The sequence below is a fragment of the Amblyomma americanum genome, chromosome 6 (assembly GCF_052857255.1).
Source record: "Amblyomma americanum isolate KBUSLIRL-KWMA chromosome 6, ASM5285725v1, whole genome shotgun sequence".
Lineage (NCBI taxonomy): Eukaryota > Metazoa > Arthropoda > Arachnida > Ixodida > Ixodidae > Amblyomma > Amblyomma americanum.
The window spans coordinates 108,547,832-108,692,010 of record NC_135502.1 but is presented as its reverse complement, the minus strand read 5'-3'; the positions used below and the strand labels follow the sequence as shown (position 1 = coordinate 108,692,010).

The window sequence follows — 144,179 nt, the reverse complement described above, 5'->3', positions numbered from 1 at the left end:
GGGAGAGATGCGTGTCGAGCCGCGGGTACCGGCGCTCGATCCACCGTGCCGCTGCGCTCCAACTGTGCAGAAACACTCGCGGCGCGCATTCTCAGTGGTATATTATAGTTTGCTCACTTACAATTAGGTTGCGGTGACAGTTTATGGGAGTGTTTTTACTAAGCCGGAGTGCACAGGCACCGAACGAAAGCACACCTCCCCCGTGAACCCGTGATGTGACTTCGTCTCCGCAAGCACGCCTTTGGCTATCTCCACTGCCGCTACACCGCTGCCGTAGAGGAAATATTCCTTTGGCCCTGACTATGAGGCACACTCACAAAATTTTAAGAGAGAGAACAGGTTAGGGGCGTGTTTCTAAGCTTGAGTGCGCAAAGCACGGAATCCGCTGCGCACGTCGCGGGTTCGCGTCGCCTGCCGCCTTCGCTTGCATGGAGGTTGCCCACAAGCGACAGAGCGAACGCCAGCCGTCGCCGCCGCCATCGCCTTCGCGTTCGCGTGAGTTTTCGCGTACATGGAGTCCAGGCTTTAGACATGCGAGTAAAACTACAGAGTCGCACCAAGAATTTGCTTATCAGATTAAAGCTAACCCGAAAGAACGGCTGAACAGCGCAGGTGCATATATGAACATCACGACAAAGTGCACTTGCCTGGAGCAATTCTATCGAGGAATTTCGGAGGAGACTATAGACTCTGGGTGCAGGACAGAATGACTCAACTAAATCTGGACAAAGCAGCCGGACTGGCTCAAGGAATTTACGCTCGAAAGCGGCAAAACAGGAAATGAGCGACAGACCGGACTTTGGTTCCCGCAAGCCCGAAGGAAGGAGGTTTCCTCCTTCTCATAAAAACTTGGAAATTGAAGCTCCGCATGTACGGGAGAGATTAATGGAGGGCCAAGATGAGCCTTCCAAATCAGCAGAATTGTGGCGACAACGCACGCGCATTTGAGGCGCGAAAGGCTGCCATTTCTTTTAACTGCGCCATTTAGCTAGAAACTGCAAAAAGAAAGTAGTTTTCGCGAGCATTCAGGACTATATGACGACAACCTGCGGCTTTTGCAGCCGTACATGCAGCAGCTGTTAGTAAACGGCAAGAAAAGCGGAGTTCTCAGAGATTTTGCTTTTCTCCGGAACACTCGACCGGGGAATGTGCGTGCATCCGGCAGGTGGCAGAAGAGCAGAATGTCTGCCTGCCACTTGCGAAGGCAGTCATCGAAAGCCCTTTGGGAAAATTGTGCACTGAGGCGGCAGTTTCCGCTACCCTGCCTTTATGACCATTTTCCATATCTGTTTTCTAACAAATCCGAGCAGATGCTGAAGGAAAGAGGGCAGTCGTTCTCCAATAACATAGCGTGCATGGCGTTAACTCGTTCGAGGGCGCGCGAACTGTCAGGAAAGCTGAACTGCGCACCGCCAGTGGCATCATCAGTAGACGCAACAGCAGAACCAAGGACTATTTCGACAGGCGTTCAGCCTCACGCTTCAGATGCCGAGGGTCAGGTTAGCACACAGAAGAAGCTGCCGTACAGCTGAAGAAAACCCGGACGTAGGCTCTGTGCTGACTCCTGCATCCGACAGTTGGAAGCAGCTCGCTCAAAAGTGACGCTTTACTGAACACTCTGCTACAGAGTGTCAAACAAGGCTGCTCCAGAAAGAACATTTCGTTCTGTGAAAAAGAAGGTGTAATGTACCGCCGGTATACAGTGACACTAAAGGACGAGTGTGCGACCAATTGTCGGTCCCACAGAAGTTTCGTAAGCAGTTTCTCGACGTAGCAATGTTTGGTCAGGCCACGAAAGCGAGGTTAGTACAGGAGTATATTACTGGCCCGTTTGCTGGAAGGAAATCGAGGAGTTCGTTCGCACGTGTCAAAGGATTGGAAAGTCCACTGACAAGTGGAAGGCGCCCATGAAATTGGTCTCCATAATTACTGAGACATTCCGTCGGCTCGTTATTGACACTGTAGGGCCGCTGCCTGGGTCGGAGTCGGGTTGCCGCTACGTTTTGACCGCGCTAAGCGTCTCCACAAAATTCCCGGAAGCAATCCCCTTGAAAGAGTCGAGTACAGCCAGGGCCGGTCTCGATGGGAGCGCGCGCGTCAAGACCGGCCCTGGTACAGCCTGCGTTGTTGATGCTCTACTGGCGATATTTTCGCGTGCCGGTATCCCGTCAAAAATTCAAAGCGACAACGGAAGCGTGTTCACTAGCTGTCTCGCGACGACATTCCTTGAACGATGCGGAATTAAGGTCGTGCACAGCTCTGTTCACCACCCGCAGTCGAAACCGGCTGGGCAAATGCACTCCGTCTTGAAGCGCATTTTAAGGGCTCTTTGTTTCGAGCAAAAGCAGACTCGGAAGGTTGCATTCCCGCGGCAATGTTTGCCCTGAGGTCGGCTCCTCACGACAGCACAGGTTTCAGTCCGGCCGAGCTTTAAGGGGTCTGTGCAACTTTACCTGGCGCCAGTCGGTATTGTGTTCGCGAGGAATGCCGCATTTGTGGAGTCACCCGATGGGGACTCGGCGGCGGCTGTATTGTGATCAGCGCGTCGCCAACAAAGGGACCCGTCCCGTCCTGGCCTCCCCTTTGTGCGGCGGACGTCCTTTTTTACTCCGCGCCGTCACGGGCATAACCCGTCTTGAAGAAGCCTAACCAGATACAGCTGTCGACATTCTGGGTAGGATGGAGTGACCATGAATCGCAATCTTCCTGCAAAGGGATCGTATACGACTCGCGGTGTCATTAGAACCGGTCGCCCGCTCGTCGTCTCCCTGAGGCGGCCTCCTCTTTGAAGGTCTCCCCCTCCCCTTCGGTGGCTGGCGGCGGCGGGGCGCCGCACCGAAAAGGAGCGCCCTTGGGGTCAAGAGCCCCTGACAGCGACGGTCAAGCGCTTTGACCCTCGCGTTGTTCGGTCCCCTCGTCAGAACGGCGCCAAACGCGATGCGACCTTTTATACCTTCAGAAAGGGCAGTGCAGTATAAACGGGCTGAAATATTCAGGACAGTGTCGAACCGCATCATAACACACGTTTAATGCAATAGTGTGCCCATGTATCGATGATAATTCAGTCGTACACATTTTGCCTCTCATTCTGGAGAGTGGAGATATAGAAGTTGAATCCAACAAAGTGGTTGCCAACCGGTGAAGAGGAGGGTTAAATAAGTTCCCGAAACCATGCACTGTGCACATGGTGCTAGTTTCGACGCTTGTTGTTGAAAATCTCGCAACGGGCGAAAATGCAAAGTCGTTCCTCGCGTCCGTGAACCAACTCCATTCCGAAGCAGAGCCTGCAAAAACAAATGCTGCCACCGTCTGAAAGAGGAAGTAACGAGCGTTAGCTGTTTGGTAGCGCAATCTATCGTCCATGCGGTGTATTACCACGCGATTAGGCTACTTTTCCATACCTCACGGCGATCGGGCGCCTACCGCCTTCAGGTCGGATATATTTGACCAATTTGGAGGGCCATATTTCCTTACCTCAAGGCGGTAGGTGCCCGGTCGCCGCGAGGTATGAAATTGTGAGCTGCCGAGTGCTCACGTCACGGCCGCCATGTTTAGCGTAACCATAACTAAATGTTAACCTAATTAGGCGATATTGGTGTCTAACATGTTCTACTCATCGAGCCCGTTACGGATGTCATTAATTAGATCATGACATCATCAATTAATTATAAGTTTAGATTAGATTAGATTACATTTAGGGGGCTTTAACGTCCCAAAGCGACTCGGGCTATGAGGGACACCGCATTGAAGGGCTCCGGAAACTTCGACCACCTGACGTTCTTTAACGTGCACTGACATCGCACAGTACACGGGCCTCTAGAATTTCGCCTCCATCGAAATTCGACCGCCGCGGCCGCGATCGAACCCGCGTCTTTCGGGCCGGCAGCCGAGCGCCATAACCACTCAGCCACCGCGGCGGCTTTGATTAATTATAAGCAATTAAATTTAAGCTTAACCATAACAATATTAACTTCAGTTAATATTGGTTTCCGACGTGTTGTACTTATCTAGAGGATTCCAAATATCTAATTTATTTTAATGATGACCTCATTATTCACCGAGTTGTAAGCGATTAAACAAAGTCCCGTGACTATTTAATTATGACGTCACAAGATCAGTGAAGTCCCGTGACTAGTTAATTATGACGTCACAAAATGAGTGACCGCACCAATCAATCACCAATTCGGTATACCATTGACGTCACTAATCAATCACCAATTGGGTTGCTATATCGATTTACTATAGTGGTCGCCACCTTGAATTCCTCGGACTCTGGAAATTTCACGCCGAGAGAGGTGCATGTTAGCGGAACCCAAGAAATCGAGAAACGTGATGAATAAAACCTGACGCTCTTAAAATGCACTCCGGTTTTCATTCGAACAACGTGAACGCGTGGCGATCGAAAGGAGCGACCATTTCCAAGAAGGCCAGAGCGGTTGAAAGCACAAAACGCCGCCTTGAAAACTGGAATAGGCTCAATTGACAGGTGGTGGTGACGACGCGGCGGGACAGACTCAGCCGTCCCGTCGTCCCAAAGCTGGCTAGGTGTAAGGTCCGCTGTTGTGATTGGGGATCCCACCACTGCCACCAATGTTGCGACTTTGAGGTGGTCCCGTAGCGCTCGCCACCCGTTTTGTGACAGAGCGTTGCCAGCTCTCAAGTCGGTAGCGAAGACTCCGAGTCAGGCGTCGGTGAGAATAACAAAAGGGATTTTATACATTATGTACAGAGCATTATACGGGACGAGATCGGCACGGGGGCCGAGAGCTAACAGCAAACGCGACTGTTCTCGCACAGCGACGTCCGGCGAGACTCCAACGCGTCACACATCTCGCACCACTCGTGAGCGGCATTCGGCTCTCGGTGGGTCGGTCTCTCTAGAACGGGCTCGGTAGAAGGCGGCAGCGTTGGGGCTTATATAGCCCCGAGGAACGGTTGTCACTCAAACGGACCAATAAAAAGCCCGCACTTGACAGCCGTCCGAGAGGACCTTGCCAGACAAACAGAGGAGGCGTGCTCGCACAAGCTCTTACCGATCCTGCTAACTGTTTCAGCTTGGACAGTTTTACGTGTACACATGCATGCCTTTGCTGGCGATTTAGAAACACAAGTGGAAGAGCCGCTTCCATTTATACGCGCCGCAGTGCACACTGGGAGGATTCCTGGCAAATATCGCGAAACACGTGCTCGTTGAAAGGAACTTAGAAAGCGCTGTTACATAAAAGAGTGCCTCGCTTGCAACATGCCCTCAGCAGTTGATTTAGGCCCTCTAGTGAAATAATTGAAAAAAGTAACATCTTCTTATTCTATTTAGTGTCCGCATTTGTGTAGGTGTGATAACGATGTTGGGAAAAACGACGACTCCGCGAAGTGCTGCCCCCCATGTCACTGTTTCCGATAGGCATTCCTGTTTTCGATCCGTAAACACAAATTAGAATGCTCAATAACGAGAGGATGTTTGCGCTCAGCACTGGTTTTATGCCCCGACAAACGCTATCCAAAACATGCATCGGAGCCCAGCAGCGCTGAGAGGGCTTGTACGATGTATGCTCATGCTTTCCGCCTTTTCCCTACAGGATCCCTTACAGAAAACAGAATTAACGTGCACCGCGCACATAGGCCAAACAAACGGCGGCGCGGTAGCTGCGCTGTCTTTTCACTCACTCGTTTGCTCCCAGTCGGCTAGAGCGCGGAGCACACGAGCCGGCACGCCTTTCGTCTTTTCCGAGGCCTCCGCCAGGCCCCTCGAATCCTCATCGATGCAAGCGCCTTCTGAAAGGGCCCGCCAACTAACACTCTGTCTCTGACGAATGGCCAAAGCTGGCCTCGGCGTCGCGATCGCATGCAGTTACTTGCCGGCCCCTAGTTTTCCCTCAGTAGTACTTTTCTTTGTGTGTGTCTTCAGTTAGTCAGCTACGTGCACTGGAGGGGGCAAGAAGGACAAAAGGGTAAGAGAGGCGTGGGTGGGGTGAGGGAGCAATTGCGCAACTGTTTGTTCTCTTTCCCCTCTCTACCCAAAACGCAGCGGATTTGCGCGGTCGTCTGACTCGTCTCCACAGGCGCCCACTAGGCTCGTGTGTGTGTGTGTGTGTGTGTGTGGGGGGGGGGGGGGGGGGGAGGAAGAAAGAGATGGAAAGAGGACACTTGTTGCCGGCAGGTGGCGGCAGCGCATTAAGCCGAGCGCTTCCATTCGTCTGTAGGATGGGGGCTCTGGCTGGCTGGGGGGAAATGGGACTCCGCGCTGTTCGGCTCAGACGTGCCTCGCCGTGTACTGCCTGTCTGTGGCACTGTGGTTAATCTCCCCTGTCGCTTTCGCGAGGTGATGGTGATGTGGTCACCGCTGTTAGCCGTGTTTGAGGTGCCTCAAAGACGCGCTAGTCGACGTTTGAGCCGTACGCCGTGTTGCCGGCTGCCAACGTCGGCGCAGAACTCAATCGACGTCCGCCATGCTCGACTGGTTGCTTCAAGTTGCGTCGCCGTCGCAGCAGCTCTTTGAAGAACCTTCGGCGGAGCCGAACGTAGAGCTGCATTGCATCCAGCACCATATTTTGGAGCTGTCGGAGCCATGTCGGGTGAGCGTGCTGTCATGTATTTCACTTGGTTTGTCACTGTCGAGCTCGCAGCGCAGGGAAGGCAGCACGGCCGCTGCTGCCTGCGCATTAAATGGCATATATGCATCGCTTCTGCTATAGTTTAGCGAAATGTCATGATGCACGACGCGTGTTACGTGTCCATTTTGATAGTACGCTATACTTTGACATCGTGATTTCAGTATATTTCTTCGGGGAAGATGGCCGACCGCGCCATGCACGGAGTGACATGTCACATGACAGCCTCTTGTTTTTCTCTTGCTCACGCATTCGTTGTGCTCTTTGCGTTTCAGTGAACGTTTGTGAAGATGTGTCGTTTGGTTTTAAAGCAGGGAGCTCGTGGTTGCAGTTTCAGGCGGTTCACGTTTCGCTCCTGCACGTCTTTCGACGTTTTATTTTCCGCGGACGGGGCGATTCGCGGTATCGTGGCGCCATCTGTGGGCCAAGCGGCCAACTCGCATATCCACTGACTGGCGACTCGGTTCCCTTGGCGACCTAGATTTTAATTTAAAATCGCTAGTTCGGTGATCCTTGCATTTTCATTTCTTTGCTTCAGCAAGGCTGATGCGTCTGGTACCGCGGCATAGTTAAATAGTACAGGATATGTGCGTTGGGCAGCACGGTGCATCCGTCCGCCGCGGATCTACGGATCAGCTGCGCTGAGCGAATGTAAAATGACTAGCAAGCATTCATTGAATAAAGAGCCACTCACACTACCCACAACAAGATTCTGGCTCTAGATTGTCGTTGTGTTATGCTCGGGATGGTAGGGCATAAATCCAAAGTGACGAGCTGCGCCCAAATGGATGGTATATGGCTCCTTGCCCACCGTGATTGATTCCATGCGTCCGCTTGAAGATCGTAGATGCGAGTTTGCCTATGAGTTTTCCCTTTGCCAGTCAGTTCACTAAATTTGTTCAGTAAACCGGATACGCGCTTGGGAGCGCTAGGAAGCTCACATTTACAGGCCTATTAGCGTTGGAACTCGGGTACGTGGACGGCGACGTGTTTACACATGGGCGCTGCCATACTGGATGCGGTTTCGCTTGTCGTTATTTTAATTGTTGATATGAGTTTGAGATGCTGTTTTTGTAGGTTGAGGCATATATTACAAGCTAAATTATTTTGTTAGAGGAGATAATACACCATTTTCGTGTTTCCCTAGTGCAATTTTTCTGGACGACTTCGCGACCGCTGAGGCAGCGTTGTGCTCGGGTCCTGAGGGTTCTTAATCGAATTTTGAATTTGTTAGGCTTTAATTAGCTGCTTTCAAGTAGCGCAAACGTGCCCGACCGACCGCAGTGCGCCGCCGGAGCGATCGCCTCGGAGGAGTGGCGGAAATCGTGGCGCTCGCCGCCGTGAGCTCACCTGGCTAATGGGGCGGGTCTGGTGATGGACCAGGATGACTTTGATCACTGATTAATGCTCTAGTTATCGCTTCTCGGCCTTTTGGCTAAGATCAAAGTGTAGTATCTGTTCTTATCAGCTTAATATCTGATACGGGTCCTATTTGGACCCAAGATATTAAACTTATTTTTGGAATGCGGCGGAGTGCTTGAAGCTTGCTTCACCTCCGCCACGGGTTGGCCCGGTATTGCACTGCCTCCGGGATCGGCCCACTCACCCCTACGGGGGTGAGACCTTTTCAAAATCCAAAATCAGACCTGAAACATTACAATTATCTACCTGCAGATGCGTCAATCATGCGCCTCCGCGAAACCTAAACCAGTGCTCGATGCGGCGCGAAACCGAAACCAGTGCTCTCGACAGGGTAGCTATGCAGCAGCTGACTGGGTTCACATCAATGGCGAGTTTTTTTTCTTTTAGAAACAGGTGAGGTTGCTTGTCTGCTGCACTTCGCGATTATTTTCGAACACAGCAAATCTAGGGATGTGCAGGCGAAAATTTGCTGAGTGTATTGGATGCACGGCCCGGTATTGCACTGCCTCCGGGGTCGGCCCACTCGCCCCCACGGGGGTGAGACCTTTTCAAAATCAGATTTATAAACCTTTTACATGATATTCACTGTATATTGGACGCCGCGTCACGAGCACAGCTGTGGGTGGGCATTCCATTTGCCTACTTGCCGCTGCGAGTCAGTCGGTCATTCTTTCTTGAAGCCCTCTTTCGCTGGCAATTTGTTTGTGCTCCTAGTTGCATTCTGATCTGCTGGGTTTCGTTACTCATCATGGAAAAGTAGCACAAACCATGTGAGGGAGATCCAAAGAGCAATGATGTTGCTATGTTGGGGCACTTACAAATGCCAGTTTTTTTTCCTCTCTGCAGGCGAAGCCAACACCTGGTTGGGGCTCATTGAATGGCTGCTCCCAGTCAGCTACTAGGTCTTCTGCAGCGACTACAGTTGAGGAGGAAATGCAGGGCCGGCTAGATGGATGGATGGTGAGCATATTACCTTTGTGTGGTGGTGGTGGTGGTGGTGGTGGACGTGCCACCAAGCTCAGTATCGTTTCCCCTTACAAAATTGTCCTGTGTATTTTGTGCTGTCTTGGAATTAATCTGACTCCTAGCATTCTGTTATGCCGTGCTTCTGCTTTTCAGTCTCCCGTCCATCTGCCTTGGCAGCCCCACCCTGCGAATGGCTACTTAAACAGGCGGGGAAAAAAAAAAAAATCCCTGGAGGCACAAATGAAGCAGCTCGGGGAATCACCACGGTGTCATGCAGGACCTAGACACGGCAACCAACAACTGGTGCGCAATACCACACTACACAGCACTATAACCACACCAGCAAGATCGTGAATCGGCTTGGCTCGACTTCACTTGCGATGTGAAAAGTGGAGTGCGGTGCTGTGCAGTGCGACGCAGTGGAGTGACGCGCAGTGGAGTGACACGCAGTGGAGTGCGACGCTGTGGTGTGCGACGCTCTGGAGTGTGACCCTGCGGTGTGCAACGCTGTGGAGTGAGACGCCGCGGAGTGCGACGACGCTGTGGTGTGCGACGCTCTGGAGTGTGACCCTGTGGTGTGCAACGCTGTGGAGTGACACGCAGTGGAGTGAGACGCCGCGGTGTTGTGCGACCCTGTGTTGTGCGACGCTGTGGTGTGCGACGCTGTGGTGTGCGACGCTGTGGAGTGTGACCCTGTGCAGTGCGACGCTGTGCAGTGCGACGCTGTGGAGTGCAACAAGCAATGCTGTGACGTGAAATGAAAAGTGCTTGGCAACTAAAATTAATAATTTTTTAAAACTATTTAGTTTCTATCCTGTGGCACCTTGAGTACCTTCCCTGAGTTATGGGAGGTCAGGAATTTTATCTTGCTTACTTGCTTCCTGAATTTGTTGTTGGTTGACTCTATTATAGTGTGCTTCCATTAGTGGCTCTCTTCAGCTTCTTGAAATTAACTCTTCGCTACTGTGGGAAAGTGTATGATTTGGAGTGTACTGAAAGCAAAATTTTTTTTTACAAGTAACAAACCCAGCGCACATTGCATTGCATGAAATTGTAGCTTATTAGTTACACTTCTGAATGAAACAAACAGCATAGTCATGTGTGGGGAAGTACTTGAACATTTATTTGTCAAATATGCCTAAACATGAACAAAGTGTACAGAAAAAACAAAAATGACCGGCTGCACTAAGTCAGAACTTCATTAGAGGAAAACTGGAATATACAAACTTGCACATGTTTATAGCTGTCATTTGTCTCATTTTCAGCTCTGAGGCAAAATTATTGCTCTTCCTATGGCCAGTCAGGTCGGGGATGATGGCTGTGGTGCCACTGTGAAAAGCAATCACGTAATGATGTGAAGCAGAGGTAGATTTGACAGGTGCTGCATAGTGTTTTATCTTTGTTCTTTTTTTGTTCTCTGATAGAGCTTGCAGATTTTTTCTTTTTTCTTCTTCTATTGGTGACGAATGGACTGTATGGGAAAATTGTGCGTGTGGACTTTTTCTACCTCATCATACTCAAAGATATGTTGAATGAGCTGCTCCCTGAAAGCCAGCTGATCGAATTTGTCATTTTGGGCAAGCTCTGGAACATCAGGATGGTCTCTTCGGTGTGCTTGGTAGAGAATAAAACCGATTACGCAAGCGATGTCAAGGCAGTAGAAAAAAAGCGCTTTCCACCAAAGCATGCAAAAGCGAAAAACAGACTTTGGGAAATGGTATACGAGGCCAGAGTATATGTGTTATGTATCGTAGTACTGCTGCTCGGCACGCTATACCGCTCTACTGCCACTACGAGCGCCGCTTCACGTATAATGCCTACTGTCTGGCCCGAGCATCATATTTCGTTTAGCACCTCATCCCCGCGCATCCCCGTGGCTCCGGGCTACATGAGGACACTGAATTCTCTCAACTCCCTCTCGTCTTTCTCACGTGACTGCATGTCTACCCTGCTTGTATGCTTCTCCTCTAATAGACAGTTTCGCCCCCGACTCCAGCTGGAGAACACTTCAATGTGATTCCTTTTTTCCAACAGAGATGTAGTCTCTGCAGGTTGACACTTCCCATGTATACTTTAGCTGATTAACCTCTTCCCATGAGCAGTCATGCCGAGATCTGTTTCCTTGCCCGTCCAAAATCTTCATCCATGCATACTTATTAGTGTTCTCGCACAGGGTCTTCATCATCTCTGCAGTGAAGAACATCAACAATGTGTTGAGAGGCCGAGCGAATCTCCAAGCGCCGCTCCACTGGGATGGGCCGATTGAGACACATCGCTGTCGTCTTGGTTGTAACCTTGAGCATTTGGCAAACTGCCTTGGCTATATCTTGCGAAGACCCTGAAGCACAAAATAAACTGCTGTTATCAATTACAAACCGCATGCACCACAGAAAATGCAGAGCAAACAAAAAACAAAACAAAACTTGCGTGCGAGTACGCGGCGACGTTCCAGGCCCCTGAGACGAAGTCTCGCTGTCGGAACTAAAGTGAGGAGTTCATACGTCGTTGGCTGATTTATCACCGCTGCTTTTGTCGCAAAAAACTCCCCTGGAACTGGCCAAAATCTCTGTCGGATTTCGCTTTCAAGGAGCGCCCGGCGATGCGGACGCCATATTCGCCGGCTGACGCTGCTGTGTTGAAAATTTCATTTTTCACGGTGCCCCCTCGTGTCGAAACGCTGAAACCAACACTGCAGTAAAAAAACTGGTTGTATAGCTAGAAAATATATGCCACAGCACGTCCACAAAACTCCTGATTGAGCTTCTTGCGTGGCAGTTTTAACATTGGACGGTTACGTCCAATGGCTAATGGTGCGGTAGCGAAAATTTAACACCACAGAGAGCCAATACTAGGAGAGGAGGAGGAGGATATGCTAAAGGTTCTGCGTTGTGGGTACTTTTCCTTTCCCTACCTTAATTGTTGCGTGTCCTGACCTTGAGCTCAGTGTGTCGGTCATTAGCTACCTGTTGAGGTTAGAAAATGAAAAGTTTCACTGCTGTATGTGCATGGTGTGTCCTATCACCTAAAAAAGAAAGACAGGTTGCAGAGCAGGTGTGGAGGTAGAGATTGCAGCCCTATACAAATTAAAAGATCAGTGTTGATGTTCCAGGTGTGCGTAATACATTTCCAAAACCATGTAGAGTGCATGGAAGCTGTTGTGTACTCTATTCCTTTGACATGAGTGAAAGAATGTGTAGGGCAGACTGAAAGAGCATCATTGTAAAGTTCAGCTCTAGAAGTCCGGGAAGTCGCAGCAGTTGTTGCCTCTCTAAGAATTGCACACCAGAATTTGTGCGCTGCAAAATGCTTTAGCAGTTCAGAAGCTGTGAGAAGTGAGCAAGTGGTGCGAAATTCGTGAGGGTGACGAAAAAGCTAGACTGCGTGACCAGTGCGTATGCACTCCTTCCATATTGCTAACAAAGACTATATCTTTTAAAAGTATCTTAATGTTCACGGTTTGCTAAAATTGTTTCGAAAGTACAATTTTCCGTAATGTGCAGTGCTCGTTATGTATGATTCTCCTGCCCCGGTCCTTGCTTCCTGCGCTAGCATGTTGACTTCAAAATGCAGAACCTACAAGTCTGTCACGCATCTCGCCGGAGAACACTCGGACCGAAAGAATGGACTAGGTGACAGGTGTACCGACACAGACGCACATTTAATACACCCTACGTGACACACACACACACACACTAGCACACGAAACTAACACAAAGACTATAAATACACGCGACCCGTGAACACTGCTACTAGCGGCTACTACTAGCGTTCTACTGTTAGCGGTCGGCGTTTGTGCTCACGGTTGGTTCGGTGCGGCTGGGCGTTGTACGGGTCCAGTAGCCGGCGTCACTCCCTTCCAGCCGAAGCGTCCCTGACCCGCCGGAGCCTCGGCTTCTCTGTTCTTTCACCCGTGCCTCGCTCTCCCTCGCGCTTTTATAGCCTTGGGTTTAGGCTTTAGTCCACGTAAGCCTTGTCGTCGTCTTCTCCTTCTTCTCTCCACCTCACGGAATGCTTCTTCTTCTTCTTCTTCAGTCTTCGGTTAATCCACGTCATCCTTATCGCCAACCTCTTCGTCTTCTTCACACCCCTTTCCTTCATCATTTTATTTTAACAAAGTCCAACCTGCTGTTCTGTCTTCAGCAGTTGTGTGCACCATAGTTGCATGCCTGTTGAGCAGTGCCTTATTGTCCTTGGAATTTTGTTTCCAATATGAAAGTTATATAACTTGCATTGGCAGACAGAATACTGCATCATTGGTCTCACTACAACATGGCGTACAGACAGATCCCACCCTGCACCTCCTAAACGAAACAAGTTACCGGTAAAAAAACGAACATAAATTCCTAGGCATAACTTTTGACAGGATACTCGCTTTGCAGCTTCACATAGACGCGCTGGAAAAGAAAGCCTCCCGATGCTTGAATATACTCAAAGTACTGTCGCGAAAACACTGGGGGCTTGCTGATAGGGCGTGTCTTTTAGAAATTTACTGCTCTATAGTACGCTCTACCTTGCATTATAGATATATTGTGTGTGCCGCCGTGGTGGCTCAGTGGTTAATGGCGCTCGGCTGCTGATCCGAAAGACTCTGGTTCGGCCCCGGCTGCGGCGGTCGAATTTCGATGGAGGTGAAATTCCAGAGGCCCGTGTACCGTGCGATGTCGGTGCTCGTTGCAAGAACCCCAGGTGGTCGAAATTTCTGGAGCCCTTCAATGCGGTGTCCCTCATAGCCTCAGTCGCTTTGCAACCCAGGATGTATTCCGTATGGGTCCGTGATACCATCATAACTTAAACGACTGGATCCAGTGCATAATTCAGGTTTGCGTCTTTCCACTAGCGCATACAGGAAATCGCCCATAAATGGCCTTTATGTAAAAACAATTGAACCATCACTTACAGACGGAACTGTGCTCGATCTGCTCATGCATTGTGAAAATCCGTTCACTACCGAAACTTGTCTATTACCCAATATTTTCCAAGTGCCCTCCTAGAAGACTGTTTAGAAACAAACCTCAAGCTACCAGGCCACGGCTGTTGCAGTTTGAAGAGATGTATACTTCTGGGAAAATAGCGCAAAAGACGAGGACGGCAAAGAAAGGGATCAACAGGACCAGTGCTAACTCACAACTAAAGGTTTGTTCACAGGAAGCAAGGAATACAAAGAGGGCAAACAATCAATTAACACGCGCCTAACTGAGCATGCTAATGCCTCGGAAGCTAATAAATCTACTAATCTAGTCGTCCCATGTTAGAGACTGCAAATCTTGCTTCCCTACTTTGCATCACGGTGATGTATCGTAAAGTCACCCAACACACTTAACCAGAGAGATTATGGAGCCATTTTATATGAAGAAAAAAAAACTACATTGTGCATTAGCAGCCTGTCTGTATGCCTGCATGACAATGAGGTTCGGTTCCACGTAGCTGCACGTGTGTTTGCTTTGCTTTCTTGATTGTCTGCAGTCTTTTCATTCCTTGCTTCCTGTGGATAAACCTTTAGTTGTGAGTTACCGCTGGTCCTGTTGTTTCCTTTCTTTGCTGTCCTTGTCTTTCGCACTATTTTCCCAGAAGTATGCATCACCAACTCGACCGTCTTGCCATTGTGCTGAAGAGATGTGCCAAAATCTTGCCGTACTGGACTCATTTACCTGGCACTGCGCAAAGACTAGATCCATTAATGGCCTCCACAGTTCCGCAAAAAAACAAACTCCAAAGCAATATATTATACCACAATTCCTTGCACTCGGCGAAAAGTGCGGTGGCTTTATTATACTGATGGTTCAAAAACACGTTTATGCCAGAAGCGCAGTGGCATGGGGAAATTGGGAGGAAACTAAGACTTCCACAGTGTGCATCCATCTGCACTGTCGAATGTTACGTTGTCTATGTAGCCATAGAAACAATAGTGCACGAGAAGCTCACAAGCGGTATTATTTAATCCACTCTAGGAATGCATTCGCTCCGCTACTCAGTGACATAATGCACAACATAAAATTAGCTCAAGGACAAAACCTAAAACTCTGCTGGGCACAGCCTAAAGGCAACCAGAGAGCAGACTTCTGTACTGATTAAGGTCGCGGCAAGCAAATAGAAAAAGTAAATATACCCTTTAAAGATTGTATGCACATAGTATATCCTAAAGTGAGCAAAAAAATGGAAAAAATGGCGGTCTGCTTGGAGCACTGAAACAGATAACATACACTTTGTAAAGCCTGTTTTAGGTGAATGGAAGTCTGCAAGGAAGTGCTTACCTCGCGCCTATCTCGCACTCGCACCTCATGCATACCTTCATACTGACAAAACAAGAAAAGCCCCAGCGTGAATTGTGCAGAGATGAGCTAACAGTAAACCATGCTTTATTTGCATACAGAAAGCTTCAAACACTAAGAAAAGAGCATTTTGCAGTTATTTTTTTACAATGAACAGATACCATTCGATCCAACATAGGCCTTAGGTGAAGATGAACTTGTAGACTTGTCATGTGTCTTTAAGTTTTTAAAGAGGAGCTGTTTTAAACAAACTGTACATTTGATAAACTGATGAACTTATTACAACAAACAGACTTCTTTAACCACACCTACGCCACTTTCTTGTTCCTGACAAGGAGGAGGCTGAGGTCATTTGATTTGTTGGGAGCCTCGAGACCCATGCCCAGTGAAGGACGGTCGCTTAGATTACCTGACCTTCTTTAAAACTTGTACTAAATTTCTTGTTCTCTGTCATCACTAGGTAGTACGAAATGACTTATTTAGGCACTTTTACACCATTGTTGTTTTGCCCCCTTTTTATAAATTCATGCACAACAGATTTCTACACCCCGAGTTTGGCACATGATAGCTTAGATGCTTGTGCACCACTAAACCCAACACAACGCGCATCACTGCAGTCTTGTCACCAGCTGCTACCCTTCTTCTGTGATGGCATGCAGAGGTCTAGCAAGAATGTGCTTGGGGCAGAAATGCATTGTCACTGGTAGGGACCATATTGAAAAGTAATGAGCTCCTGGGAGAGAAGATATTGCATACATTCGTATTACTCGTATTATTTTTCTCTGGAAACTGGGCTCAAACTTCGGGGTGCACCTGTTATGCGCGGAAGTAAAAAAAAAAAAAGTTTTTCGTGACCAAACTGGGGGTGTGCATGTTGCACGACCCGACCCGCTGGGGTTTGTCTAAGATGAACAAATGAAACGCTCCATGATAAAAACAGTTTGAATGGGAGAGCTCAATTACGGGCAAAAAGAAACTCTCTGAAGCTTGACTGTAAGGAGTGTGACGACAAAAACTACAAGCAGGTGTGCATTGCATGACTATAAATCCAGTACCTGGACCTGCTCCGTTCATTTTTTATTTTTATCTTTATTTATTTACGTACATACTGCAGACCATGGTTAGGTCCAAGCAGGAAGGGCAGGTGCACAAAAAGCAAAAGTATAGCAACAAAAATACAACAATACAGCAAAGATAATGTAGTAAAACAACAATACAGCAATGCAAGACAAAGCAGAAAAAAATACATAATACGCAATATCAAAGATGGCTGAGGAACGCGTCTGTTTTTCAGGGTTGATTTGGTACGGTTAATGAGTTCCAGTCAGATATAGTGCGTGGGAAAAAGGAAAACTTGAACGAGTTAGTCCGGGCAAAATATGGTTTTAAAAGAGCTTTGTGATAGTGTCGTGTATTCCGTGTTGGCATTGGGGAAAGATAAGCAGAAGGGTCAAGTCTGAGTTTATTATTAAGAAGTAAAGAAAGAAAATCTAAACGAAAATTTCGTCTTCTTACCTGTAGTTCTTCAATACCGTTAGCATGCATCAAGTCTGAGGGGGAGTCAGTGGGTAGATATTTTGAATATATGAATCTAATTGCTTTCCTTTGAACGTTCTCGAGCTTTCTTATGTTAGACTTAGTATACGGGTCCCAAATTATGCAAGCATATTCAAGCTTGGGTCTAATTAGAGTATTGTAACCTAAGAGCTTAATGTTTGAGGGAGGGCGTTTCGAAGTTTAGGCCTTATATAACAGAGCTTACGGAATGCGAGTGAACAGATGTTATCTATGTGAGAGTTCCAGGAAAGGTTATTAGTAAGTGTTACACCCAAGTACTTTACGGACGCTACTTGTTGCAATGGTGATGATTCTAATTTATATGCATATTGTAGAGCGTTTATCTTGTTAGTTATGTGAAGAGAAACACTTTTATCTGTGTTCAGTGTCATGTCCCAGCGCTTGCACCACTGTACAATATTAGTAAGCATATTTTGTAGGTCACTCTGATCGTTTTCATTGCTGACATCGCGAAATAAAACACAGTCATCAGCATATAGTCGAATATGTACGCCAGTACAAACTTCACCGATGATGTCGTTAATGTATATTAGAAAGAGTAGTGGCCCCAGTACGCTTCCCTGTGGCACACCTGATGTGACTGGGAGACAGCCAGACTGGTGACGACCGATTGAAACATGTTGACTCAGGTTAGTTAAATAATCATTTATCCAGGAAATAAATATAGGCGGAAGTCCAATAGTTTTTAGTTTTAGAATAAGGCTGTGGTGTGGAACTTTGTCAAACGCTTTACTGAAATCAAGAAAGATCGCGTCAATCTGGCTGTTATTGTCAAATGATGCCGCAAATGAATGGATAACTGAAAGTAGTTGAGTTACTGTGGAAAACCCTTTGCGAAAACCATGCTGGTAATCTGTCAGAATGTTGTTGCGATCTAAGAATTCATTAATGCTAGTTGCGACAATATGTTCCATTAATTTGCAGCAAGATGACGTTAAGGATATAGGTCGATAATTGGTCACCTGAAGGCGGTCGCCTTTTTTAAATACAGGTACGACTCGGGGTGTTCTCGGAGTGTGCACCGCATTTTTCTTGCATGTGCTGATATCGTTGATAGTTCTTCTGGCAGTGTCATTTATTGCTAAAGCCTCGCCTACATTGGCCAGAGCTGTGGGTTGCAGTATGTAGGACACAAATGCACGCTTTGCTCAAAAAGCACAATAATAAAAACTGCCCACTTGTCTGCATGTACGTTGACATAACTTGAAATAAGAAGATCCCATTTTGCTGTTTATTGAAGGGGCAGCAAAGCCCGTAACTTTAAGGTCCAAAAAAATTGATTTCTGAAAATTGTTATACCGCTTGTATGCTTCGTTTCGATATGCTTCCAGGGCTTCATTGCTGAAATTGACCGGGAAGTGCTCTAGAAAAATTTTCGCTACACTTGGCAGCTATGCACATCGTGGAGAAATGCTTGAACAATAAGCGCGCTTGTCCCCGTTATAGATACTTGCCTTGCGGTGCAGATTTGTTCACGACTGCTTGGTCTATCTTGACCCCATTTCTTTTGTAGCACTCCTGGGACCATATGCAGGTCAAGATATGTACGAAATTTCCTTCTCTAGTTATGTCAACGAATACTGCATTGCAAAAATTGAAAAGCAAAATTTGTGCTTCACAACTTAAGCAATTTTATGAATGTCTTGACCTGTAGCACGTCAGTATAGGAGCGCCATGAATGTTGAACCAGCCTTACGCTAAGTTTCCTTAGCCTTTTCACAAGATCTGGAGGAAAAGTATATACATTACATAAATTTTTTGTAGATGCAGCAGTGAGATTTTGTTAAACGGTTATAAAACCGTTTCCGGTATGCTACAGAAATTTCATGAAAATCCTTCCAGAAATAAAAAAATTTGCTGACAGCCACATGCCCTCTTAATGTTTGTTGGTATTGCCCTTTGTGTGCTAGCTTCATCAAGGCATGCATTTTTACTGTTTCTTATTTGGGGTAACGCCCCTCAAACTTCATAAAGTAGCAGCAACATCTCCCCTCCTCTGCTCCCTCCTCTCGTTTTCGCGGAGAAATGTCTTCATGCTTCCAAAATGGCCTGTAAGGCGGCTGCACCCAGCGGGAGGGAGACTAAGACTGAGGGGTGACTGGGAGCAGCATTCTTCAAAAGTTGGCATTACTTTACGAAGTTTCGGGAACTTAACCTCGGGAGCCGCACCCAGGAAGCCACACGCAGGGGACCCATTACCCGAGCAGTGCAGTGAAAGAGTGGCTAAACTTGATAATGCACACACGCAAGTTTGACCCAAACCCTCACAGTTTAGTTTGCTATGTATCACGTGAAGTGCTAGTGAAAACTAAGCATGGCCCTTACGTAACAGGCTAATGTCCATGTCGTCACACGGTGTTTATTTTCTGAATGTGAAGTCTAAATGTGGTCAAGCTGTCTTTTCCTTTCTTCTAGCACTGAATGCTTAGCTTGCCCTCCCCATACCTTCAGAATGTGTGCGTGTGGTCTGTAAAAAGCCTTGGAATGCGTGCATCCTTCATCCCCGTTCTGCCTGCCACTTCTCAGCTCTGTCTGAAAGTGTTAATTTGTCATTCTAGGGATCCCGAGCCGCAGCAGGAGCAGCAGTCCATAAAACATGGTGCCCCTCGAGTGCCGTCATAGAATCTGTGTTGTGCAGTGTAGTGTGCCAAATGGCTATAATGAATTTTCTGCATCAAAAAGTGCACAAACATCGAACTTTAATACGGTTGTTCGTTTCTTGCTCTTTCAGTTCAATAGCATCACTAGGCACTAAGTTTGTATTAGACTGCCAGGGAAGCCCGCCGTTCGGCACTATCTCGCCGCAAGAGAATGGCATGCTCCGTAACCATCGATTTCAGCCTGGTGATTAGACGAGTCTCTTTTTCGTTGCTTCGGAAGAATAAGAAGCCTTCCTGAACAGAAGTGCTTAAGGAGGAGGAGCAGATGGGAAGCATGGAGCTAATGTGTGGCATAAAACGAGACAAGGCCAAAAACGCGCAAATGAAGGGGAAAACAAAAGCGAGAATGTGTGGGCTGCATGAATCCTGAGCTGCCGAGCTGGCAGCGCCAAGAATTGCATTTTGGACGCCAGCCCAAATGCCAGGTTCCAAAATTCACGCTCTTGCGCCTCAAAGTCCTCTTATATTTGGCCCTTTCAGCCTTCATTCTTTTATCATCTTCTTAACCGCTGTCACTTCCTGCATGCGTTTCGCTTTTGATTCTTTTAACTTCCGCTTTGTTTTCTGCTCCGCTCTTTCCCTTCATTTTGTCATTTTCAACGCTGATTTCGCACTTTCAGGCTTCCCTGCAATACCCAGTGTTTGATGGAGCAATTAGCATAAGGACACCGCTGTCACAAAAGGCTCCCACAGAGGACGCCAACCACACCAGCCACTCATCGGGTCTTTGGCAATAGGACGGGCTGCGAGCAACGCATCAGACGCACGGGCTGTCGGCCGCTGCCTTCCTCCTCACTCTCATACAAACACGGAGCAGACGTCTCGCATTGCAAGTGTCTCCTCGCAAGCTGCTTTGCAGCTGACCCATCGCTGTATTTTTAGCAAGCACACCTATGTAATTGAGCCAGAATTAAAATCTGTTATCCCCTAGCAAAGAGAAGTCCCCAATTTATTAAGCCATCCTACAGTAAACAGGCACGAAACGACGGCTACCTTGCAATTCACAATAAAATTACAAAAATATGCAACTGTTTGGCAGAAAGTTGGCGCAAATTACTTACGAGAGCAATCCAGTGTTTCTGCCGTTCTGCTTCGTAAAGCTTGTTGGGAGCTCAAAAACTTAATCCTTAGAACGCAGCAGTTGCTCGATTGTGGCATGCTGCCAATACAAACGACAAACACAATGTCCGCCTGGGCAGCTTCGCAGCGTTTGGTTGGTGTGCGGGGTCTCCCACACTATCTTCTCTGTGGTGGGAAAGTTGGCATGAAAGATGCGGCGTGGTGGCGATGATTTGGGTACAAAAACCCAAGCACCGTTTGTGGGTTTAGGTGCTCACCAAAGGTACACAGAGCAAAAACTAACTAGGGTAAGTACTGAAAACTGGACACAAAGTGGCCAGCAAATGGGGCAAAGTTTAGTTAGAACAGAGCACTGTGCAAGAGCAGGAGGGGGAGAGCAAAGGGCAGGGGAAAAAAAAATTCCTCGAGGGCAGAGATGAGAGTGGTAGTAAAACGAGAGAAGGAGTAAGGAAGTGGCAAAAAAATAAATACATTAAACTATTCTAAGCAAGAAAGAAAATCGCATTGAAATACCATTCCAGGAAAGAAAGACAAATACGGAAACATATTCAAATACGGGAGGGAACCTGGCGAAAAGCTTGAAAGTAAAAAATCCCTCAACCTACCACGCTTGGGGGAAAAAAGTGGCATTTCTCTTTGTGTGAGAATGGCCGAAGGAACTTTGAAATATTCTTCGGAAGAAGTAATTTCAAAGGGTTTATCATGTTTATTTACCTATGACAGTGGTGCCGGCTAGTCCTTTTCACAAGGTCAAGAAAACACTTCACACAGAATACACAACATAGAGAACTCTGTGCTCATGCAAGAAATGTTAACATTAAATTTCTGATTTGTGCACATAAGCTTCAACTGTCCTTCTGGTGAGGCGGTTTTTGTATTTCGCGGTCCCTGCAGCGAGCACCAAGGTGCCAATTAATCAGTCTGCATTCTATCATGGGCACAGTGGCCCGTTTAATGAATGTAGTCCAGACCACAGGTTAATTCAGGGTTATGGAATAACAAACTGCATTGGCGGCGCGTCACCAGACATGATCTGTGGGTTTCTAGTGCACGAACTTTCCTTCTGCTGGGCAGGGTCAAATAGGCGCAGAAAATACAGGGGTGTTGTTGCATAGCAGCTCAGTTTTTTTCAGGTGGCGGAAAAAATTGCAAATGCAAGGGATTCTAAAGTGCCTTTCTTTTTTTCTCTTTTGGGAAGAATGCTATTCACCGAATCCTGGCATGACTGCCGGCTCACAGCCCGTTGGAATGAGAGTTGCCCGCCATTCTCATCGCTTTGCGTTGCAGAGCTCGTCTGGGGTCGTGAAAAACCTTGTCCCTTGCAAGTTCAAGTTATGTGCTATTGCAAATTGCTATGCAGCAATTCATGTGCGACCACAGAATGCCACCGATGCCAAGAATGAAGGAAGAATGTCTACACACGCCTGGGCAGTTTCACTGCATCTGTGCAGGGCAGGCGGGCGCATCTCCCGACAGGTCTGCCCTTTCTGCTGCTGTAGTTAGTCCTGCACGGAGCCTCTAGGAAGCGGTGCCGCAGCACGAGTGATTCAGTGCAGGCTTCCGCCAGAGCTTGCCAAGTCATGGATGGCCAGTGAACAAGGCATCGACACTGCTCCCATTGGAAACCAGATGTTTGGACAGATATTGATGATAGAGAAGGCATTGGCTGTGCTGTACACTAAAAATTTAAATACGTGTACAATGCTAATGTGTCAACACACAAGCGAGAAGGTTAGCTTGCAGCGTGACAGAAAAGATTAAAGCGGAGAAAAACTCTTCTGCTGGTCACCTTACAGCTCCTAAATACATAATGAAGGAGAAGCATAGGGACATATTCAAGTCAATGATGCGATGTTTATCATGAATGCCAAAAGGGCATGCAGGCCATGATCTGGAACAGTTTGGTTTGGTAAAGATAGAGCAGATGAAAAAAAAAAAATCAAAAGGATTCAACTAGACCCGGCTCCAATTTGAAGCACTGTGCATAGACTTCATATGCAATAGAGTTGATGCATGCAGATCAAGCTTGAGGAGACTCAGGATGTATGCCATTTGCAAGCATTTATGTTACCCGTTGGTAAGCAATTGCAAGAAGCAGAAGATTTCAAGGCAGAAGCTAAATGGTGCGCAAAACATCTTAAATGTGTCGTGCTCATAACTAGTTTGTATAGGTCAGACCACAACTTTCATTGAAAGAGGGAGATAGACAACAGAGGTGTACAAAAAAAATCTTTTATTGGAATGCTTCAACCAGTACGGGAAACTGCAGTTAAGGCCCATACCGTGCAGCAAGTAATGTCTACGCATTATGCAGCGTACACGTAATGTAAGTTATTACAATCTTGCCATAAAACTTTCTCCCCAGAGATACAGACCACAGCAATACTTATATAGATGCATACTAGCAATGTTTCTTGTGTCACACGTAATAAACACGCAAATAACTATAACAGAAATAAAATATTTAAAACGGAACTCGAGAAGTCTCTCATTCAACCAAACACCGTCGCATCAAACTAGAACTTGTGCTCCTCTTAGCTTGCCAAAAAGGGGGGAAAAAAAAACTAACACCAGTGGCAGAGTACACACTTCAGAAATATACTTGTTCAACAATCAAAACATAGCCGTAACATAAAACAAAATGCAAAAATAAAAGTTGCCAAGTTTTACACATGCAGTGAGCACACTTGCCCTGCCAAGCATTTCAACCTCAAAGCTGCACTGTGACAAAGTTTGCTGAAGTTCCACACTGTGTATATTAACATTGGACAGTTGAAGAAGTTTTCAACACACGTGTGAAAAGCTTGAAAGCACCAATGCAAAGCAGCAACACTGAGGAACTTCAAACAGTACGCATCTCCAATTTATTTTCACACTCGAGGGGGGGGAACAAAACAATAAGCAGACTCTGTTTTTGGTACCATCATTTCCTAAGCCACCTTTTCAGACCACTGATCTTCACAATGGCCGAGCAAAACTTAGTGGGATGAAAAATGCTGTTCTTGCTCGCGAGATCATGAAGCCTTGGCCTTGCAAAGAGTTTCTGGCACTGTAGTGCCCCACTTAAAAGCACGTGGGAGGCAAAATCGCCCCTTTGCTTGATACACCTATTCCTATCCATTATCACCAAGGGATACATAAAATATTTTCTAAGCTGAGCCATCACTTCCAGATAGAGCTGTGGCATGACAGGCTTGTTGTTTCTGGCTCTACTACTCAGTGGTGCAACCAGTGAGCATTCCCCATTTGACATCTACCATTTTATCTGCGTGTCGGTGCTCATGCTCCTTCATATCTCTGTTCCATGTTCACAGCTTACAACATGAGGAACCCATGGAAGAAGAAAAAAAAAGTGTCCTTTCGGAAAGAGTCAGTGAGCTAAGCACACTCAATCTAATTATCACAACTCAGCTTAAACATATTTGCTTGAGATTCCCACAGCAAGGTGTGTAACTAGCACCCACTTGACTTTCTCCATGCCATCGGAATGACAGGTAACGAAACAGCAACAACACCCCTGTACAAAGGCTTATACCGTAGAAGAACACAGAGTAAAATGTAGCCTCAACTACTGTCAGTCGGAAAACACAAAAAACTTAGTAAGCATAAAAAAAGTCTCGAACGGCAAAACTTTTCAATTGAAACCTGCAAATGACTGCCAAGTTGGCAAGCACACAAAAGGAGTTCACACTGCTTATTTTAAGGTTCAACATAAGTTAACAATTACAAAACTATCCATATCAAATCAACATATTCATATGAGTAGACAAATTTTGAAGAAACACATGTTAGAGCGGAACTAATACAGCTCTTCTATTGAAAAGGAGTCTCGCACCCTGAGCTCATTATTACACAAAAGATACACAGGAACAGCATCAACGTTCACAATGTATTATAATTGCAGGCAAAAATTCAAGTGACTAAGAGATGAAACCCGCAGGTGCTTGGTATGCAATTCACGAAAGATATCGTTAATAATCGATGATTTCACTCGTTGCTAGTAGGACATCATAGTGAAGCACAAGTGTTTTCTGATCATGTATAACTGGACATCAAAGAAAAAAAAGCTTAATACTACAAAATTTATTATCTGATTAAATCCAGAGGCATTCATTCTGTGAGAGGAAAAGCATGCGCATAAATGGCTTCACAAAATATCTAACGCAACACAGCTTTTAATGGGTACAGAAAAATCGGAAGCGGATTGGAGCGACGACTGCAAGCAATGTTTAGTAGTAGCATCACTCTACTACAGTAGCCAGTTGATTTTCCTGACTTGGCGGGCCACAAAAAATAGCCCAAATAACTGGATTCTAATAAATCCATAACTTGAAAAAAGTCACTTGCTTGCAAAATAGCAGTAATTTTGCCTTCTGCCATGTTTCGCCCACATGCACCTTTTTTGCCCACAGTATTGTCATCTCCAATGTTGCCCTTGCCGATGCTCTGTACGAACATGCTCCATGCGAGATCTCTGCACATGTGTGCCGTGCGTCAAGGATGGTCCGTTTCCAGGCAACGACGGCTGGGCAGACTATATGAGAGGACATGTGGGAAGCAGATGGCTATGATGGCACCCCCAGCTGCTACTTCCCGGTTCCCCATTCTAAGGGGCAGTGGTGTCTCGCATCTGAGCTGTGATCGCGTGCTCATCTTCATAGGCTGTGTTTCTTGCACTGCCATTGCTACTGGAGATCTCAGAAGGAACTGTGTGTGCTGCCTGGAGTGGCACAGAAAACTGCCATGCCTATCCAAGCCGATCTATCGGCAAATTAAATCTAGAATAGCACATCCCTCGGCGGCAAAGGGTTGGCTTGACTGTGGCAGTGATGCCCATTCGTGACTTAGTCTGAAAAATGGAAATTTACGGCACTGCAGAGTGAAATACTGATTGCGAATGTGTACATGTTCATATGAGGTGCGTGAAGGTTCCGCAATGAAGTCCGAAATGTCGCATGGGTCCAAATTATTGGAGTCCGATGGTTGCTGTAGTAGTGTCAATCGAAGAGCTTGCATTCGTGTTACGAGTAGTTCAAACGCCTTCATTTAAAACGAAGCTTGAAGTGGTTTAAATTATTGCACTTCATTTGCCGCAAGAACTAATCTAACCATCAACATCCTTACTATGTCCCCTGCACATCAATGGCCTCTTTGTAGAGGGATGAGCATCTGATTGCCATCCCCCCTAAAGGCTGTGCTTCAGTGTTCAAGATAATCCGGTCTAAACTTTGCAGTAAGAAGCACATTCTTACAAGGGCATAGAAACTGCAAGTTCTGCATTCATTCTGCAATTAACCTTCACACAAGAAAAAAAAAAAAAAGCCTAGTGGAGTTAGTGCACTGGGTTGGCAGGAAATAGCCTTTTGCATTCAAGAGGCAGAACTGTCCCATGTAACACATGAAATAGAACCAGATAGTATATTCTTCAGTAAGAAAACATACTTGGACTTTGCGAAGTGTTGGTATCGTTAGGGTTCCTCAATGTAGCTTCCCTTGGCAGGGTGGCGACATTTCTGCCATTTTGAATCGCGGCTTCATTTAGCCGCATCGAAGTATTTTTCTGGAAATCAATATTTTTGTGTCCGATGCATGATGGTGTTTAGCGCTGTGTCCAGATATCGAAGTTTTAATTTGAATTAAATTTTAGAACCTTTTCTCCATTCCAGGGGTCAGCGTGATGAATGTGGTTTAGAATGGCATCTTGCGATTGGCCAAAAAGGTGTCACTACCATTCCAAAGGAACGTTATATCGAGGCACACTACGTTGCATTCAAATTATGTGCCCCCTTGTGGCAATGTACTGCACTTCTTCGCAGCCACTTATCAGAAACATGCTGCAACCGGGAACCTATTTATCCTGATCTCCTCCTTGTTCTGGCAACAGTTCCGAATTTAAGATTTGTTCACGCCAGTCAAAAAGTGAGAAACAAGTCCCCGAGCTTCTCCCCTTTCTCCTCGCATTGTCGCTGGCACGTGCCAGACTGGGCGTGACACATGCAATGCTGAGCCAATCTTTATGTTGACATGCCATTCTCTCCCTCCCGTTTTTTTCTATCAATACCCATTGGTAATACCCTTCCTTCCCCTTTCACAAGGGAGGTCTGCCCTGACTCAACAGAAGCCGTGAGGAATAGTAAGGGATTAAGAGATGCTGAGAGAGGTTAACAGTAGTGTTTCAGGCACATCAAGAGTTGCTTTTTCATAGATTGCATTATCAATCGTCGAGAAGCAAAGCAACTGTCAAGCAAAACCAAAGTTCTGGTCCCCAGGTAAGCAGAAAGTGTATGCAGGAAAGTATTCTTTCGTATACCTTGTCACGAATGACGAATTAACAGTTTCTGTTGCATGTATAACAAAATTAGCAAGTTAAACCTTGGCAATAAATGTCGCAAAAGAAAACAGCAACCATGATTTGGCCACACAAAAATGTAACAAATTTTTTCTGCAGAAAAGGCCTTTCAGCACATATGCACTATAATATATGAGATAAAAGGCTGCCTTATGTGTCTATAACAAGACATCAGGCAGACAAAAATACTGACCCTGAAGAAGCACGTGCAAAAGGAGACCTTGCTACATTAACCCAGATAAAATTAAATGCTGTCTAATGTCCTATGCCTTAAACATTTGCCCAAGCCATCCAGCCTTCCAATCCAATCCTCTCATACTTTTGTTCTACTGCAACAACACAGTCAAGCTAACTAATGAGAATAATAAAAGCATTTGGCTACAGCCTCTTTACAACACGCTGTTTGCGAACAACCTATCCATCAAACTACAGCGCACAAATAATTTTCTTGCATGGACTCGAGCTAGGGCTTAGAAGTGATGTGAACTCCTCACAAATATGATGAAAACGAATATTTCTATATTTCTAAAGCCCACCAAAAAAAAAAAGACCACACTGCCTAGCACACATCCCTTCACCCTTTCACTCACACACACACGCATCCAGGTCTGCACAGGTGATTAGCCCATCTCCCAGACCACGATGCCGTGTCCTTTACTAGCTTTTGCTCACTTTTCGTATAAATGTAGGTCAGGTGAGTTGCCCCCCCCCCCCCCCCCCCCCCCCCCACCTCAAAAAAAAAAAAAAAAGACTGTGGGTTTTGTGAATGCAACCAGGTGCTAGTTTGATTAGCTTGATGAGAGCATAGGCTAACAGCCTCTCTTTGGTGGGCAGGGTAGCGGGAAAGCCTTGAAAGCAGTGTCCGTGGCAGCTGGCTGACTACTGGACGAATACGGTTCGATTGTAGCTGATGAGCAGTTCGACCACGGCACTCTCGGTGTGCCAGGCACTCATCTGGTCCAGGCCCATGCCCATGATGTCCGGCGTGCGCATAACGGTCGGTGAAAACACGGTGCTTAGGTTCTTCGGCGACATGAGGTTCTTCTTCTGGTGCTCAGAGACCCTGCACCAACAGCAGACATGGACATGAGGAAGAAATATAATAGTAATCAACCTCGTCACTGAGCGCTCATGAAAGCATAAATACTTTGCAGTTGGCAATTTAGCACTGCATGCAAGGAACTAGCCACACTACACCGGTGTCATTGTTCACTTCAGCTCCAGCTGTTGCACTTCTCTCAAACATACTCAGTTACATCTTACATGACCTATACTACAACACGGTACAGAACACTGGTTTGATACTGCTACTCAACATGCTTCCCAAGTCAGTGCAACCCTGATGGATTTTGTGATGAATGGACTAGTGTGTTTAGCTGCAAAGTTCAACTGCAGTGAGTCTTCATTGAGTTAGCTGCTTGAAACACGCACAGTAGTTCTAAGATTTCATGGTTTCACAGCGTACTGGAGTCTTCTGGTTTGGCTGGGCATCGGACAAGAAATGCCTGCCAGCCCAGGATGCAGAGAATTCAGAAAATGGAACACCATGAGCCGGTTTCTGCCATGTCTCATCAAAGGGGGTTGCACTTCCTGTGTGCCAATGGCAGCATAATGCTCATGTTTAGCGGCTGCCATTTTACAATTTTGACATTCTGACAGCATGTGCTTGGACTGAACACCACTCAGCAGTCCGTAAGTTGCCGGAATACTGACCGAATGCCGACAACCTAACAGCTGCAGCTATACACCGGAACTTTTATTTCACCACCCCGGTGATACAGGTTGTTCTTAAGTGAGCAGACTGAGGCTTTATGGCGGGGACTGCCATTAGAACCGTAATGCAGGAAATGCAGAACAAATAGTACCTATGACCTTGAAACATAGCACTAACTTTAATCACTAACTAGCGAGATGTAAAAAACTTGTCGTGAATTTAAACGGTTGATTGGGTGAGGGGCATCGAGTCCACACCAGAGCAATGACGTCGACCCCAAAAAGAACCAGCCCCAGCCGGTGAAGAACAAATTACCACGGTGAATAGTAACTGGCTCTATAGGAAAATTTTCCAGTAATATTCACAGCCTTTCAAGGTCCTTTTAGAAAATTTTCAAGGACCAAATGCAATGGTGCATTTATAGGAAATCTTGGCCTGGCCATTCCAGAGGTGATGGCACTGCACTCTCAGAATTCTGGCAAAATCCAGTTCTGCTGTGCAGACCACAAAAGAGTACTCCACCAAGGAGTGGGCTGCTCTGAAGGAGCTGGGAAAGCACGTTAACTCGATCCTCATCGGCCAGCAAAAGATGCATTCTCTGCAGCAAGGCCACCGTAACGCCCTTAGGGGGGGCAAGGGGGGCGGTTGCTCCCCCCCCAGTCTCCAATTGCTTGCACTTGGGTCAAATTTCTGACAATTGAAACACTTCAGTTCCAGGACTCTTTAATTCAAATCACAAATGGGGCTGAGCTACTTCGCTTCGTAGCCAGCTGTAAAGCATTTCGTATACGAGTAAATCTAAACTAGTTATGTCTCAACAGAAGTCAAACAAAACTATGCACAAAGTTTTTTAATGCAGTTGATCACTTCCTCATGCCTAAAGCTTCCCATTTCGCTTTGTTTTATATTGCCGTGAATATCTGCACCATTTGTTCGTTCGCAAGGTCAAAACCACTGGCACGCAGTTTTATCATTTTGTTTTGTAATGCGAGATGCGACCAGACTTATCTACTGTACGGGATCCGATGACGCCCATGGCTTTGTGGGAACCATCCACCCTTTTGTTGCTGGCTGGGCACCGCGGAGCGGCGATTTCCCCTCGCTAATCCCCGTTGGTGCGTTGGCAAGAAGTGGGCAAGGCGAGGCAGACAGACGGCGACCCTGGCAAAGGCGCCATAGCCTCCCCCCCCCCCCCCTAGCAAAGACCACCTAGGCTGGAAGGTCGGCAGTGCGAGACGGGTCCAAACGCTCGCGCTTGACCAGGAGTAATTAAGCACAGCGTACGGTCGGGCGCGGACGTAACTTGCCGGCGCCGCGGCGACTCCGATGCGCAAGGACGTTGTATGCTCTGGGGGAACGGGCTGGCTTAACAAAACGTAGCCAGAGAAAAAGAATGCCGCTGCGAAGGCAGCAATGACAGGCTTGGTGCCACTTTGCAGATTTTGGGGGACGCCTGTCAACAGTCGTCGCGAAGATGAGTAGTTTGTTACCCGCGGTGGCGGCGGCTCGGGTGAAATCGATAATTGCCCTAACGCTGGGAACCGCCAGGGTCACGGGTTCCCAGGGAGCTTGCGACACGTGAATGTGTTTCTGATGTATTTTCGTGGGCTTCTCTCTTTGCTTTTTAGGGGAGAGAGTTGAGTAATACTGTGGAAGTATGGGGCGTGGCACGTAAACCTAGTGGGCCAATCATTTTGGGGGTCCATTCCTGCAATGCCATTTTTTTAAAGCAACATTGACATTCTTTCTGTGTTGTGCATTTTAGAGAGAGGGTTTTCAATGTTGCGGGAAATGGAAGGCGTGCCATGCAGTTTGTTAACCAATCATGTGCTAGTATGTTTTGATTAGGTCGTGCAAAATGTGGGCTATGCTCTGAGGTCCTTAAAACCGGGCCCCGGAGCCTGGAAAATCGTTCTGGACTATGGCTATGCCGAGTAGAGGTCTCCCCTAGTGTTAGCCAGTTCCACCCTTTTTTGTTTAAACCTTTTTGCCGCTTTAAGTTGTCTCCTGTACACCAACTTGTATAATGTAAATTTTTCTACATAAAGCCTCAAGTCTTACTCCCTTAACACCTGCACCCTAATTCGTCGCAAGACTGTCTCTGACGGAGCACTCCTGGTGCGAAGAAGCGTTCAGTCAGCCAAATCAACGAACAGTCTCTGGCGGTGGGCACCCCTGGTGCAAAGAAGATAAAGAACCAAGTAGGTCAGCAAGAGACCAGTACATCTTTACTTCTCCACTGATTGTGGCCGCATGCAAATGCTGCCACGTTTTTATAGATTGTTGCAGTCGCTATTGGTTCTTTACCGAAGGTTCCTTGCTAGATTTAAATTGAGCGCGACCAAGAACTGCAGGCATTCAGTCGATGACCGCCGAGCATGCTTGTAGCTATCGCCACTGCAGAGTCGCTCAGTTCTTAGTGGGCGCGAGCCAGCCCCGTAAACAGTTTATTCTGGAAGCCTTTTCACTGTCTTCCCGACTGCTGGAGTGTCGTCACCACAATGCGGCAATTTGCATCAACCTTTAAACATTGAAAAAATAAAAAAAATAAATTTATTATGTAAATAAGCATTAAAAAAATAAATACCAAAATAAGCCCGAAGTCTTGCCCCCCGCCACTAAAAGTTCCGGAGTCCCTGCACTGGAGGCACTCAGTAGTGCCTGAACAGCAGTTCAAAGAGTTTTTCACAGTAGCCATCCCAACACCAATGGATTAGGGAGAGTGCATAAAAGCGTTGGCTTTGCACTGCAGTTGACTGCAATGACAGACTGCTCACTTCCTAACATATGGCTATGTGTGAGTGACGTGTGTCTCATATATACATTTGTCCCGAGAATAACTTAGTAACACGAGCGTCGCTGTCTAATTATTAGTTTTTTTTTTCTTCACCAGTGCGGTGTCTCGTGCCACCAGAGTAAGCTTTCTTCAAAGGCTGTGCACTGTGATAGCACGTAACAAGTGCAGTACTGTTGGCAGACACCTGAGGCATTAAAATTGATCTCTGAACAAAACTAAACTGGTCCAGATAAATGAACTCTCCAAACACGGGAGGCAGGAAAAGTTTAAAATGGAGACCTTGCTTGCAGAGCAATAAAAACCAACAATTCCATTTTTGTAATCATAGCTTCAGTGTGGAAGTATTTTCCACATTCTGCACATGCCTGATGTGAAAAAACGCCTGTGAAGAGAGTGCATGTTCTGAACACCCAATCTTGGTAATACTTCCTCACTGCCCATTACCAAGGCGAATGTGCGTTTTGCGTGGCTGCTGCCATCCACAAGCAGTAGCTGTTTAGTGCATCATCGTTGTGGCTTTGCGCACTTCATTCAGAGCGTGAAAAAAAAAAAGTTAGAATAAAAAATCCCTTTTAGCAATTTGCATCATTCTGGATTCTAGTGACTGTCCACAATGATCTGGTTGAAAGTTCCCGCTTGCCTTGAGTGATTAAAAGGTTATTTAGCTAATGATAGCAGATTCATTTGTACTCTTTGGAATGAATGTACGTATCTAATTGAGTGCAGGCTGCCGCAATTGTAGACGCTTCACTTTTATGTTCCGAATTGGCACGGGCGCTGTGAGACACCCAAGTGCAGGGCGCCGGATTAATTTCGACCATCTGGGGTTGTAAACATGCACCGGGACAATGCATAGCGCACAGGCCCTTTTGCATTTTGCCTCCATTGAAATGTGGCTGCCGCGGCCAAGATGCTCAGGTTACTCAATCCTGGTAACTCGCTTTACCGCCGGGCTCAGGTTATGTGGGACACAGCACTACCTGAGCCATGCCTCCAATACTGTGGGCAAGAAACTGGAGAGTGACACACCAACACAGGCCATTCTTTCAATGTCTCACGGCAACACTTGCAGCAACAAGAAGCAACAGCCAGTTCCCCTGTGCGCCTTAACCGTGACAAGTTTCACCACAGATCAACATAGAACACGATGGCCTGGGTTTCAAAACAAGTTTACAAAGCAACTTCTCACAGTGGCGGTGGTAGCTTTAAGAAGCAGCCAGGGTAGCATCAACTGTGGAAAGAAAAAACCTTGCCAGCAGAGGACACTTGCTGTTTTAGCAAGTAAAAAAACATGGATAAGTGTTCCGCACGTAAGGTAAATGACAGTACCAAAATTCCAGGCCATAATACCATTCGGACTCACTGAAACGTAGCGACTCCGCTAATTGAAGTCACTTGTATGAAGCCCTGTCAATAGATATGCAACTGATGACAGCGCACTGTTCATTCCACAGAACATCAAGAAAAGAAAAAAGATAAGCTAGGAATGCATAGTTCAGGTTCACAAGAATGGTCCACATGATTTCTATTTCTGCTACACAACTTTGCATCCAGAAATCTGAGGGAGCCACAGCATACATGCAAGATCTGTGGGAACCAATCGTGCATACCTTTGCAAATGACTCATGAGATACTTCAAAGACTGGTAGTGAGCAGGAGGCAGTGACTTCACCGCCTCTTTCATGGCCTCAAGTTTTTCTTCTACTTTGTTGCTCTCTGTAAAGGGACGCATGAGAGCATTAAGCAACAGAGTAACGCTGCATTTTCTCTGCACCTGCAATTTCCCAGCTCCAAAACAGTGCACAAACAAAGCTGTACACTTGGTATGCCAGTGTTGCCCTATATGAAACTACAAAAGGACATGCACTAGTAACTAACACTGCAACACTAGATTTGTCAAATAAGCACACTCAAGAGCCAAGGGACCACATATTTTTTTTTTTTTTTGAACATGCACAGGACACTAGTAACCAAGGAAAAACAAATGACAGGTGACAAAACCTGCCTACAAAACTGCATTAAAGGATGTGCTACCAAGCTCACTGTTTTGAGAAATATTAGTTACAACATTTGAAAAATGAAAATTGGTTTTTGGGGAAAGGAAATGGCACAGTATCTGTCTCACATATCTGCCTACTGTAAGTGAAGAGGCTGTGAAAGAAGAAAGGAAGAAAGAGGTGCTGTAGTGGAGGGCTCCGGAATAATTTCGACCACCTGGGGATCTTTAATGTGCACTGACATCACACAGCACACGGGCGCGTTTCGCCTCCATCCAAACACTGCCGCCGTGGTCCGAAACAAAGAAAGCGATGCTAGCAGAAGCATACACTCTGAAAAAAGTGCAAATCTGCAAAGCACTACTGCGTTCATTATGACTTGCAGCGCATGTGAAGTGAATCAACTGATGATCCCACTTTCTAGTAAATCGGCATGCCTTCATACAGAGCCCCCAACTTTAACAATGATTCATCATACCTTTTTCTCTGCATCAACTGCTAAGTGCACAAACTTACTACTTCACGAACTGAGCTCCTATCACGTCTTATGCATTACAGCTCAAGTTGAACGCGATAGTACACAACTGTATGCACAGCAGCAATTGAAGGTCGTTGACAAAGAGGTGCGCATGCCTGCATGATCTCTGAGAAAAGCCAACTGGACAATACCTGTGGCCTTCTTCTTGTACTATACTCCATCTCATCAGTTCCTTGCAGCACTACTAAAGCTGCGATGAGTGCAGAGGCCTTGTTGTGACGCTACAGTATGTAGTGCAAGTATATGTATATTGGATAGCGTACGCTAAAATAACAGTGTGTTTCGTAGTATACATGTGCTGAACATAATTTCAAACTGAGCATCACCTTAGGCCATTTTCAGACTGTGTCTGTCATTGTTACTGCCTTTTTTGGTACATTCACTGGCCATAAATGGAGTCACCTCGCCTAAAAAAAAGCATGAGCGATAAATTTGCTCTATTTTTTTTATTTAGAGTGACGATTCTGCCAGTTCTGAGCCTAAAGAAAAGCGTCAGTTTGTTGACAAAAATGGTCCCCGTTCTAATGACCAGACGGCGCTGCTGGGCTGAGCTCGTCATCATGCATCCGTTTGCATATGCTGAACTAAAACTAAATGTGTGAATGTGACAAATGGCGCAACGTCTCACAAAATGCTTGCGTAGACAGTGTTGATTTATGCTCTTTTCTAGCCATATCTGTGTACGCCATGAGCAGATGATGAGGTGCAGAGGAAGATGTTTAACAAGCTCTACTGATTGGCTGAGGAGGTCTCTACCTTCCATAGTGCTGCAAGGAACTTATGTATAGCCTTGAAATGAACACCTTTTATAGCAACTGCACACTGAATTCCCGCCCGGAGAAACTTGTCACTTGTGTGCAATTATGGAAACAAACATGAATTTTGGTCGTGTTAATCTGTGTGCTACCAAGAATGAGAAATTTGACAGCCTGGTGACGTTTTTGTTTTTCTAGCGTATCCTAGGTGGCAGCTCTTTTCAATGTATTTTTTTTTGCTCCGCAGCTGCAACTCATGGCACTAGTCAATTCGAATTTCTTGCACCAGGACTATTTCGTATTTCCAGCATCTGTTCAGCAGTATAGTAGAGAGGGACCTTACAACTGGCCATTTCAACATGAAACGCACGAACATCCTTCTCCTCACCAAGCATCACATAAAGTATTGGTAAGATCGGAGCAATTTTCACAGCCCACATCTGATGACAACATTGACTCATTTGTCCTTAGTATAACTCAGTTCTGTGGCTTTTTCCAATGTTTTTTTTTTTATAGAAACAGGATATTTATTGCTGAGAAAATAATATTTCAAAATAGAAAGTTTTTTCTTTGCCACATGATTCAAACTCATGATGTCAACATCAAAAATGAACCTGTGATTGCCATTTGGAACTGAATGCCAGTGTAACCTAGCCTCCGAGATCCACGTTAAAAAAACCTGCCTTGACATCACCACAATTGGTTTGTGAAGGCAGCGATATCTGTACTTCGTTTTTTGCCCTTTTCTAGATTATAAGAACTTTGCTGACCCACACATTATATGACACCTTCACATGCAAAGGGGTTTTTCAAAGCTTGCATTGAATAAACCAGAGAGATTTAACAGCTTTCGTGCAGACACTATTAATCCAGTCTTTCCAACTCAGACTGTCTCTTATATAGTAACTCCCAAGACATTTAACAGCCACCACTTCCCCAAGTACTACGCCATCTACAGAGTAAGGACACTGCAAAACTTATTTGTTCCTGCATACAGGGAGGACTGAGCACTTTTCAGTATTTAGGAACATATTCATTTCTTGCAACAACCAAAAATTTCAGCGAGGCTTTAGCCAAATATGGCCTGCTACAGGTTTATTGAGGTATAAAGAATGTAGTCACCTATGAAAAGCTTCATCCTAACATCAGTGTCATGGACATTTACAATATCATTATCATAAATAAGGAATAAAAATCTGTCCCAAAATTGAGCCCTGTGGCACCCCTGTGTAACCTGTAGGGTCTCTTAGCAGTACTTGTCAACCTGAACAAGCGATACTTAAGCCCCCTCTCTAATCTCGCACGGTTCCATGAAGCAGATTTTAGCATTTTTCGAAGAATGATGCGTTCGCAACCATGCTCTCTTTTTATGTTTTTATTATGGCCATCAGTAGGAATGGCAGAACGATGGAAAAATGACTAATTTACAGTAGCAAAAAAATATAATGCGAAGAAGGAGGAGTTCTACACCTCGAAAATTTTAAAAAGAATATATATATATATATATATATATATATATATATATATATATATATATATATATTGCAATCAATGCCAGATATCAAACTGTTCAGAATAGCCATAGATGTGCACCCCCCCCCCCCCCCCCCCCCCCAAAAAAAAAAAATCCGGAAACAGCATGCTAAAATACGGGTACAACGAATATGTTAATTTTATTTGAGAGGCACTGCTTCAACCTCCCTTGTAGCAGCAGCCACAGTCGCCAATGTGCTGCCGCTGTTTAGTGTTTCATGCTGCCCAGTCCTGCGCCCATTTGACATTTTTACTTCTCCCTATACTCCTCTGAACCCTTAACTGTGCCTCTGTCAATGGCTCGCACCTGCCTCTATCCACGTTATAGCAACCTTCTGTTTTGCCCTTGAGTACATCGCGCTTTGCCTCAAGGTGGCTGATAATCTGGCTTCTCCTACCGACTCGCAAGCTTAGTGGCGAAGGTCGCTTTACTATCTTGAAGAGCCAGGGGGAGGGGGCCATATATCATGCTACAATTGTACATTGCTTCCACATGACTTGAATAATTTGAGGAAAAAGCTACGTGCTATATTCGTGCAAATACAGTAATCGTCTTGCATTCTCTTGAAAGCAATGATCTGGTAATGAACAAAGTCCTGACATAACGAAGTCCCGACATGCTTGCTAGCCTATCCCCTCCAGCAAGTTTCCGCATCTAGCGCGGCCACTCTGGCAATGACATGCTAACATTCTCAAATAGGATACTGGCACCTTTCGAAAGCAATATTACTAGTGGTGGCTTAAGCTTTTTTAGTTTTCAGTAATGCCTGGCATTAGCATTGGGGGCTTCCTCTTGTTGCAATATTAAACTGTCCAGTAATAAAAGTGAGCGTCAGGCAGGCGTCCGACTTTTGTAGGGCTGCATCTCATTTGCGAGAGTGGCCATGACAGCAGCTGCAGGATTGTGCACCATGGCATCATCAGAGAGCATGTCAAGTACTACACAACGTTCAAATGCAACACCCACTGCCGAGCTTTTTAAGGTGCAGGCATGTTAAAAAAACAAAAACAAAAACAAACAAACAAGTAATTATTTGATGCCGTCCACGGGATATTGCAGATTCCTCGCTCCCCATTTGTCGAATTATAGCCACAGAAAGTTAGGAGCGTTAGCGATACCAATTGCATAAAGTTTCTGCAATAAGTCACTCTGGGGCACTTTATCAAAGGCTTTGGCACAGACCAAAAAAAAACATCGGTCTGTTCTTTATCATTACTTTTGATAGAAATGTCATGAGATGTGGTAAGAGGTTGCATAGCAGTCAATGAACCATGTCTAAACGTGTGGGCATCTGATAACTGTCCGTTTTATATATATATGGTCAAGTGCTGGCAGATTACGTGCCCTAATATTTTACAGCTTGTTGAGGTCAAGGAAGTCGGTCAGTAATTGGAAACACGAGTGATCAGTTGACTTCAACATGGGCATGATCTGAACACTCCCCTAGTATGACAGAACAGAAAAATGTGTTAGCAAACTGTTATAAATGACAAAGAAAAACAGTGCAAGATCCGTTCTATATAATGGTGCAAGAAAGCTGCGAAAATGGTATTAGGACCTCATGCAATTTTATGGCATCAAGTCTAAGCAAGTTGCGTTGCTGACGTCACAAGTTTGAACCAAATGGTAGAAAAAATACACCCATTTTTAAATGAAAAATTTCAAAACAATAAATGCACTATCATCATCATCAGCCTGACTACGACCACTGCAGGACAAAGGTCTCTCCTATATATCTTCAATTAACCCTGTACTGTGCCAGCTACAGACACCGTATCTCCGCAAACTTTTTAATCTCATCCGCCCACCTAACTTTCTGCCGCCCCCTGCTACGCTTGCCTTCTCTTGGGATTCATTCCAATATCTTTAAGGATCATCAGTTGTCTTACCTTTGCATTACATGCCCTGCCCAAGCCCATTTCTTTCCCTTGATTTCGACTAGGATGACATTAATCCGTGTTTGTTCCCTCACCTACCCTGCCCTGTCTCTTAACATTATGCCCATCATTTTTCTTTCCACAGCTTGCTGCGCTACCCTTAAGCTGAAACCTTTTCGCTAGCCTCCACGTTTTCGCCCCTTATGATAAAGGTAAAGACATCAGCATAGCTGCAAAGAGTCAAACAATCAGTTTTTACCAAGAACAAAAATTGGATAGAATTGTCCTCAGTGCTCCTTTAAATAGTTTCTCAATGTACAGTCGGTAACTGTATACAATGGATGCCATGCATAATGCAGAGGATTGTTAGATAAGGTGTACTCACTGACTGCATCGAAGAACTTCGTATAGCTGTCGAAGGTGATCAAAGGTATAGGCAGCAACCTTAGGAACAGTTTTAGCACGCCCGCTATTACATGAATGTCTTCATATGTGGACGCACTCAGTGGTGCACTTTCGCCATCTGAAGCAAGAAATAGAGAGCAGAACAAAGAGGAGATTATTGCTGTCAACTTTAACACCCAATGTCATGGTTATAAGTCAGTCATGGCATGACACTTTCGAGAGCAGCACAAGCAGTTCTTACCTTTCTCGAATGACATCCGCAATGCCTCCACTTCATCACTAAACCCGGACACACGATAAATGCCTTCAGTATCCAAGCCTGCATAAACCAAAGAGATTCCCACCATTTAGAACTCTTAATAATAAGATGTAGACTGCACATAATTAGTCACACAAATTTCTGCTTTACATGTAAGCATTTGAATGTAATAAAAATGTTTAGCTTGACTCGGTGCATTCAGCTAGAATAGAAGAAAATGTAAGGAAAATGACAAAAAAAAAGCAAAGCTTCAAGAGTTCTGAAAGAGCTCAATTTAAAAAAAAGTCTCTCCAAAGAGGTTAAAATATAGAGCCGCCCTACTTCACTTACACTCTGCTGATTTCATTCAGGTATGGCCCAAAGCACAGTCTAACAGGTGCAGCCATAAGCATCTTGAAAGCAATGTAATGGCCTGGCCTGAAACTATACCACATATGCACTGAGCAAGAAGTGAACTTTCCATTTCAAAACTTGTTTGCTGAAGTGCGCACGCAACCATTCCCACAAGCACCACGAAAAAGAGTATGGGACACGATCCCGATTCTTCGGCAGGCGCTCGAAGCGAGCGACGCGTTTTTTAGCTCTCCGCTCCTTCGGACGCTGGGCCTAAGGCTTGGCGGCGCTGCGGGGTCTCCCCATGGAGGTCACAGACACCGTGAACAAGCGACAGCCCGCGTTCGGAGGTGACAATGAGCAACGCAGGGCAGGCCGCTCACGATCACGGAGACGGGCGGCATCCAGAGCAAAGTCGTCCAGCACCATTCGGCGGATGCAGGCCGAGATCGCTGATCTGTGGGACACGGTGATGGCGGCGCTCATCACCACTTCGGAGAACCTCGAGTCCGTCATCGGGACCTTGGACGTGTCGCCGGCGGACCCACGCGTTCTAGCCTTGAGGGAGGCCATGGCGCTTGCTCACCAGACGCAGGACTACATGGCGGCTCCCTCCCCGCCATTCCTGACCACCCCTGCGCTTTCTACCGCCATTGATACACCTGGGGAACCGGCTGTGATGCCCTCTCCCCCTGATGCTGCTGCTGCGGGCTCACCACGGACACCTGCAACCAAGGAGAACATGTGCATCCCGATGGACGAGTCTGTTCTCTGGAAACGGCGACGCTCAACGAGGTCCGAGGAGGAGAGGGACACGGAAACCAACACGGACATCGCAGTGGCCAAGCGGGAAGCTTGAAGCCACCCCACCGTCACTGTTCCCTCTCCCTCCACACTCGAAGGAGCAGGGCCTGCCCAGCTTGAACCCCAGGGAGCCCACCTTCAGCCTGCTGCTGACGCTGCTGCTGTTGCTGCTCGGACGACGGCGTCCGGATGAAAACCGGGTGTGACCTCGCCAAATCCCGCCGCACGAGACCAGGCTGTGGCTGGGGCCTCGTCTGCTGGCAGCGAGCATGGCCAACTCCACGGTGCGCCGCAGCAATACGCTGCAGCAATACGCTGCAGCAATACGCCGCAGACAGCGGCGACGCTGATGCTGGGGCCAGCCTGGTTCTGTGGCGCACCATCGCTACCAAGGTGCACCGGCGTCGGAGAGCTGCCCTGGAGCGAGCCGCAGCTGCCGTGGAGGTAGCGGCAGCGGCGATCCGATTGCCCGGCGTCCCGTGCAGCGCGGCCGCTTCTCATGGCCAGCCCCCTGACGCACGGGACGCGGAGATCGTGCGCCTAAAGCTGGCGTTGCGCGCCCTCAGTGCACTTTTCCTGGAGGGAACCGATGGACACCGGGCTTGCTTAGAAGCAGCAGGTGCTCCCGCACAGATAAGCCAGGACGATGGCTAGCCGCCGGACTCCCTCCCGCATACCATCCATCCTGCAGTGGAATGTGCGCTCACTTGCAGCGCGGTACGCCGAAATGCGAGTTTGCATCGCACAGGATTCGCCGGAAGTTATCGCGATGCAGGAGACGTACGTACGCTTACATGACGGGGAGCACCAGATGCGGCTACCTGCCTACAATGGCTACCACTCAGCCACCACGTGCGAGGAACCCACCTGTGCCGCAGTGCCCTGTTGTGACACATCTCATCAGCCCGGGAAATCAAGGTGCGTGATATATGTGCAGCAGGACATCCAGCACACCCTCGTCAGCACGGCAGTGGCGACATCTGACGCCCAGGAGTGCGTGGTTGCACTTCGGTGGTCTTGCCACGTCGCTGGCCAGTATTTATGTGCGTCCAGCTGTCGCGTGAAACGGGCTGTGTCTTCGTGCTGTGCCCCGCGCCAAATCATCTGTGGTGATTTTAACGCCCGCCATAGTGCGTGGGGCAGTGCGCGCCAGTCCGCGCGTGAAGAAAACCTGCACGATGCAGCAGTGACTTACCCCCTTGAACACCGGCGAGCCCACCTTTCGACAACACGGAACAACCGGCTCCTGCATCGACATTGCCTTCGCATCCAGAGGCATCGAGGCGACATGGCGCCGATCACCATCTCTCTGGGGCTCGGATCATTACTCCATCCTAATCGAACCCACTGTATTGTAGGCGCGCTCCAAACGTGCCTACTCCATTACCAACTGGAGTGCGTTCAGGCGGGCGGTCGATGAGGCGGCGGCCACTGGCGCAGATTTCTTTTCAAGTCTAGTCCGAAGCGCTCTCGCAGCCACCCAACGAGCAGAGGTAAGGGCAGGGCAGCCCACACTTGATATGAAACTGCTCAATCTGCATAAGAAGAGAGATCGCGCAGAGCGAAGGGTGCAACGGACTGACAGAGCTGCCGACTGGACTGTCTACAATCGCCTGGATGCGGCAGCGCACTGCCACGCCAACAAGCTATACCGCCGGCAGTGGGCTTCACTATGCCAAAGGATGGAGGAAGATGTCAGCTCACGGAGGTTTTTTGACACCCTGCGGCGCATCACCGAACCACAGGCAGACCGCCAACCGCTGGCCGCCCTCGCAATCTCCAGCGGGCTCAGCTTTGAAAAGTTGGCAGAGCGGTTTGCCGACCGGTTCACGCCGCCCAGCCCCGCAAATGCAGCTAACATAGCTGTGCCTGAGAGCCCCAGAAGCGATGCAAGTCCCTCGCCTGTCGCCTCGAAAGGTCCATGTGATGCGCCGTTCACCGCGGCGGAACTGAACAATGCGCTGCAGCGCTGCCGCCGCCGCTCAGCGCCCGGACCGGACGGGGTGGCATACCAAATGCTGCGAAACCTGGATGCGCAGCAACGACAGATCCTCCTGCAGCAGATCAACATGGTGTGGGAACGCGGGGAGCTACCGGAGGATTGGCGAACCGCGGTTGTCTGTCCCATCCTAACGGCAGGGCAAGGCGCCCACCTACGGAGCTGAGCGGATACCGGCCAGTGGCGTTAACATCGGCGGCAGGTAAGCTCATAGAGCATATGGCGTTGCAGCGTCTGAACGAGCGGGCTGCGGAGGCTGATTTGCGGAGGCTGATTTGTTTGACGAGCGGCAGACAGGTTTCCGTGGGATGCGGTGCACGGCTGATTCTATATCAGACGTTGTTACAGCGCTGGAGCATTCCAGGGCGGCAGGCCAGGTTGCGCTGCTACTGCTACTGGACGTCTCGGGCACTTTTGACAATGTTCACCGCGCACCAATTCTCGCTGTGCTTGAGGGGGCCGGTGTGAGCGGGCGCCTTTTGCGATACGTTCACGGCTTCCTGAGCGGGCGCACCATGAGCATACGAGTAGGGGATAAGCTCTCCAAGCCTCGCCCGGTGGACATAGGCGTGCCGCAGGGCTCTGTCTTATCACCATTTTTGTTTAATGTGGCCATGTCGGTGGTGCCGGCCTCCCTCCCCACGAGCGGCCGACACCATGTGTACATGTCCATATATGCAGACGACATAGCTCTGTGGTGCCAGGGACCACCAGGGCGAGGCGCTCCGCGTGCGGATGCCTTCAGGGAGCTCTGACCGCAATCGATGCCAGCTTGCGCGGCCTTGGTCTGTCGCTGAGCGCTGACAATCGGTGGCCATGGCCTGCGTTTCGTGCTCGCACCTTGCGCCACTATCACTGGACGGGACTCCTTCCTTGGCATAAATCGGTGCGGTACCTTGGCCTGGACATCGACTGGTGCCTTTCCTTCCGCCCCGCGGCGACCAAGGCCTGTCTGCAGATGAAGAGGATCACAGCCGCCGTGCACAAACTCACCGCTCGAGGCCAGGGCATCTTCCAGCAAGCCGCGCTGCGGCTATACAATGCCGCAGCTTTGGGGGCGGTGCTCTATGCGCTGCCGCTCGTCACGGTGCGCAAGCCGTGCTGCAAGAAACTTGAGCTCCAGCACTGCAAGTCCCTGCACGTGTGCCTAGGCCTGCCCAAAAACTCGCAGTGCGCCGCAACGTTGGCCGAGGCAGGAGCGTGGCCACTTGAGCTCCAAGCAGCGCGCAGGGCACTGAATCACATCGAGCGCATACGTTCAATGTGATTCAGTACAGCGGAGGTACAGCAAGAGATCGTCGGCATCGCCGGAAAGTGGAGCACACCCCTCCTAGCTGTGCAGCAGCTGGCCAGAGCCGTCATACACGAGGAGTTCCAGGACTACCTGCTCGTGTACATGACGGCTCAGTGGCCCGCGACAGCTGCTCCCTTGCAGCGGCGGCTATCATCCCCGCCCTGCGACTGCACAGCCAGCAACAAGCAACCTTCCTGGGCTCCTCCACCACTGCGGAGTTGATGGGGATCCAGCTTGGGCTGGACCTGCTGTTCACCCTCGGCCCTCTGCCGCCCAGGAGTGCTCTGCTGTGCAACTCCTGCGCCGCCCTCAGCCGCCTGCAATCTAACGGCCGCGGTACCCCACTAGTGCGAGAAAGTCGCTCGCCGCCTCGCGCAGAGGATGCGCCGCGCGTACACTGTGGGCGCCCGGTCACTGCTGCATCGCCAGCAACGAAGAAGCTGTGGACCTCGCGACCGCTGCACATCAACTACCTGCCAGCGATCTGCCCCTTGCACTGGAGGATGTGCGTGCGGTCATCCACGACCATCTCCGAAAGCAGCACCCCGACCCACGCATCGCAGGAGGTGAGCGCATCGACAGTATCACCGGCTGTCGCGCACTTACACGATCGCAACATATAATGATCCTCCGCACGCGCATTGGCTGCGTGTGGTCCGGGGAACGACGGGAGCAACACGGAATCACAACGAGTGATGTGTGTGACGGATGCGGTGCAGTGGAAACACTAGAACACCTGCTCCTTCACTGTGCCGCGTTCGCAGATGCTCGTCGCAATATGCTTGCGGCCTATAGGGCGCTGGGCATACTACCAGACTCCCTCAAGATGCTATTGTGGCCGCAGGGCAGTGTGCGCACTCGTGAGCGAACCTTGGTGAGCCTCTGTGCATTCCTCGAACACATGGGCTTGACGTTCAGTCTGTTCTCCGTCAGGCAGTGACACGCAGTGACTGAACGCCCCGCGAGCTCTACCTTGAACGATTGATAACTGGACGTGCACAACCCTGGAACCATTTCTTATTGTGTAAATAGTTTGTATATATTCCTTCTCCCCCTATCCTCTATTCCTGTGCCCTCACCTCTTCCATTTCATTTTTCCATTCTGCCTGCTATTCTTTATTTCCGCTGCCCCAGCTCAGGTGCTTCAGTATCGATGGCAGATGCCGGGGCTAGCAAAAATCTTTTCTTTCCTTTTTACTATTATTTTAATAAAAAAAAAACCACTACCACCATCACACGATCCCTACCAAGTGACATGCTTTCAAGGGACACTTCTAGATCTCCTCAGGCACTTTTGGATCTCATCAGGCCTTTTTTGACTGTTTATAATTATCTTTTTTTGACGATTTATAATTATCTTGTTTTCTTCTCATGACTTATTTTTCTCCATTCTTTAGTATGTGCACCTTTCTACTGGTATGTTGTTGGTGGTCACCTAGCAGTAAACAACTATTACATTCTGGTAGACCAACATTCTGGTTAGCACAGATTACATTATTATGCTGAAGAAAACATCTTTTTTACATAAAAAGCTTACTATTAAATGCTACTACGAGCTTTCAGTGAGACAGCTTACATATGCATAGTGTTGTAAGTTACCCATTACACAAATAAGAAATAAAAACACAAATTGTTTTGCCACTTGGTACCACTATGAAGGTGGCACGATAATTAATGTATGCAGGAGCCATGCTTAGGGCACTGGAAGTGGGTGCTCGCTCGAGAAACTTATTTTTGCAGTTGAACTTTTTATTCTGAAAATACAGTTGAACCCCTCAATAACGAAAGCCCTCAAGAAAGAAATTCTCGCGGCAACGAAAAATTCTGGTGCCCCCGGCGAATTTCCATAGAGTTCAATGCATTTGCCCCCTCTCAACGCTCCCGCATTAACGAAAGTTCGGAGTAGTGATCTGTAACATTTTTTTGGCACATCAGCCAGTTGGGAAAAGAGAAGTGGCAAAACTGCAGCGGCACACTCATCCGAAAAGTCGGGGCCGTTCACTTCTGCCAACAAGCACCGGCGCGGCCACTGCTGTTTACTTTCTGTCGGTTCGGTAATGATGATGAGAGCAACGAGATTTTTTTTTTTGTGTTCACTGAAAGCGGCGTTTTGCTAACCCTCTGTTGGCAACTACGCACGCATGCGACGTTACACTTGACGGCACTGCCGGCCAACTGGGGAAGTATCTAGGCAGAACAACGAACCCTGCTTTTTCTTATCACTACCACGCCTTGTACGCGCCGACCACGCTATCTCACCGTCCGCCTCGTGCACGCCGAATTCGCCTGTGACTTTTGTGTCCAGTGTTTTCTTTGGCCTGTCGAAAATATGCCGCCTCCTGTTAAAAAACGCAAGTTTTTGATGCTGCAGGAAAAGTCTGCAATAATCGCCGAAGCTGCAAAAGGCAGAAAGAAGTCGGACAATGCGGAGGAATTCAGTATCCCATGCAGCTCACTTTCTACGATCCTGAAATCCAAGAACAGCATCATGGCGGCACTTCAGAACGGCGCGTGCGCGCAGAATAAGACGGTGGCAACGCCAGTCTACGAAGATGTCAACAAAGCCGTATTCCAGTGTTCCCTCGACAAGAGAGCAAACAAGATGCCTTTGTCTGGAAGCCTTCTGCAGCAGAAGGCGATTGACTTTGCGTGCATTCTGGGACACAACTTTGAGGTGAGCGCCGGATCACTAAGCCGATAGCACGGCACTGCATCATTGCCAAGGTGTTGTTGGGGGAGTCTCCAAGTGTCGAAGCTGAAGCAGCATCATCCTGGATGCAGGAAAGTTACGAAAGCATAATGTATGAACATGAGCCCTCCGAAATTCATAATGTGGATGAAACCGGCTTTTCCTATGAAATGTTGGCATCGGAAATGCTCGACCTGAAGGGACAAAAATGCCATGGCGGCAAGCTGAGCAAAAAGCGGGTGAGCATTCTTTTCTACTCAAACATGGATGGATCCGACAAATGTCCCCTCCTCGTGACTGGGCGGAGCAAGATGCCATGGTGGTTTAAAGGTAACCGAAGGCTTCCGGTCGAGTACACTGCTAACCAGAAAGCTTGGATGACGCGCGCAATATTCTCCAGCTGGCTGGAAGCCTTTGATGTGGATATGCGGAAGCAGGGCAGATCCATCTGCCTTTTTTTGGACAACTGCAGTGCCCACCACATCGAAGACGTCCTGATGAACGTCCGCTTGATTTTTATACCTCCGAACTGCACATCCGTTATTCAATCTCTTGACCAAGGGGTTATTAAGAGTGTCAAGTCTGCGTACCGGGAAAAATCATCCGGCGGATGTTGTGAAACATCGAAATGAAGCAACCGATGGGAACTGATCTTTTCATGGCGCTGGAGATGCTTGCGGAGGCGTGGATTGCTACTTCAGTGACCCCTGTCCAGAACTGCTTCAGGCACGCTGGTTTCGCGGCTGGATGGCATGCATTGGCAGAACCGGAAGAGAGTTCCTGCAAGCGGCGACGATCTGCAGCCGCTAACCAAAGCATGGGACGTGCTTTGCAGTGTCGATGCAATGGTGCCAGACGCTGTTGAACTGGATGACTTTTTGTGTGCGGACGCCGACTTGATCGTGCACAAGGAATTCAGCAACGACACTATTATATTGATAGTGTGCACAAAAGAAATGAGGAGAGTGTTGACGAGGATGCCGAAAACCAAGCACAAGGAAGGCAAGTAAGCTCGCGTGATGTGCTTGACACTTCTGATGTTATCCGGACTTTCCTCGACGACGACGACAAAGCTATGCATAGCTTATCAAGCTGCAAAGCCCGAGTCGTGAAGCTCCTGCACAGCAATGTGAAGCAGAGCAAAATAAGCTACTTTTTTCATTAAATTTTGGTTCTGGAAATTAATGGGAGTGCTTATTTGTCCATTTTCGCGACAGCGAAATTCTCGCGAGAACGAAGAAGTTTTCCTTCTCCAGTGGTATCATTATTCAGGGGTTCAACTGTAATACTGTCGGAGGGAGTTAGACAGTTTACTAGCACTGTGTCGACTGCACCAAGGCCTATCTAAGTAAGTTATCAATAATATACTAGCTATGTGTATGAGTGGCGCCATCTATTTTAAATTGTAAATGCCATAAATCACACTCTTCTTAACAATAAAAGAAAAATTGCATAAAAATGGGTGTTCTATGTACAGTATGTACAACCAAAACTTTTCAGTTGAAATAGGCACTTGCCTAAGTGCCCCCCCCCTTCCCCCCACCACCAAAACAGCCCACCAAGAATGATGACAGTAGATGAATCAATGGACTTCTGGCAGCAGTTGAGTGCTAATTTAAAAAATATATTTTTTTAGTGATGTTAAGATGTTTGTTCCTCGTAGCATGTAATTAATTATTCCTGATGATTAGCATTACTAGCGATTTGTGGTATCCTTCCTTCTGTATTTCAAGCAACGATAAACACGTCCACATGCCTCTGTGCAGACATGTTTTTTTTGTAATGCACAGGTGCTTTGGAGCAATCGCTTTTGGCCACTGATGTGCGCATGAAACAAATGTGCAACTCTAGCTCCCGTGCAAAGCCTACGCAGTAACTTGCTTCATTGAGATCACCTACAGCCACTTCCTGGTAAAAGCTGTTTATGGATTGTGGAGTTTAATGTCCTGAAACAATGCATGGGATACAAGGGTCACTGTAGTGGAGGGCTCTGGTTTAATTTCGACCACCTGGGGTTCTTTAATGTGCACCAACGTTGCATAGCATGCGGGCATTATTGCAATCCACCCCCACTGAAATACGGTCTCCGCGGCCAGGATCGAGCTTGTGGCCATGGTATCAGCAGCCGAACGCCAAAGCCACTGAGCCACCGTGGCAGGTTTATCTTGTAGCAGCCTGACAACAACACAGCCATGCATCGCAGTCGCTTCAAGTAACAGAGCTCACCCCTCAGTTCAATCTCCTTGATACACATGTCCAGCACAAAAGGCCGTGGCGTGTTGTGCGCTTTCACCAGAGTGGTCAGGTCCACCCCAAAGACTCGCTTGACGTACTTGGTGTCCGGAAGGCAATCGTTCGGCACTTTCTCAGAACACCGGTTGTGTGCGCTGAACCCGCAGTCTGCAAGAAACAATGCAGCATAGCAAAATTGCCTCCTTGTGGTAAAAGCAAGCAAAACAGATGTCTGCACAGCAGAATTAAAGAGCAACTTAAAAATGATGAAACGCTTCCTCTCGGACATTATCAGACTCCTTGGACACTCCACACACAGCCGCAGTCACTGTGATCGTACCTTACTAATGCCCACCTGAGACCACTATCACTTGCACCTGTTGCAAATTGGCTGAGTGGTTTATTTGAAAGGCCCCTCTGAAATCTCCACCTCCAACAAAATGCAAGCAGCAAGCCCAAGGCAATGCAGCTACAGTAACATTTCATGCTCTGTCCTTCATTCAAGCATATGACCATCTCCTTTGCTCTTCTAATAGAATCAAATTACATTTTGATGAAGCAAACATGATGCCTGGTTCAAGGAAGACAGCACGGTCAATGTCATCATGCACTCACAGCTCGCACACTCTTCCTTGCTGGCTCTGCCATTATGCCGTGCCCAAGTAGTCAAATTTCAAGTGTACTACCGACAGTCACGGAGCACTGAGAACTACTATCTACCTTTCCTTAGCAATGCCAAATCCAGTACACAAAACTAAGAATATAATTATAATATTGTTTATTATATTGCCGCGAATATTTCCAGTGTTTGTTCGTTTTTCAAATCTGCCGCGACACCACTTTATCGCTTTGTTTGCGACGCAAGACGCGACTAGATTTATCTCGATTGATCGCAGCCAGGCAAAGCTGATTCTACGTTGTTCCGGAATGTTCTAGTAACTTTGCGCCCTTTATCTCGAATGTTCGCTATCAGCTTTAAATTGAGCACGGCCGACAGCGGCGGGCATTCTGTTCGACGACCGCCGAGCACGCTTGTCGCTTCGCCGCCGCCGAGTGATTCAGTCCATTTTGGGTGCAAGTCAGCCCAATAAACAGTTCTTTTAGAAGACCCTTTTGTCCGACTTCATCGCTGCTTCGACTGCCGTCACCACTACGTGACATCTGGTGGAGGTGCGGGGTAACTTCCATGTTCCGGACGCCCCCTTCAAGTCGTGAACCCAGCCCTGAGCGCTTCACACCCGAGGACGAACCAGCAGCTCAGCGAGCCAGCCGACGTCTCCAGGGAGAGGAGCCTGAGTTCGGGAAACTGCCGGACCGCACCAGACAGCGAAAAGACGCTGCTACCAGCACTGCAACCTCGCCAAAGATGTCGACACCGATCATACTGCAGCAGCCGCGTGTGCCGCCAACTTTCAATGGATCCTTAGGCGAAGACCCTGAAGAATGGTTGGACCAATTTGAGCGCGTGGCGTCATTCAACAAGTGGGATGATGCGGCAAAGATTGGACACGTTTTTTTCTCATTGGATGGCTCCGCACGCACGTGGTACGAAAACTACGAGTCGTCCCTTACGACATGGGAGCTATTCAAGAGAGAACTATTGAAGGTATTCACCAGTGTCGTGAGGAAAGAAAGAGCCGAACGACTCCTCGAGTCCAGGATCCAGCTTCCGAATGAGCCCGTCCGCAGTTACGTCGAGGAGATGAAGCGCCTATTTCGCCGCGCCGATCTCGGGATGACCGAGGAAAAGAAAGTTCAGTTTTTAATGCGTGGCGTAAAAGAACAACTATTTGCAAGCCTCGTCCGCCAGCCGCCAAAAACAGTCGAGGAGTTTATGCAAGAAGCCTGCACGATTGAGAAGACCCTCGACGTCCGAGCTCGGCAGTACAATCGCCCTTCCACTGCCTGTGCAATCCGTTCGGACTCGCCGGCCACCACCAGCGACAGCTTGCGGGAAGTTATCCGCGAAATCGTCCGAGAGGAGCTACGTCGATTACTGCCATCCTCCGCACAGCCACAAGCAGCGACTCTGATGGACGTGGTACGGGAAGAAGTGCAACAGGCACTTGGCACCCCGACGGCCACAGAACCCCAGGCCATGACCTACGCCGCTGCAGTAAGTACTGCTCAGCCCCAGCGACAACCCCCACGTCCTCCCCGAGATGAGCCAATCGTTCCACAACGCCGCCTCCCAGCCCCCGCCCGCCCAGCCTATGACCGACGCTCAAGCCCCAGGAAATGCGACGCCTGGAGGACTTCCGACAACCGGCCGTTGTGCTTCCATTGCGGTGAGGCCGGCCATATTCTTCGTCACTGCCCGTACCGATGTATCGGTCTTCGAGGATTTGCCGTTAACGCCCCACGACCACGCTTCGGACAACGTCCGCACGAAATCGACGAGTACCTGCGTCGAGAAGAGTACACGCCGAACCGCTTTTCGCGCTCACCATCGCCGTCAACCTCGCGCTTTGCGTTGCCACGCCGCAGCTACGCAGCCGCGGTACGAGGAAGGTTGCCCAGCCCCCGTAGGGGAAACTAAAGGCAGCAACCTCTGGAGGTGAGGTTGCTCACGAGCTAAACGCCGAAGATCCTCCACCGAATACGCCCCATGAAGACGCTGCACCCGCGACGCCGCATGAAGAACCGACACTCGCTGCACCGACGCCGCACACAATGAGAACCTCGACCACGACGCAAGCTACCTTGAAATCGACGCCGCCACCCAGAGGAGCTTCGACCACACGCCCAACCCGTGACTCGCATACGCGATGAAGCCGTGACCCGACGCCGAGAGCGACATGCAATGCAAGAGCCAGGACCTCCGACCTAGAAGTGACTATCGACGGCCGGAAAGTTACCGCTCTAGTCGACACAGGAGCCGATTACTCGGTGATGAATGGAACATTCGCTGCGCAGCTCAGAAAAGTCACAATGGCTTGGGACGGCCCACAAATTCGCACCGCTGGGGGCCACCTCATTACGCCATCAGGACGATGCACAGCGCGAGTGACTGTCAAAGGACATACCTATACTGCGACCTTTGTTGTGCTACCGCAATGCTCCCGCGAAGTGATCTTGGGTATGGATTTCCTTAATGAGCATCAGGTGATCATCGACCTGTGATCCAAGCTGATCACGCTTTCGACAGACGAAGCCATCGCTTCGATGAAAACTCGGGAAAATCACGTTGCCCTAAGTGTCCTGGAGGTAGAAGTGAGCGTCCCACCCCGTTCAAGCGTTATCGTGACCGTAGGCGCCACGAAAGCCATAAACACTGAAGCCATCATCGAGGGGAACATGCAGTTGCTACTAGACCGAGGAATCAGCATCGCAAGAGGCATCGCACATTTCCGCAATGGCCAGGCCGAAGTACTGCTGACTAACTTCAGCGAAGAATACCGGCATATTAACAGAGGAACGACGATTGCTTTCTACGACGAAATATCTGACGTACGAGATTCCTTCGCCCTCTCCGACCCCTCCGCAGAAGATCCGCCTGACCAAGAGAACTCGCCCACTTTCGACATCAACCCAGCCCTGCGCCGGAACAGACAAGACCAGATCCGCAATCTGCTTCAAAACTACAGTGAGTGCTTTTCGACATCGCCGAAGGTGCGACAGACGCCAATTGCCAAGCATCGCATTATAACGGATCAACACGTCCGACCTCTCCGTCAAAGCCCCTACCGTGTGTCTCCGCGAGAACGACAAGCCATCCGGGACCAAGTCGAAGAAATGCTTCGCGACGAAGTCATCCAGCCTTCAAACAGCCCATGGGCGGCACCGGTTGTTCTAGTGAGAAAGAAAGTCGGCGCACTTCGATTCTGCGTGGATTACCGCCGCTTGAACAACATAACAAAGAAGGACGTCTACCCCCTCCCCCGCATCGACGACACACTGGACCGCCTCTGCAACGCCAAATATTTCTCATCGATGGACCTCAAGAGCGGCTACTGGCAAATTGAGGTCGACGAAAGAGATCGCGAGAAGACAGCATTCATAACTCCGGATGGGCTGTTTGAGTTCAAGGTGATGCCATTTGGTCTCTGTTCCGCACCAGCGACGTTTCAGCGAGTAATGGATACAGTGCTGGCAGGCCTGAAGTGGAAAATTTGTCTGGTATATTTAGACGACGTCGTTGTCTTCGCCTCGAACTTTGAAGAGCACCTCAAAAGACTTCGAACAGTACTAGACGCAATCAAGTCGTCTGGCCTAACCTTGAAAGCAGAGAAATGCCACTTTGCCTACGAAGAGCTGCTGTTTCTAGGCCACATCGTTAGCAAGGAAGGAGTACGCCCAGACCCACAGAAAACAGCTGCTATTGAACAGTTTCAACCGCCGGCCGATAAGAAAGCAGTGCGCAGATTTCTCGGACTATGCGCATATTACCGACGATTTGTGAAAAACTTTTCGCGCATCGCCGAACCCCTGACCCAACTGACGAAGGCAGACGTGCCGTTTAAATGGGAAGCGCCGCAAGCAGAAGCCTTCAAGGAACTTCAGCGTCGTTTACAGTCCCCACCGATCCTTGCGCATTTTGATGAAAACGCCGATACTGAAGTTCATACCGACGCAAGCAGCGTGGGACTAGGCGCCGTTCTCGTTCAAAAAAGTGACGGGCTGGAGAAGGTCATCGCATACGCTAGCCGTTCCCTTTCCAAGGCCGAGGCTAACTATTCGACCACTGAGAAGGAGTGCCTTGCCATCATCTGGGCTACGTCGAAATTCCGCCCCTACCTCTACGGACGGCCGTTCAAGGTGGTCAGCGACCACCACGCGCTCTGCTGGCTTGCCAATTTGAAGGATCCCTCTGGCCGACTCGCTCGATGGAGTCTGCGTCTCCAGGAATTTGACGTCACCGTCGTTTACAAGTCCGGACGCAAGCACACTGACGCCGATTGCCTCTCACGAGCCCCTGTAGATGCACCGCCGCTGGACGACGATGAGGACGCCTTCCTGGGACCCATCAGCGCAAGCTCTTTTGCTCAGCAGCAACGCTCGGACCCCAACCTAAAAGGCCTCATCGAGTACCTGGAAGGCAAGGTTTCTTCACCCCCCGCTTCATTCAAGCGAGGACTGTCTTCTTTCTGTGTGCAGAATGAGGTCCTTGTGAAGAAGAACTTTACAGCGAACAAAACAGCCTACCTCCTTGTTGTACCTACTTGTCTCCGCGAAGAAGCTCTACAGGCTTCACACGACGAGCCGACAGCTGGACATCTCGGGTTTACTCGCACCTTCCGCCGCATTCAAGACAAGTATTACTGGCCCCGACTGTCTGCCGATGTCGCACACTATGTGAAAACATGCCGAGATTGTCAGCGACGAAAGACTCCTCCCACACGACCAGCAGGATTTCTGAACCCCATTGAACCTCCCTCAAGACCCTTTCAGCAGATTGGCATGGACTTGCTTGGCCCTTTTCCAACGTCAACATCTGGAAATAAGTGGATCATCATAGCGACCGACTACCTGACCCGCTACGCCGAGGCGAAAGCCCTACCGAACGGAACAGCAGCAGAAGTGGCCAAATTTTTCGTGGAGTGCATTCTTCTTCGACACGGCGCCCCCGATGTGCTCATCACGGACAGAGGAACAGCATTTACGGCGGAACTCACGCAAGCCATCCTGCGCTACAGCCAAACCAGCCACCGGAAGACAACTGCATACCATCCACAGACCAACGGACTGACCGAGCGCCTGAACAAAACCATCGCCGATATGCTCGCTATGTATGTCGATGCCGAACATAAAACCTGGGATGTCATCCTGCCTTACGTCGTCTTCGCCTACAACACCGCAGTGCAGGAGACCACCCAGATGACGCCTTTTAGGCTCGTCCATGGCAGGGATGCCACGACCACGCTAGACGCCATGCTGCCCAACGTTACAGAAGAAGAGAACGTCGACGTTGCTGCCTACCTTCAACGCGCAGAAGAAGCTCAAAGGCTTGCCCGATTACGGATCAAAGATCAGCAGCGGTCCGACGCCAGACGCTACAACCTACGAAGACGCAACGCGGAATACAAGCCAGGAGACCAAGTCTGGGTGTGGACACCCATTCGCCGCCGTGGATTGAGTGAAAAGCTTTTGCGCCGCTATTTCGGTCCGTACAAGGTTCTTCGTCGGCTGGGTGAACTGGATTATGAAGTCATCCCTGACGCAATGACTGCATCCCAGCGACGCCGCATACTACCAGAAGTTGTCCATGTAGTCCGTCTGAAGCCGTATTATGCGCGCTAAAGGCCGCTGCATTTCCATGCTTTATTTTCGCAAGATCCGTTTTTTTCCCTTACTAGTCGCATTATTTGTTTTAATGCATTGGGTCGATGCTTCTTTGAGAGGGGAGTAATGCCGCGAATATTTCCAGTGTTTGTTCGTTTTTCAAATCTGCCGCGACACCACTTTATCGCTTTGTTTGCGACGCAAGACGCGACTAGATTTATCTCGATTGATCGCAGCCAGGCAAAGCTGATTCTACGTTGTTCCGGAATGTTCTAGTAACTTTGCGCCCTTTATCTCGAATGTTCGCTATCAGCTTTAAATTGAGCACGGCCGACAGCGGCGGGCATTCTGTTCGACGACCGCCGAGCACGCTTGTCGCTTCGCCGCCGCCGAGTGATTCAGTCCATTTTGGGTGCAAGTCAGCCCAATAAACAGTTCTTTTAGAAGACCCTTTCGTCCGTCTTCATCGCTGCTTCGACTGCCGTCACCACTACGTGACAATATCAATTATAAATTAATAAGATTACATGATAAATTTTCACAGTGGAGTTAGCATTGCTAAACAAAGCTATAAGATAGGCTGAAATGTTCACAGTCGATAATCATTAAGTTTGAAATTCTGGTGTTTCAGTTATCACGAGACCCTATTTATCTCAAAACCTTTCTCCATTTTTTCAAAAAATGTGTGCTTTGGAGAATACAAGACCAGTGCTGTTGAGGATGAAGACGAGAAAGACTGCAAGTACATCATATTTTGTGTATTGTTATTATACTGGGCTTTTTGTAGCATACAGTAAAACCTCGTTAATTTGACCCCCATCAATTCGGAATTCCGACTGCCAACGTGGTCCCTGCCAACTCTCATGTATGTGAATGTTTACGGCGTCAGATGCTTTTAATTCGATGGGCCCCCCAAGGAGAGCCGTGAAGAGATATGAGTGACTTGCCTAGTGATCTCTCATATATTCGTGCACAGGCCTGAACTAAATGGCAAGTCGTTTCCTGTGCACCGCTGGTAAGTGGACAATGGCAGGCACGACAACAAGGAAGGCCTCCGTTGCAAGGGCGTATTCTGGCCGTGTCATTTTGCCTTTGGAGCTTTGCCGTGAACCCACTGTGACTGGGGCTATCCGCCCACGCGTTAGCCAGTGAGCTAGTCAAGCCCAGTTGTACGTCGTTAAGAACGCTGATTGACTTATCACTGGTTCTTACAGTACAGCACTTAAGCACCCATTTGTGGGTTGAGTGGCATCCCTTGCCATCACCGTAACCGGGCATGTGGGCGCACAGGGTGCCGTTGCTCGCTCAGAGAAAGTGCAAGAGTCACACATGCTGTAGTGCGCCGGAAGTCAGCACGGCGCAAAAGGAATCATGCCTGCGCGCACTGCAGAAGGACCCATAGGCTTGTAGAAACAACCCCTGTTTTCCCATAGAGAGCATGTAGCCTTGTGTGTGTTGTGTGATGCCCTCTCCACTTCGACTGCGCATGGCGGTACTGGGTCAGACCGAAGAAACTTAAAACATCTGGAGGAAACCTCACTCCTCGCCTGACCACTGGCAAAATAAACCTCGTTGGGAGGGTGAGAGAGCATCTGTATTGTGGACGCTTTGTGTGTGTGTGCGCGCCTGCTTTGACATGAAGTGAGGAACAGGATGCGGCGCACCCTTTATATGAAGGATGTTTAGCGGCGTCGGTCAGCCTGTGCTGCAGTTTTAGCTTCGAAGAAGTATGCGCAGAATCAAAATATCTAAAGAGCTGCACTCAAATTTACATTAAGAAGTATCGTAATTGTCGGATAATTTTTTGCATATCCTTTTTTGATCGCGTTATGCCACTACGGTGGCAGTGTGCACTTCCCTCGCTTCCATCTGCACGGTTCTTCCATTCTTCTATCATGCCGAAACTGTGCGCTCACCCCACGGCATTCGCAGTTTGTGCACCGAAGCCTTACAAACGATAGCAGCACTTGTGAAGAGGCTGCACTGCAATCGCGGAGTCATGAAAGAAAATTTAGCTAATCACTGCGAAAGGTTAGCACACCACGTTCGAGCAAAAATGTTTAGGCATGCAGCAAATGTAAGGAGGAATAAGAAATCTGAGACGCCCTCTGCATCGCCTACAAGGACGATGTTTTCATAGGCCCAACATCACTATCACTCAACAGGGCTGAGTGCATTTGAACCGGCAAGTGCTGTAGAGCAGCTACTCTGCAATGATCAACGAGCTGAGATGGCCGAGCAGCTCAGTGACAATAACGGTGTGAATGCAACATCAAGCACTGCTTCAGGCACCAATTCAATAAGCAGAGTTCTGTGCTAAAGAATTGTACCAGTGCAAAACTTTTATCACATCTTTCATGGCCTGGCAACGTGCTTCAAGATGCACTGAATTTTCCTGAAGGCAACGGTGGCCAGAACTGGTGGAATTTTATTAGTGCACAATATGTTTAATCTACGGTGTCGCCAAACAAACCAAAAAAAGAACTTGCCACTTGTGTCAGTGACAGGGTGAGCATCCTCCAGATTCTTTCTTCCATTGCCCCTCCTTCTCTTATTCCATCGCTTCTCTTCCCAATTTGGTCTTTCCTTCTCACTCACTGTTTCCATGGTAATGCCCAGTTACTGACCAACCAGCTGACTGGCTCGGAGTGACATACCATTTGCAGGCTTCTAACATACTGACTGCATTATAGTGCAACTTCAATGGCATGCAAGCTTGTTGCAACATGCCTGCATGTGATGCAGCCACCTGACAGTGTAAATACGACTTCATATAACGCAAATGGGAAAACACATTCCATACCTTCACATCGCACACCCTGGGCTATCAGACCCCACATGAAGTTGCCACAAAAGTCGCACCACGGTAGTCCCTTGAAGTTGTTTACCTGTTTGAGAAAAATTACAAATGACAATCAAGATAGTACATGTAGAACATTTTCCCTCTCTCTATGCAGCACCTAAAATGCAGCAAAGCAGTTTGAATTCTATTGGCATTGAATGCCAAAGAGTTTCAATGCAAATGAGCAAGTATTTTCTTTTGGTCAAGTGCCTCCATCTCAATTTCGTCTCCAGCATGTACAGTTAAAGCCCACTGATACATTCCCCACCGCAAATCTTTCTTGCTGTTATGGTATGAAATCCTGGTCCTGGCAGAACATAAACACAATACACACATTTTACATTCACACTGTTTGTTCCAGTTACTTCTGGTGCAGTTGGTGGCTATTGTGCCAATAATTGGGCGCATAAATTGTGAAGATGCTGCTGTCATAATGAAGAGAGAAAAAAAGTGTCATAACTATCCAGAGAAGTGGCATGTACTATCACCAACGCATGTGCAGAGCTACTTTGCCCACAGTACCCTACATCATTTATTATCATGTCCGGTGCTGACTCCATTTGCAAGTAGCTACAGCTGCTTAAAGGGACACTGAGGAGAAATTGATGTTGGCTTGTATCCATAGAATACCAGCTCCTGATCACAAAAACGGCACTCTTCCTGAAAACAAAGCTCTTGTAATGTAGAAAATAGCAAGAACCAAAATACAGGTATCGCCGCCACAGGCCAATCTCGCAAGTACAAGCGTGATGACTTCCTAGGACAAGAGGCGCCACCATAGAGGAATTTTCCTAACTTCATGGACGTCAAGAATCTCTGAGGCTTGCAAAAAAGGTTGCGCACCGCACCGCTACCTGCCAGAAATCACGGAGTCTCCGTTTACGTCGCGTTTCACGTCACTACGTTCTGTGTCGTCATAAGAGTTCTCCGTGCCATCATAAGAGTTCTCGAGTTTGAATCGGAGCGGCGGGAAAAAATTTTTCAACTTCGAATCCAAATCTCTTTGAAATAAATGCATCTTTCGCTCCCGGACAAGCGTCAACAAAGCCATGAAATGCCGAACTATCAGATATTGCTAACAAAAAAATTTTGATAGGGTTCTCCTCAGTGTCCCTTTAACAGCTTTAAATGTTTACCACAATGATGGGATTATATTTTTGTATTCCTTAGAGTACTTTCTTTGCACAGTCCCACAAGTAACGTCACTTGTTGAGTTCCCAATCTTTCTCCAGTAACCTACACACTTTCATCCAGAGGTTAAATAAATGTGATTTGATCAGATTTGACCCTGCAGCACGAGTTGCACTGTGAGGCAAAAATTAAATAATTAGATTAATTCCCTCACACACATTACCCAAAATACACTGCACTAACAGCTGAAGTTCCAAACATTGATCTATAACGTTTCATGCCTCAGACCCTTTGTACAGCAGACATGGCCACACTTCGTATCAGCACATGACACTATGGAAGCTAGTACTATGTCAAGAAAACTATTACCATTCAATTTTTAACAGCAGCAGCCCTCAATGCCAGCAGTCTCATATAAAGTAATTGTACAGTACCCTACACGGTTCAAACAGCCCCTGGCCCATTTAGAACACTACCTGTGATTTTGACAGTACCTGAGAGGTCAAATGATATTACGTGCCAGTTCTGAGATTCAGTTTTTGCTCTCATGTGATACAACCATGCTTATTATTTGAGCAATGGGAAGGTGAAAACAACTTTTCAAGAAGCATTTCTCCCATACAATGCACAAAATCTTCTGAAAGACTCTTCGGGGTCCCACAATGCACTCAACAGAAAGATCGGCAACATATGAGGTGGCAGAAGACAAAAAAGAGAGAAAAAAAGCAAGCATGTCAAGGCAACACCAGAACCTTGCTACCAGGTTGCAGCTTTCAAGAGAGTTCAGATGATAAGTTAATCATACTCCCATAGTTCTGTCACTTGTATAGCGTCTGCAATAATAATAGCATCATAAAATGAGAAGGTGGCTGCCAACACGCAAGCCTGGGGAAAATGATCTTTCTGTGATCTTTCGCAGAATTGCGGGAAAGTAGGGGCTCTAGCCAAGAGCAGTCACATTGTCCCTAGTGCACTCAGCATCATCACCAAAGTCACGAGTTTGTGCCAGAGTGGCAGAACAAAATGTTCAAACCCCAAATTTCTAAGCAACAAATCTGTGTTCTGCTTCTGAACAAATGCCTACAGTGCCACCAAAAAGATGAACTAGTCGCCGCGGTGGCTCAGTGGTTATGATGCTGGGCTGCTGACCCGAAACACGTGGATTCGATCCTGGCAGTGGCAGTCGCATTACGCTGGAGGCGGAATGCTAGAGGCCCATGTACTGTGCGAATTCAGTGCAAGTTAAAGAATCCCAGGTGGCCAAAATTATCTGGAGCCCTCCAGTATGGCACCCCTCATAGCCTGGGTCACTTTGGGACTTTAGACCCCATAAAACCAAAAAGCTGAACTACTGGTACTGATTTTGATGAACTTGTCCTCAGCACCACTAAATAGAGAAGCAGGGCGGCCACAGCATGAAGCAATAATCATAAACTATAGACGGATACAACTTAAGTCTGCAGTGAGGCTCCGCCCACATTCAGGACCGCCTCACAGAATTCCTCCTAGGACAAAAAGTAGTCTGTTGTTAAAAATTGTCTTGTTATTTAAGCAAGAAGCTATTCGCAAGAAAAAAAAATACAAGCTCTATAATTCTGATACCTGGTTTGTTTAATATAGTCAAACATTATAAAGTTTATTTCATTTACTGTTGTGATTGGTCAGAGGAGTAATACAGTACACCATGGACCGTGGCCCAGTGTTAGCAACTGCTGGTTTTTTTTTCAAGCTGTCTCCCACTACAGCAAACAGGAACAAAAACCAGTGCAGAGGCTGCAAATATCTTTCCTTGCACATTCGCTGAAAAATAGGCCCACCACTGCTTGCTGTCCCGTAGTCTCAACTACAGCCAGAATTACATGTCCACTAGCGACATCAACGACAATAAGAATGCCATGATTTGCAGCGAAATTGGACTCGCTGCATAACTGGCGGAAAATGCACTGCACTTCGAAGGGTCTAGCCCCATTCAATAAATTTGTAGTCACAGCGTGCAAGAAAAAAGCTGAGGAGAGAAAAAATAAAGAAAGAAAAGTTAAGGCATACCTTAAAAGCATGAGGCTTTTCAAAGTCTTGGACATTGATGTCTTCGGGAATGCCATCCAGAAGGGGACAGTCAAGCTCCTGAAAGGATATAGAACACATGTAACAGTTTGAAAGGTTTAAGCCCAACTGGCAAAAAAAAAAAAGACACAGTCATGTCATTGTCAGCCATCACAGCTCCATCTAATCAGAAGACAAAATACGCACTAATTTGATGCTCTGAGCCTTGAAAAAGAATAAAAATAGATCTCTGTGTAACTTGGTTATAACCAAAAATGTACTAGACATGGGATAACTTAATATCCCTCCAGCTTGAGTGTTGTGTTCCATCGCACTACGAATACTCAATTTCTAGTTCAAAGTGAATATGCAGTTAATAATAATTTTGTTCGAATAATTTTAAACCGAAGTGAATAGTTTGCAACTGAAAACATATTAGGAAAAAAAAAAGATGCACATTAGGACTCTATAATGTATGCCAAGAGATGTGGCTAGCACAATTCACTGTCAATTGAACAAAAAAAAAATGAAACAAAGATTAATGAAAAATCCTTTTAAACTTGAGTTTGGCAATGCAAGCAGCTTATCAAAGTGCACTAAACATCAAGTCCCAAGGCCCTACCGAGTGATTCTTCACATAAAATTTTCCGACAGACATTTCAGACGCCGAAATTTCGGACATAGACTCATTTTCCGAAATGCGCGTGGTTCCAAGGCACGCATCCTAAAGAGTAACAGCGGCTCAAATTTCTGAAGCGCCGCAATTGAATGCTAAATTCCTCCAACATCGATCGTGGGGCACACAGTCACGTGACTGCGCGTTCGTACCCCTGCCGGACGCCTTCTGGTACGTGAAAGTCTGAAGACGACAGCGAAGGCACTGCACGCACGAAAGCAGCACGCTGGCATACACCAACCGGAGGACATGATTCCTGGGGCGGGTCCTTGCGTATACCGACCTCGCAACACTGCGCTGCTCCGGGATGAAGCCGCGTCGTCGGCACCGACAAGCACTGGAACGCGAGGAAACGCGAGCACGCTTACGTCCCCCACCACATGCGCCGCTGGGCAATGGCGCGGGGTGTCCCTATCCATGCAATGGAATTCTTCGGAACCGAGTACTTCAGTTCAAGCATGCAGCAGGTATACAAGCGAAGCACAGAACGGGAGTGCCCGTATGCCGTCAAGACTGTAAACGGGGGGGGAAAAAAAAAAGGCAATGCCCATCGAAGCGAACACTGCGCAATCGCGACAAAACGCTTTGCAGCCGTCTTGGCTTTCACATTCTGGCATCGATAATAACTGGCATTTCTACTCTCATTTATACGAGCCGTCTAAGAGAGTTAATCAACAGCGTATTGCCGGTTTCACGGTTAGTTTCCCGCAACACTGCAAATACGAAAGCGAACACCTGCAAAGCGCGCTTGCCTCTGGCATGCTGGTCGTTCTGCACTCTTATACCTCTTCTGTCACTTCAGTCTTTCCGTTCTGAGCCCTCGGTGCACAGAGCAGTTCTTGCCACGGCGCGTTCGCATTCGCTTTTGCACCACAAAAGATGTGCCCCATTTATGTGCACCCGTCAGCGACGTGCCATAGATGGCCGAGTTAGTGGACATGCGCCTACATTCAGGAGGAAAAGGAGGAGGAGGAGGAAAGGCAGGGAGATTAACCAGACGAATAGCTGGTTTGCTACCCTGCATGGGGGGAAAGGGGTGAGGGGAGAAAAATATGAAGCAGAGAAGACAGTTACAGGAAATTAAAGTCACACCGTTCACTTAAAGTCACAGCCTATCGTGCGGGCCAGAAGTCCTCAAAAAGCGGAGCAGTGCCATGGAGGCCTTCACCGACGACCACCGCGGCCAGTGGCCGTGAATCTTCGTTTCCGTCAGTGGGCGCAGGTCTAGATGCTCCAGTGCATGGCAGAGAGACTGTCTTTCGGCACTGTAGGCAGGGCATTCACAAAGAATGTGGGCTTTAGTCTCATCACATCCGCAGATGGCACATGCAGGGCTGTCAGCCATACCTATAAAGAAGGAGTAGTGCTTGGTGAAAGCTACACCAAGCCACAGGCGACACAATAAAGTTGCTTCACATCGTGGTAGGCCAGATGGAAGCCGAAGCTTCAGATCTGGGTCCAAGGTTTTTAAACGCGAATGCGAGAATCGGCCTGAATTCCACACGGCAAGCATGATGTCCCACGACAGTGGTCTAAGCCTACCGGCTGCGTCAGCTCTCGAAATGGGTATGAAGACACAATCACCCTCATGGTGAGCAGTTCGCACGGCCTCGTCCACGCGGTGGCTGCCTGCAATTCCGCTATGTCCTGGCAGCCATTGGTAAACAATATCGTGCCCTTTGATGATGGCTGTGTGGTGGAGCTCTTGAAATTCCGCAACAAGTTGTTCATGGGACCCATGACGAAGAGCAGATTGTAACGTTTGGAGGGCTACCTTTAAATCGGTGGCTGGTGTAAACTGGGTTGGTAGGAAGTCGCGATGGGCATCAATACTTTTTGCAAACGATGCACTCGGCCGGTTAGCACGAAGACTGGCAAGATGGTGAGCGGGAATCCGAGACAGGTGACGAATATGCGCTCTCAAGGTTTCGATTGTGACATAGGCAGTCACTGGATTCTCCTGAGCGATGAGTACTGTTGCGGCTGTAGACATGCATTTTGGCAGTCCTAGGCACGTCCGCAGAGCTTGAGCCTGAACACTTTGCAGACACCGTATGTTTGTTTTCCTCAAGTTTCCTAGTGCAGGGATACTGTACCAAAGGAATCCCATGAATAGTGCGGTGTACAGCTGGAGCATCGACTGCAATGATGCTCCCCACGACTTCCCTCCGAGAAAGGAGAGAATGAGAACGATCGATGTCAGTCGCCTTTTCATGTACGAGACACGTGGGCTCCATGTTAGATTACGATCGATGATTACTCCAAGGGAACGATGGCTTCTTTCGTAGGGTATTGTTGACCCTACATTCAGAGTGGTGGTATTGCGCAGAAGTGTCACAGCGTGCATAGGGCCAAGGATCACTTCTTCCAGCAGCTTGGAAATTTGAAATTGAAGGGAGTTTTTTTGGCTCAAGTTGATTTTGTGGATGTTCGAGCAATCCACGCATAGGTATGAATAATCGGTAGTCGATTGTTTTTGACGGTTGATTTATTTCACTGCCCTTATTAAGAGTGTGCTTTCCTGCATCCTCGAACTTCAAAATAATTTGAAAATATTCGATATTTCTGAATACTGCAATTCAGTTCGAAGTTTGAATCGAATATGGCATTATATTCGCTTTGATATTTCTAATGTTCCAATATTCGTGCAACCCTACATTACAAATGCTATCCATCTTGAACAGTGGCTGTTAATGCACCTTAGAGTAGCGAACCAGAGTTAACTTCGTGAATACATTTCAGCTCAAGCAAAAGATGCTGTGTTTGCCGCTGAGCGTTTCCTTCTTATTAACTGCAAATAGTAAGCAAATGCAGACTGTAGAAAACAGGCAGCAGCACTGCTTAACAAACCAACAAGGACCCAGGTCTGATGCACTACGCAGCTGATAAGAGTTGAAGTTAGATTTTGGAATTTATTTTGCAGCGGAATTTATTTATTTAACATTGCTGCAATCTGACGAAGAGTGCGCAACCAGGCCCCTCCTCCGATTCACTTAAAATTGAATCGCGTACGAATAATGAAGCTTTGTTACGAAATCAAATAATGACAGGCGTGCATCGAATACAGATAAGATTTTTGAACAAACACAGTCGATCGCGGATATATCCAACCCGAATATATCGAATTATTGCCAATATCGACCAGCTGTAAAATCCCCTTGGGAATCCCGTGCACCTATATTTGATATATCGAACTCCGTGCCACGCCGCGTCCCCGCAAGTGCGCTTCTCCCAACACGACCCACCCTGGAAGTGGGCTTCTCCCACTGCTCAACACCCCTGAAAATTTGCTTGCCCTAATGGAGTTCATGATCCCGAAACCTCTCGTGCGCGGCACTGGCCTTGGAGACCTTCGGTCGGAGCTGCACTAGAGTCACGTGATGAACGGAAATGGAAATGACCACAGGGGCATGTAAGGGGCTGGGAAGAAGGAAACCGTGCCGGCCGCAGGCGCCAGATTTCTGCATGCTGGTTGGCTCACTCCACTGGCGTAGACAAAAAAAGCGACATCAGCTAGCTGTCACCAATGTTTTGGCCAGTTGGCTGTCGCTGCTGTCGGTGCTGCTTGGGCATGTGACTGGTGTGGTATGGTGCGGTGGTCATTCTTCTCGCTTTGTTTGCGAGGCCAATGTGAGTTTGCTTGCGACTTGTGCAGTGCCGTGCATTTTCTTTTTGCTTTGGTCGCGTGTTCGGGAGCCATGAACGCGAAAAAATGCAAGAGTTTGGACTTGGCAACAAAGGCGGACATCATTCGATGGGTGGAGGCCGACGACAAATAGTTGTTGGTCACCAATGTGTTCGGAATTCCTCGCAACACGCTGAGTACAATCCTAAAGAACAAAGCCGACGTGAAGCTGAAGGCAGCGCAATCCAGTCGCTCTGGAGCTTGTCGTATGCGTGCTTCAACCTACGACAAGGCTTAGAAAGCTTTGTACGCCTGGTTTTTAGAGACACGTGCCATAAACATCCCTGTCGACGGCCCGATGCTCATGGAGGAAGCGAAATGGTTTGCTGCAGCCTTCGGAGAAGAGAGCTTCACTGGTAGCACTGGTTGGCAGCAGCGTTTATTTTAAGAGCCGCTACAGCATCGTCGGAAAGACGCTCTCGGGTAAAAGCGAGGCGACCAGCAGCATTGACACGGAGAAGTGGCTGTCTGAAGAATGGCCAGAGATTTTCGATAGCTTTTCGCCGTCGCAAATATTCAACGCAGATGAGACAGCACTGTTTCAGCAAATGCTGCCAAATAAGACTCTGCACCTGAAGCGCAGTGAATGCCATGGTGGAAAGAACAGCAAAGTCCACGTCTCGATTTTGCTCACTGCAAATATGGATGGGTCATGCAAACTGCGGCCACAGGTTATCGGCAAAACAAAGTTACCATGCTATTTCAAAAATACGAAAGGCCTCCCAGTTCGATACACATTTAATAAGAAGGCTTGGATGACACGTGATCTTTTGACCGAGTGGCTCCGAAAGTGGGATGCTGAACTAGAGAAGTCAGGCCGCAAGGTTTGTCTTCTTCTCGACAACTGTTGTGCCCATCAAGTTGTCTGCCAGTTGAAGCAGATCACCAAATTTCTGTTGTCATATACAACGGCGAAGCTTCAACCTCTCGATCAGGGCATAGTGAAAGCGTTTAAGTTGGTTACAGGCGGCGACTGGTGCAAAGGCTTCTAATCAACCTCCGGTTGAGAATCGAACTCGAGGTGGACCTCCTCGGAGCCATACAGATGCTGGCTGGGACCTGGAATGACATGAAGCAAAGCACAATTGTGAACTGCTTCCGCAAAGCAGGGTTTGTGGCGAGTTCAGGCAACAGGTGTCTAGACACAAGACGACAGCGCAGGATGCTTGGACAGTGAGTTCCGTGAGCTCTCAGTGCTCGCAGGCGCCGTCCCAGACAGCATAACAGCACAAGAATTTGTCAGTGCTGATGGCAACGTGCAAGGTGTTGTGGATCGTGCTGGTGCTGAGATTGTGGCTGACATCATAGCTGAAGAAGCAGACCCAAGCAGTGGCGAAAATTCAGGCAAAGAGACCCAGCCACCATGCACTGTGGCTGAACTTGCATCCGCATTCAGTGTCATTCGTTGCTGTTGTGGCGCAATGGAAGGCACTGGGCTTTCTTATTTAGATACCATCAACAAGCTTGAAGACAGCTTAATGAACTTTCTGGTATAGAAGAAGAGGCAAGCTAAGCTCATGGACTTTTCTCTTGCGAAATAAAGTGCGGAGGTTGTGGAGCTGTGCTTTCGTTTTTTGTGGACTTTGGAGGAGCAAATCGGTAAGTTCCCACTTGTCAGGGTCCCAAAATTGTCCGAGATGTACGCAATTTTGAAATAAGCATCTAATACACGTATTTTATATTTTGAATTATCGATATATTCAACTTGTTCACGGTCCCCTTCGAGTTCCGATATATCCAGGATCGAATGTATTCACCATTTGTAGGGTGCACACTGAATGGATACTAATGAGTATACTCTCTTACTGCACCTCCTGCAGTTTTATAGCTTCAGCTATCAAAATACACGACAGTCTTTTCCACTAGGGGGACACAACACGAATTTAGCACATATCATCTCAGTGATCATCATATCATACACATAAGAAAATTAACTTTTGCTACTGATAATGACGCTGAATAAACTACAGAGCCACACCACAGTACATAAGAAGGGTGCAAGCTATGAGCCACGGCCTCCAAGACTGCGCATCATGGCAGTGTGACGCTAAACCTGCCACGACGCCCAGTCTTGGAGCCCATGTATAAGCATTATCAATGCTGCCATGCGGCTAGACTGTCACGAAGCTAAACCCACCTTCCCCTGTAGACCGATTGCAGCAGCATGCGGTGCGGCACTGAAGCTGGCCCCATTTTATGAATAGTTGCCAAAGAACATGGCATCTGTTCTGGCCAATTATTTGAAAAACTCCAACCACGTAGCAAGAGACGTGTCTTCAGTTACTGCCATTGAATTTGCAACAGAACAATAACCAATTCAAAACTGGCATAGATAATTGCAATTTTAATTACCCCACTGCAGTAACAAAAATAAATCAGAACTGCTTTGGCACTTAATTCCATCCCTTAGTTCGGGAATACCAAAGCTCATACCACCAATATTGCTGTGACCAAAGATCACAGAAATCTTCCAGGAGTTTTTCTAAAGCTGCCAGTTTTTTCAAGAATAATAATATTGTACTCCAACTGGTGCAATGCCATTTGTTGGTGACTATGATCTATATTCATGACTCAAGGCATAAATTTCATCACTGATAAAACACTTTCAACTTTGTTTTGTGTTGTGCTCTTCATGTCAATATTAATCTGCTAATTCAAATAGAACAAATCCCATCCAAATCAGTCTATCTACTGCCATGTAAAGCCATTTCTTCATTACTGTGTACATACATAAGAGTAAAATGTATACTTCATCGCAGTCTCTCAGCCGTACGTGTAGTCAAACACAAAACAATAAAATGCTGCATGCTGCTATATACAGCATAAAATCTGTCCATCCTGTGGTAGCTTTGTGGTTCTCTTTTATGGCTGTGATCAGCTCAGGCTGCCAATTATTGGAGCAGCAGAAATTAGGCTGCACTGACATGCTAAACACTGAATGACACCACTACCCTGAGTACAATGCTTGCTTTTTAGAAGCTGCCAGCACACTCAGTAATAGCTAGTGCAGCTTTTGCTATCATCTGCCTCATCAATCCTGGGTTTTTGCTCAAAGCTTGACGATTCCATGTGCAATACGACCCTCAAGTGCTTAGCCCAGGACATTTTTTGAATATGGCCCCGAAAACACTTGCATTTTCAATACATCAAGCCGCCGCGGTGGCTCAGTGGTTATGGTGCTCGGCTGCTAGCCCAAAGGACGCGAGTTCGATCCCGACCGCGGTGGTCGCATTTAGATGGAGGCGAAATGCTAGAGGCTCGCTTACTGCATGATGTCAGTGCACGTTAGAGAACCCCAGGTGGCCGAAATTACTCTAGAGCCCTCCATGTCAGCATCCCACATAGCCTGGGTCGCTTGGGATGCTAAACCCCATAAAACCATCACCACTTCAGGACACCAAAATCTGTGTAAATAAACTGACATGACAGCTAGTATTGAAAAGTGCTAGGCGGCCCATTACTAAGCATGAGAAAGAGGAACGATTAAGTGCCTTCAAGCTCTTTATAAGGCCATCCGGCGCTAGATACAGTTGCCGACTGATTTTTCAAACTTGACACAAGAGAAAAAAATCACTTTAGAACTTCAGCTCCTAAACGATAAGAGGTTGGAAGAAACAGATGAACTGTCATATAAAAAAAAAAAAACAATGCATGCCTCCATGCAACCACACCACTGTGAGCCTCGGCATACACCATGTACGCTGGTATTGGCATCCCGACAACTGATTTCATCAGCACGACTTTCAACGGCTGCGTTGTCAATGGCACACTGCACTAAGTGCATACATTATGGGAGTAAGTTCAGATGAGACAATGGATGAGCTACTGCGAAAAATGCGGCAAGAACTCCATTTGCGGTGGATCTTGCAGGCTTCAGTGTGTTCAGGGCTGAGGGTCAGTTAAAAATTTTCGACCTGAATAAAACGAGAGGCGAAACGCCAGTTGCTCTTGCTGTCATGAAAAGTTCTTACTGCAGGCATCTTGCTGCGAGAGCATGGCCTTCGTTTCAAGAACAGCTAGCATGCCATAGGTGCATTCATTGTTGCTCCTGAGTGGGTCAGTTCAACAACTGGTTGTGCGACAACAATACAAGTGTGTGTTCATGTGCGCGCGATGCCCCTGGTCACCAAGTGTGGTCATGCTGCAGTTATCATCATCAGTCAGATTACATCCATTGCAGGACGAAGGCCACTCCTAATGCCCGCCTATTATCCCTGTCTTGCACTAGCTGTGGTCTTCCTATACAAGCAACCTCACCTCTCCGCCTGACTTCTAGTTGTCCCTGAGTAGTTTCCCCTCCCCTGGAATCCACTCCGTTACCCTAGGAGGCCACAGATGACCTGTTTGCCTCATTCCATCCTGCCCTCGCCCATTTTTCCCGCTTGATTTCTCCTTATACAACACTAAGTCAAGTTTGTTCCCTAATCCAAATTGCTCTTTTAACCTCTCAATGTTACTCCTATCTCTCTCCTTTCCAAAGCTTGCTCTGTTGCCTTCAATGTAATTTCAAGCCTCTTTGTTAGCCTCAATGTTTCTACCCCATAACTGACTCCAGGAAGGATACAACAGTTAAATACCATATAAATGCATGAAAGGGCCGCACTCGTGTACGGGCTCTGCACCCTGTTTTCCCGAAGGAAATAATAAAAAATAAATTGGTGGTGGTTTAGCTCTGGTTAAACCTGGAGTGACGCGATAGCTACAGCTGGCCGAGTGGAACTTGGTCACGTGACCAACCACGGCGCCACACCACCGGCAGCTGCTCCGCACCACGTGACCAACCATGTGACAGTGCGGTGGTGCAGCCACAGGGTGGTGGTGCCGCCACGTCGAAGGCTCGGAATTCTACTGTAATGTAGCTATTGCTACAAAAAAAGATCCTTGTAAGGATCACACCGAAACTTTCCAGGACCCACGTGGGAATAGCCTTCAAAATGCAAGCACACAGGAGCTTCCAGGTGCCGCCCAGGAATGGTGCCCGAGGCCACGGATCGTAGTCGTCATCATCATCATCATAATTTTCCTCCGCTGCGAGCACCGCTATCCTCATCAGCATCAGTATCAGTATCACCAGCTGCAGCTTTTTGTGGCTGTCAAAAGCACGTGAGTTGTGGTAGCGTGGTACTTCACTGTAATTATAGCTTTTGTGTGCTGTCTGCTTTTTTTTTTTTTTCATAAACTGCCACTGAATGTTGCAATTTCAGCATGATGAGCAAGCACCTTAATAGAACACCTGCGCTGTATCCGCACAGACATGGCCGTTATTCCAGGCGGCCTCACCGGCATGCTGCAAATCCTGGACATCAGCATCAATTGGCCCTTTAAGGTTGAATTCTGAACGCAGTACACGGAACGGATGGCAAATGGCAATCACAAGGAGATGCCGACTGGGTGGCTCAATAGGGCACCAATCACGGATATGCTTGGCTGGATCTTGTCCATATGAAACTTCCTGTCTACCAACATTGTATCCCGCAGTTTCAAGGTGAATGGGATTTAAACAGTTCAGACAGGACTGAAGACTATTCTTTGTGGGATGAGCATACACCTGAGCACAGCACCAGATCAGAGCCAGAAGACTTCTTTGACTTGTTTTCATGTACTGTTCCATGTACGTCGCCCCCCTCCCCCCTTATGTAATACCCTCTAAAGGGTCCTAGAGTTCAATGAATCATGATGAAGACGGTGACGACTGAGTGCAGAATAAATGCCGCTCATTCCGATTGTTGTGTTTTTACTTGAAAAAAAGTTGTCTTTTTCGCACATCGCATACATGGGCCGCACCCCAAAAACTGGCCTTTGAATCTGAAAAAGAAGTGTGGCCCTTACACGCGTTTATATGGTACTTTTCTGAGGGGTATCGGTAAGCCGCTGTTCATAACTTGATAGTGCCACCCTAATCTTGTTTTCCAGGTGATCTCTTTCTCATGATCCAGATCTGCTGACAATACCTAAGTGTTCCCTCCCCACTTTCAGAACCTCGGTGCCTATCTTGAAATGTTGTTGCCTCCCTCAACTGCTGGACATTAATTTGGTTTCCTTCATGTTCATTTTTAATCCTGCCACTCCACTATGTCTGTGGAAACCTTCAGGCATACATTGTAATTCATCTCCTGAGTGGGGAATATGGAATATTGTCAGTGGAGATTATGTCAGTCCATCACAGAATTACTCCCCTCAATTTGAACTCGCTATATTCAGACAAAGTTTGATCCCCGTGGAGACTGAATTACCTACACTCCACTGCTACGAGAATGGTGGCCTGACCAGACCAATGGCAGAGGTCGGCAGTGAGGTTGGCTGCAGTCCAAAGGATCAGGCAATAAGTGGTAGCATGTCCGAAATATCAGTTGCAATAATACACTTGACCCCATGGAGCATACAGCAATGGCACTACACTAAAAAAGTCCAAAAAACCTGTACCTAAAATATTTCAGTGTCTAAAACACTCGTCACCAAATGTGGGCAAAAGGACCATGGAGATCTAAGAAGATTGAAAAAGAGCCAAGGTAAGAGCTCCAAAAGCGAAGAAACAGTCAAGACAAGACAAGTATGACAGAAAGTAAGATGAGGTAGAAGGGATAACCAGGGTAAGATAAATAGACAAATAAAAGGTGCCTGGAGGTCAAGGGGGTAGACAATTTGGGACCAGGAGAGGGCACAGAAAGTACTACAAAGAAAAAAAAAAGAGATCATTGTGACAAGAAAAGGGAAGGTGTGTCTGGGTTCATATCGGCAATGTAGTGACTGAGAACACCTTATTACAAAAAGTAAGCTCATTAACACCCATCGAATCAACAAGGGCATCCAGTGCTTTTACCTACTGTTGCTGGGTCAAAAGATGCGCAATTTTTTCTAGGAGAAAATGATGCACAAGAATGCAGATTGGGAGCATTGTGTTAACTAATCAGCCAGCACCAACCAAACAATATGCCTATGCTTCCATGCTAACTCAGTGAGTCGCCCAGAGCTGCGCAGATGCCTACTACAGAAGGCAAGTATTTAGCAACAAGCCACGGCAAATGGGCAAACAAATTTTTATCCACATGCTTTGACGTAAGCCACCACTTCCAATTAGAAGTGCCACATGGTGACAAGGAAACAAACTGAAGTCTGAAGAAGCCCCTTTGCGAAACCAACAACGAATGCGGTTGACATCAAAACAGAGGGGGAATTAGCTGAGCCAGGAGAGTGGCGGTCACCTCATCGGGCTTGTCATACTCGTGGCTCTCCTCCTGCTGCTGGACGGGTGGTGGCTGCTGCTGCTGGCGGTGGTGGCGCATGCGCAGTGACTGTTGCTGCTTCTGGCGCAGCTGGCGCTGGTACGAGTGGAGCGTCATGTACGGACTGTCCTCATAGCGCGACTGGGCGCACATGGAGTTGATGTACTCGCCCGCATAAGTCTCCAGGTACATTGTGATCAGGCCGTCGGCCACCAGGTCCTGGAGGGTGGCGAACCGCTTCTCCCCTACATAGTGCATCCCGTCGTGGTACAGCCGAAAGTTCTTGCACGCGTTGCCGAACCTGCATGAGAAACAGTGCAGCAATCGCTCCAGATATTGCAGGAACTCCTTTTGGATTTACAGGCTTAGTTTAGGATTAGGGAAACCATTACGGTTTCAGAGGACAGGGGCAGCCACTTTAGACTGCTCAAGCAGAAGTCTTGCAGCTGCATTTCGATGGAGGCAAAATGCAAAATTGCCCACGTGCTGTGGCATGTCGGAACACGTTAAAGAACCGCAAGTTGCCAAATTAATCCAGAGCTTGCAAAGGGCAAGCTGGCTGTCCTAGAGACACACCCGTTATAAAGAGAAGCAGGGACACCTTTTTTAAGAACGTTTCAAAGTGTCGTGAGCACGAAAATGTATCGTCTCAAGAACCGCTTTCCAAGCAGTACCCCATGAGTGAAATTCAGTGACAAAAGACGTCTTTATCCCATTCAAGCCTCTGCTAACATCTTTTCTAGCAAGATGGAAGTCGCAGCTTCACGCCATCACAGGTTAGTCCTCTCAGTGACTCATCATGATGCTGCAGTTAATTTTTCTTTTTTTCTTACGAGGTGCACGCTTCAATGCACTCTGAATGCTTTCTTCACAGGTCTTTGAAAATTAGCCCAGCGCGACCCTCTGACTAAAAAGGAATGCTACATAGCTTTCACAGCAATTTCGAAGTGCAAGAAAAATTCGGTTTGGCTGCTGCCTGTCAGGGGCGCAGAGTCTACTAACTAAGCTAACTAGGACGACTAGCCGATGACAAAGCGAGGCTAAATTGATCAACAACTCAGAGTGAGAACGATGCTATTTCAATGTGTTCTGAGAAATGCCCCAAGCTGGACTAAGCTGGGGTAACTACCGATTAGCATCCATCCAAGCGCAGCCACACGGTGATGGACTAACACTGTTCCTGCTCCCATTCGATCAATTTGAGCTTGCCCTACCATCTGTTAGCTATCAGTAGGTTAGCTTATGAGCACTCCCAAAAGTGCCCTCACGAGAGCGGGCGCCTTCCAGTGGGAGAACAAGAGGAGCACTTTGATCCAATGGTAGAACAGGCGTGGTTTCACGGCATCGAGAGCAGTCGAGTGCAGTCCGGGCTGCTCCTTCTTCAAATGCAAGGGTGGAGGAAGTCACATGACATATAAGCGTCACATCCATGCTGTTTTGCTTGTTTTTTTTTTCCGTTCTCAGCGACGTCCAGCTCAAGCGATGACGACTTTGAAGGCGTACGAGCGCTGTCACGTGGCTTACTGCTCTTGAAGCGCAGTAATCGTTCCAGTTGCGGGACAAGTACTCCCTCACTCGGTGTGCTACTGTACTGCTCCTCACTGCTCGACGCCTCTACTTTTGTCCGCCCACTGGAATGCGCCAGTAGTTTGCAGAGCACATGCTCTGAACAGGCTGTTGTCCTGGGTTTCATTGCTGGACCAGGGTAAATTGCTTCAATCAAGAAGTTTCTGTGAAAGCTGCATAGCATTCCTTCATGGCCGTATGGCTACACTTGGGTGGATGACAATGAGTAATCACTCTCTCATTTTTAATCTACTCCACCTTGGGGGACTCTCTTGATTCCCTAAAATCACTTGGCTCACTAAAGATGTGCTTTGATGTGGACACAAGAACTAATAAATGTGTTTGAAAGGCTACAATTAGCACAGTGCCGTCAGAACTGCTGCGATAATCCTTACACCGCAGAGATGAGTTGCATGGAAAAGGAGCTCAGTTATTAGCATGGCGTCGCATGAACGGGAGCACAGTATTGCCTTCTGAACTGCTTTACTACATTGCTTGTGCTCTATGTTTGAGCATCTTCTGTTTGCCCAGAACAGACTGCCATTTTATAACTACCTTAGGTATTTTACTCATCAGACGATACCATGGTTCATGCACTCCATTTACGTTTTACCTGCCAATCTTCCAAAACTGGATCATATGAAACTCAAATTTTTTATCTCCCTTCAATATATATCCGTTCTCAAATTTTTCTTGAAGTCTCTGAATTATTATTGCCAAATGGACATATTTTGGGCCTTGTCACAGTCAAGCACACGTGGAGCCCTTTTGCAGAAAAAAATGTTGAAATAAACAAAACTGAACAAAATGACAAATAACTGGTGATTTGGTGAAAGAAAAATAAATAGATAAGGCCTGTTTGTCTTTCACTGGCAGTAAGCTTTATGCAAATGTTTCTTTTTGGAACGCTGGCATTTAACAGTAGCAAAATTTAAAGACAGGCGATACTCCCCTCTTAGAGTCTTCCACATTACGCGGGCTGGTGTCAGTGCTGTCCCATTCTGTCTGCCACATGCAAAGACACAGATCTGAGGCTTTGTATCGGATGCCTTCTGCTACATTTGCCTTCGCTTGGAGTTCACTCTGTGAAACTAAAGAACCATCAATTAACTGCTCTCCGTATTATGTGCCATGCCTATGTCCTTCTTGATTTCAGCTAGGATATTATCAACTCATGTTTCTTCCCCAAACCACTCATTTGCTTCCAGTCTCTTTATGTTACCCCTATCATTTTCTTTTCCATAGCTTGCTGTGCTGCCTGCAATTTAATTGCAAGCATTTTCACTATTCTGTACATCCCTGGCCATGGGTGAGTACTACCAAAATGCAGCTGCAGTGTAATGACTTCACAGTGCCTGCCAAATGCACTCCACCCAATTTTTTTTTAACAGTATCACGTTAAGGCTCTGATTCAGCAGAAAATCTGGGACCGTTGTCGTCAGCATTGTGAGCAAAAGGAGAAGTAACCTAAGTGAGCCACCCAGGTCACGTGACCTTATGGCGACATCACAACCTGCCCATCGGATTGTGAGCTGACTGCGCACCGTGGCAGGTGGCAGTTAAATTAATGATTGGTCGCTAGAGGTTGCTCGGGAAGAGTAAGCACAGGCTCCACTGGTGGCAGTGCCACATCACTTGACCACTGCATCACTATGCCAGGAGTGGTTCCCAGGGATCTATGGATGTAAAGTCGAGGCTGACTGATTCCGCATATATGGGCATTAATTCATCACACCCTTAAGGCAGAGCTTAAGTGTCCCGTCCTCTTTTTTTGCTATCTATTTCTCTGTCAAGGTCTTAGCCCGTACACCAATGTGGGTTTGTCTGGAGAAACAGTTCCCACTCCAATAATAACCCGCCGCGGTGGCTCAGTGGTTAGGGCGCTCGACTACTGATCCGGAGTTCCCGGGTTCGAACCCGACCGCGGCGGCTGCGTTTTTATGGAGGAAAAACGCTAAGGCGTCCGTGTGCTGTGCGATGTCAGTGCACGTTAAAGATCCCCAGGTGGTCGAAATTATTCCGGAGCCCTCCACTACGGCACCTCTTCTTGCTTTCTTCTTTCACTCCCTCCTTTATCCCTTCCCTTACGGGCGTTCGATATATGAGACAGATACTGCGCCATTTCCTTTCCTCAAAAACCAATTATTATTATTACTTCAGTAAACTCCTCGATCATTCATGATGTTCTGACCCCTCGCAGTTCACTGGAACAGTTTCTGAAGCAACAAATGGGGCTTTTGGAATAGATATCTGTACAAGTGTACGCCAAACAAATGAAGCAAATGAAACCAATTTTGCATATCATCGTTAATGAAGTGAGACGTAAAATTCAAAGTGAGATTACATTCAACCAAAAAAACAATGGCACAGTGTGCTTTTACAACCACCTCCATCATCACGCCTACATGAAGCATGCAAGTGCAATAATGAAAAGCAGGTGAATAATAAAATCGATTTAATAATATGACCCCCACCTCCCCCCCAAAAAAGTCACAGTAGCAGGCTCTACAATAAAAGCGATATATAGATCTCCTTAGTCAAAATGAGGAGGAGTTAGTCATCACGTTGAAGTGTTGCAGATTACAAACACCTAATATCAGTTGTGACAAAATCAAAAGCAGCCTGGCTAGCAGGCACCAATATTGTTTATTTTTTTAAAGCGATAGTGTGAAGGAGCTCATGTCACAGAAAAGCCAGCATCATTGACCATGACTGAAAAAATCTACACAGAAGCAACCCAGGGGGTAGGTGGGCCACCTAGGTCGCGTGACCTTGTGGCGTCATAACAACCTATCCTCCGGATTATGAGCAAACTGCCAATCGTGTCAGGAGGCACTTAATCACTGGTCGCGAGAGCAACCTGGGTTGCACAAGCCCCACAGATGACAGCACCTGCCACCACAAGGCAGTGGCGCATCACTTGACCACTGCGCCAGGAGTGGTGTGAGGACTCCCTGGAATCTATGAATGATGAGTAGAGAACGACCAATTTTGCACATATGGGCATTAACCCATTAATGCTACTGCATCATGCCCTTAAGGTGGAGTTTAAGTGTTCTCTCCAATTTTTTAATTTTGAAATTGCACCGTTGCATTTCTACTTCTTCACTGCAGCAACCCCAGGCTGGTCTTCGCCTAACAAAGTGCATCCACTTGCTATGTCACACTGGTCGACCAGCAGCATAGCAATCACAGGCATTTTCTTACAAGCCTATACTTTTTTAAATTCGACAGTTCAATGACGGAAACCAAAACGGCAGTGACAATATAGCCCAGCCACAATCTCTGCTTTTGTGCTGATGAACTGCCACTTTCTAAGGCTATTAAAAGAATTCTATAGAGCGCAGCCACCTGTAAGTGCACAAGCAATCAACAAAGAATTTTTAGGCTCACACTGCATGAACGATGCATTGTAAGTGGTAACCACCACATTAACATGGCTAGGTCACTGTAATTATCAAGTCTGAGACCATTGGTCCCACCTAACAATCACATCCTATGTTCCTTTCAATGCTGCAATATGACAATGGAGGAGAAAGCAGCTTCAGTTATGAAAATCAATACATAGTTCCGCCAAAATGTAGTGGGATATCGTGGGGTAAGATTTTCAGTGCAGCAGAGTGAAATTGATCCTGCAAGAAAATCACTGTATTTGGTATCTCATAACCACAGACCAAACTGGACACAGTGCACAAACTGTTGCATGGTGTTTACGAGTCAGTATGGGCAGAACTGTGAGCACTTCTTGATGGAGTTAGTTGCACAAATACGAAGATTAGCAAGAAACTCTTGAAGATGACTTTCACAGCCAAACAGAAATAAAGTTCCCTCTTCCACTGTACATCTAAACTCTTTACTGTAAACCACAGCATTATAATGCCTTCTATGACCTGTAGCACCCTTGTGGAATACAAGCTGTATCAAAGATTACACAGTTCGTATTCTGAGGAAACCTGCAACGTACAACTATCTTTTGCATTGCATATACAGTCATGAACAAAAGTTTGTGAGATGCTGATTCACGGAAAAAAATTTATTGCGGAGCCGTTAGGCTCAACAGGTCAATGAAAAGTATAGAAGCGTGAGGAGACATGCATGTTTCATCTGGTAGAAGAATACTATCAGAATGGCCAGCGAGGGAACAGAGAAATTAATTTTTTTTCCATGAATTTGCATCCCGCAAACTTCTGTCCATGACTGTACAGACACGTGCTATGATCACACAAAGAGTCTTCTTTGCACACCAAAGTTTTCCTGTGATTCACTATTTTTGTCCTTGTGTATATGAAGACTAGCCCATCACATGGTAGAGAGAAAAAGTGTACAAGGATGTGCAGTTTAGCTTATATGTTTCTCAAAGCAGCAACTAAAACTACACAGTGTGGAGCAGAAGTAATCAAGGAATGCAAAAAAAAAAAAATCCAAGCCACAAGCTCCAAATACATACTGAAAACACACTTCAACAACCCTTCAGCCATCACAATGCGTGAACTGTAACACTGCATTATGCACCACTGCACGAAAATGCATCGTAGCGGCCATTCAACGATTTGAGTAACATGCAGTCAAAATAAAAGCCAATGCATGAAAGACTGGATAAGCCAAGGAGGTAATGAAAAGCTCACCTTAAACTCAGGGTGTACTGGCCAGGAGCCCGCTGGCTTTCTCTGACCAGATAGCAGCCGTCCCCTTCTTGGAGCAAGCGTTCGGCTTCCTCTCGAGAAATAATGCCATGAAACCTAGGAGCCCAAAAGCAGGCCTCTGATTTTACTCTGTTGCCACTTTTGCACTTTCCGTAAAAGAGATAAAGAAACAATGAATTTAAAATACTTCCTTGAGATCAGTGCATTGAAAGCAAGCCCTAATCTCAAACAGCAAGCATGCATGGATAAAAAGAGGAACTAGTGGTGATTATAAGGCACCTTCAGTATCTTGATAATGACATATACACAGCCACATTATACAGTGACCTAGACCTAATGAATGTCAATATGTATGTAAGAGGAGAGATACGTACTCCCTCCCATAATGAGCCGGACGATTAGGCACCTGTTGAATAAGGGACAGAACGCAGGGGTAAGAAATACCACATCAGTCTAGTTTGCATGCCACTCTCAAAACAAACACTAGCTGAAGAAGGAACAGCATTTCACAACTACAATAAGCACAGCATGAATGCAAGTTGGCCCTGCAGTATTTTCATCTATGTTACACTTGTTACACCAAGTCAAGGTGTCCAGTCAACATTTAAGTCTGATCCATTTTTATATCCTGTGTTCTCTTCTTGTACTTGACACTACAGTGTATCATTGCATCCTGATGAATTTATGCATGTGTGAAAGCGTATTCCTTACAATTACTACAACCATTCAGGCGAATATGAGAATGACAATACTTCAGTAATAACAAACATCCCTGTTGGCAAAAAAAAAACTCACTTCGTTCAAAATTTTTGTTTTCCCCTCTCTCTATCTCTCCTAAGTTATAAAGGCAGAGTGTTTAGTCATTTGTAACAGCTGAGCCACCACCGTAACTAGAGCCTTTAACTGCACAACCATACAGCACGAGAAAATTAACAGCAAATAACAGGCTCTAGATACATGAGTTGTGGCTAATTTTTTGACAACTTGGCATACCTCTTTATTGCAGACTATTCTCTTTGGTGTCGGTGCTTTTTGCTGTAGTTGGTATACTGCAAAAAACCAATGTAAGCTAATTTTAGAGCGCAACAATAAGCTGGCACTGCAAACGCATAAGAAGCAGTGAGGACGGCATACGTACGGTATGACTTCCACACTTGCGGTATTTCATTCATGTGATGTTTCTGCTTCATATTCTCCGCTGAAAAAGTGGGAGAAATATGCGATTCAGACCTAAACTGTGCTAAGAAGCGTGTGAACGCGACCATTCAAAAATCAGAAGTAGACTAATGAGGTCTGTTATGGCACTGCTCCTACAGAACCAGTTCGTCCTCAGTTATCGACGTCTATTTTTGAAAACTTCTTTCGGCCGACAGCTCGAAGGCCTCAGCTGAGCAAGCAAGCAAGTGTATTCTCGTCGGACGAGTCGGCGGCGAAAACATCCAAGGAATGGAAAGCGATAGGTGATCTTTCTGCCCAGCGGTGCTTTTGACTCTTCTCCGCAGTCTGCTGGCTATATTTAGGTCTGGCAGACACCCAAACGGTTGCACACTTTACCTAGATATGATCCGCATGAGTTCTAGGACAACGGTTTCAATATCGGATAACTCGTGCAACAAATCCGATAGAAAGCCGGGTGAAGTTTCACACACTCCCGGGGAGCCGATGAAATGAACGGGCACCCAAGCGCGCACCGACCACCGCAACAAACTTTCACTGCCGTATTCTTGGCGAAAAAAATAAACGTTACCGTCGACGGCTGTATTTGGAATAAGCTGAAAACAGCATGCTTCATGCATAATCAGAACACGGGTTGAAAGAAGGCGCTCAGGCTCACCGAATTGTCGTGCCATGTCCACAAATGGGCGCAAGCAACGGGCCGCAGGAAATGACAAATCGCAGCAAGCGATACACGTCCGACGCTAAGACCGCGTCAACAGAGCGGCAGGCATCGCGCGAGGCGCACCCGTCTTCTCAATTGCTTTATTAAACTTCCGGTCGAGGCCGGCATCAACTCATTTTGAGCAGGCGTTCACTCATCAAACGACGACAAACTTTTTTTCGGAACTTATTTGCCGTTAGGGCTAGTGAGCGGGAGGAGCGAGCGACGGAAAGAGAAGAGAGAGCAAAAAATAACCGCGCCGGTGGCGCCGCCGCGCGGCGGACCATATAAGCAACTCTAAAGTTTGCTCTTCCACATCACTTCGCGATCCGGACCAGGACGAGGAGCATCCTCTTGTAGGAACACCCAGAAGAACAAAATGGTGCGTCCCTGCATTTCTGCCCCGAGATCTGGATACTCCGACACTCCGCTGCTAGTGGAAACAAGCCTAACTTCTCGGCATTTTTTCTTCTCCGATTTCAGGCGGACCTCAAGCCCAATGAAGTCGAACGTGAGTAGCTGCATTTTTTGCGCGTTTACAGTTTCTAACGCAAGTTCAGTGCGAAAGGAAAATTGCGTGCAAACCTTATGAATGAATAGATCGTCCTGTTTATTGTGGCAATTCGATGGCGCAGGTAAATAATATTTTCACGGGGGAGTGGATGGATAAGTCGCTGCAACCGGTAGGAAAGCGACTGGCTTTTCAGGAAAGAGAAGAAAAGTTGTGCAAAAAATTTCTCGAAAATTCCATAGTGCTTTGACACCTGCTTATGAAAGAGCGAAATCTCAAAAGATATTATGCTCATTTGAAAGAATGTTTTGAGTGCGCTCCTCGATTGTCCCGCGAGAAAACAGACTAAATATAGATTTGTTCCGGTTATTCGATACCCGGATCCCTTCATAGAACACTTTTCTTTTAATGTTTCACTTAATATTACTGGTGTGCACCACTATTGAGCTGTATTTAACGATTTGTTTAAAAGTCTAAGCTCAGCGGAATTTTGGAAGCTTCTTTATAACGCAAAATATTGGCTAGGAAACGTGCTCACTCTTACACATTTTCGCAGCGCCACAAAACCTAATTTTCAGCGGTTCTATGCTTTGTGAAGGATGACAGCCCTTTTAAATCTGGTCCGTCGGCGCGTATATTAAACAAAAAAAGCCACGCATATCTTCAATAAACGGTTGCAAAGACACTTGCCCGAGGACACGCTTTGCTGCACGGGTAACTAGACTAAAAACACTACGTGTGATAAGTTACAAGAGGGGGCTTGTAAATTTCGGCGCATGCAGGATTAATGACCAGTTGTGGCTAACACGTCGGATTACACGAATAGCACCGGCAACAGGTGTACACAGAGTGCATATTAGCGCGCCGTTTGGAGATAAGAAAGTCTGCCGGCGTTTCCACCCGTGGACCGTACAGGATTTTTCAAGATTATTGAACATTCGACCATCGTTGCCTACATAGTTCTATTTTTTATAACAAGCCCATGCAATATGCTCCTGATCTATGCCATGTTATGTAATCCATCTCGTTGGGTCATGTACAGAGGAGTCCCTGAGCAGGAGGCTAAAATGATTTCCCCGTTTTTTTTTTGTATGCCTGAATGCAAAAAAAAGTAAGAGGAGGTGCCTTAGCTCTAGTTTGTAAGTCGACATGGGTGTCAGCGGTCTTTTCTAAGCCAGGGTTAACACGGAGGGTGTGGGAAGGGTGGCTCCATCTCACTGACGCTTGAACCTTCAACGCAACATTAGCATTTATGGCCCTATTTTATGGAAGATAGACTGTTTTCAGTGAGAGAGTGGAAATAAGTAGAATTAGATGTCTCTTAAAAGCATATATGGCAGCCGTTGAGTCAGACGTCCTTGCCGCCATGTTAGGGGTCACGGTTCAGCACAGCAACGCAGCTTGGACTGCTAAGAATTTGGAGGTCGTAACTGCGACAACCAAGCCAAAACCATGAAATAAGAGATCTAAAACTGAATTTCAGTTTTATACGTGCTTTTAGTTAGTGCAGTACCATGTACACCGTGCTTCCTGTATAGTTTACGTTTTCAGAATCTGATAGTCCCTGGAGCAAGATGGTACAAATACTTAGTCATGGTGCAAAAATAAGAAAATACTAGCTCGGAATGACAGAAAGGAACTTGTTGCTTATAATATGGCAAGTATTTGAGTAAAAGAGAGCATGGCATTTATGGGTGCTTCTCTAGTTTCTCCTCCGTGCCACGTGTTCCGATCCATACGGCAATTTCCGACGAACGATATGGAAGGTTTGTATCTGATTACTTGTTAAAGGCTGAACTGCAGATTGTCTAGATACGCATGCGTCTTCTAATGTGAAAACTGCCTGTTTCATCAAAACGCCCACATTTAAATGAGATTGGGTTTGGCGTGACGCGATATGATCATTGCATTCAGGTCTATTGCCTGACAAATTTGTTTCAGTTTTAGTCTTGACGATTTGCTTCACGAAAATTATTCGTCATCCAAGAATTAACGTCTAACATTCTTAATGTACTTTCCAGCAGCAATGATCAAGGAATACTAAAATGCATCTGCCCCCATTAAGAAGAATGAACAGTGCATTAGACGCACAAGTTCAGCAAATGAACGAGTTTCTTGTTTTGCTCGTATTCGTAGAGGTGAATAACACGTTACGTTGTTCATTTGCTCACAGGGTGTCGGGGATTCGAAGTACCCCCAATTAGCATCGTGAAGATCGCGAAGATCCTGTTCTCTTAGACGTGTCATAGGTTTATATAAGTGTGCAGGCATTACGCACCGAAAAACACGCCTGAACTAATTCGTGCGATCTTGTTAAGGCGCTTGACGGAAGAAATATAAAGAACTAGAAATCCAGGGAGTCACTTTCATCCATTCTGAAAGGTGTCAGATTCGATATTTGTATGCGCTATTAATACACGCCTCCAAACCCATCATGTTGTATGTGCTAACTTGTTAATGGGGTGGCATCCACAAAACAAATCAGCTGCAAGGTCGGTCCCTGATGCCACTTCTTTGTCGCGACAACAACTCAAGAAAGAAAAACGCACTTCTTGCTTTTGCAGAACAGGGGTAAAACCCGCATTCACTGCATTGCTTCAAACTTCGCCTACTGGGAGAAACTATATCACTTATTATATCACTTGAAGCGAACGCATCTGCTTTTATAACGTGAACGGAACGTACAAGATAAATCACATCAACATTCCTTTTTCATTATCACTGATTGGCTGTGACAAGAGAGTCCTTGCGTTGTTTTGCACCTTGATTTTTGATGTGGTTTTGGAGTATCATATGACGGTTATAACCAGCATGTTTGACTTCGCAGGCAGGTTGTTGTATGTAACTGCGCTCGTTTTCGCTAATACGAGACCACTCGATGATGTAAAAGGCATCAGTGCAAGCACAAAAAAGAGTCTATATGTCAGGCATATTTGGGCACTGTAACGTCTTCTGGCTTTTGGGCTCCTGGCTAACCACTCGAGGATACAGGAAAATGGTCACGTCTGCAACGAACTCTTGCTCAAAAATAGCATGTGGCGTGCCGGTTCACTGTTTTTCGGGCGACATTCACAGGCCCGCCTCTGTTTGTGAGAGAGAAGCGGCGCTCTGAACCAGTGTCGTGGCTTTTCAAAAGAACAAAACATTTGCCCACAGAAGAAACGCCCACCAGAGTAACGGTTGTATGGTCCTCTGGAGTAGAATAAAACTGTGCTATCCGAAGGTCATGCTGAGTTCACGAATTTTGTTTTGCGTGCAGTGACTTCAGCACAATGGAATGTTCATTTGTCACGCCGCATAAAAGGAAAGCCGAGAGTTCCCAGATGGAACAAGTGTCACGGGATACGAGGCTACGGTAACAGTCGCTCTTAGAGCCAAAGGAGAAGAAAAATCATGGTGAGAGAGAGGCGAAGGCTCTGTAATGCGGAGCCTAAATTAGCAGTGCGTGTCTTCAGAGGTGGGTAGTCCACCAACAACACAACGAACTCAATGCGACGGCGAGTTATTCGATATAAGCAGTACTTCGGTAAAACCGATCAGGAGGCTACAGAATGAAGTGGCATATGTTTCCTTGGATAGCGAGATGCTTTGAAAGAATGCTAATGAGCGCAAGTTTGTCCACGGGCAACTGATGCCGTCATCCACTTGTCTAGAAGCATTTCTGTGTATGCAGTGTTAGCCGACGGTCCGAGTGGAGATCTTGCAGAGGAATTCTTCTTCTGGATCTTATTTGCTAATCCCTTGAAGAGCGGCAAGCAGCAGCAGAAACAGTAGGAAAGGAAAGTTCTACGTTTGCGCTCGCCTCGTAACGCGACTGAACGTAAGACGTGCCTCGGCGCGTCGCGTTCCCGAACGGGAAGGCGTGACCGGACAGATTCCGCTGTCGGCGCCCAAGATGGCTTTTGCCCGCAGTCGCTGCTCCGGAGGAGGACTCGGCCTTTTGTCGGAGGGGGCAGGGGCCCCCTAAATTTGGCGCCGGGCCTGGGCGCCGCCAGAGCAGGCAACGGGAGCCCGGTTCCTATTTCGGGAGGCGCGCCGGGCTCCGACGTCGTCGCGGCTGCCGCCGACGCCGGGGCCGACTCTGCTGCGATGAGCGCCGCGGCGGCCAGGGCCATTTAAGGCTGCGCGGCCCGTGGCCTGCCTGGGCCGCTGGTTCAGCAACGCCGCCTTCGCGCCTCCTTCCTATCGCGGCCGTATACGCCCCCCTTCCTTCGCCTCTGGTTTTTTACTCGTTTGTAGTTACTCGGCGTGGGTGAATCTTGAGCCGCATGTGTAGCCGTCCGGCATGCCGTATATACGTTGTTATGAATTTTGTGGAATCATTTTTCACATGTGTGCACACGCTGTAGGCGGTTGGGGGAGCGCCGACGACAGGATGATAGTGATTAAGTGGTTGCCCCTCCCGCCACTCACCGAATTGTACTCAACCGCACAGAGAATGCACAGCTTTCCGCTTTCACCTTACCGCAGCACCCCCCCCCCCCCAAAAAAAAAAAAATCAGACCGTGCATATTACTGCGAGTGAAATGCGGCGCCTATAGCTCCCACATCCTCTTATGCAGATCTTTGTGCTCTCGCTCAGACTCTATCCTTTAGCTAGGATCCTTGGCACACATGCAATGTTTTCATTGGCAAAGCTAGTGCCGCTACCGACGGACGTGGTGAGCTAGCTGGCAAAGCTCCACAGAGATCTTGCGTCTAGACAGAAAAGGCCGCTACACTGGACGCCTGACCGTCTTCTCCCAACAAAGCTCGATAAGCGTTCAGAAAGCCGACGCCACTTCCGAGTCGTATACCTTAGGCACGTGTAAGAACACACACGCGTTAAAAAAGAAACAAAGCGCGGGCTCTTGAAAAATGGCGGAGATAAGTCTAACCTAATCCACGGTCGTAGTTTTGCTATTGGAGGTGCCTATACGACCATGGTCAGTATACCATGGGCTCGTGAGTCATTCAGCCCTGCAGACTGAGCAGAGGTGCCAATCGCATGCAACCTCCTGTTGTCTAGCGGCATCTGTATGCCGGTCAAGTGGAAGAAATTGATGGGTTCTCTGAGTGAATAACGCTACGAAATACCTATATGTTCCCCATCCCCCTCCACTAGGCGTGAGGATAAAAATTTCTCCTATAAGAACAGATTGTGCTCCAGTACAGCCACGGAATTAGATGGGAGGAAAGGAATTCCCCTTACAAAAATTTCTTTAGACAGTCTATAGACTGTCCATAGACTTTTGTCTCTAAAGCCTATAGACTCTTTTAGAGAAGCTCTAGAGCACATTCTATAGGATATAAAAATCCTATAGACAGTTTATAGACTATGAATAGACAAAAAGAAATACCTACAGCAAAGCAATAGTCTATAATAAGTCTATTGGCTGCATATATACCACTTTTATAAGGAAGCAGCCATTGCCCATTAATTAGTCTCTGCTGCTGATATGCTGCATTGTCTTATAGTTCATTATAACTGCTATTTTAAAAGATGAACAAGAGGCGCTTTCTCACTGCAATTCAAATATTAAAACTTCCAGGCCTTATTCTTAGTTTCAGTAATCTGATTTCTCGCACGTTACTTGGATACCAACGAACAGCCGTCGTTGTCAGTCAAACAAGCACAGCACTGATGTGTAGTTTCTGCAGAAGCACGGCAGTACTTGGTATGCGCGAATTGAAGTGTCCGAAAAGTGGCACACAATAGACTCGCCCAGGTAGATGGACACCGTAATTTTGCTGAGCAGAGGACAGATACCTAGCCTTCACACGTTTCCGTGAACGTCACAAGCACAACCTTTGCTTTTTTTGCGCTGTAAAACTCCGTACCGTATGCGGCAAAAGTAAGCATTCATGGTTTGCTTCTCACTCGCATAGCGGTGGCCTTCCGGCTTTCCTAAATGTCAAAAGTTCTTGACAGGCGAGCACAACGGTCCTCCTTATCTTGCAGAGATTTAAACCTTGAAGGGTGGCATAAGTACTCCGCTATACGACTGATAAGCAAACCATGAAGCCTGGTTACTTTTGGCAAATACTGTGCACTGCATGTGAACAAGCCTATCTTAACATCCTGTAGTAGAAGCATTGCTTGACCATGCGTGCTTTGGGAGCATCTTTATACGGTCGCCGGCCAAGAGTATAATTTAGCCTCCTAGAGTACAACAAGTCGTACTGCGCTTTGTTGTGCGTAACTCATCTCGTGATCATCATTCTCAATGGCCATACTTTCGTCACTCCGATTGACCGCTAATTAGTTCCTTCCTGCGCAAGCCGCGGCCAGACTTGTGTCACAGCAGTTCTTCTAATCTCACCACTCTCCCTGGCTCTTTACCGCCCCGAGCTCAGTAACTCCGTGGATTTCAGTTAAATAAGCAAGAAAAAAATGCGTGCGCAGAGGCTCGGGAGCACTTCGAGATCTACGACATGTGCGCCGAGGGCAAGGTGGACTGCGCCGACCTGGGATCCCTGCTGAGGTCCCTCGACCTGCGCCCCACCAACGCCACAGTCGAGAAGAACGGAGGCTGCGCCAAGAAAGGTAACGCGCTCAGATGCACTGCCGCTGCAGCCACGCACGGGCTTTGACGCATAGCCGGTGGAAGGCTTAGCGTTGAGGAATGACCTCATTGTTTGACCGCCAGCATGATCGTGTTATGAGGCGCCTTGTCTCATGTGACCGCTAACTTCTTTCTGGTAGCGAGTAAAGCGCGACAGAAGACGCATGTTTTGGTGTTTTGTTGTGCTTTACTGGTTATAAAGTATTCACCAACTAGCCCGGAAACAAATTTTGCTCAAGCAACTTTTTTTCGACAGTCAGAGTGCTAATCTAGCCGGATGAACAGGTCGCGATGTATTCCCAACGTTCAACGGAGATAATGCTCGCTACTTGGCACAAATTTCAATGACTATAGCATGTCAGTGTCGACAGAAATGACTGAAGTAGCAGTACGTTTATTTGAGCTGTCCCGAAAACAAAACTTCTCTTAAAAGGCTCGTGGTGATTAAGGGCTGATTTAAGGAAAAGATGTGGTCCGTCCTCCTAAAGGGGACAATTTTCATCGAAAAACATATTCCCCCATCCCCTTCTCGCTATGAAAAGTTCGAGAAATGCGTGATGAAATAGACCCCCCTCCACAGCGCTGTTTCAAAAAATTGTCCTTAAATGCGTCCCTGATGGTATTGGAAGTAGAAAGAGCGGATCAAACTACCGGAGAAACTCTTCTGCTGGATTAATAAATATCACAGGAACTTGAATGTTGCTTTCAAGACCTGCGTTGTGTCGCCATGCAGGTGAGAAGAAGATGACGCTGGAGGAGTTCCTCCCCATCTACAGCCAGATCAAGAAGGACAAGGACATGGGCACACACGCCGACTTCCTCGAGGGTCTCAAGGTCTACGACAAGGCCGAGAACGGACAGATGCTCGAGGCCGAGCTGGCGCACGTCCTGCTCTCCCTGGGTGCGTGTTTTCGATTTCCTAAAAACCGGTGGAAGACACATTAGGCACTATCCGAACCCTCTGTGGCAACTAACGCTGGACATGGGCACATTGTATACTTAGTCCTTGGAACGTTCTGGTATGGAGAGCTTAAAGGGCCCATGAAATGTTTTTGAAAGTGGCTATAAAAAGCGCGTATTATGAAGAGCAAAGGCCGGTCTGCATTCATGCCGCGTGCAGGTCCTCAAAAGCGAGCCGATAATTTACAAACCATTTTTAAAATTTCTCCTTGCTGCGCTTGGCGGCGACCGTCCGGTGCCGGTCTCGCGTACGAATTCTGGCACGCGACGTCAAGTGGCGACGTCACTTTTAAGCGGCTGCCATTGGCTAACCAGAAACCGCAACGCAGACGAAGGGGGAGCACGGCCGGCTGGGGACAGTCTCGGAGACAGCGGCGCGTCGGGTGTATTCGTGGGCGGAGTGCATAGTCCCAGTCTGAAATCTTTATCTTTTCTTTATCACTCCGGCGCACATCTCTGGTGCTTCGTAAGCTAGATTGAAAACTTTTGCAGGAGCATGATGTGTGATTCAGTATCAATCGGTCCACCTCATCTGAACCCTGCGTGCAAACCTTTTCAGGGGCCATTTAACGCCGTTAAAGTTTAAACCATCTCAGGGCGGGACCTAGGGCCAAAGACGTCGTGCCTTTGTGGGATGAAAGATAAGAGCGCTCCTTCTTTCATGCTTTAAATTTTGTGATAAACGTTTCTCGGTTGTGTGTTCGCAGGTGAGCGGTTGACTGACGGCGAAGTAGACGAGATCATGCAGGCTTGCGCAGGCACAGTCGACGAAGACGGGTTCATCAAGTACGAGGGTAAGTGTGCTCGCTGTTAAAAGTGCCTCGTAAGGCTTTGTGAGGAGCCGCAGGATCGCTTAACTACATTCCTCAAGTCTATATTCCTTGGCACAATGCAGGTGAAATGTATATGCTTGCTTAGGGAATCTACACTTCAATATTACCGTAATTTCCGCGCACCCGGTGTGTAGTCCGCAAGGACAAATTCCGCGTGAAAATAAGTTTTTGAGATTGATCACAAGCAGTATACCATGAGTAACCAAGCATTTTATTGTCAAGAAGTAAAACTGCGCGTTTTATTAGACCGCATTTATTATTATACTCATGAGGTTTTGCGCCAGTGCTCACAAGTACAAGCACCGGAAAGCGGCCACTCCTTGCTACGGCGACATCATTTGCTTGCATATCGAAGTTGATCGCATATACTGATTTTGCTATGTTATTTAGCACGGCGACATGTCGTAGGCGCCCACTCGGGGAACGTTTTTTTTTTTTTCATAGCCACCGGTTGGCCTCTCAGGCTCTGACAAAGGATGTTAAAAAATAAAATCATGTATAGTCCGCACACATAGACAGTATGCATGGCGAAAAATTTCAGCTTTTAAACGTGTGTATTCCGCGGACTGTATTCTGGAAATTACAGCAATATTATCAAGTAATATTGGAACAGTATAGGTTTCCTGAGCTGATAGTTTCCTGAAAGAAACAGGAAATGAGAAAAATAGACTCATAGGATTGAAAATCATCCCACTCTATTTTAATAGCTATAATGTTCAAGAAAATCCCTCCACAGAATAATGAAATTTGGCGGAGGTGGTCCCAGCAGTGATATAAACGAGACCCGCAAGTCTCAATGCAATCGAGCAAAAGAGTTAAAAAGTTCTCTCCTTAAAGTAGTGCCCCCCCCCCCCCCCCGTAAATAATTATTTAAGCAATTTTTTAAGGGCACTCATTCCGTGAGTAAGCTTCTTGCTAAAGAAAGCTTTTAATTATTAAAAAAAAACACTGTGCACTTCTGCGACACCTTCCCTTCTAAATTATACAGGATTTGGGTTATGTGAGTGATAGCCCCCCTTTTTATGCTGTTCGTGTTTTAATATGACGCGAAATTTGCTTGTGGTGAATACCACATGCAAATTACCACATGCGAATACCACGGGCAAAATTCGAACCTGTCTCGGTCCAAATACCATTCAGAATAAATATTTGAAGATGATCAAGCATTCACCTCACGCTTACGGATGCTATCGACAAAAGAAGGGAGTCCGGCACACTTCATAACAAGGTGAAATTTTTTTTTAGAAATACAGTCGCACTGCACTTAAAACTGCAGAAGCAAGCCGATGTATTCGCAATGACATTTTTTTTCTCTGTTTATGTGGCGCGCTGGCTTAGTAAAATGCCCGCTGCGTCCCGTTATGAATCGAAGTAAAATTCGAAGCGTCCTCGCGCGCTTCGCCTGTCCTGCGCCATGTAAATACTTGTTGACTTCGTTCCGCTTAACGAGCTGGCAGCGAGAAAAAATACAAATGAAGCGATTAACTTCCCCAGTGATTACTCTTGAAATATGCACTCATATCTTGTTGTGCCTGAAAAAAAAAATGAATTCACGGAGTTGGGCTTCGTTAAATTGCTCTTATATGATATGGCATGTACAGTACTCATGGATTGAAATAGGGCATTCGGAGCGCGTGGCCGTCGCTTCATGGAGCGCCGCCCGTAGATGCTCATGGAACCAAGGTTGTGCATTGTGGTATGGCGCAAGGGGGAGAACATCTACAAAGCAGAATTGTTCCTTCCAGTCGCCAACGAGCCGGCCTCTGGTTTACCACATGCCTGCGTGGCACTGCAAGGCTTGCGCTCCGAATGTCCTATTTCAATCCGTGAGTACTGTACTCGGTCGGTGGAAGGTCCCCAGGCCAGAGGGCCCGCTTTTGAGCCCAGCAGTGGTGTACTTACGACTTACTCGGAGCTCAAGATGTGTAGAGGTTGTAGATGAGCCTTGTCCTCATCATAACCCCTGATGACCTTGGTATCTTAAGGGCTCGACTATATTGCTAAAACGCCAACCTTGTGTCCTGGGGACCTCCGACCGGAACTGTAGATCACAATGTGCATTGCGCCTGCGCATTTTTCTCGCAGTCTCACCCACATTGTAATGAAGAAAGAATGTCACGAAAAAGAAACTCGCAAACTAAATATATTGAGAGATTTGTGGTGCACTTAGCGTATAAAAAAAGCTTCGCTGTCGTTATTGGCAAGAAAATCTATTTTCGCTATTTGCGGGCCTTTAACACAATGCGTCTCAGCTTTGTGTATCCCATGTTAACTTGGGCATTTCTATAGCGTGCTTAAGCGAAATGACGTCGAGACACCTCCATTAGTGCGTGCGATTTACGTGCAGAATGAAAACGTACAATCAGTAACCGCCGTGGCGCGTGCGTACAAGGATTTGTTGAACCCAAGCTGCCCGATGCTCACTTAATATTTAGCTAAGCTTGCTCAGATCGATGGGGATGCAGTCAATTATTATACATCTTCATCACGAAGCACGGCGCGTTGTGCACCTAATTTCTGCAGACCGATCGAAGGGAGTAACCACGGAAACCAAATATGCACAGAAAGTTGGGCACAGTGAGCGCAGCCAGCGTGCGTTAAACACCGTACGGGCGTAAACAGGTGTCCTTGAGAGAAAGGCGAAGGTGTGTGTGTGTGTGTGTTGGGGGGGGGGGGGGTGGTACAGGCACCCTCATGGTCGTGATTAATGAACGCCTTGGTCCGCGGTCGTGACGTCGTAGCCGCTCGCAGGGCATTATTCCCAATCGCTACGCACGACGCGTTTACAGCGGCGAGGCCTACCACTCCCCTCCTCGTTTTTTTTTCGGTGCTTGCTTTAAACACCCTCTTCCATTATTATGTCCCATTCGCAGTTAGATGGGTAAACGTAGGCACTTTCTTTATTTTCACTGTGCACCTTATCCACAAAGAAAAACTTCACTGGTATATATGATGCAGAAGCTTGAGAATCACGTGACAGTGAGAGGAAAGGGGGGGGGGGGTTGAGCTGAGAAACCTTTCTATTTAGCAATAAAACTTTCAGACGCTACTTTACTATTCCAGTTTGCTTAGCAGCTTGTATTTGTTTGGAGCGTTGTGCAATCGACTTGGTGAGAGCAGCAATAAGCTGCTTTTTGCCTCCCCATTATCCTAAGTGACTAAAACATTAAGCAAACAAGTTTTTTATTAAGCGAGCTTCAGTCACAAATGCGAAACGTATGATAGAAAAAAATTGATAGGTTTTTAACGTAGTTAAGCCGAAGTTACGAGCGAAAGGTCTGTTTTACATGGTTTACATGCTTTAGATTGCTTTGTTTGGTAGCAATCACTCGGCAGTAACCTTCATAGGCGCGGGACGTCTGGCTACGATATTATTTCGATAGTAGTATTAGTTGGTGTAGACGGCGACGTGAAACGCACTGCGTGAAAGTGTGTTGCTGTTTAACACGAGGCGTGATCGGCTCCAGCGATAGGATAGTGCTGTCGCGCAGTGGCCAGCGAAGCTGATCTTTTCGCGCTGCCGCGGCTTTTGCAGATTTGGTTGTGAAGTAGAGCTTTCACTCTAAAAAGGCCGAGCAGACAGCTAGAGAAATCAGAGTTACACTTGAAGCAATGGATGTGCTTAACGGATAGCCAAAATACGTGGCAACCATTGCTGTGCACATACACCTTGAATTAGTACGCAAAGGTTATTGTTTAATTCACAAATCAGTAGCTGTGAACATTTAAGCGACGTGCGACGTTACAAACTCACCAAGCAAATTTAAAGGATGCCTCACTGTTAGCGATCTCCGTTCGGTCACGCAAAAAAAAAAAACTTTCTCTGTTGAGGCCACTTGCACTCTTATAAACGAATACGCCTATATGAGGGTAAGAAAGGAGTAAACTATCCTCTAGCGCACGGGGAGTAAAAATGTAGTAAGCTGTCAGCCAGCACACTGGGTTTAAAAAGGGAGTAAACGGTCCTCTAGCGCACTGGGTGTAAAAGGGAGTAAACTGTCCTGTAGCGTACTGGGTGTAAAAAGGAAGTAAACGGTCCTCTAGCGCACTGGGTGTAAAAGGGAGTAAACTGTCCTGTAGCGTACTGGGTGTAAAAAGGAAGTAAACGGTCCTCTAGCGCACTGGGTGTAAAAGGGAGTAAACTGTCCTTTAGCGCACTATCCTCTAGCGCACTGGGAGTAAAAATGGAGTAAGCTGTCATCCAGCGCACTGAGTTTTAAAAAGGCGTAAACGGTCCTCTAGCGCACTGGGTGTAAAAGGGAGTAAACTACCCTGTAGCGTACTGGGTGTAAAAAGGAAGTAAACGGTCCTCTAGCGCACTGGGTGTAAAAGGGAGTAAACTGTCCTTTAGCGCACTATCCTCTAGCGCACTGGGAGTAAAAATGGAGTAAGCTGTCATCCAGCGCACTGAGTTTTAAAAAGGCGTAAACGGTCCTCTAGCGCACTGGGTGTAAAAGGGAGTAAACTACCCTGTAGCGTACTGGGTGTAAAAAGGGAGTGAAGGATCCTCTAACGCACTGGGGATAAAAGGGAGTAAACTGTCCTTCAGCGCACTGGGTGTGATAAGGGAGTAAACTGTCCTCGAGCTCACTGGGTGTAAAAAGGGAGTAAGCTGTCCTCTAACGAGGGGAGTACGCTAGAGGACAGCCCACTCCCCTTTCATTCGTTTCTGTTCAGAGTGTGGGAACCGGACACTGCCATGCCGGTCTGCCTAATCCTTGCCCCGTGTTCCGCAGTCTTCATCAAGAACGTTCTGGCTGGACCATTCCCCGAGGAGCAGAAGGAGAAGTAAAGAACGAGCCAGCCGCGCCCTCTCCTCTCTGCTTCTCTTCGCTCGACCCGTCTGTTTCCGTCCACGTCGGCGGCGACTAGCTCGCCGTCTCCACTGCCCGACAAACCGAGCGCTGCTGTCGCCGACACAATGGCTGCAACACGGCAGCGGAAGGCGGCTGCCGCAAAGTGTCATGGCCGCCCTGATCTTTGCTCACCTCTCCTCTCCTCTGATTGGCCGGGTTCGCGAACGTCACTGGTCCCTTCGGCCACTCGCCGCGGTGGTCGGGAGCGCGAAGTGATCACCCGACGAAGGGAAATGTGCTGAGAGAGCCACTGACGCCCGGGTCTCAATTTCGATTGCAATTGGAACGACACGCAACATATCGGGCATGTACAAATAAAAATCCCCAGACAGAAGAAACGCGCCTTAGATTCTATACGCCCTTTTGGAAAATAAAAAGACGTGGTGCGCACTCTCTTGTAATATACCCTGCCCCTCTCTGCGTCACTTTAATCCACTCACTAGAGCAATGCTGTGATATTGAAACTTGTATGCCTGAGCGCCACGCTGTGACTGAACTTTCTAAAACCCGCTTTCCTATGCCAATACCCTCCTGCCCCTTTACCGCCATTCCTCCCGTGTCGCCCGAGTGAGGCGCGGGGTTCGATCCCCAATGCCCCCCCCCCCCCCCCCCCACACACAGGTGATGCAGTGGGTACAAGCTTCTTCTGGCCAGGCACTCGGCTTCTTTAGGGTGAAGCGCTTGGGAAATGGGTCTGACTCCACCATGAATACACCACAACTCCTTGTTCGTTCCATGGTGTTCTTTGGTCACAGGTGCCCTTGTGCCGTAGAAATGCATCATCATAATCATCGACATCGTTATTCTTCCCGTGTAAGTCTAAGAGCGTTGCGAAGTCCCTGTCTTCTGCCTCTGAGAAATGTGGTCCGAGCAATAAATAATACCCGTCACATTTTCCCCTCTGCCAACCGGGGGTACGCGTGCTCAACCCCCATGCCACTCCTCCTGGCTCCCATGCAGATCTCAAGCATTGGCCTTTTTTCTCGTGCGCGGTCTCCTGTGAGTAAGTACTCACATACGCAACAAGTTAGAGGTGACACAAGTGCTGTGAGTTTTTGTCTCAATGTCCGGTTCTTTACCATCATAACGGATATGTACCAGCAAGCCCGGATGTCTGTGTTGCTGAAATTTATAGTTGTACGAACTCTGTTTACAAGTTTTCGCTTTAGGCAACCCTTGTAGAAGTTATTGTAAAATTTTCCCTTTTGCATTTTTTTTCGCACCATTAACCCATGCCAACAAGCCCAAATGCTGGTGGAGTTGTACGTGCTATACCGAGGCGCCGCCAGAGCGTAATGGCTGGAAATTTGTTACCAGAGCGTAATGGCTGGAAATTTGTTACGCCACAGGACGAGCTGCTTTATCGCGTTACGCTGAACCGAACGGAATTCTTTTTCTGCAACGGGAATTCACGGGCCCCAGAGGTAACCGTCGGCTGTTTCTCCCTGACAAGGCCAGAGCCATAGTATTCATAGCTTGTAGAAACTCGATGGCTGGGTATTTATAATGGTTTTGTAACAGCTAAGTGCATGTTAGGAAATAATTTTGCGCTGCTACAGCCAATTTGGGGGCAATATTACAAGAAAAAATCTGAAAGTGAAGAGCTGGCACATTGTAAAACAAAATGAAACATGCAAAATTGCAGCGACCTGAGTAAAGATTTCATCGTGGAAACACCGCCACTGTACACGGAAATTTCGGGGGTTGACGACGAAGCCTTGCTGCCTGCTCCTGCATTGATGCCTGTTTTTTAATGGATGCTCTTGGAAATGTTTCGCTAGGCGCTAGAGATATTGTTGTTGAATAATGCACCGACGACATTTAAAAATTTCAGCATGCCCTTCCTCTCTCTTTCCCCTCCTCGGAAGCTTTTCCGCAGGCACAGCTGAGTCAAGAAGTCCCTTTCATATAAATCACAGCGCCATCATCGTCGCCTTTACAGAACGTCGTAACGGAAAATTCGAACACGTCACCCGTGAAAACTGGCTGCGATCAAAGTCCACAGACTGTAGACTACATACGGTGCATACAACATATTACTGTGCAATCAGAATGGGCTTTATTACAGGGTTGAAATCTGGGCGAGTTGGCATTCATACTTCAAGCGCAACATAACTCTACACAAGTATAGAAGGACGCCGCAACACAATGTTTTCACGACATAATTTACTGTCAGCTTGGCCCATTTCTAGCGAAGTTGTGTTTTGCTCTTGTTCAAAGATGAGTACCAAACTCGCTCAGCTTCCCATGCTAGTTGAGCACATTGATTTCTAAAAAGTCCTTGTTACGCTTCGAACTTTGATACCTAGAAACTCTGGACAAACGAATTTTCTCTACGGGAAGTTGTTTATGAACGCATTTTTTTCGCATATTGTAAGATTACATCATAACAAAACAATATATATCCGCAGATCCCACCTCGGGACGCTTGATGTTTTTGATATTTATTGTCCAAAACTCACCTCATTTTTTTTTTTTTACTGTGGCAGTCTTAACTATTCGGTGCGAACGCAGGGCAAAATTTTAAAGTAGGCTTTTGCTACGCATCGCAAGGTTACACCATTCCCATCAATACACGTTCATAACAGCACTTTGCTCTATTCCCCAGCTGCCTCACTGTATTAAAAGTGATGTTCAGGAAAGCTGGGCTTGCCCACTCAGTATGGTCAGACACTGCGGATTTGTGTAATGAAACCAACCATTGTGTTATGTCATGCAGCTGCGTTCTGCGCAGGTTCAAGCAAGGAAGTACCGTTTGCAAATTTTAATCCTTTTAAAATGTACACCTGTATCTTGTCAGTCGGGACTCTGGGTGGCTTCAGAAGAAGTATGTTGCAGCCTTCGCAGTTTTTTTCACCGTTGGGGCTGTGAATTAAAACAGAGAATGACACAGCTATAGTCAGAGCAGCGCTCACCCCAGACACCACTGTTCAAGTTACGCTTTCAATAACTGCCAGAAAAAACGCGGAACGAACAGAATAGCGCAGACGATTCAGCCGGAACTTCTTCAGTCGGCCTCATGTTCACTAGGCACGTGCAGCGCAGAGACGGATGCAAGACAAGGAAGAAGCGAGCGCGCACAAACACACGCGCGTTGTCGTATTTCGTGCTTATCGGTTCCTTGTCTGGTGCCCCCTTGCCTTTCTTACTGAGCGCTGCTGTGCATACTAACGGCATATGGAGCAAAAAGAACGACCGCACTGGTGGCAAGTACTGTCGCGCCTCCTCGCGCATTCAGCCTCAACGTGCTGCGAAAGCCGCCTCGAAGGCGCCACATTCAAATCGGATTGTGTGGCGCAATGCGTTTCTTTCGGGCTGCCGTCTTAGTTGGTTGCGCCGTACAAGGAAACGAAAGAGAGAAATGAGGCAGTTGCCCCCCCCCCCCCCCCCCCCCCCCCCCACCGATGCCACTGCGCATGCGCTGCCGGCGTCCGGTAAACAGGTATGCCTCTACGCTAATACGTGTCCGTTATGCTAGAAGCCTCTAAAAGAGGAGAAAGTCTGGCTGGGGGGTTGACTATACGGATACTCGGTTGCTCACCCAGCGCCGCGGTAGAAGCGGACAGGAAAAGAAAAATGTTATTCCCCTCGCCCAGCGAAACACTACGGTCATGTTGCTGTGCCATTCTTCTCCATCTGCACTAAAGAGCGGCAGCACCAGACTCTATCTGAGAGGTTTAAAAACAGAGGTAATTGCCGGTAGTTCCTGTCTGAAGTCATGCAGAAGTGACCGCAGGCGAAGATTGCTGCGAATTAGAGAGCGAGCAGCTGCACGAGTGGCTGGCGGTATTTCGATAACTGTGTCATTTGCTTGAATAAAAGACAGGGGTTGGCTGTCGCAGTTAACTGCACACAACGCACTTTTCGCAAAATTTTGGAAAACGCACCGGATTATTTTATTGCTTGCATAAGCAACTCGCGCAAATCGGTTATTTTATGCGTCGTAGAAGGGCATCATTGGTTTGCGGGCGGCTAGGTGCAGGTGAGGTGCAGGTGTGAGAACACAGAACCCTCTCAAGTGAGCGGCGTTGGTTTTCATCGCATTTTACTTTCAGTGGCACACAGAGACAGTGTTTCTTTTTAAAAAAAAGTTGACGTTGAGCTGTTTGGAGTGTCATGGAAATGTTCTCCTCGGAGAGATATGAGGACGCGTGGGTGCTTCCGTTGGTCAGGCTAATAGTAATAGTAGTAATGATTTATTAAAATAACTTAAGACAATAAAAACAGAGGTAAAACATTAATGCCGGCCACGGCAATTGCACGGCAAGTACCCGAGCTGCGGCCGGCGGAAATGAAAGGGACAGGGAAGCACAGGCAGAAGAGATATAGCGAGAAATGACAGGTGCAGAGCTATATACATTATTTACTGACACATGCAGACATTCACACAATGCGAAAGAGGCAACGTCGCTCGCGCACGGGAGTCCAAACTCAGTTCAGTTGAGCCCCGCCCGCGGGCAGCCCCCGTAGGAGTAAATAAATAAATACACACACTGTATTTAGTACAAGTGGTGCGCAAACCGTGCCGGTCACTTTGGATCACGCCCGTGGCACACCGCACTTGCAGCCGGTGTGGGGCGCCAGACCATGTCCAACATTCTCGGACAAAAGTTTTGAAAACTGGAAAATACTAAGATACTCTTATGGAAATATTCAAGGTAGTGGTCGATTCTTCTGATATGTAGCAAAATATTTATTTTAAAGTACTGTTTCCATCTATCGCATCGAACAATTGAAATTTCCATAGAAAGCCAATTGGGAACGCCTTTGACGATAGCATCTCTAAAGTCAATGAAAGAAAATGCTTCTGCCGTCGGGGGATCTGTGTATATAGTGACTGTTGTAGTGAAATCTTGCATTATATGAAAAAAAAAATAAAATGCGTTTTTAGTGGCCTTCCGGTCAAGAATGCTTTTCTACGAAATTGTTGGGCACGTGTTTTTCTTCGGAAGTAGCAAACGCGGAGCTGCCCTCGCCACTGCGAGGCTGCCCCTGGCTAGGCGCGGGCAGGACGCCGACCAGTCCCGCCTGCTCCATGTATGCACATACGTTCACCATGGTGATGTGGGGGGGGGGGGGGGGGCGCAATGCCGCACTGCCACACGGTCACAGGAGCGCCGTGAGATTGTTTTGTCCCACCGTCTTATTCTGATGGGATTCAAAATTACATTCGGAAACTGGGGCACCACCTTTGCTGGAAGTTTTGCTCGTGCGTTAGTACAAGGCCGTCGATGTTCACTTCGAGGTGGCTTTGCTTTGACATTTCCAAACTGCTGCAGTGGCCTTCGTTTCGAAGAGTGATTGAAATGTTCTGCCTCGGTGCTTCGATGAATTCATAGAGGCCAAGGTTATGCAGCTGTGTCTCGCTGACAAGGAGTGTCGATTCATGCCTCGCTGTGGAAAATGCTGACACATAGTTGACGAGTCCGATAGAAGAGTACTCCCACTCCACTTAAGCACCGCGGTGGAAAACGCTGACAGCAACTATTAACATAACCCGCCGCGGTGGCGCTCGTCTCCTGAGCCGGAGTTTCCGGGTTCGAACCCGAAGGCGCCCGTGTGGGGTGCGATGTCAGTGCACGTTAAAATTACCCAGGTGGTCGAAATTATTCCGCCAAGACCCCTACTACGGCACCTCTTTCTTCATTTTTTCTTTTAGTCCATCGTTTATCCCTTCCCTTATGGCGCGGTTCGGGTGTCCAACGATATATGAGACAGATACTGCGCCATTTCATTTACTCAAAAAACGGATTTTTCAACTGTTATCGCTGTTGCAAGGGCTATACAAAGAACTTATGCATGATAAATTGGTGGGCTAGTTTGGTTTTTGTCAGCCATCATGGAATCATAGCGCCTGCAGACGAGCGCTGCAAGCGTTGTGTTTCATTGTCTGCAAGCGCTGTCATTCCATGATATCTACAGAAAGAAGCTGCGTTATTAATTCGTATATGACCAAAGCTCTTCCTCTCTACAACGTCGTCTGCTTCATTTCCTGGGGAGTCAGATGTGAGCTCGACCGTGAGTGCGTGTGTACGCTTTCTATGTGTTAATCCAGCTGTACATTAATTTCGTGCCGCTGCACCTCCCGCGATAAAGGCAGGAGGGCACAGTCACGAAGCGCACGTCACGCGTTCAACGCGTATGTGGCCAACCGTCTGATTAATTGAAACGTCTTTATTGTTGGCCACTTCCTACACTCCCGCTTTGATGTCAGGCTGACTGGGATTCATGGGGGTGAACGGTATGCCAAGCAAAGGCTAGAGCAGAGAAAACGTTTTCTCACGTAACCCGGTGAGATGGAACCACAGGCTTCCTTATATGTTGTGAGTTAGATTGGTTTTGGTTTGTATACCCACCGATTCTCACAAGGGACTTGTGAGAATCGGTGGGTACGTCATGAGGAGGAGCAGCTGGAGTCTGTTCTTAAGTTCTGCATTAATATAGAAGTAGTGTGAGACTGCGTGCGAGGTAGATATAGTCAGTGTGGCAGCACGTCATAACCGGAAAGTTCCCCCGTTGTCTTGCAGGGTGAAGCTAATGTCACCCAGCTAGGTCTGGGCAAGGGCGGGTTTATGGGAAACATTTAGAGGGGGTGGGCTATGTAAAATGCATTTTAATGCGATATGAACAGAAGCCCCATGTTGCCAAAATGCGTCGTCGGCCATCAAATTCGTCCATTGGCTGGATAGAAGTGACGTCACAAGACTGGCGCATTCGCGTTGGCTGGAGGGAGGCGGCGTCACCAGAATTGATGTGGCATCACTTCGGGAGGAAGCGTCAGCAGCTACTGGGCTCTAAGAAAAAAAAAACACCGGCACAGAAGAGGGGGGGGGGGGGGTCAAAGACAACTTTAGTCCTCAGAACTCCTCATTAGTCCCTAAATTAGCACACGGCACTCCTCTTGCCACAAATGAAAGCTGTGCGCAAACTGAACAGACTAACGGCTGACAAAGAGACTAACGGGGGTGAACCGCAGCATAGCAGCACGCGAAAATCGCGCGAGAAGACCTCGACTGCAATAGTGCTCGATTTTTGAAGCCACATGATGTCGTCTGAGGCGAGTGAGAGCACCGTCACTGTCCGTGACGAGGCGGATGAAGGCTCTTCTGCTTGAGAAAAAGGCTCCGCGGAACCGAAGCGGCCGGCAGCTGTGCAACTGCATAAACAAGCACTACGAGCTTCAATACGTGTCGATTGTGAGCTTAAGGGTTAGGGTTAATCAAGTATAAGTCGGTTCATATCGTTGCCACTTGTTGACGAGCTTATGCGATGCTTTGTAAGTATGGGCGACTCATAACGAGACGGTGAGTGACAAGCAGTCAATTCCCCGTCGTCGCTGTCCGCCTGTAACAAAAAACGAAGCTAACCACGGCCTTCTTTGTTTCTTTTCAACAGGCTGTAATGTAAAGCTGCCAGTTTCCAGAAAAAAGACACCTTACCCGCAAAAAAAGAAAAAGCTGTTGTGGTTGTGAAGTACCGGCCGTAACGTATACACATGATTCAGCACTTATTTTTTTCGCCAAAAACTTGATTTCGACCGCTGTGCATGCGAATAAGGCTTACCGCAGCTTGCTGCAAAAGCATATATGACAGCAATATCACCATACTCTGCTCTAAACAGAAATACGTTTGATAAAAATGCGAGCGGTAAACAGAGGCAATCTATGTGCTTCGCATACAAGGCTTTTATTTATTCTCTTTTATTGTTATGATGTGTTTCAAGGGCTGTCTGACGCTATCCCGCTCTAAATTACGCTGCAAATCACAGTTCGTTTGCATTTCTACGTTAAATGGCTTCTCCCGGGGAGTAACTGTTACACTTCTTTCCTTAGGGGGCCAACAGTTAGACCCTTTGTAGTTAGTCTCTAAGGGGCTAACAGTTGGGCCCTGCGCATTTTGTCCCGAAAAGGACTGATGGTTTTTTGTAAATTAGTCTCCAGAAGGACCAACCCCTTGCCCCCTTTAAGTTCATTTTTTCTTGAAGCGTAATGCTATCGCACTGCCAGCACACAATAGAATTAGGTGTCCCTGTAAATTACCAAAAAAAAAAGAAAGCTATTGCCAGTATGGTGGCCGAGTAGTAAACTTCTCGCTCGGTGGGGGAATTGTTCCGGCTAGAAAGGCGGTCTTCCAAGCCGAGATGTTGGAGGCAGTTCATGATTAAAAATACCTTAAGCGCGAAAAATGCAAAGGACCAGTGAAGAAGCACGGCCACGCACCATCGTGCAGGCGTTTCTTCTGTGGCCTATTTTCTGCGCTGAGTAAGGTTTTTGTGGTGTTAGTCCTTTGAGTGAACGCACCCATGGGAAGGCTCCGGAGAAGGGCGAGCAGTCTGGAAGTTTCACCTCCGTGCACCTCACGACTTCACAGTTCATGCACGTTGCTGGAGGGGCAGACATGCAGGTCGTTGCTGTTGCCGGTTTTTCGCCTTGCAAAGACTTGGCTGCGCTTTAGAAGGCATATGCAGCTTATGGTGGCACATCGGAATCTGAATTTGGCAATCGCATCTGCTGCCCCATTATCCAACCTCAGCTGTCGCATTGTCGGTTACCCTGATCGACCAGCACTCCCACCAGCCACCCAAGAAGCGTTCTTCCGATGCGGACGGCTTCGTGAATGCGTCTTCACTTCCTACCCTGAAGTTTCCGGAACGCTGAATGTTCTTACTGAAGTGCGTCATAGTAGTTGGACCTGGCCATCGTTAGAGCGGTACGTTCTCACTGAAGGCTTTATTGGGAACGAGGATAGAGCACTGTGTTCGACAGAACGCTTTTCCGAGCATAGCGTTAGCAGAAAGGTGTGCCGCCAGTGAGAGCATGAGAGAGACAACCCGCTGCACAAGCGGGCGGACCGGTCCGCGGGCAGATGCTGCCCCCTTTCTCTGCTCGAACGCTAGCTAGAGTTCAGGGAGAAAAGAGAGCCATCCTTGACCCTCTCGACCCCCCCCCCCCCTCGCTCCCCCCCCCATCCTTCCCGCCATCGAAACACCTGCCGCACGATGACGCCAGCGCGGTCTTCCGCTGAACTGAGACACATAAACTATGTGCGTCAGGCACAGGAGGCCCTTCCTGCGTTGTACGCGCATGGCGTGAGGGTGCCGCGCGTGGGCTGCCATGCGTTGCTAACTACGTAACGCACCAGGCACGAGGCATACAGGCACGCAGTGTGTGCCTCAAGGATGCTTGAGCCCTTACGTCGAACATTTAATATTAGATCGCCGAAACAAAACTGACAGAAGTTTTGGATGCTCAAGTGCTACGTGCTGTCGATGAATTTGTATGTTCGGTTTTATGGTCATTGCACTTGCCTGCACTCGCTGAATTGTCACGATTAGATCGGGCAAGTTCGCAGGATAGTACTATATCAATGGTTATAGACTGCCCTCAACAAGTGCAAAAGTCGGTCATACGGGAGATGATAGCTGCAACGCCTTGATATAAGAAAATAAAGAAGACAAGTGTCTGACATTAAGTGGCTCACACACAAGCTAGCGAACATCTGCCCGAAGGCAGCCTTTATACGCTGCTGCAAATTGTTCCGGAACGTCAACACCTCAAGTTCCTTTCAGTCTTTCCTCTCCTATCTCTTTTAACTCTTCTACTGTCCACGTGGCAGCGATTGTGGCTCAGCTTGAGCCAGTGGGCAGGCCCGTGCACTTTCCTTTTCATTCTTCCTGCAGTCGCAACAACAACGTCAAGTTCATTAAATATGTGTGTTGAAGTCCATAAAAAATTCCCTCGCCAACACCCTCGTTCCTAAATCGAAATTCCTAGTTCACAATGTGAGCGACCAGCTCCTTGTGGCGTTTGAGCTAATTTGGGTTTCTTTACAGCAAGCGTCCAGAGTCATTTCCTTTGCAATACGATACCCGTCACCGTCGGACAGAGCCATGGTTTTAAGTCAGAGGTGGACTAGGTGGTGCCCCCGGTGCCAGTTATTTTGAGGAGAGGGCGCGGGCCCAAGAGAAAAAGGCGAGGACGAAGAAGAGGTGCAACTACTGTCGCTTAACGCTTGATGCGACATATAAAAGGATGAGGGCTCTGTCTTATGTCTCTTCAAGAACAGTCGCCCTACTTACAATTCTTATTAGGTCAAAGAAAAACAAGAACTGCGGAAAATTTAATCAAAATCTGATCTATTGTCTCAAACCTCATGTGTGTACTGGACATGCATCGGGAGGAAGCGTCATGGAGAGGCTTTAGGTATGTGTTGTCCGTTGCCCGAGGCATTGCATAACTAAACTATTTGGAAATTCATTCATGCAGTCAGCTGCACATTCGTGATGTGTGTTAAAGGAAAAAAAAAGAAATTCGCTACCGAATGCTACACTCGGGAACAACGCAAGAACGAAGCAGCAGATGCCTCTCAATGGAGCCCCTTCATGCAGTGGCGTCGGCCGATTTTCAAGACGCCGTGGTTAATCCGATTAAGCCGTAGTTGATCCCCTGGCATCTGCCAACCCCGTGCGATGTCACGCTAGCAGCAGGTCTAAAGGCGTTAACCACCACGTCATGGGAATCGGTCGACGCCATTGGTTAGGGAGTCTCCTTCGACGTGCCTCTGCCGTTTCGTTGTTGAGTTATACCCGACTATTGCACGTTGCTCACTGGGAAGCAAGATATACGAATTCAAAACACAGAAATCATTTGTAGAGAGGATAATCTGAGTCTAGCAACCCAAAATTTTCTGAATAGATTATGCGTTCAATCGTCTGTTATGGTGTGGGTGTTGGAGCAGTATGTCCTTAAACTGAAGGCGACGAACGCCACCACACACTGGCCTGTGGTTTCGATTTTATTATTTTTTGTCTTTCGTTCTCGTTGTGCAATCGCCAGGCTTCATGGTGATTACGCTTAAACGCAGGCAATATACTTAAATGTCTGCGAAGAACAGTCGAATGGGAAACAGCGGTGGTTTCGCCTCACAGGAGTCTTTAATAAGTGCAATGGAACAAGTGTTTTGTGCGCATCTTCGCTCCGTCGGGATCAAATTCACCTGCAGACAAGGTTTCCTATGAGTCGCTGTAGAACTGCACATGTGCCATGCTTCCCGCAACACCACTGAAGCTGTCATGGAGAGAGCGCGATATGGAGGCTGCTGCTTGTAACGTGACCCGTCCAATTAGGGCCGAACAGACGCCCCTTTTGGCCTGCAGGTACAGTTTTGTTCTTGCGATCCATTTTCGTCGCTGAGCTTTCTTGCCCCATCCCTGCAAAAATGCTTCTACGTCTTGCAAGAACTGACCTACAAGTCTATTCTTTACGTTTCCAGATTCAGTTTGCTGCAAAGGTTCCGAATAGATTCCACCAACTCGTTATCAGGAGGAAGTCATGATCAGCAGCAGGCACCGACGAGCGTCAACGACAAACTGACAAATAGTCAGAGATGCTAAGTTGAAAGATTCAGGTAATTTTGACCTAGGGCTGTGATGTGGATGCACTTGTTCACTGACGCCTCTGAAGGCACATTCTAAAGTCGTTTCGTCTAGTTGTAGGCGATTGCTGTAGAACTTCTAAGTGTAATGTGTTTGTACTGAATACGCACTCATAGAAGGACTTCTAAGACTGGAAGACACAATAGTTGCGGTTAGCTGTTAACCAAAACTACCAGCGCTAGACGACACGACAGAGAAAGAACAAATGCCAGTGTTTCGCAGACTTAGTACGTCTGGTTCCTTAGCTCTGGTGGTAATGTATGCTTCAGAGTGCGCAATCGACGCACTGAATTTCCCGTGTCTAGTTCCAGGAGCGTCAGGCAGGAGGCGTCGGAGTGTGGGAGTCAGTTTGTGGTTCTGTACTGAGAGCTCTTGAATCATGCTAATGATCCTCAGCCTGACTACGCCCACAACAGGGCAATGGCCTCTCCATGCCTCTCCAATTAACATTGTCCTTTGCCCGCTGCGGCCATCGTATTCCCGAAAACTTCTTAACCTCATCCGCCCACTTAACTTTCCGCCGTCCTTTTACAAGCATCTAGCTTTACGCACTCATGGATGGAATGATACCTTAGCACCAAACATATACACACCCATTAGCGGGAAGTCGCAGAAACTCTGCAAAACTAATGTGGTAGTACGCAGTGGGTACAGTAACGTGGAGAGAAAATATGGCCGACACATATACACGCGTCATTGAAAAGTCACGGTCCTGTTTTGACTAATTTTCACTCGTTTTAGAAGTTTTTCTAGCCGCTCTCGGTGCTGCATGACTTGCTGCATAACATGCTAGACGCAGCACTCGCAATAACAGGCTCATTCTCCACAAAACATCCTGTATATTGATGCGCTCAGCAGGTAAGCTTGCCATCTAATTTTGCCACGCTGCTTGCACAGACGAAGCCACGATCTCCTCGGTAAATCACTTTACATTTGTTCTACTGCAGTATATGTGTTCGAAGTTTAGTACCTGATTGTCTATGTTTAACAGAAATAATGTGCGAGTACTTTTTTGCATTTAGTTTCTCACACATTAGAGGGAGGCGCCCAGTCTCTCTGAGCAAGTTCTCCCAAACTGGTGTCGAATGTGTGCTGGAAATTCCACATAATTAGAAAATCACAAAGACAGAACTTTATTTCACGTGCCGAAGACAGGACGGGCGGGGGGGGGGGGGGGGTGCTTGCTCGCCAGCCCGCCCGCCTGCCTGAAGTCGGTTTTGTGGCAGGCTGCTCACCTGCCCAACGTCTTAGGCCCATTTCACATGCTGCGAATTTCACCGTCCGGCACTGTGAATTCGTTCGGTCTGCGGCTGGAGAGGGCCGCCGCTCTTGCCGCAGACGGCTCGCGAACGATTTCCGTCCGGTTGGAATTCATTCGCATCGTCGGTGTGTTCGCTCTGCGACTGACCAATAGGGAGCATCCACTGCTTGGCTCTCTGTCAGGCTTGGCTTTGACCAGCTTTGGCCAGGCTTAGCTTTGGCCATCGTGTACTTTTCGAATAATTCGGAACTGTTTACTCTGATAAAAAGATACGAAATGTTACCTTGTATCTAAAATTGCGCATGACTACAACAACGTAAACACGTTCTATGTTACATTACTGCCGCATTTATTCACAGGTTGGATAAGCAGACATCTAGCAACCCTGTTGTCACAACCGAACGAATTCGCCGGTCCTGCGTTGCATGTGAAAGGACTCAGCGGCAATCGCATTGCGGCGTCAGCGGCGGCACCGAATTCGCAGTGTCGGTGCGGCAAAATTCGCAGCATGTGAAACGGGCCTTAGGCGGTAACCCATTTCATCGTGAGAGGCTTCTCGGGAAGAGCAACCTGGGTCGCAACCCAAGTTCCACCCATGGCACCGCCTGCCATAGCACCGGCCTTGTGCCACTGCGCCACTGCTAACCTTACCGCCGGGTGGCTTACTTGCCAAGGTGCAGCCGGTGGTAACCAGACAAGAACCTGGGGCGCTAATTATGCGGCACCACCCCTAAGCTCATCGAGCTAAGCGGAATGAGCAGCAGGAGGAGAAAGGAAAGGGAGAGAGAACTAGCTGGATGATAAAAAAATGAGAAAACGTGTCGCACAATTAATTTGAAATGAAATTGTGTGGAATCACACGCAGATAATTGCAGTTTAATGGGAACAAAAAAACAACGGTAAACGCACATGCTTGCATGTATGCGCAAATTTATCATACGTAATCACAGTATAAATATACGGCACACATGAGTGCATATCCATTTTGTGACATGATAGGCATGCAGCCTGTGTGTATGCCTATATTCACGTATTTCAACAATCAAAAGAAAAACATGGAGGTGACGCACCGTGAACTATTTTGTACGAATATTCAGAAATGTTTGCCGATACAGTCAGTGTATACGTATACATGCTTCAAGTGAAGCAGTATTTTTTGGTTTGCGGCAGGAAGACAAAATATTTTACATTCAAAGCGCATTGTCGCGCTCGTTGGTCAACGCTGGTATTTCAGCGCTTTGTTGAGCAGTGATAAACCTAGTTACAGAGTCACTGCATACTTTTTGAAGGCGGGAGAGAGCGGGACGACAACGTGAAATGAATGACAGAATGGTCGCTCAAGCCGGGCAGGAGAGTCATGGACGAAACTGATTCAGGCGAAGTTGTCAATATGAGGTCCAGTATGTTAGCACACGAGCCCTTAATGCGCGTAGGTTCTTTAACGAGCTGGCGAAGGTTAAAAGTTGAACAGATGTCGATGAAGGCCAAGCACTCTGACGAACCTGAGGTCACTATGGGGCAGGGATCGCTCCACAAAATGGCCGGGTAGTTGAAGTCCCCCAGCAGAAAAACCGGTGCCTTCGGAAATCTGCTGACAACTTTGTTGAGGCAATTATGCAGGTCCTCGCAGAATGTTGACGCCGCACTGGGTGCCCGGTAACAAACGCAAAATATTGCGTCTTTATCATTTAAGTTGATGCAAACGCAAAGAAATTCAATGGGCGACGGAACTGTGACTTCGTAGGAATTGAGGTCATGAGAGACAGCGGCCAAGATGCCTCCGCCCGATCGTCCGCAGCGGTCATGTCTGTAAAAGGTGTAGTCCTTCTCACACGTAAATAGGTCATAGTTATCTACCTTCTCGGACAACCAAGTTTCCGTTAGTATGACCACATCAGCGGAGCAGCTGTCAATCAATGATGACAAGGAATCGCGCTTGTTGAGTACGCTTCTTATGTTGGTGAAAATGAATGAATGGTCACGCTTGTACGTCCGGTCGGCTTCAGAAACTGCGCAGGAAGCCTCAGTCTCAGGCGTGGGTAAGACTGAAAATTTTTCGCCCCTACCAGCGGAGGCAAGCGCTTTGAGCGATTCTGCTTCGCGCACGCTGTCGGTTTCAGCGCAGTATACGTAGCACTTTCTGTTTATATACAGCTTGTTGTAAAGCAGGTTAAAAGGCTGGCCGCTGGCTTTGCCGAAATCAAAAAGCTTTTTCCGAGCCTGCCTTACAGCTTTGCAGAAATCTTCTTGCAAGCTGACACCTGTGCCTTTTAGCTTAGACCTCTGGGACAGAATATTGTCTCTGACTTTTGAAGGAGCAAACTTAACGACGATCAGACGACACCTGTCGGCGACAAACGGACCCAGCCTTTGCGCTCGCAGAATGTCGTCTTCCGAGAGCTGCATAGATAAGTGATCTAACAGAAGCGAACGTACTTTTTGTTCAGCCTGAGTTGACGTTTCGCTCCAGCTGTCCGCGACGCCGTAAAAAATTAGGTTGTCTCTGCGATGCCTGTCCTCATCGTCATAAAAACCGGAACTGTGCTCAGTTTTTTGAACACTGACAGCGTCAGAAACGTTGCGATGCGTTTCAGACGCATCTTGAAGTCCTTCGACCACGTTCGCTTTCAGTTCGACGGCTGCCAACCTCGCGCTGATATCGGACACTCGATCCTCGAGGGTTTTTTGACAAGTTTTGATCGCGTTGAGGGAACACATCAGCTCGGCATGACGCGACTCCATTGCGCTAGCCAGGGATTCTACGGCCGCCAACACCTCGGCGTTTGTCTTGCTGGCATCCGTTTTAGGAGGACCGGGGTTCAGTTCTACGTCGCCACACACGAGGAGCAGCTTCGCAATGTGAACGCAGTCGGCAGTGGACCGAATCATGTTGTGAAGAAACAAACCGAATGGCGAGCCTGTATTATTGCGGTGAAAGGTCACTGCTGTTAAAGTGTACCATATCATGAACTCTTTCTCTAAAGCCATTATTTTTGGTCACCTATGCAGTCCCTAACCGGATCAGAGCAACCTTGCTGTAGCTATCGTTTCGTTACGGCAACTCTACTATTAATGGGATTTTACGAGGAGACTAACACGCATGGAAGAAGCGGGATGCAGGGCCAATCTGAAAGAGTTTTTCAAATGGCCGTGTTAACACCTGCGCCACTGCTCAGCTCCGTCATGACCACTCCCTTGCACACGCGCTCGGCAGCAGCAGGCGTTCAGCGAGAATGTTATTGGCCGTTGTAGATTCCGCAGAGGGACGTCTTGAGGTGGCTGCAAGGCCTTTACAAGTGGCAGAGCCGCGAGTACAATACTGCTGACTCCGGTGGGAAGGGTGCAGAAACCGCAGGTTCTCCGCGATGGCAACTCGGGTCGTGTCAGGAGGAAAAGTGGCGCCACCTGGACCAGAATGCATACACAGGAGGACCTTAGGACATTAGCAGCGGATTCATCACTGGGAACGTATCAAGAAGTACCCCCTTATATTTCGAATCTACCTGTTTTGACATCACTTTAATTGTGAGGCAACTGTGGAATAGCGTAACTTTACCATTATGAAAATATTGATGGGAAAAGTCTAACCTTCCGATGCGTAGCAAAATCTAGCTTTTAGATTTTGTCTTGCGCTCGCCCCGAGTAGTTAACACTGCCATAGAAAAGCCAATAAGTTGAGTCTTTGATAATAGATAGCACAAAACTACAATCGTCTCAAGGAGGGTTTGTACGGATATATGTATATGCACTGTTGTGGTGCTATCTTACAATACGTGAAAAAAAAAATGCGTTCATAAACAACATCCCGTCGGAAAAATGCGCTTGTCCTAAATTTCTGGGTATGTATTCAGCTTATTTCGCATTTTAAATTGGACGGTTTAACCAGAAACCAAAATCTGCATGCTTGTTATCAGATAACATGATTCCAATGCTCTCTATAAGCACTTTGCGTAGAGGCGTTTCAAGAACACAAGGTATTTTACGCTGCATTAGTGCTTCTTGTATTTATGCTTTCTTACGGTTTTCCTATTATGGAGTTTCATACGTTTATGTTTTAATATATAGCGAGACATCTCTCACACACACACACACACACACACACACACACACACACACACACACACACACACACACACACACACACACACACACACACACACACACACACACACACACACACACACACACACACACACACACACACACACACACACACACACACACACACACACACACACACACACACACACACTAAATTCTCTGTCATTTTCTCTTTTCAATCTGATGCTTCGCGCGGGCGAACCGTGTGTGCAGTGTGTGTGTGTGTGTGTGTGTGTGCTTGTCCAGCCATCCAACGCGCGCGATGTCCAACACTTTTTACGTTTTTACGTTTTTTTCTTCCTTTCTTCTTTCACTCCCTCCTTTATCCCTTCCCTTACGGCGCGGTTCAGGTGTCCAACGATATATGCGACAGATACTGCGCCATTTCCTTTCCCCCAACACCAATTATTATTATTATTATTATTATTATTATTATTACCACTATGAGCGCAAAACTCTTGTGCTGATGTGCCCGCGCGCTGCCAACTATACCTCGCGGCCAAACGCGCGCTGGCGCAGTGCAAGAGTGCCAGCCCGTCTCAGTGCAAGACAAGCACGGCGGCCGTGGTGCCATTTTCATTGTTTTATGTCACTATTCATCTCCTGTAATTTTACACTGCAGATTCTGTTTTTGTTACCCCTCTCTGTCCACTCAGTGTCCCTTTCATATTTAGTTTCTTTCTTCCTTTCTTCTTTCACTCCCTCCTTCATCCCTTCCCTTACGGCGCGGTTCAGGTGTCCGCCGATATGTGAGACAGATACTGCGCCATTTCCTTTACCCCAAAACCAATCATTATTGTTCCCCGCCGCGGTGGCTCAGCGGTTAGGGCGCTCGACTACTGATCCGGAGTTCCCGGGTTCGAACCCGACCGCGGCGGCTGCGTTTTTATGGAGGAAAAACGATAAGGCGCCCGTGTGCTGTGCGATGTCAGTGCACGTTAAAGATCCCCAGGTGGTCGAAATTATTCCGGAGCCCTCCACTACGGTACCTCTTCTTCCTTTCTTCTTTCACTCCCTCCTTTATCCCTTCCCTTACGGCGTTCAACGATATATGATATATGAGACAGATACTGCGCCATTTCCTTTCCCCAGAAAACCAATTATTATTATTATTATTATTATTATTATTATTATTATTATTATTATTATTATTATCATTATTATTAGCCCAGGTTCTTCTAGTTACGACGGCAGATGCCGCTGCGAGCAGAAATTTTAGTGCGAAGCCATTGCTAGTCCCGCTGCGAGAAAAGCCGGCGGCGTGTGTGTGTGTGTACTCGCAGATGGTACAGAAAATATCAGCGATGGCAAGAAAAATAGGCTGACGTCATCAAGCGGCCCTGGGACGCGCAAATAATGACCAAGCATCGCCATTACCGGAAATCATATTCATGTCTGTCTGTTGCTGTATGTTGTGGTTGCCAGAAAGAAAGAAAAGGAAAGTGCACAGGCCTGCCTACTGGCTCAAGCCGAGCCGCAATCGCTACCACAGTAGAAGAGTTAGAAGATGGAATAGGAAGACAGGATAGAAAAGACGCGCGGTATAATGACCCAGGCCGATACCGGAGGCAGTGCAATACCGGGCCAACCGGTGGCGGAAGTGAAGCAACCTTCAAGCACTCCGCCACATTTCCAAAAACATGTTGAGTTCAAATGGGACCTGGATCAAATATTCCAAAGGTCCTAACCCCGACAACGACATATTCATGTCGTTCTTCTATATAAGCCCGCCACTGGCCGACCTCCATGAGGTGCCATTCATGTGGTGACATTCGTACAAATATTGTGCCGCAACAGTTTGTCGTGCAGCTTTCCGGAAGTTGTCATATGGTTTCGCGTTGAATATAAACTTACATGTTCTATAGTCAAGTAGGAAGCTAACTTGCGACAAGGATTCTAACCGATGACATATGCACCTTGCATTATATGCCTTCCCAGACTTTCGTATCAAAATTGTGGTGCAACCAATCGTCGTACAGTGTTACGGGTGGCGCCATATGCGTGTTTGTGTGGGTGGTTGGTTTCATACTTCGAAAAAAAGAAGACTGATCGCCTGAAATAAACTCAGTTCGCAAACCGCAACCAAACGTTTACGTCTGGCATTCGCACACATTAGCAGTCTTAAATGTCTGTGCCGATTTTTTTTCATTTTATCTTCAAATAAACCACTATTAAAAATAAATTTGAATTTAGTATGGCTGTTCAGCAGCCAAGGTTATGTTAAGACTTATACTTGAATCTGTAATGCGCCTCGCGCACACCGTTCACTGCCGTCTAAAAGCAGGTGCAAGTGTATATATAAAACACTCAATTGTTTTCATTTTTCTTAATTGTTGCTCAGGGACGTATTGCTTAGCGGATGGCACTCCTCGATAAAATGGCTCCGTGGACCATCCCTTTGAATGGTGCCCATTGGTCCAGGTTGCAGATTGGTTGTTCTGTTTAAACGAACTGTGCCTTAGAGCTAAAAAGAAAAGTATCGTAACACGTGTTTCATTTCATTCATGAAATATGGGGAGTCCATAATAGCACTCCAGAGTTCACTACCCCTTATCGCATGCCGGCATTTGTGACGTTAAGATTGTCGAATATAAATATAATGCTTCCATTTTCTTTGTTACAGCGCGCTACTCCACATAAAAAATGACAGTTGAACGAACACACGCAACAAGATGCAGCTAAGGTGGAAAACCAACTAGCCCCTTTTACAGCACGGCTCCTAGTTTAATGAAGCGATTACTGGAATAAATGGATGAGGAAGGGTGAAGTAAGATGATGTCAAGATATTTAGTCACAATCTTTTTAAACCTCAGCTTTTTTTTTACAGTTTAGTAATGTCGGATCTTTCTGGTGGGAAAGGGGAAAGTTCACAGAGCACACAAGCGTAATTTTTCAAGAAACGCGTGAAATGTGCGCCTTTGCCGTTTGGTGTCATGGGCCATAGTCGGCAGCAATAATTCTGGAAGAGGAGCCCCAGGCACACAGAGTGGGGTTCCCTCTCGTGCGCTGTCATCACAATCCTTACCATCATCAACAACAGCAAGACCATGTCTACCGCTGGATGAATAAGGCCCCCATTGCTCTCAAATTTGCCCTGATATGCGCTAACCGCGCCTACAGTGAGTATCCTATTCGTATATCTCTCCATCTGTCGTTTCCTTTCCCGTCTGCATTTCTATATCTGAAAATTAATCCGGAGCCATCCACTACGGACCTCTTTCTTCCTTTCTTCTTTCACTCTCTCCTTTATCCCTTCCCTTACGGCGTGGTTCAGGTGTCCAACGATATATGAGACAGATATTGCACCATTTTCCTTTCCCCCAAAGCCAATTTAAAAAAAAACACATGCCTTTGCCCTAACAGACCGCTGAATAGCTGCTCTCCGCTATCAATGGGTCGCCAGTGTTAATCTCTTGCTCCCCATTTCCGCCACGGCATTATTAACGCAAGCTTGTTCACTATTTCACACTGCACCCTTTGCGCCTCTAAACATTGTTTTTAGACCAATGCAAACGTGAAATACGATGTCAGAATAGCGTTCGTTTAACCGGAGCTCTTTGCAAGGTGGCAGCATAGGACAACGCGTGCTCGGTCCGCGAGCCGAACACCGCAGCCTAAACAAAGCCGCCCGAAACTTCCTGCTTAGTCCTTGTTAGACCGTGCAGGGGCACGCTTCCTCGCCGAGGTACACAAGCCGAGTACGCGGTCGCACTCATGTGGTAATGCGGCCGCTACAGTGTACGATTGCAGATAACATGGAGACTATGTTCGGACAAGGCGCGATTAGCCCAGCTTTTTTCATATCTTTAAGCATCCTCATATCTCTCATTTTATAACCTTTATGCCCTGAGGCAATAAACATCACTTGAAAAAAAGGCGCAAACACGAAAAAAAGAAAGAAGGGAAGAAAGGAAGAAAGAAGGACAGAAAGAAGGAAAGAAAAAGAAAGAAAGAAAATAATAATAATAATAATTGTTTTTTGGGGGGGAAGGAAATGGCGCAGTATCTGTCTCACATATCATTGGACACCTGAACCGCTCCATGAGGAAAGGGATAAAGGAGGGAGTGAAACAAGAAAGAAATAAGGAAAGAGTGAAAGATAAAATTCTGAGGGCACTTAAGTCTGCTTACGTGCAGGAATGCGAAAGCATGGAACTTTCTAGAACGCGTTTTTTTTTCCGCGGCGCTTGTAGACATTTTTTTATTCTTGTTTTATTTCTCATTTTTAATTTTCATGTCTTAAAATCGTTTCATTTTTATTATTTTCTATTTATTTTTACTAATTATTAACAGTAAATAATTATAACTAATGACTAAATACTAATAACCCGTTACTTAGTAATTGGTGGTGGTAGTGGTTTTTTATTAAAATAATAGTAAAAAGGAAGGAAAAGATTTTTGCTAGCCCCGGCATCTGCCATCGATACTTAGTAATTGCTAAAAGTATATCGGTTATAGCAATTATGCGATTGATAACGTCATAGTGTGACAGATTTTGCGAACGGAGGGACGGATGGACAACGATGAGCCATTAAAGGCTTTCGCCTTAAAAAGACAAAGAAAGAAAGGGAGAAAAAGAAAGAAAGGAAAAGCGCAGCTCACTCTGTTGGCCCCATTGATGAAAATTTTTAGCATTCGCATGTATAATTTAAAGTCTGCGAAAAATTGGTTGCCCCGCCGCGGTGGCTCAGTGGTTAGGGCGCTCGACTACTGATCCGGAGTTCCCGTGTTCGAACCCGACCGCGGCGGCTGCGTTTTTATGGAGGAAAAACGCTAAGGCGCCCGTGTGCTGTGCGATGTCAGTGCACATTAAAGATCCCCAGGTGGTCCACATTATTCCGGAGCCCTCCACTACGGCACCTCTCTCTTCCTTTCTTCTTTCACTCCCTCATTTACCCTTCCCTTACGGCGCGGTTCAGGTGTCCAACGATATATGAGACAGATACTGCGCCATTTCCTTTCCCCTCAAAACCAATTATTATTATTAAAAATTTGTTTCGAAGACTAGTTTTGAGGAACGGAAATGGCGCAGTAACTGTCTCGCATATATCGGTGGACACCCGAACCGCGCCGTATGGGAAGTGATAAAGGAGGTAGGGAAAAAAAGGAATAAAGAGGTGCCGTAGTGGAGGTCTCCGGTATAATTTCGACCACCCGGGGACTCGCCGCTGTGGCTCAGTGGTTAGGGCGCTCGACTACTGATCCGGAGTTCCCGGGTTCGAACCCGACTGCGGAGGTGCGTTTTTGTGGAGGAAAAACGGCAAGGCGCCCGTGTGCTGTGCGATGTCAGTGCACGTTAAAGATCCCAAGGTGGTCGACATTATTCCGGAGCTCTCCACTACGGCACCTCTTCATTTATTCTTTCACTCCCTCCCTTATCTCTTCCCTTACGGCGCGGTTCAGGTGTCCAACGATATATAAGACAGATACTGCGCCATTCCCCCCCCCCCCCCAAAAACAAACAAACAAACAAACCACCTGGGGATCTTAAACGTGTAATTACATCTCACAGCACACGGGCGCCTTTTGCGTCTCACCTCCATCGAAACTCGAGCCGGAGAAGACGGGTTCGAACCCGACCGCGGTGGTCGCGTTCGATCGATGCGTCTCCTATACATAAAACCTGGTGAAATCCTGCCAGCCAACACAAATGCGGAAACATCAGGTATCTCTAATAATCAGTTTTCTCTATCTCTTTCCCTCTTTCTCTCTAGTGACTATCTGGGTCATAACGGGTGTTAATTACAAGTTACGAGGCTTTTTATTTCAAAATAGCTGGTTTTTATGAACTGGCACAGCGCGATCAACGTTTCAGGGCAACATGTGACCTGTAGATTTTGTCGCAGGATTGCAATCTACTGGCGCCCGTGTGCTGTGCGATGTCAGTGCACGTTAGAGATCCCCAGGTGGTCGATATTATTCCGGAGCCCTGCACTACGGCACCTCTTTCTTCCATTCTTCTTTCACTCCCTCCTTTATCCCTTCCCTTACGGCTCGGTTCAGGTGTCCAACGATTTATGAGACAGATACAGCGCCATTTCCTTTCCACCAAAACCCATTTATTATTATTAATATTACTACTACCACTACTATTATTATTATTATTATTATTAGCTGATAGTTTTTTCTTTCTTGGCTGCAAATGTTTTACGAAGTAAGGTAAGGAAGGGAAGACGTAAGTTACGTTCAAATGAGAGCTCGGAACGTCCTCGTTCCTAGAAACACATGATGTTTTTATATATGGTCAAAGAACACATGCCACATATCCCCAAAATATGCGCAGTGAAGCTTGCGGAAGGTAGGGGCGAGCACAAGCGACAGACAGGCATGAGGGGGAGACGAACACGCGGCGGAAACGCATATCGTGCGATACGCGATTGAAACGCATTAATACGCACGCCACGTGTTTTTCACGGCGTCTCGGGCTGAATAAGAGGTCGCCAGTGTTTTTATTTTTAGAGACAAGCTGCGCACGAGTACATCATTTTCCTGCAGCCCCTCTGTGCTCTCACGGCGCGAGCCTTTGTGAAGTGCAAGCGCACATGCTCTGTTTACTGCCGCCACCTGTGCTTTCTGCATGCTTCACCTGCATGTCACCTCTTGTCTTTATTGCCGGCGTGCTGCCTGTCCCAATGTGAAGTGAAAACGAATAGCCAGAAACTATGCCTTCAGTTATATGAAAAAAGTCCCGGGATCAGCGTAGTCGCACTCGCTACGTCTTCTTTATGGCTTTTAATGTGCATTTCGCTTCACGGACACATATGCTTGCTTCATTTCTGTGTCGCGATTTCAGTCACGCCACTGCATGCCGGCGGCTCACAATCAATATAGCACAAGGCAAGACAGAAATGTGAGTAGGCTGCTGAGGTCATTATACGTATACGTTCATACAAGGCACGTATCCAAGGAGGGGGGGGGGGGGGGGCAGTCGGGCTGTCGCCGAAATAAAGTCCCCCCCCCCCCGCCCGCCCCCCTCTCTCGGTAGTGCTCTTGATGGGCGTAGAAAAAATCCTTTGGTATGTTCTTGGTTGATATTAACGTTGCCTAATTAATCCTGTGTAACAAATAACGTCAGCATGGGCGTTTGGGTGTAGCAAACGGCTGAATCGATGTTCTCAGCGCGATATGTGAGTGTCGAACGGACGTTGAATGCGCAATCTGAATAAGACGTATAGACTTCACAGCAAAACTCATATGCGCTGTCGCTTATGCACTCCTGCATTGTCACCACTCTCTATATTGAAACACGTATCACACGTGCCTACGGATATGTGTGCGGGAACGCGACAGAGTGTGTATTGTTGTTCACATGATGTCGTTCTCATTTCTCTCCGAACGTACACGCTCCGTGCCGTTCATCAAACTGGCATATCCCACCTCTTGAGCCGGAATATGTGTGATATGCAAGTGATAAAATAAAGCATCGGCCTTCAGTGATAGTTCCTTTGTTTTCTGCATGCACGTGGGCCCAAGGAAAATGCTACAGAAATCCGTCGCATTCTTGTTTTCCACCGAAAGTAAAATAAATTGTCCCCCTTTTCTAAAAACCCACCCTCCTTCTGCCAACCTTGGATAACTGACTCACCATGAACTCTCAATCAGCACAACACGCCCTGTCCAACCACCTATTACACGTTACGGGCGGCCCTAGTGGCCGCTTCCTGAAATAAAGTCTTTCTCTCTCAACTTCCTACGGGCGCTGCTGATACATGAACCGAGTAGCAGTTGTTGTTGGGATAGTAGGACTTCCATGATCTTTGATGAACCGGCTCAAAAGGACAACGAACAAGTGGAACAAGGACGACGTCTTCTATTTGTCCGTTGTTCTTTTGCGCCGGTTCATCAAAGAACATCAAACGAGGCCCAGCTCGTTTTCGCGGCGCTGTTGCAACGAAAGAGAAGCGCGCGAACCCGTTGCATGCGCGTTGTCAGTATATACGTAGGCGTCCCATGAGAGCAAAGAAAGGCGTCGTTTCCACGTACCCGACATAAATCCCGAACGTCACACTACCTACAAAGTTTTTTTTTATTCGCTACAGTTATCACAAGTATGCGAAACTGCGCTGTTAAGGTGTTTCCATTCCTCATCAAGCGGTTTCATTAGCCCCATGTTGGCTTCTATAGTGATCGCTCAAAGGGTAGATAGGGTTTGGAGCATACTGGGCTGGGGCTCCAAAGGAAACCAAGGTACATCAACGAGGGGTGCGCCACAAGCATGGTGCACAGCCCAGGGCGCGAACACGTCATCTTGAAGGTCGCTTAACGGGGTGGCACTGCTCTGGAGCGTCGACCGCACAGCGCGCACTTGTATCTGCGCGCTTGGTTTGAACGGAGGCGCGCCGGCGGTGGCAGTGGCCGTGGCGGCGACCCGGCCGATCGATGCGCGGCCACTGGCTTGGGCTCCGGTCGGGATGCGGGGAATCGGAGTCGCTCCCGGCGACTAACAAGTGCTCCCGAACGCATCCCTCCTCGGCGTTGCCCGCGATGCATCGTGATCATGCGACCTCCTCTCCCCAAGTGCTCCGGCAGGCGTGTGCAGTAAACGTAACAGCTGCGGCCACACCCAAGGCCAGTTATGTAACCTTCGCCAAGTGGATGGAGAGTAAATACGTCACCATAATTTCATTCTTTTTCGACGGAAGTGATTCAGAGGCGGAGTACAATGAGTTGCCGTGTGTTGCCGTAAGCGGGCTCGCCCCCCCTCCTTTGCTCACATTCTGCCATGCAAAAAAAAAAAAAAAACCGTGAGTGCTTCGCCAGCTCCCTCTATCGCCTGGTATAAACATACGCATTCCTCCTGAACGTCCTCCTCAACCCTTCTTCATGTTTCTCACCATCCCAACTTATGTTACTCGTGGTAGGGATAAGCCGGTGCAAGACGAATAGGCTAACCATTCCTATACTCCTCTGTTTTGCGCTTCTTGACAGAGCTTTCCCTGAAAAGTGCGCTTAAATCATGTGCGGTAGTTCAAGCTGTTGAATTCGGCGAAATGTAAATACAGGGAAAGGTTTCAATGTCCACTGAAATTGTCTTCCCCAGATTGCACTAGTGAGCGACTGTTCCCACCCGAATGCGCCGGTCTCCTGGCATAAGTGCTTCGCAGTCGGCATTAGTCTGATTCGAGAGCCTAAAGGGGACATGGTGCTCTAGATGGCCGGCTTCTGGGCTGTTTTAGGGATGTAGAAGGACAAACTGAGCATTTTGTTTGTTTGTGAGCGAAAAGCCCGAGTTCCTTCGAAGTCGGACGTTCACAAATTCTACCAACTCTAGAAACCTTCACCAGTGCGCTAACAAGGTGTGCCCAAAGCAGCGCCCCTTGCTTGACTGTGTTTTCAAGGTGGGGTGAGAATCCAAGATGCGCTGGGCTGACCATTCAGCAGTGCTGCCTGATGCTTGGGGCTAGTTCGTTCTTTTGTTCTTCGAATTCGTATTTTGTTCATATCTAATGTACATTTTCAATGCTGTGTCGTTGCCAAGAAGACGGTCAGTGGACGCTGTTAAGCCCTATTTTGAGGCTTTTTGTCCATTGTCCGCGACATCATTGTCTGTTGATATTGATGTTGGAATAAATTGGATTGGATTGGATTGGATTGGATTCTTACTTTTTGCAATACGCATCACTGGAACTTAAACGTTTATTCGCGCCCAGGTTCCAATGACGCATATCATACTGCGAGATGTAACGGAAGCAGTAGGTGCGCCACATTCCAGCTGCAGTCAATTTATCACTGACTCTCTGTCGTATAAAAAACAAAAACAAAAACAGGAATAAATAAAAAAGTGCTAACCCACGATTCAAAACAAATCGAAACAAAGCTGCATCAGCGTCCGCTCCTATCGTTCCTGTGTCTCGCATCTGCGCTCGTTTCGGTGAGCTGCCTCATGCAGTAGGGATTACTGATCCCGGAACAGACTCGGGCTTATTGCTTCCCAAGGCTGGCACTGCCCGCCTACATGTCGAATGGCAGTTGCTGAGTGCGGTCACTGGCTTATGTCTGACCAAATTGCAGGGACGTTCACGCTGCTTGCTGCGACTACGGCCTCTGGTTCTTCTTCCGTAAGGTTCTGTAGAACTGGGCAACAAAAACACGCAGGCATTAGTTGTTCACCATAAAAATTGGGGGGGGGGGGGTGCACTTAGGCTCCGCCTTAGGGGTATGACACGACAGCGTTAATGGTTATTTGTTACTTTCTTTCTTAATTAGGTCCTTCTTCTAAGTACGCACACTCATTTGTATACATAAGTATGCTAGACCGCGTGACAAAGCACAAGACGCACATGGTCTCTCTTCAACCAAGTAGCACGAGCGTACCACAGTGCAATATGTTGGTGAACCTCTTGATGTGTTTTTTTCCCGATAGAACTACACATTTTGTGGAAAAATAGAATGATGAACCGGCACTGCGAATCAGTTGTTCAACTGAGGGAAGTGTATGAACAGACCTACTTTGAAACGGAGTGGCACTCTCTCTTGATGATGTGCTCGGCTTTACCCCCCGTCGAGTGCTTTGTTGCTGTGTCTTTGGAGGTGTCTTTCATGGCGTTTCCTGATACCTTTGTAAATAGTTCATGTAAATATAACATATTTTCAGTGTAATAATTACCAAGCTTAAAAATAAGTGCCTAAATGGCCTAGAGGTAAGGTGTCTTACTCGTAACCCAAGGATCATGGGTTCGATTTTCAACTAATTACATAATTACGCAACATAACCAATTATTTAACGTAATTATTTACCTTATTTCCTTATATATCCCAATGACATGTCAGTCATGCTGCGACCTCATGGTCACAATTTAACTCGAGTTCTAATCCTTTTCATTCCATAGGTTAACGTGTGACGTTGCAAACCTCTGCCAATCATGAATTAGTCTCACAACGCGGCCGGTTCTTTCTCCGAACGTCCGTTTTAAAGCTGTCGCGTTAAAATCATTCTGCACCCTCTCTCTGCAAGAGCACTGTCGAACAAGATGCTCACCTACCCCCGTGGCTCCCCAGTATCTAAGTGGATGCCAGCATCCAGGCCTGTGAAACAACAGCAATTTACTGGCCTTGCCAGCCTGCCCACAATGAAACGTCTAGGTTTAGAATCAGGGAGCCTCCTTCCCCGTTTTGTGCGGTGTTTGTCACTATACAGTAGGCGCTTTGTTCTGCTTCTGTAGCCACCATTACCCAGCTCCCCATATGACGCATTGTAACCCGCACTGGCTTGCTTCAAGCGGTATGCCAGCTTCGGCGCGTCAAGCCGCAGCCCAGTGCTTTGTCAGGCCACTCGTCGTCTAACGGCCCGCATACTGTACCCTATACGCGCTGAATGAGTCCCATGTGGTCTCATTAATTCGGAAAGCCAGGAAGGTTTAGTGGCCGGCCTGGCGACCCCTCTCCTCTCGGCGCCGCCTAAACTCTTCAGCCATGGGTGATGCCAGCCTCCTTTTGACAAGAAAAAGAGCACCTGTGGCACCGCACGCGTGCTTTAGTTCCCCTTCTCCCATCCTCCAACTCCCACTCCAGCGTGGTAACCCTCACCAGGCGCTTCGGAGGTTGTGCTTCGGAGATCGGGGTTGCTCTAACTCATGCCTTCATTTGGAACTGGCCGAGGCCTCTTTCCCCGCGCCGTGCGAGCTTTTCCTGGATAGTTGAAGCCGATATTCACCTTCCGCTGTGGAATCTGCCCAGCACATGAAACCGACGAGAATCCGACACCTGCAAGCAACGAGACTCTCGCAGGACAGTGCAGCGTCCTATGACGCTGCGCCATTCCTGGATGAAGTCCCTGGATGCAGAGACCGTATCATCGGCGCCATCGAAATTTCGTTAGCAGATTAACCAACCTCTTCTCATTTATATAGTCAATCTTTTTATTTCTTGAGGCAACAAGCACCATGCACTTAAAAAAATTGCCGTCTGTGTACGTCTGCGTTAATCCAAGTTTGAGATAGATTGGGTTTGGTGGTGCCATGTGCTGATGCCTGAGTGTCTAGTATGGGCGCACGGCTGTATGATGTCTGTTGTGCTTTTGCTGCCACGGTCGCATTAGTGCCGCAGTAACCTCTAGTTAATAGCTTTCGCTGATAATCGGAGTGGCCTGATGCAGTATCGAGTGATGGGGCCTAACATGAGGGAGGGGGGGGGGGAGAGTGCGCGTAAGATACCCGTGCCGAGAGGAAGAGAGAGCGGACGACGACGCTGCTGCCTACATATACTTCACCGTAGCTATCCCTGTATAAGAAGAAATTAACTCGGGCTTTCCTGCGTAGCCCGATTATTCCGGCGCTGTTTCTCCATTTATTAAATATAAATGACTGGGACATTTCTTTCTCTTTTAAGATCGAAGAAGAATTAACATTTTAAAGAAACTTTATTCATTCCCAGGTACAGCATAGTTATCTAGCGTATTTTCACCTCAGTCATCTTACTGTCGGGTGCAAACCAAGCAGCTGCTCCCCCATGTTTTCCCGCCCACTTTTTCCTATATATATTGTGTCGCTCTGCAATAAAAGAGCTAGTTGAACTCGGCGCTGTGTCGTTATACCTTCCTCAGTACTTGTCTTAAGGTGGGCTGTTTTTTCTGAATATGAACTACCAACTAGCCCGTGCGACCACCCTTGCAAGAAATAATAAAAGCGAAGCCTGACATAACACGCCCGACTTCCGCGCCGTGTGCCCAGAGCGGTGAGAATGTAATTACGACGCTGAGAAAGAGAACGCTGTGTCACTGCTAGCTCAGAAAAATATGCTGCGCTGTCTAACACATCAGAAGATGTATTAGACATCACAACATGAACCAGCAGATGAATTTCTGCGTTCCACCTGTCGCGCTTCAAATCCCACGTGCAACCTGGGCTCTATGGGAATGTCACAACAAGATTCCTCACACTGGTGATGTTGAATGACGGCTTTTTGTGTTTGTTTGGGGCATGATGACCTTGGTTGCTTATGTACCATGAAACACCACACATGTCATTGTTTTGTGGCTGCGTTTATAATTTTTTCCACGAGCGGAATTTCAGAATGACGCCGTAGCAGTTGTGCGGTGTCAATAAAAATGCGAACCACTAAAGACGCCAAGAAAAGAGACCCAGAAGCTCCACAAGGGTTTGAACAATCGCGGCAGAAAATGTGGGGGAATTCCCAGTGTAAAAGTGGAGCGTATTATGCTTTTGACATGAGAGCACAGAATTTCTGTAAAATTTTCATTTCAACTCCAAATATTGTACCTACGAACGCACCTCGCTATGTCAATATTTGTTGCTTGTCATCAGGCACAAATCATGAGCCCATTTAAAAAAAAAGAATTCCACCTTTCTTGGACAGCACTTTTAATTGTGAGGCAACGGCAGAATGCTGCAAGATATTGTTATGAACATAATTATGGAAATGGTTTAACCTTCCGATACGTAACAAAATATTGCTTTGCAAAGTTTTCCCTGTTCTCGAACCAGTTATTTAAGACTGCCGTAGTAAAGCATTAGGGGGTGTTTTCTAAAAGGAACAGGAGAGAACTGCAAGCGTCTCGAGGGGTGGGGATCTGCAGATATATTGATTGTTTTGGTGCAGTCTTACGATATGCGAAAAAAGTTGAGTTCACAAACAACATGCCATTGAAAAAATGCGTTTGTCCGGAGTTTCTGAGTATGAACGCTGGATGTGAAGAACACTTTGTGCAGAAATTTCAGGTGATACCAACACAACGTAAAATAAAAAAGTACTGCTTTATTTTTGCAGCGTAATGCTAATATTGGAGTATGTCTGCCCTCTATGCGACCTCTCGTTGGCTAGTTTGGGCTCTAAACTCCAGTGCATTCATAAGCTAGTGGCTCATTTCTAACTAGCGATTATGGTTTCATGGGCAGCAATAGCAGCAGTAAATGATTATCTAGGTTGGGAGAGTTCACATGAACAGAGGCCACGCAGAAAACTAAAAGGCTTGTAATTAGGATAAAGCCTTGCTTTATATGTAGTTTATATAATTTAATGTAGCTGCATATAACTGTGGAAGATCCACAGGCAATGGAGCTTAGAATGCCATATAATTTGTGAGGCAGCATATAAGCAAAACACTGTACGTTGGCAACCTCAAGACTCAAAGCGTTCAAACTCAGGAGATTGTGTACAGAAGCCGCAAAATGGTTGGTTTTCTGCCACTACTAAGAATAATTTCGTGCAGCGAAGGGGAATGCAAATGATACTTCAGTGGAGTACCATTTGAGTGAACTTCTTTCAAGTGAAACTCTGCTCAAGTGAAACGAGAACGCAGCGTGTGATCTTGATGGCCCAATAAAATTTCAAGCGTGTGAAGTCACGTCATATCAGATTGTTCCCAAATTGACAATTAAGTAAAATTGACACACCTACTTGGTGTTTAGCACTTTCAATAAAAAGCAGACATTTCTTGCTAGAATTCGGCACTGATCACAGTCATTCAACCAGTTAAAAAACCCCGCCCCTCAAAAGTGGGGGTCACTTAAGTTCCGTCTTTAAGGGCATGACCTCTGGCCCACGCAGATACGGAGTGTACTTCCCCTTTCGTAATCGCAATCATAATGAAAGAGACCACGCGACATGCATATGAAGCCCCGCTTTAACCAACCCGTGCAAACGTACGAAGTTACATGCGGAAACATTGCCCGTAAATACTTGTTTTCAGAAAAAAAAGGCATTTTTGTGTTATTTGTGACCTGCCGCCTCTGTGATGGTCCTGAAACAATTGAACATTGCTTCATCTATTGTAAGGACGCAATTTTGTTCTGAGATGTCTTGCAACGGACCTTGAAAAAACGAATTTATTTGAGTTCCCGTACCATACGATACCTCACCGGCGTGCAACATGTTGATGAAACTCTTGATACGTTTTTTCTGGTTGTACTACACAGATTATGGAAAACTAGAATGATGAACCGGAACTGTGAATCAGTTGTTTCGACAAAATATCATTTCTGCCAAATGATAGTTCAACCTAAGGAAGTGCACGAACAGACAGACTTTAAATCGGAGTGGCACTCCCTCTCGGTGATGTGCTCATCCTTACCTCCTGTCTAGAGCTCTGTTGCTCTTCCTTTTGAGATGTCTTTCGTGGCATTCCCCGAAAACTTTTTTAAATAGTTCATGTAAATTCAACGCAATTTCAGTGGAATAAATACCATATGGAGGAAAATTCCTGCGTGGTCTACAGGTAGCCTGCCTGACTCCCGGCCCAAGAGTCAGAGGTTCGATTCCGGACTGCTCCAATTTTCTTTTCAGCGCAATTGGTTTAGTTTATAAACTTGCATGTCCTAATTAATGACGTTTGAGTCACATTGCGAGCTTCTAATCACCAGCTTTTTAATGTTTTAGTCACTTTTAAAATCCGCCACTCGCCGTGTGATGTAGCAATCTTTTCGACCAATCCGGATTTTTCGGTCACAGCAACAAGACGACAACGCCCACTTTTCCGGAGAACGGGACCCTTACACTGTCGGGTGAAAACAGGACCATTGCGCACCTCCATGAAACACGACTGTTGCCTGGATGCAGCTGAGATTCGACTAAGTCAGATGTGCTAGCCAGTATGGGGAGTTATTGCTCTGGCTACGAGCCAAATGTGAAGCCATGCCAACGTATCCTACCAGCCGTACCTTTCACAAGACGTCACTACAACAACCTGCCCATCGACATTTTCGAACTGTATAACTGCTATATCGAGCTGATATTTTTGTACGCAAGTTAGTTTAAGCCCACACCAAATACTTATGTAATAACCCCAAACTGGGGTTTTCAAGGTAATAAATTTACGTGATGTGATGTATAGCAGATGTAACATCCGGGAGTGTAGCCGAGCGAAAGTATCATGTTTATTTGTTTATTTATTTATGCCTACTGCGGGCCGAATGCATTGGCCATAGCAAGAGGACATTGCAACAAAAAGACAAACCTGAAATCTGAAGAGGATATACAACAAAACGACAAAAACTGAGGCCACAAATTCAACTCACGATGTCTTCACTTAGCAAAAAAGGCATTCCAGTTCTTTTAAAAAGTCATTCGACTCAAATACGACTGGTGGCAACTCGTTCCATTCTTTCACTGCTTTAAGGAAAAAACTCTTTTTCAAAGAAGTTCGCTTTTTGTAAAAATCGGAGCCAGTGCGTATGGTGAAGTACGCATTGTTTTCCTTGTAGTGGATAGCTGGACGAAATTCGCAGTGGGACCTTTCCAGTGAAAACGTTTTGAAATAGCAGAAGTCGGCATATTTTCCGGTATGTTTGCCATGTCGGAATCTGATTTTCTCGCCTAGGCGAAGAGGGAAGGTTTAGTGTTTTATATTTACCATATATAAACCTTGCAGCTTTCCTATGAGCGTGGTCGATTTATCCAATATCCTCCTTCGTGGAAGGGTCCCACAACACTGACGCATTTTCCAACTTCGAGCTGACGCGTGCATTACATGCTAAATGCTTGGTACTAACGGGACCATTTGTAGGCGTTATTTGAGGGAACACAACTCTTGAAAAGCAGGAGCACAAATATCCGAGATGTGAACTGACCATAGTTATTCGCAAGGGTTACTCGTAGCTATTAGTATTTGTCAACTTCCAGAATCGCACTATTGTGAAGGCAGTAAGTAAATATGCTGGGACGGCTTTTTTCTCGTTGCTCGTAGTAAAACAGTTTTTTCTTTGTCTATTTGCGTGCCTCATTCTTTACCAGCCATCAGTCGGCTCAAGTCAACATGTAGAAACTGCGTGCAAAAATTTGCCAAGATTTGTTTCAAATGATTTACACGTATAAAATTTCTCTAGTGGCGGTAGTGGCGGTAGTGCACGTCGGCCGAAATGATGCGTTCCGACTCGGACGTAATACTTCTGTAGGTTTCAAAAATGGTCGTCAAAAGTTGCAGTAGGCTGGAATTCGTTGAACTGAAATTCATGCGCGTATCGATGAATGACTTCAGAAAATTTTGCCTGTCAAAAAATTCGTTCTAGTGACCTTAATTCATACGGTATTCTACTGTATACGGTTCACGTACACGGCCTTCCCCCATGTACATGTGCCGCATATGGTCCCGCGTGGAAGAGGGCGTGGCCGAGAGGACCAGGGGCCGTGCGACAATGCAGTGCACATAATAATAATAATAATAATAATAATAATAATAATAATAATAATAATAATAATAATAATAATAATAATAATAATAATAATAATAAATTGTTTTTTTTTGGGAAGGAAATGGCGCAGTATCTCTCATATATAGGCGGACACCGGAACCGCGCCGTAAGAGAAGGGATAAAGGAGGGAGTGAAAAAAGTAAGGAAGAAAGAGGTGCCGTAGTGGAGTGCTCTGGAATAATTTCAACCACTTGGGGATCTTTACGTGCACTGACATCGCACAGCACATGGGCGCCTTGCCTTCATAAAAACTCAGCCGCCGCGGTCGGGTTCGAACCCGGGAACTCCGGATCAGTAGCCAAGTGCCCTACCCACTGAGCCACTGCGGCGGGTGCAGTGCACATTGCCACTCGCTAGTTCAGAGTAACATGACGTTGTGGAGAAATTCTGCAGGCACCGCAGAGGAAAGGGGTAATTAGAGAGACATGGGAGAGGCATTTGCCCTGCAGTTGGTTTAGTCAGGCTGATGATGATGATGAGCATCCCGTTCAAGGAGAACAAAAACCAAATTCATGCTTGCGTGTTTTCTTCTTTGATGCGTTGGCATTAGTATGCATGAATGAAGCTGAGATGTTTACTAAGGTCGTTAAATAATTAAGAATTGAATTTATTATTGTTTCTGTCTCGGTTTCATCAACAAAACGATGGCTGTGACGTCAAAGGTGGTTTTAGGTCACGCGAGGCACGAAAAAAAGTGAAATATAATTGCTAATACGTAGTTTTAATTGGCACAGCGCTTAACCCAGCCTGCTTCGAGAGCCGGAATGACAACAAAAGGCGTATGCTCAGCGTGACGTCTTCCCGTAACAACTTGCCATTGAAATGCGCCGACAAAGCGGCATTGCAACGGAGAGAATGGCTTTGTACTGATGTTGTCAGTGCGTAATTATCACGTGCCCGGCGCTTTAAAAGTGAAAATCCTGTTTAGATGAATGAATGCAATCCAATGGAGAGCATTTGAGCTGTTAGGGGACCAATTGTACACCTCTCCATGGGGTGACTGCGTGCAAGTACATGAAACTTCAGGTGAGGCTGAGAATCCACCCGTTCTAAAATAATAGGAACGCTGTTTTTCCCTCGAAAGCAAATAACATGCGGCTGCATTACAACGAAAACAGAACTTCTGATAGGCGGAATGGAATTCTGCGAATTTAATCGTTCGCTCATCGCCGTAAAAAGTACAACATAAAGTTCTTCGTACCTTTTTCTGTCTTTGCAATCCGTAGCTTTAGCAGAAAAAGGTATGAAGCACTTTAGGTTGTACTTTGTACGGCGATGAGAGCACGAATAAATTCGCAGAATTGCCTTCGCCTATCAGTAATAATAATAATTTGTTTTTGGGGAAAGGAAATGGCGCAGTACTTGTCTCATATATCGTTGGACACCTGAACCGCGCCGTAAGGGAAGGGATAAAGGAGGGAGTGAAAGAAGAAAGAAGTTCTGTTTTCGTTGTAACGCAGCCGCATGTTATTTGCTTTCGAGGGAAATGCAGCAGTTCCTATTATTTGAGAACGAGTGAATTCGCAGCTTTACCTGAAGTTTCATGTACACGCAATCACCCCATGGAGAGGTGTACAGTTGGTCCCCTAACAGCTCAAATGATCTCCCTTGGACTGCATTCATTCACCTAAACAGGGTTGTCACTTTTAGAGCGCCCCGCACGTGATAATTACACACTGACAACATCAGTACACAGCCATTCTCACAGCCATGCACAGAATTCTGTGTACATCAGTACACTGCCATTTTTTCCTGTCTTTGTAATCCTTAGTTTTGCCCCGCCGCGGTGGCTCAGTGGTTAGGGCGCTCGGCTACTGATCTGGAGTTCCCGGGTTCGAACCCGACCGGGGCGGTTGCGCTTCGATGAAGCCGAAACGCCAAGGAGCCCGTGTGATGTGCGATTAAGTGCACGTTAAAGATCCCCAGGTGGTTGAAATTATTCCGGAGCCCTCCGCTACGGCACCACTTTCTTCCTTTCTTCTTTCACTCCCTTCCTTATCCCTACCCTCACGGCTTGGTTCAGGTGTCCAACGATATATGAGACAGATACTGCGCCATTTCCTTTCCCCAAAAAACCAATTATTATTATTATTATTAAATATGCCGCCAATACTGTTGGCTGCATGTTTGACACTTCTCAAGAAGCTTACTACCCGTTAAAAAATAGTCTCTTATTTGCGCTGTTGGAAGCATATTTATCACGACCAAACAGTGGTGATTCATCATTACTTTCAGAGTGAATGTTTTGTTAAATCACAGCTGAAAATTACGCGACGCTGATTTAGAATAGACGCCATTAGTTGCGGCTTGCTCTCTGACATGCAACCACGAGCGATTTTTGAATCAGCGCCCCTTTATATGTGAACAGCCAGCGAAGCAGGTTTTCGAAACGACAACACCGAGCGCGCTTCACCAGCTGTTCATTTTGGCGCGCGTTCTGGTTCCGAAAGCCCCGTAGACGCGCGACGGAGCTCGCGATGGGGGTCACGTGACCTCCCCTTTCGGCCGTTCAGCGTTGCCAGAGGAGTGTGGCTGGCGAGCGGGAGTAACTGATCTGAGAGGAGGAGGCCGTAGTGGCGAGGAGGAGAGATGCGCGCGAAAGCGTGCGCTCCGGGCTACGGAAGAGCGAAACCGAGCAGTGCGGCAGCGTATAGTAAATACGTGGTTGGTTTCGGGCTTGCTTACTTTCTAGCTCACGCACGTGCGATTGCCCATCTCGTAACTCGCGCGCACTCGGCGAGGAAAGGACGTTGAGAAGCGGCTGCGAATCGCAATTAGCGCGCAGTTCTCGGAGTCTCCAGTTCGCGTCGTGTGTGAGTGCGTGTTCTAGTGGCCGGAGCTGCTTGGATTTGGAGAGCGTGGGGCAGAGCGCGCGCGTGCGCTTTTTTTCCCGTCGCGCGAAACCACCGTCGCAGAGATCCCTGCCTTCGCGGCTACGAAGAGGAGTGTAGTGCGGCTTATAAGAAGGGGAATCGACGACTGGAAGCGGAGCCTTCGATCATTCTGCCGTTGGCCCGTAGTGGTGTGTGAGTGAGTGCGCGTGATCGCCGTCATAGCGGAGTAAAACTCTGCGGAGCAGCATCAGCAGCAGCAACAACTTGGCACGAGTGCGACGCTGAAAAGCGTGTGCAACAGCGTCCACTGCTGGCTAGCGTCTCGAGTGCTACACACACTTCGCAGTAAAACCGAGGAGGCAGCAACAGAAAACAGGCACAAGCAACTCATCTGCTGCGTGACAGCGACACAACAGCGAAGCAACAGTCACGAGCCTCGTCTACCGACTCACCGTCGCACAGGTCCCAACTCGACCCGGAGGCCACGCTGAAAAAGAGCAATGTCGGATACTCCTCCACCGCGACCCTCCACCGGCACCGCAGCCGCTAAGGGTAAGCAAAGCCCGCTCTCTTCCGGGGTTTCGACTCCGGCCGCTGGTTATGGGAAGCGCCCACGGGCTCTTGAAAGGAGGGCACGCCCTTCTTGCGTTACTACACGCGCCGCGTCGGGTTGTCGCCGACGCGCGCCGAGCGAAGGTCGCTAGGCCGGAGCTATTTCTGCCGTGAGCGGCGCGCTGGCTGGCCCATCTCGTCGTCGCCGACCCACTCGGTGGCGCCTGACTCATGAGATATTCGGGCGCTGTGCCCGCTGCAGGAGGAGCGCGCCTCCGGTTGACTCCTGCTGCCCGTAGTCGCGCTGCTGTGTCGCGCGCGTCGTATACGCGCTCTGGACGGCGATGGCGGCCAACGTCTGTGGCGGCGCATGGGGTGCAAGGTACAGAGCTCGCGATACACGGGGCTTATTCGTGGCCTTTGAGAGCCTCCTCGAACAGCGCGGACGTCTGATAGTATCGCGCTGTTGCGAAGGCGATCACAAAACGTCAGTGCTGACTAATGCGGGGGTTAGGTTACTGCGCTTTTTTATTAGGGGACGACTGTCGCGCTGTGCTTTGTTATTCATGCGACGTGGCCGCTTTGCACCCGCTATCGACGAATGAGTACCGCATCACGAATCGACTCCCGTCTCCTACCTGGAGAAAAGAAAGAATAATTTGTCGGCGGCAGCGTGCGGTCGATGCTTAAGCGCGGCTGAGAATGCCTTCAGGCGCTTCGACCGAGCGATGCCTCGGAGTTGGCTGGCTGCAAGAGTGCGGGGCTTTGCGAACGCTGGCTAAAACGAGCAGATCACACAAGGCAGGCGCGCGGCCATGCTTTTCTGAACATCCGCGCTCAAAAGGCCCGCCGCTGCAGTGGCGGCACTGCCGTAGACGGCGTGGGCAGGCGCAGTGTTGCGCGCATTGCACGGTGGGGAGCGTCCTTTTTTCTTTTTTCTTTTTTGTTCCGCTGTGCGCAGTGTCCACTGCGCGGCTTGTGTATCGCGCGCGGTTCGTACACATGGTCGCCGGGGGAGGGGGGGCGTGGCGGCCTTTTGGCAAGCTACTGACACAGGACGACGTGGGCGCATTGTTGAGCGCGCCAGTTTTTTCTGTTTTCGTATTTTCTCGGCTTGGTTGGTACTTGTCGAAGCCGAGGCTCCTATCAACTTAAAGTCAATGGTATGCAAATAAGTTGGCCTCGGCAACGCACCGCGCCTAGAAAAAAAAAGAGCGATGACGTGCGCACTGTAAAGGTAGCCATCGATTACGTGAATTAATTAGGGAGTAGTTTACATTTCCAACTTGCGCGAGGAGTGGTTTTGACGTACGAGTTCTGCTCATGTCAATCAGCCATAAACACGGAGGGGCTTCTTGCGCGCCGACTAGAAAGAAGCCGGAGTAGAAGACTCGGAGGTTATGATATACTCTTGACGCGGGTTTTTTTTTAACGTCTCCGAACACACATGACCGAGAAATTAGCGCCTGACTGGCGTCTGCATATGACAGGTTCAGGATAGGTAGAGCGCTCAGGGAATAATCTGTGCGGTGGTTTCCCGCCTACACGTTTGCGCAGTCTCGATCGTGCATTGGCTAATGTTCTGTGGTAGTTTCTTTTTCGATTCGAGGGATACGGGACAAGCTTTTGTCCTACAATGGGCGTGGTCAGGCTGCTGTTGCTGCTGATGAGTTACTTTCTCAACGTTGATAGAGGTTGCATATCGAATCAGACGCCATCCGCCAATAATACAGATTGGAAACAGCGTGCTGTGAGATTAAAAACAAGTCCTTATTTGCAGTTTCATTCATTTTTACCACTTCGACCTCATTCGCTAATTTTCGTTTTTTTTCTAACGCAAAAACAATTTTATCCTATCACCAATGACAAACGCTCAACACGGAAATGCGAGAAGTCTGCGCATGCGGGCTGATTTGTATTGGAAATCTTTTTGAGCGGGCGCGTGTTTCTGGCGGATCCATATTTGAGCTATGAATAACTCGCCCCCTGTCTCTGAAATGAGCAATCGAAAGGTCAAAACTCTGGTCGGTGTTTTGGAGCGCTCACGAGTCAGCTCTACGTCGTCCGAACAAACCCCTCCATTATGATCACTATAAGGCAGCAGGGCCGCTGGCGTTTATAATTAAACCACGCATATTCTAGACGACACAGTCTACTTTCTCTGCATTCGTTCATTGATCCGGCTTGACTCTGTCTCTTTCTGTCCATGCGTAAAGGCGCCATGGATCAACACCTTTCCACTGACTAAGGAGTTCAAGGTGTTCACACCGGTCATGCCATTACATTTATTACATCTGTGAAGTCATGCATCTATAGCGTACTTCCGTTGGAGAGTTTGGTTCAAGTTACGGTAAGTGCAGCTTCTGTTGCACATATTTTTAAGCAGAAAATGGCTGCAGGCGTAGGTTAGTTCCCTGGCGCCGTTCGTTTCTGGACAGCGAATGACCTGGGGCAGTCAGTGCCTTTACACAAGCGCTTTAAAAATAGTAACAATACTCCATTCAACTAATCGGACAGAATTACATTCCAACCCGCTTATAAGCTTAGCTAGCGTAGCTAGTGAGCGGAACCGGGCAGTCCAACGAAAAACATTACTTGCAAGTCGTGGAAAACCCCGGTAAGCGAAAGGAAAGGGAAACTAATGGGAATGCTACATTCTTAGATAATAAGCCAAAAACAGCATTTGTACACTTCGACTTGCAGACACCATTGAATTTCATACGAAGTAGAAAATAGCATCAGTAACATACGCGCAAAAAACAATCCTTGGTGGTGGTAGTGGTTTTTTATTAAAACAATAGTAAAAAGGAAGGAAAAGATTTTTGCTAGCCCCGGGGACTACTGATCCGGAGTTCCCGGGTTCGAACCCGACCGCGGCGGCTGCGTTTTTATGGAGGAAAAACGCTAAGGCGCCCGTGTGCTGTGCGATGTCAGTGCACGTTAAAGATCCCCAGGTGGTCGAAATTATTCCGGAGCCCTCCACTACGGTACCTATTCTTCCTTTCTTCTTTCACTCCCTCCTTTACCCTTCCCTTACGGCGCGGTTCAGGTGTCCAACGATATATGAGACAGATACTGCGCCATTTCCTTTCCCCAAAAACCAATTATTATTATTATTAGCCCCGGCATCTGCCATCGATACTGAAGCAGCTGAACTGGGGCAGCGGAAATAAAGGATAGCAGGCAGAATGGAGAAATGAAATGAAAGAGGTGAGGGGACAGGAAGAGATGATAGGGGGAGAAGTAATATGTACAGACTATTTACACATTAAGAAATGTGTCCAGGTTGTGCAAAAAAAAATTCTTCGTTCTTGGGGAAAGGAAAATGACGCAGTAACTGTCTCACTTATCTCGGTGGACACCCGAACCGCGCCGTAAGAGAAGCGATAAAGGAGGGAGAGAAAGGAAGTCGGAATAAAGAGGTGCCGTAGTGGAGGGTTCCGGAATAATTTCGACCACCTGGGGATCTTTAACGTGCATTGACATCGCACAGCACTCGTGCGGTTGCCTTTTGAGTTTCGCCTCCATCGAAACGCTGCCGCCACGGTCGGGATCGAACCCCGGTACTCCGGCTCAGTAGACGAGCGCCCTAACCACTCAGCCACCGCGGCCCTTATATTTCTTTTCTTGCCACTCGTACAGGTATATGAAAGGAGAAATTACCTGCCAGAATTGATCACTTCTGAAATTTTGCCTTGCATAATTATAAAAAGGCGGAGACACCCATTGCAAAGCAATAGAGCTCAGTGCCATACAATATTTTCTTCCCATTTTGTCCCACCCACATCGGCCTTCAAACCGGCTGGCCGATTCCGGAATAATTACAAGCCGCTTAACCGATGGCGAAAGACAAAAATATTCGATAGAAATTACTGAGTACTTAATAATAATAATAATTGGTTTTGGGAGAAAGGAAATGACGCAGTATCTGTCTCATATATCGTTGGAGACCTGAACCGCGCCGTAAGGGAAGGAATAAAGGAGGGAGTGAAAGAAGAAAGGAAGAAGAGGTGCCGTAGTGGAGGGCTCCGGAATAATTTCGACCACCTGGGGATCTTTAACGTGCACTGACATCGCACAGCACACGGGCGCCTTAGCGTTTTTCCTCCATAAAAACGCAGCCGCCGTGGTCGGGTTCGAACCCGGGAACTCCGGATCAGTAGTCGAGCGCCCTAACCACTGAGCCACCGTGGCGGGTTTATGAGTACTTACCTTACACAAACTTTCTTGGACAGTCTTTAGACTCCCCGTAGACTTTTGCTAATAAGGTGTATGGACTTTCCAGAGACAAGTGCTGCATACTAGTCTATAGACACGCAAATCATATAGACAGTCTATAGACAATCAATAGATTTATGGCGATGCACTTTTAGTAGACGTTTGTCTATAGAATATTAATAGACAAAAGGAAATTTCTATAGGAGGGCGGTGGAGTCTATAAGAAGTCTGTAGAAAATCTTTAGACAATTTCTATAACGATTTTTAAATAGTAGGGCCAGAATAAAAATAGCGAGCCACAGCACGCGGGGACGACGTGACGGATAATGATTACGCAGTGTAAATGTCGGCAACTTTCTTGCGCAGGCATCCAAAATGTTTTAAACAGAAAGAGAATCTGCTATACTTCAGAAGTGGGCCGAGTGTGTTCGAGGCTTTAGCGTAATTTCCACTGCTCGAGGGACCACCAGGCCTTGCATGCGCCACCGACTTCCCGAAGCCTTGCCCCCGCGCTTCACCCCACACATTTTAACGCCCCAGGAGGCGCCGTCGCCCTCGGCCGGTTTATTGCCCCCGCAATTCAGCGTGGTCGAATAAAGGCGGCCGACGACGCTGAGTGCCGGATATATGACCGGCAGAGGGGAGAGAGAGAGAGAGAACATTTGTCGTCTCCTCGCGCATTTGAGTCCTCTCTAAAATCCTGCTCTTCAACCGAAATCTTTTCTTCTTTATTATTTTTTTTCACGCACTTTGTCGCGCCCTAGGCACTGAACGTAATTCATGCCCACGGCCATTGCGGTATTTCGCAATTTCGCTGAGTTTTCCCCGCTGTAAATCAGCCACTTTTTTCTTAAAATTATGGGGATGCTTCGGCGTACATCGGAGCCAGCGATTATTCTTAATGGCAGCCGTTATTTTTTTCGCTTAGAAAGTGGACAAACAGGCTTCAGGAACTTGGGTCTGTTTTTCGGTCTTGTAAGCGGAATGTTGTATTTGTTCATTGTTGCCTCGTAATTGCACTCATATACTGCTTGCAGCTTCAAGGTAATATACAAAAAGAAGTCTCCCTTTACGATGGAGGCATTGTGGTGCTCGGCCGCTTCTGCTAATTTAAGAACCGCAGTGAGACGGAAAGTGAAGGCGCAGTCTATGAACGCAGCCCTTTCTTGTGAACTCCTCCAAGGGCTCGTGCACATATACGTTACCCCGCATGCGCTAGATAATGCGGTTTTATGAAATGCAAATTTATGATGACGCTTTATAATTGATCTTTATGGGAATGCAGACCACAGTGAAAATGGTCTATATAGTTTCTATATAATTATTATAGGACCTGTTGCCTTCCTATTTATATATACTTGTCTCTGTTCATAATCTATGGACTGTCAATAGACAGAAGTCTACTATAACTGTATGGCCAGAAGTCTATATATTGTATTGCAGGATTTGTATTGTCTACTGACTAGTGCATAGGATTTTCCATAAAAGTCTATAGACTTTATTGTCAAAAGTCTATGACAGTCTACACGCTGTCTAGAGAAATGTTTTTAAGCGCGGGCAGACAGTTACTGAATGTGTATGATCCCATCCCAGTGTCGGTCATTGGAAAGCTCCATTGAATTTACAGTACAGCAGTGGCATGTAAGGCACCGAACTGCGTAGACTTCCTTATTTTGCAAAGGTACGCATGTTTTTATTTGAAACATGATGTGTGTGCTTAGCATGCATTGAACATGCTATACTTAAGGGCGTTTGAGTTGCCATATCTTTAGCCGTATTGTGCCAGACGGCGTTGCGCACCGAGAGAAGCAAATAGGAAACGAGGTTTTACATTCGGGGTGCAAGCACGATCTATTTAACTTGAAGATCGGTGGAGTGAAACACAGCTGTCAGGAACGAACTATATGTTTGAGATATAGTCCGCGGCAATAGGGAGAGCGAAATTTTGAAACTGTCATCGGCCAGAGCCGCTTGAAACAGTGAAACTTAACGCATTTATTTATGCATCGAACAATAAACAGTTATGCCTTTAAAGTGGTTTGCACAAAGGCTGTTATATTGTTGCATCATGTCGTTAAGAAATCATGGCTGCACGATGGAACAGTGCAAGTCAGATTTTGGTTTTGCTTTTGGTTGCAGGTTTCGAAGTTTGACCCCCCCCCCCCCCCCGTCTTTTCTTTTTGCGAAGAGCAAGCATTGTGAATTCGGTATGTGAAGACTTGGAAGAAAAAGGCTATCTGAAAATTAATGTCGTGACTTGCGCAACTCTCAATTAACAGCCATCCATTGGGACAAAGCGAGGTTGGGGGCCGAATAACGAAGCGGTCTCAACATGAAAACGGTCAAAACATTCTGAAAATCTCAGCTTCTATTCGTCGGCCCTGACTGTATATGGTCACGGCAGACCAGTTGGAATGGGGCTTTGATCCTTTCGAAATTCGGCCCCATGTTTCGAAACTTACAGATCGAAGGAGGCAAGCGTACTCGGCTTAATTCTTTAGCTAAACAAATACCGAAGTGTGGTAGTGCGCTTGAAATGCTGGTTCTCCAGCGTACCATTCTCTGATACCATCCCAGCTAATCTTGCAGGAAGCGTTTTATGACCTAGCATTGTAGGAGTCTTAGTTTGGCCTTGAAATGCTGCAATTTTCTCCCTTTTACTTTTACTGCTTAACTCCCGGCGTAGTCTCACTTCGTAATCTTGCATTTTGCCGCCTCTGTACAGGAGGCCATTTGACTACTGTATTTTAACGGTGAAATGTCGTCGTCTGAAAATACGTCCCCGATACGAACAGCACCGCGATCCCGCGATTTGTACTCGCCTCCTATTTTTCACCATTTATCCTAAACCGTTACCAGAGTGTCTTCAAAGCTATTCAACCGCAGTTATGTCCCGTAACGTAGATGAAAATTTCCTTAATTAGACGAAACAAAATAGCTATTTCAGGCACTTTTTCTTCCCTGCATCCCAGTTTTAAAACTCCAGCACTTTGTAAGAAGCCAGATAATATCGGTTCTCAAAGTTCCTGGAAACCCCGAAAAAATTTCCACTACGCAAAATTTTACCCCTCAAATTCCCTGAAAAAAAAAGAAAAAAATTCCCAAATCGAATATCGCTGTTCAACCGTCGATACGGTGCCAGCAAACAGCCCATGCTTCACACTCGTTCACTAGAATGGATAGTCTGACCGGGAAAGGGAAACCGCATGACGGGAGGGTTGACCCGAGAGAGAACTTCTTCCGCGGTTCGTTGACGGCGCGCTGATTCCGATGGCGCACCGATTTGGGGGAAAAAGGGGACGCGGCCGCCGGCGTGACCCGACCGGCCGCGACCAGATCGAAGCACGCTTCCGCTTATAGCCGCCGGGGCGTTCGGTATATTCGTGTATACAAGCAGCGCGAAGATTCCCCGGTGCCTTTTTGATGCTTCTGCGTAGCAGCTGGTCACGCCACCACAGGATTGGGAGCGCTAGCGTGATGTAGGATTTCGGGACTCACACATTATTCCTTGTTTCGTTTACTGCTGGCTTCTGGCGGCTCGCCGTAGGCTCGTGCGCAGACATATAGAAAATGTTGCCCTGGCGACAAGCGTCGACTTGGGGGAAAGGAATGTGGAATTTCAGATCAAAATAGCAATACTTATAATAAATTGCACATCTCAAACCAAAAATTTTTAATTTTAACCCAACGTTTCGAAGCCGACTCGGCTTCTTTCTTCATCAGTGGTGACTGAGAGCTAGCTACTGCCCTCAGTCACTCCTGATGAAGGAGCCGAGTCGGCTTCGAAACGTTGGGTTAAAATTAAAAAATTTTTGGTTTGAGATGTGCAGTTTATTATAAGTCTTCAAACCCAACCAGAAAGGCAAATCTGTCAAAATGTTTAGCTTTCAAAATAGCAGTAGAATCAAAGTAGAACGGCAGTAAATAAACGAGCTAGGCCAGCCTACACCTCTACAAGAAAAAGCAAAAAGTAGAGTGGGTGGGAGCTAGGTAATCAGCCCAGTTCAATATACATCTCCTTAGTTCTTTCTAATCATGTGTGCAACACATTACTGCTCAGTGACTTCACAGTTTGAACGTTTTTTGCAAGTTTTGTTATTTTTGACACCGTTGTTTTGTTTATGATGCTTACGCCCAATCATATTAGCATTTATGCACTGTGTGCAAAAAATTTATAAGGGCGAAGGTACCCTCTAAAGTTGCCTTCTGACGAGCTTCTTATCCCTGCTCATTGTGCTCGTTTCCAACGAAATGAAGCAGGTGTGTTTGGAATATAACTGAGCTGCTCCGTAGTGTAAAAAGCGACCGCAGAAGATGCTTAACTTGAGCCGGCGTAGCAACATTTTGGCGTAACAACTTTATTGAGACGAGCTAATTACGACGTCTTCTTAGACGCCGTCGATGGAAGTAGTTCCCTCTTCACGGAACCCATATGCTTCCCTAGCTGCCTGGCCCCTGGAGATAAGGGCGCGCTGGTCTTCCAGGGCGGTATGCTGAGCTTAGCAGACGCTTCTGGAGACACGACAGAGGGAAACAATTATTATTATATATGTTCATTCGCTTAGTCCAAAGTGCTCACCGCTGTTTTTTTTTATTTTTATTTTTCAAAAAGCCGCCACGATGGCTTAGTCGTTATGGTGCGGGGCTGCTGATACGAACGACGCGGGTTCGACCCCGGTGCCGGCGGTCGCGTGTGGAGGGAGACGGTGAAGTACAAGAGGCCCGTGTACTGTGCGATGTCACTGCACGTTAGAGAACCCCAGGCGGTCGAAGTTTCCGGAGCCCTTCACTACGGCGTACCTCATAGCCTGAGTCGCTTTGGGACGTTAATTCCCATAAGATCAAAATCAAATATTTCTTATCAAAGAAACGTTCGCTGTGCGATGTCAGTGCACCTCAAAGATCCCCAGGTGGTCTTAATTATTCCGGAGCCCTCCACTACGGCACATTTTTCTTCCTTTCTTCTTTCACTCCCTCATTTATACCTTCCCTTCTGACGAATTAAATGTTTTCCAATCCAATATACCTTCCCTTACTGCGCGGTTCAGGTGTCCGCCGATATATGAGACAGATACTGCGCCATTTAGTTTCCCAGAAACCAATTATTATTGTTATTATTCTTATCAAAGGGGATGCTGTTGATGTATGCTGTAGAGAAAAAGTTAACGGTTGATGAATGCTATTGATGCAGAGCGGAATGCGTTAGCATGTGGGCTCCGGTTTCGTGAGCGATTTGTTTTCAAGAACTGAATTTATTCACAGCAAAGGTAACTCAAGTTTCGCCCTGACAAATTGTTTCTTTGTATGCTTTCGAATTATTTTACTTCAATTCCAATGCTCCCAATTATATTCTTAAGTTAAATTACAATTTGCAATCCAATTCTTCTCTCAACCGCGGCTGCTGCGTTTTTATGGAGGAAAAACGCTAATGCGCCCGTGTGCTGTGCGATGTCAGTGCACGTTAAAGATCCCCAGGTGGTCGAAATTATTCCGGAGCCCTCCACTACGGCACCTCTTCTTCCTTTCTTCTTTCTCTCCCTCCTTTATCCCTTCCCTTACGGCGCGGTTCAGGTGTCCAACGATATATGAGACAGATACTGCGCCATTTCCTTTCCCCCAAAACCAATTATTATTATTATTATTATTATTATTATTATTATTATTAATATTATTAATATTATTATTATTATTATTATTATTATTATTATTATTATTATTATTATTATTATTATTATTATTATTATTATTATTATTATTATTATTATTATTATTATTATTCCAATTCTAACTCTGATATTAATTCAGGTTGCAATTCTTTCATTTCCAATTAAACTTTTTCAATTCATAATAATATTTGTTTTTTTTGGGATGGGAACGAAATGGCACAGTATTTGTCTCATATTTCGTTGGACACCTGATCCGCGCCGTAAGGGAAGGGATAAAGGAGGGAGTGAAAGAAGAAAGGAAGAAAGAGATGCCGTAGTGGAGGGCTCCGGAATAATTTCGACCACCTGGCGATCTTTAAAGTGCACTTCCATGTGTTTGGCTGCCCTCTCCAGCCGGCCCTGAGCGTCGACGCCGGTAGGCGAGACGCTGACACGACGCCGAGGAAGCGCTGCCTTGTGGTTGCCGCTTCATACATCGCACAGCACACGGGCGCCTTAGCCTCTCGTCTCCATCGAAACGTGGCCGCGCGGTTGGGTTCGAACTCGGAAACTCCGGATCAGTAGCCCAGCGCCCTAACCACACAGCCACCGCGGCGGGTTCTTGGACAACAGACGCCGGATTTGCGTTCGCATGGCTGCTTAATTCTGACACTTTAAAACTGTGTGTAATGGGAACGCTGTGCCTGCTTTATGTCACAAATGCTGCTCGTACCTGTGTTTGTTGACTGCCGGGGCGTTGAGGCAGGAAAACTACATGGCGCGTAGTTCGTGGCCCCTTTGACGGCGTTAGTTGTTGTAGTCTGGTATTACCTGCAGCTTAATAGCGTTCCGGTGGCGTTTCATCCAGCACGCGAAATGCGTACCTCTGAGTTCTTACCCACATATATGCAACGATGTATACACAGAACAATGCCGTTCGCGCAACAAATCTGAGGAGCGCCTTCAGCTGCAGCAGAGGACCCAATGTGCGCCGCCTCTGGTCCTCTCGGACGTCCGTCAGAGTGCTCGCTCGTGAATCTTGTAGAGCTCATCTCTTGGGCACTTGTTTCTGGCTTCCGCGTCGTATATAGTCGTCGGCGTTGTCGGCGTAACAGCCCACCTGACAACGGTGGCAGGTGGCGTTTCTCTTTGCTGCTGCCTGCCACGGGGCTTCCAAGGGAAGATACCGGAGGATGGCTTGCAGCGTTACACGCCGCCTGTCAGCTAACTAAAGTACACGAAGAGCTGCGTTAAAATTACAAATCAGATCCTCTCTTTCTGTCCCCTCACCTCTCTTATTTCATTTCTCCATTCCGGCTGCTATCCTTTATTTCAGCTGCCCCAGCGATGGAGGAGAAATGCAGACGACGTCCATGTGCTGCGCGACATCAATGCTCGTTGATGAACCTCAGGTGACCGCAATTAATCCGGAATTCTCCACAGCGCCACAACTTACTGCATTTTTTCATTACCACCTTCGTCTCCTCCATCAGTGAATGGGTGTGCGACGATTACTGGATTCTTAATTATCTCGTGAAGCATATATCTATTTCGCAGTTTTGCACGCGTGTGCGATCTGGAGCCACGAGGGTCAAGCTAGTCTTCCGTATGTTCTGGAACATATCTGTTGGCTTTGTGCTTTCGGGGCAGGGTCGTCTGCCTTTGGGCTCATGCAACGACTCGCATCCACTCTAGAACACGTTATTTGATGGTTGTGCCATTATGGTGCCGTAGTGCAGGGCTCCGGAGTAATCTATCTCACCTGGGGATCAATAAAGTGCACTGAGATAGCATGGCTTCCGTGCACTGTGCGATGTCAGGGCACGTTAAAGATCCCCAGGTGGTCGAAATTATTAATTCCGGAGACCTACACTACGGTACTTTATCTGTTTCTTCTTTCACTCCCACCTTCTATATTCCCTTACGCGTGGTTCGGGCGTCCACCGAGGTCTGAGACAATTACTGCGCCATTTTCTTAAAAAAAAAACAGTTTTCATCGCCAGAAGGAATATTTGGTGGTGACAGAGTGACAGTTTTACGACATCGATGTAACATGAAGGACGTTAAAGCGCGCGCCAAAAAGCTTATTTCATAGCCGCTCGACAAAAATTCTACATCTCAAACTGGTCATCGCTGCTAGTTGCACACGCTTAGCTGCAGCAGCCTTGGTACGGCTCTCGTATAAAGAAAATATTTATTGCTGTACAGGTTGTGGTTCGAACCCGACCGCGGCGGCTGCGTTTTTATGGAGGAAAAACGCTGAGGCGCCCGTGTGCTGTGCGATGTCAGTGCACGTTAAAGATCCCCAGGTGGTCGAAATTATTCCGGAGCCCTCCACTACGGCACCTATTCTTCCTTTCTTCTTTCACTCCCTCCTTTATCCCTTCCCTTACGGCGCGGTTCAGGTGTCCAAAGATATATGAGACAGATACTGCGTCATTTCCTTTCCCCAAAAAACCAATTATTATCATTATTACAGGTTGTGGGGACTTTGCCTCACGACGTCTTATTTGGTTTGCTTTCCCGCGTTGCATCCTCCAACAGCCTCTCCTCAAGGAGGGGCGCGCCCCGTACCTGTGTTTGTTGGCTTTTGGAGGCAACAAACACCAAGTTAGTTACTTAACTTACCCAAGTTAGTTACATAACTTACACGGGAGGGCGCCGACGTCGCAGCGACATGAGCGCCACGGCCGGCGTGACTGCTGCGCGTGCGCGGGAGACCACTCTTTTCGGCTGGGGAACGTCGACGCGCGCTGACGTTCAGGCGCGACGCTTCGCTCTCCGCCAGCGGGGCGAGGCCTCGTGGGGAGGAACGTTCTCCCGCATCTCGTCCCGTCCGGCTTCGGAGTTTCTTCTTGCCCTATAACGTGGGTGAACATTCGCTCGTAACATTGCTGGCGAGTCGGACGCCCTCGATTCTTTAGCGTATTTTGTTGCTAGCTGGCGTTATTGTTGCTGTTGTGTCAGCCAGAGTGTCGTTCCTTTGTCTCCCTCAGAGCAAGGCCCGCCGTTGCCGGCGTGCGCTCGTTAGCGTACCCAATCGCGCGGTGGGGCCCGGGTGCTTTTGAACCGTGTCAGCCGCGGTAAAACGGGGAAAACGTATTTATCTTCCCTATTAAAAACCCCACAAGGTAGAGGGTAGGGAAGAGGAGCGTGGCGTCCTTAGTCCTGGACTCTATTGGCCTAAGCTGCTGCCCTTTCTCGTTCGATAAGCTA

At 47.4% G+C, this 144,179-nt stretch overlaps 4 protein-coding genes and 1 non-coding gene across 5 annotated transcripts; 3 read left to right on the top strand and 2 right to left on the bottom strand.

Moving 5' to 3' along the window:
• Positions 1–6,172: 6,172 nt before the first annotated feature.
• On the top strand, positions 6,173–10,643 carry LOC144093962 (uncharacterized). Its single transcript, XM_077627739.1, has 3 exons — positions 6,173–6,572; positions 8,877–8,990; positions 9,150–10,643. The coding sequence occupies exons 1-3, from the start codon at positions 6,447–6,449 to the stop codon at positions 9,348–9,350; spliced, it is 441 nt and encodes a 146-aa protein (XP_077483865.1). The 5' UTR covers positions 6,173–6,446; the 3' UTR covers positions 9,351–10,643.
• On the top strand, positions 8,024–8,215 carry LOC144095718 (U2 spliceosomal RNA). Its single transcript, XR_013306750.1, has one exon. It is a non-coding gene; the product is annotated as a U2 spliceosomal RNA (small nuclear RNA).
• Positions 10,644–22,799: 12,156 nt separating the features above from the next.
• LOC144093960 (N-chimaerin-like) lies at positions 22,800–80,276 on the bottom strand. Its single transcript, XM_077627737.1, has 13 exons — positions 80,025–80,276; positions 79,329–79,388; positions 79,184–79,239; positions 78,565–78,596; positions 78,173–78,286; positions 71,961–72,282; positions 60,401–60,478; positions 57,185–57,269; positions 48,154–48,327; positions 38,791–38,868; positions 38,530–38,667; positions 33,054–33,159; positions 22,800–27,995 (listed from the first exon to the last, which is right to left on the bottom strand). Exons 1-13 carry the CDS (start codon positions 80,038–80,040, stop codon positions 27,812–27,814), a joined length of 1,443 nt encoding a protein of 480 aa, XP_077483863.1. The 5' UTR covers positions 80,041–80,276; the 3' UTR covers positions 22,800–27,811.
• A 38-nt stretch (positions 80,277–80,314) lies between these two features.
• Mlc1 (Myosin light chain alkali) lies at positions 80,315–94,179 on the top strand. The gene is made up of 6 exons (XM_077627738.1): positions 80,315–80,451; positions 80,553–80,580; positions 86,966–87,106; positions 87,859–88,026; positions 88,793–88,879; positions 93,655–94,179. Exons 1-6 carry the CDS (start codon positions 80,449–80,451, stop codon positions 93,708–93,710), a joined length of 483 nt encoding a protein of 160 aa, XP_077483864.1. The 5' UTR covers positions 80,315–80,448; the 3' UTR covers positions 93,711–94,179.
• A 12,235-nt stretch (positions 94,180–106,414) lies between these two features.
• Positions 106,415–131,125, bottom strand: LOC144093959 (uncharacterized). Its single transcript, XM_077627735.1, has 2 exons — positions 131,001–131,125; positions 106,415–109,874 (listed from the first exon to the last, which is right to left on the bottom strand). Exon 2 carries the CDS (start codon positions 109,455–109,457, stop codon positions 107,739–107,741), a length of 1,719 nt encoding a protein of 572 aa, XP_077483861.1. The 5' UTR covers positions 109,458–109,874; positions 131,001–131,125; the 3' UTR covers positions 106,415–107,738.
• Between the last annotated feature and the right edge of the window lie 13,054 nt (positions 131,126–144,179).

Coding starts and splice junctions, on each gene's coding strand:
- LOC144093962 (XM_077627739.1), top strand. CDS start 6,447: ATGCTCGACTGGTTGCTTCAAGTTGCGTCGCCGTCGCAGCAGCTCTTT. Junction 6,573..8,876: donor AGCTGTCGGAGCCATGTCGG/GTGAGCGTGCTG, acceptor TCCTCTCTGCAG/GCGAAGCCAACACCTGGTTG. Junction 8,991..9,149: donor GCCGGCTAGATGGATGGATG/GTGAGCATATTA, acceptor TCTGCTTTTCAG/TCTCCCGTCCATCTGCCTTG.
- LOC144093960 (XM_077627737.1), bottom strand. Junction 60,479..71,960: donor AGTATGACAAGCCCGATGAG/GTGACCGCCACT, acceptor ATATCCTTTCAG/GAGCTTGACTGTCCCCTTCT. Junction 33,160..38,529: donor GAAGTTCTTCGATGCAGTCA/GTGAGTACACCT, acceptor GTCCCTTTACAG/AGAGCAACAAAGTAGAAGAA.
- Mlc1 (XM_077627738.1), top strand. Junction 80,581..86,965: donor CAAGCCCAATGAAGTCGAAC/GTGAGTAGCTGC, acceptor ATGCGTGCGCAG/AGGCTCGGGAGCACTTCGAG. Junction 88,880..93,654: donor CGGGTTCATCAAGTACGAGG/GTAAGTGTGCTC, acceptor CGTGTTCCGCAG/TCTTCATCAAGAACGTTCTG.
- LOC144093959 (XM_077627735.1), bottom strand. CDS start 109,457: ATGGCTTTAGAGAAAGAGTTCATGATATGGTACACTTTAACAGCAGTG.